This window comes from Macrotis lagotis, chromosome 6, assembly GCF_037893015.1.
Source record: "Macrotis lagotis isolate mMagLag1 chromosome 6, bilby.v1.9.chrom.fasta, whole genome shotgun sequence".
Taxonomy (NCBI): Eukaryota; Metazoa; Chordata; class Mammalia; order Peramelemorphia; family Peramelidae; genus Macrotis; species Macrotis lagotis.
The window spans coordinates 63754594-63898772 of NC_133663.1; the positions used below are offsets into that span (position 1 = coordinate 63754594).

Genomic DNA, 144179 nt, shown 5'->3' on the forward strand with positions numbered 1-144179 from the left:
AACATGGAAACAAAGTAAAGACTGACAGATTGCTTTCTGGGGGGGGGGGGTAGGGGGAGAGTAAGATTGGGGGAAAAATTGCAAAACTCAAATAATATCTTTAATAAAAATAAACAGCACAGCAAACTGAAAGCATCAATGCTAGACCTAAACAACTGGTAGGATCCCAGACCTTTCTCAGGGTTCAGAAAAAAGAGACTGGCCAATTCACCATATTGAAGCATATAACAATGTTATAGATTCCAATAAATGACTGTGCCTGGTAACTCTGTTTATTGAGTCCAACGAGTTCAATGAAAAATAGCACAGCAAACTGAAAGCATCACTGAGGTTGGATGTATCTGTCCCTGGCAACTTTGTTCAGAATGATTTTGGATTATAAGGGTTACTCTGCTGACCTCTGCTGGCCCAGAGTGAAAAATAGCAAGGCAAACCTGAAAATTGGGTTTATAAACTCCCCTTCATCCAGCAGAGGGAGAAAAGGTAGGCTGACAGAGGACAAAGTAACCTGCCTAATAATCCTTCTGTGGGTGTGGTCTCTATGCTTCCATCACCTCAATTTTTTTCCCACATCATCAAGTAGTTTCCTGGAAAAGTATGACTCCAGAAGACATCTCCTGAAGGCTGAGCATCCTCATAAAATGACATGATCTATGACAGATTTTATAAGCAATTGTCGTGTCTACGCATAATATTGTTAATTATGAATTAAATCATTATTTTTGCATCGGTCCTTACATCTAGTTTGGGAGAGGGGATGGAGCAAAGGAGTCCTTGACCTAGCAAGATTTCTCATTTCATTCCTTTTATTAGATATTTCAGCTGAAAAATATTCATCATAAAAGTCTCTGGGATAGTAGAGTAACTCAAATTTTATTTAGAATAACAATATTGTAATAATCTTGTCTGTATTTTTCCTCTGTTTCTGAGTCAAACTCCTAGAAAAAGCTCCATTTACTCTCTTTCCACTTGAGTCTTAATCCTTTGCCATCTGGCATCTAACTTCATCACTCAATATTATCTCTTTATTGTCCAATAATGGTCTCTTCTCAGTAATTCTCATTTGCCTCTACATAGTAGTGCGTTCACCACTCCAATATATTCTTTTTCTTGGATTTTGTGATACTACTTTCCCTTCTGTCTAGCTATGTAGTCTCTCTGCTGGTTCCTTTTCATGCCCCTTAATGTAAAGCCTTAAACAGGGCTTTCTTTTCTTCTCCCTTTCTCAGTAATCTCATTAGCTTCTTATCTCTAGGAAGATGACAGTTTGAACAATATAATGTCTCCTGAGTTTCCATTCTAAATCATCACTTATTGGACCCAGGTCTCTAGTAGACACAAGTGGGAAGAATACTAGCTCAGGAGTTAGAGGACATGGGTTCAAATTCTGTTTATCATCATACCAACTGTAAGATATTAGACAAGAGATTTTAATCTTTCCAGGCCTGTTTTCCCATCTGTAAAATGAATTTGGACTAAAATGCCTCTAAGATCCCTAACCACTCTAAAATCTATGGTCTTATATACCCACTTGAGATTATAATATGAAAGAAAGAAGAGATTCTGCTGATGATTTCATCTGTTCTCTTCCAAAGACTGCCTCCTAATGATCTCACTTCTTCAGTCTCTTTCCTTCCTAGTTCATCTTCAATATAGTTGTCAAAGGTGGGCAGCTAAGAAGTGGTGCAATGGACAGAGCACCAGCCCTGGAGTCAGTAGGGCCTGAGTTCAAATTCAGCCCCACAGACACTTGACACTTACTAGCTGTGTGACCTTGAACAAGTCACTTTACCCTGATTGCCTCACATCCAGGGCCATCTCCAATTGTCCTGATCCATATCTGGGCCAGATGGCTCCAGGGGAGAAAGTGAGTCTGGTGACTTAGCATAGCAATTCAATTCAATTCATGTGCTTGTCATGGCATCACTTCCCTGTCATGGTCCTCTTTGAGAATGAGGGACAAACAATAACAAAGGGATATTGCTAATGATAAGTGTTGGAGCGGATATGGAAAAAATTGAGACACTAATGCATTGCTGGTGGAGTTGTGAACTAATTCAACCATTCTGGAGAGTAATGTGGAACTACGCCCAAAGGGCTATAAAACTGTGCATACTCTGATCCACTAGCATTAAGTCTGTTTCCTAAAGAGATCATTAAAATGAATGCAGATCAAAGCAGATTCTTTTCACTTTTTTGTTTTTTCTTTCTGATTGTTCCCTTTTGTTGATTCTTTTTTCACAACATGAATAAAGAATAATGAAATTTGTTAAATATAATCGTATATTTTGTAAAACTTCGGCTTTTCCTTCCTATCCCTTGGTTTTCTTTCTTTCTTTTCCTTTAATCCTTTAATCTTCATACATAAAATGACTAATATGCAAACATGTTAAACACAAATGTACATTTACCAGATTGTTTGGCTGAAGGGGGAGGGGAGTGGGGAGGAAGAGTGACAGAAAAAATGTTTTACTTATAAATATGTAAGTGGTTGAATGTTGAAAAACTTTCATAATATGTAACTGGAAAAAATAAATCTCATCCAAAAAAAAAACACAACATGATTCTGAGAAGTCCACAGGCTTCATTGGGTTGCCACAGGGATACGTGGCACAAAGGAGCCCTTGTCCTAAATAAATGTTAAATTTAACCAATTCTGTTTTCAAACAGCCTATGTTGAGAAGGGGATGGAGAAAATGAGGTGATTCCAGGTACAAACAAGTTAAACTGGCCGGATACTGCAATGTATTGGGAAATTATGCTACTGTTTTCCAGAGAGTAACTCCAAGGGGAAGCAGGGCAGGTGACAAGGCTATGTTGATATATAAAAATAACCTTTCTTGTAGGCTCAAGGAAGGGAGCACAGAAACAGATTTGGATTTTTTTCCTTTCTATATCACTGAGATATTGGGTTGGGATGGGATAGAGGGGAGAAAGAAAAGGCAGATTTTTTACTGATTGAAAAAATAATTTTTAATTTTAAAAAATGCAAGATTCTTGAGGCTATATTTTCCCTTTCTTTGTATCCTCATCATCTAATAAATGCTTGTTGACTCGCAACTCATCTCCTCTGACAACCCGGCTAGTGAGATATTAATATTGTTGTAAAATATAAAAGGGTCACTTTTATCCAAAACCACACCAACATAAAACCTTAAGAAAGCCCACATTTTCAATAGATAACTCTTCCCATTAATGTAGATATGTTACCTACCTTATAGAGTTAGGAAGTATCTTTGCAAACCTTAATGCTCTATATAAGTGTTACTATTATAATTCTTTCTATTGTAAAGTAATATCTCTAAGCTCCAAAGAATACCTAAAGGTGAGTTTGTTTGAATAGGCACAAGTTGTATAAGGTTAGCTACTTTTAGCAGATGACAGTAGAAAGGTGTTGAACAACCCCTATATTGCATCAGCAAAGAAAGCTCAATACAGGTTAATTCTTTGTCATTTGCTATCCACAGTAAGTCAGCTTGTGTTATTTGTATTTTCTTCTACCACATGCTAAAATAGAGATTAGACAGTAGTTAGCTCAGTAAAGTGAACAAAAGGCATGGAAGTCAATAGCAATAAGACCTCCATGGTGTTATTAAAAAGTTATAATTAACATTATAAAAGTCCCCTCTATTTGTTGGAATGTAAATTTTATGAGGTCAGAGACTTTTTTTTTTGGTCTTGCTTTATATTGCCAGTGCTTCCAACATCTACCTGATGATATAATCTTAAGTTTATAATACTATTATAATACTATATTATAATATTGTTATCAAGCTTATATAATAAGCTTGACAAATGCTGTTAACTGACTATAAATATCAGGGACGAAGACATTTGCTAAAAGGGAAAAATATTCAATGTATTTTTACTGCTTCTGCAGTGAAGTATATAAGCATTATACATATGCCTAGAAGAGGAAAAATGCACCAATTCACTGGGACAAAAGGAAGGGAATTATAAATGGTAATTGAACAAAAAAATAGAAGTACTTGCTATTTTAAATATTAATCTTAATACTACAAAGAATAAGAAAAAAAGGAGAAAGCTATTAGCAGCTAGAAAAGGACCCTCCATAGCTGCTATTGAAAGGAATTAGATGGGTGTTGGCTGTCCTCTGCCGGCAAAAGGAGATATTTTCTCAAGGATTTGTTGCACATATATCTTGGTCAGGAAAGCAACAGGTCAACTTCGAAACTACAATGACATTCACTAGAAGTTTTTAAGTTTGTCTATGATGTGAACCCATTTGGCAGTTTAGTGAAGCTAACAAATTCCTCCTGTCTAAGGATAATGTTTATAAATATAAAAAAGAAAATATATAAGATTACAAAAGAAAAACCAAAGAATAGTGATAATGAAAATGGATTTTTTTCCTCAAGTTCATGGACCCTTGTTATCTACCCACAGGCTCCTTTTAAGTTAATAGACCACTATTGACTTTTATTGAGTTGAGAGAAATTCTAACCTAATCTTTTTGTCCTTCATTCTCAAAGACCATGATGACATGAGGGAAGATGATGTCATGACAAGCACATAAATTGGATTTGAGTGAGGGGCTACTGTGCTAAGTCCCCAGCCTCACTTTCTCCTCCAGAGTTATCTGGGTCCAATGGTTAAATAGGAATCAGGATGATTGGAGATGGGCTGGATAAAAAGGCAGTCAAGGTTAAATGACTTGCCCAAGGTCACCCAGTTAGTGTCAAATGCCTGAGGTCACATTTGAACTCAGGTCCTCTGGACTCCAGGCTTAATGCTCTATCCACTGAACCACCTGGCTGCCCTTCTCTAACCTATTGCTATTTTACTGAATATGTGTCTGTATACTAACTTATTTTCAAAGTAGCCTTTTTCTAAATTTCCCTATTAACATCAATAGCTGAAATGGTCAGAGATTCCCTCAGTTAATATGATCATCTTGTTCTACAAAAGAAAGGTAGCCTTCCTTGAGTCTGGGGTGTCAGGACCTAGACTGGATGGATAATAGAGAAACTAAGACTTCATCTCTGCTCAACCTCTTACAAAGACTCAAATATTTCCACATTGTGTCCCGAGTAGAAATTTCAGGTCAGAAACTTTTGACATGTGTGCCAGGGAGGAAACATATTCAGGTTTAGCCCCAAGCAAAGTTGTAAGGTAGGAGGCATCTCTCTTGGTGTGGTTGATCTCCCTACCTAAAATCATAGAATGGGCAAAAAAAAGAGCTCCTAGAGAACATCTAATAATAATCCCTTATTTTATAGATAAGAAGATAGAAGTTCCTAAGTAAACTGATTTGCTAAAAGTCAATAGATATTAATAGTCAGGATTTTAAACCATGTCTTCATATTCTAATTAAATTATTGGTTCTTTCTGTTAGACCTACAATGCTCCTTGCTTCTTTACCAAAGTGTCTGCATTCTCAGCTATCCCTCCCTCTAACCTCTCTAGGTGACTAACAGTCCTCTCATTCTTGCTCCCAGGTTACTGTCAACCTTTCTCTGTTCAGTTATTTTAAAATGAGAGCATTAAGACAGACTCTCATGTGCTTTATGATGTCCTGATGGACATGAAAGGCTGTCTTGATGTGACCCATAGGAGGCAAGAACAGATTATCTCTAGCTTCTCCTTCCCCATATCCTTCTCCAAGGGAGATTTTAAATTTCTAACAAAGAAGCAACAGGTGAGGTCAGAGACTGGCCAAACTGCTCTCCTAAGAGAAGTACTGGGTTCAAATTACATCTACCTGCTCCCTTAGTGTTAATGGAAGGGATTTAAACTAAACATGTGATTGCTATTCATTGTCACTGTTTGTCCTTCATTTTCTTTTTTTTTTTTTTTTTTTTTTTAGGTTTTTGCAAGGCAAATGGGGTTAAGTGGCTTGCCCAAGACCACACAGCTAGGTAATTATTGTTTGAGACTGGATTTGACCCCAGGTACTCCTGACTCCAGGGCCAGTGCTTTATCCACAGCACCACCTAGCTGCCCCTGTCCTTCATTTTCAAAGAGGAACAGTTACCCACAGGTGATGTTTTGATTCATGGATGAATTAGACTCAAGTGAGGCATATTTGCAGTTATCAGCCTCATTCTCTCTTTCAGAATAGAAATCCAGTGAGTGGCAGGACAAGATTCAAGACAACTAGCGATGGTCTGGGATGCAAGGGATGACCGTGGTGTCTTCTACGTCTGTCTGACCAAACCATAAGCCCCCGCAATGCCTGCTTCAACCACCTTCATGACTGTCAGAACAACAGCCTGGGGGAAGTCTTCACATGCTTGGGTTAGACATCCCCTAACTCACCATTGAGTTTTGAGGTCTTTTGGTTACCCTCAACCTGTCTGTCAAAATGGGTGACTAGATGTGGCTACTGCTCATGTTAGAGCTTCCTGGAACCACAGGTGAGAGAGAGATGACTGGCAGGTGGACACTACAGGTGGATGAGCAGCCCTTAACCCATAGGTGCTAGTCCTCCCTGAGCATCCCATAGACCTCATAAATGAGGAAGGAGAGCCCCAAGCTTTATATTCAACTTTTACTTCTCTCCCACCAAATGCCAGTTCCTCAATGAACACACATAGCAAATAGCAAACACACATTTATCTCAGTCAATAGCAAAAGAGAAGTCAGAGAAAGTATACATATAAGACTATATATACCAGTCAAAATAGAGTGAAAAAATTCTCCCAACAGGGAGCAAGCTAATTCCAGATCTAGTCCCAGATTTCACCCAAGAGGAAAATTCCCCAGTCTCTAGAGTAGCAAACTTGTGAGAAGGACATTATAGCGACATCCAAGCTACTGCTAGCTCCTCTAATAGAGTTCTTGCCAGTGTCTTTTTCTCCTTTTAACAAACTAAAGAAGGGGCCAGCAGCTAGGTGGTGCAGTGGATAGACCACCGGCCCTGGAGTCAGGAGGACCTAAGTTCAAATTTGACCTCAGACACTTAATAATTACCTAGTTGTGTGATCTTGGGCAAATCAGTTAACCCCATTGCCTTGCAAAAACTAAAAAAGAGGTGGAGTCAGAACTTTGAATCAGAACAGCCATCTACTCAGATCAATTGCTCATTCTCTCAAAAAAGCATTTACTAAACATTAGCCACCATGGAAAACATAAGAAACCCTAAATTATAACCCTTATCCTCAAGAAACTTGAACTGAAATATCAAAAATCAATTTAACACAGGATGTAATTAAGTGGTGTATTTTTATTAACTTTCAAATTCCTCCCTTCCCTCCCCCACTCCCTTCTCCCCCTTTGAGAAAGCAAGCAATTTACATGTGCAGTCATGCAAAACATTTCCATAATAGTCATGATGTTAAAAGTTAAAAAAAAGAAAAAGAAAAAAAGTATGTTTTGATCCACATTCAGACTCCATCATTTCTTTTTCTGGAGATGGACAGTATTTTCCATTATAAATTCTTCAGAATTATCTTCGATCATTGTTGCTGAGAATAGTTATCTCCAGTTTATTAATGTTCCTCTCTTGCCCAGAATTTAACAGAATATTCCAGATAAGATCTTTTGAAGGCAAAGTATGGTAGGACTATCACTTCCCTAATCCTGGAAATTGGGTTCTTTTAAAGGAGTGCAGGATTATTTTAGTTCTTTTGGCTTGTACATTATACTGCTGAATTATTATATTGAGCTTGCTGTTAGCTAAAAAAAAAAAACACAAAAATAAAAAACAAAAACACAGGCTTCTTTCAGAACTATCACCATTCTAGTAGTAGCTCCCTCATTTACTTCTGAAACTGTTTTTTTTGCATTCAAATACAAGACTTCACATGTATTCCTATTGAATTTCATCTTCAATTCATCTCAATGCTTTAACCTATTAAGATACTCCATCATCCAATGTTTCCCTTCTCCCTTAGAGTCATCTATACATTTAATGACTATACATTTAATGATTTATCCAAATCACTGATGTTAATTAGTATAGGACTAAAATTTTTGGGCTACTCCCATCAAGAGCTGGAAACTACTGGCACATCAGTACTGGTCCATTAACAAGTATTTTTTGAAACAATGTAAGGTAGAAAAAGTGGAAGCACTGAAATATTGACAGCTTTTTTTCCCTGAGAGTTGGCTATGAGAATATAAGGCAAATGAAGGTTTTTCTTTTTTAATAGGGGAGATCCAATCATGTTCATAGGTAATAGAAGAGTCAGTGAATAAGAAGCTGAAAATTGGGGCCATAGAAATCTCAAAAGGAGTAAGCTTCTGGGCAAGATGGGATCAAAGTCATAAACAGAGGGCTTTGTGCTGGCAAGGATGACTGACCATGCTATCCTCTAAGAATAGAAGTAAAGAACAAAGAAGGTGAATGGTATTGTAGTGATCGGAAATTCGGTATTGAGAAGAGGGAACTTGTATCAGTTGACCTCAATCTACAGCACTATGTCCACTTTGTCATTTGTCTACCACCAAGATGTCTTTCTGGTTTACTGATTAGTTCACTTTCTTCTTTTCTTCCTATTCCTTACCATCTTCTCAGGTAATTTCAACATCTATGATTACATACCTGGGCTCCTTAACTCTGCTTATTTCCACCTCCATTTCACATCATCATACGGATTCTACCCTAGAATTTAGCATCATAATGCACCTTCTATCTCTAAGATATCACTTCCTTCTTCAATGCAAAAACCTCCATTCAATCACTCCCATTTCACCCAATCTATTAATTTATTGTGGACTATTACAAATCACAGATTCTGTGAATAATTTTAAAAATAATATTGTATTACAACCTTTTAAAATCCCAATATAACCTTTCCCCAATTCTCTTCACCAAAAAAATAATCCTTTGCAATAGATTTTTTATAAAGGAAAAAACTACCAACTTTTTAAAAATTTTAAAATTTATACAGATAAATAGATATACAGATATAGATATTATAGTTCCATTGTCCATTGTCCCCCATCACTAATTCTTAAAAGGATCGGAGTGGTGATTTCTCATAAATTTCGTGGGGGGTTTTTTGGTGAGGGAGCAAACTTAGTTATTTCACAGCATCAAGTTTCAATTGTTTTGGTGTGTTTTGTCTGTTCACACTGTTACTGTAATTGTATATGTTGTCATCCTGGTTCTACTTTTTCACTATGCATCAGCTCCTATGTCTTCCCATGAATTCCCTAAAATCATTATATTCATAATTTATTACTGCATAGTAATAGAATATTACTATTGTGCATTACAATTTGGTTAGTGTCTAACTGATAGAGGATTTTGTTTCCAGTTTTTTGCTTTTACAAAAAGTGATGGTATTAGAATTATGGTGAATATGAGTCTTTCTTTTTACACGAGCCACTCCAGATTTCCTCATCCCCTTAGACTTAGGTTCTTCCAATGCCAAATCCAATTATCCTCTATTTCTATTAATCCATAGAGTTCATGCTGAAACAAGAAAATATGGCCTATAACAAACACATGCCAGTCAACTAAATCCTTCAGGAGAGAAAGGAATTCTATGGGGTGAGATGAAGTAAGGTGGATCCCAGGTGTGTGGAATGGCTAGGATGAAGACACAGAGATGAGAGCCAGCATGTTGTGTGTAAGGAAGAGAGAAGGCCAATTTGACTGGATTAAAAAATCGTGGAAGCGAAAGTAATGTTTAATGATGCTGGAAACATCAATACAAACTTCCTAGTACCATTTTCTATGGAAGGTTAATGTCAATTAATCACCATGACATGATGGCATACCTAGAGAATCCCAAAAAATCATCTAAAAAACTACTGGAAACAATTAGCAAAGTCACAGGATATTAAATAGAACTTCATAAATCCTCAACTTTTCTATATATGACTAGCAAGATACAGCAGGAAGAGCTAGAAAGAGAAATCCCATTCAAAGTAACCTCAGACAATATAAAATACCTGGGAGTCTATTTGCCAAGGCAGACTCAGAAACCTTTTGAAAACAATTACAAAACACTTCTCACACAAATTAAATCAGATTTAAATAACTGGGCAAACATCAACTTCTCAAGGATATGTAGAGCTAATATAATAAAAATGACAATTCTACCTGTTTAGTGCCCTGCCAATCAAAATTCCAAAAAAATTACTTTAATGAGTTAGAAAAAGTTGTAAGTAAATTCATATGGAGAAACAAAACGTCAAGAATTTCCAGGGATTCGATGAAAAAAAAGTACAAAAGAAAGTGGCTTTAGCCCTACCAGATCTAAAATTATATTATAAAGGATCAGTCACCAAAACTGTCTGGTATTGGCTAAGAAACAGAGTGGTGGACCAGTGGAATAGACTAGGTGCAATAGCAGGAAATGATTATAGTAATCTGCTGTTTGATAAACCCAAAGAGTCCAGCTATTGGGATAAAAACTCTCTCTTTGATAAAAACTGCTGGGAAAACTGGAAGTTAGTATGGAAGAAACTTAGATTAGACCAACACCTAACACCCTTTACCGAGGTAAGATCCAAATGGATACAGGATTTAGACATTAAAAAAGCATATTACAAAGCAGACTAGAAGATCAAGGAGTAGTTTACCTGTCAGATCTATGGAAAGGGAAGCAGTTTATGACTAAGGAAGAGTAGGAGAACATCACTAAAAACAAACTAGATGATTTTGATTACATTAAAATAAAAAGCTTTTGCATGGACAAAACCACTATAATCAAGATCAAAAGAAATGTAGTAAACTGGGAAACAATCTTTACAATTAGTATTTCTGACAAAGGACTCATTTCTAAAATATACAGAGAACTGAGCCAAGTTTTTTAAAAAACAAGCCATCCCCAATTGACAAATGGTCAAAGGATATGCAAAGGCAATTTACAGATGAGGAAATCAAAGTGATCCATAGCCATATGAAAAATGGCTCTAAATCATTACTTATTAGAGAAATGCAAATTAAAGCATCTCTGAGGTTCCACCTCATACCTCACAGACTGGCTAATATGACCAGAAAGGATAATGATCATTGTTGGAAAGAATGTAGGAACTCTGGGACACTAATGCATTGTTGATGGAGTTGTGAAGCCATCTATCCTTTCTGCTATCTTCCCTCTGTTTGTATTTTTCCCCCTTCCCCCCCTTATCCATATTCCCCAGTATTTTGTTTCTGAATACCACCCCCTTCAGTGTGTTTGCCCTCCTATATCACACCCTCCTGTTTCTTTCCCCTTTCCCTTTTTCCCTTTTCCCTTCCCTTCCTTTTGTTATTTCCCTTTATTTCCCCCACTCCCCTTCCCTTTCTCCATCCCCCCTCCCCTTTTCCCCTTTTAATACTTGAAAGGTTAGATGTTTTATAAGTTAACTGAGTATGTGTAGGTTGACTTTAAGCCAAGTCTGATGAGAAGATTCAGGTGTTTCTCATCTGCTCCCTTCTCCCCCTTTTTTGTACCTCTTAGTGTAATGAGATTTACCCCATTCAATCTCCTCCCTCCTCCTGTCTCTTTCCTGTCCCCCTTTTTAAGGAGGTAGTGTTTTTTAGATCATTCTAAGTCATAGAAAATTCTGAGTGTCTGTCCCTTCTAGTTCAGTATATTCTATCGAATAGAGTCAAAATTCATGAGAGTTATTAGAGTCTTTCTCGCAAGTGTGGCTAAAGCCAGTTACATCCCATTAGATAGCAGTCTCATGGATAGGTCATGAATGTCCATCATTTCTGGCTAGGTATATTCTCTCTGTTGGAGTTACAATTCTCAAGATTTATGAGAATCCTTTTCCCCCATGCTGGGATATAGCCAGTTTCAACTTACTGGATTGAATTTTTTTTTCCTTTTACTGCCCCCCCCCTTTTTTTACCTTTTCATGTGTCTCTTGAACTTCCTGTTTGATGTCCAAATTTTCTGTTTAGCTCTCATCTTTTCATCAGAAATTTTTGGAATTCTTCCATTTCGTTAAATGTCCATCTTTTTCCCTGGAAGAGAAGGCTCAGCTTTGCAGGAAAGTAGATTCTTGGCTGCATTCCAAGCTCCCGTGCTCTTCGAAATATCTCATTCCAGACCCTTCCATCCCTTAATGTTGATGCAGCCAGGTCCTGCATGATCCTTATTGTGGCTCCTTGATATTTAAATTGTTTCTTTCTGGCTGCTTGCAGGATTTTCTCTTTTATCTGATAGTTCTGGAGTTTGGCCACAACATTCCTTGGTGTTTTCATTTTAGGATCTTTTTCTGGTGGGGATGGATATACTCTTTCAATAACTACTTTGCCCTCCAATTCCATGATATCAGGGCAGTTTTCCATCACTAGATCCTGTAATATTAAGTCCAGGCTTTTTTTCTCTTCAATGTTCCATCTATCCTTTCTGGAGAGCAATTTGGAATTACACCCAAAGGGCAACAAAAATGTGCTTATCCTTTGACCCAGCAATACCACTACTGGGTCTATGCCCTGAAGAGATCATGAAAAAGGGTAAAAACATCACTTGTATAAAAATATTCATTGCAGCCCTGTTTGTGGTGGCAAAGAATTGGAAAATGAAATTAAATGTCCATCAATTAGGGAATAGCTTAACAAACTGTGGTATAAGTATGTGATGGAACACTATTGTTCTTTTAGAAAGCAGGAGGGATGGGAATTCAGGGAAGCCTGGAAGGATTTGCATGAACTGATGCTGAGTGAGATGAGCAGAACCAGAAAAACACTGTACACCCTAACAGCAACCTGAGGGTGATGACCAACCTTGATGAACTTGCTCATTCTATCAGTGCAACAATCAGGGACAATTTTGGGCTGTCTGCAATGGAGAATACCATCTGTATCCACAGAAAGAATTGTGGAGTTTGAACAAAGACCAAAGACTATTACCTTCAATTTAGAAAAAAAAAAACAAAACATTTTATAATGTAATTTTGGTATCTCTTATACTTTACTTTTCTTCCTTAAGAATATGATTTCTCTCTCATCACATTCAATTTGGATCAATGTATACCATGGAAACAATGTATAGGCTGGCAAGTTGCTTTCTGGGCAGTGGGGGGGGAGATTAGTAGAAAAATTGTAAAACTAACAATAAAGAAAATCTTGGAAAAAATCAATCATCAAAATGAACACACCAAAGAGCCCAGAAACAACTTCAGCCAACCAACAATCTCCACTCTGCTTGGGGGCTCAGTGGATAGAGTTGGGCTGAGAATTGAGAAGACCCTGACTGTGTGACCCTGGACAAGTCACTTTACCTCTGCCTGCCTCATATTCTTCATCTGTAAAACAGAGATAATACAGCACCTGCCTTTCAGGGTTGCTGGGAGGATCAAATGAGATAACATTTGTAAAGCACTGTCTAATAAATGTTTCTTCCATTTCCCCTTTTTTCTCGCCAAGAGGAGAGCTATGCCATGCTGTGATCACTGAGGCAGCCAAGAAGAGTACAACCAATTTAGAGTATAAAATCAATTATAGACTTTGTGGAAGTGTATGGAAGAAGAACATAAGCAAGATAGTTTTATAAAAGTGAGGAGCTGGGAAAAGAAAATTTTAATGACAATTTGAAAATACTTCCAATAAACAAAGTCACACTGAGTAAAATGAATTATCTGGACCAATGGTTAAATATGGTAGGACTCTACCTCACTTTTAAACTCCAATGTTTAACTCTAGTTTAAACTCTAATGTTAAACTCCAGAAGGCACTCTAGAAAACAAAGATGGGACAGTAAAGTGAATCAATAAAACAAAATGCACCACAGCTGAGGTAGGACAGCTCTCAGAGCAGAGAGAGAGTATAATCTTTTATCCTTTTTCTGTATTAAGAGAAATGTTATAATCCTTTCCTTTTTCTGTATTGTTAAAATACTTTCTGTACCTACAGGCAAACTCCTATTACCTAACAAAGTCCCTTCCCTCAATTAACAAACCCTATTCCAAAGGTACTCTGTTGAATTAATCTTCCCTATTCTTTGTACTAACTCTGTACTAGACTCCAACTTAACTCACCAGGACAAGCATTACATAATTTTTGAAGCTAATCTAAAATTCTCCCAGACATGCACTGGAACACAACCTTCCATCATGCATTAAACCAGCCCTTCGATGCTCCTGCTGCACCCTAACACTTCCCCTCACCAAGAATTCTTAGAAAAATCGCATCTTTTCTTTGTCAAACGACTAGCCTCACGTAGTGTAATCCATACTGATCTTAGCCCAGTTGATACTTGAGCAGCTGTGCCCCTCTTCTTCATCTCCCCTTCCCTTCTGCTACTCATACCACTATACCTTCTGTTCTTCATTACCTCCACTAAAACTCACTTTTTTACCTTGCTGCCTCCTTAAAGAACTCTGGGAAGTCACTTGCAATTTTGCTTTGCAGGGATTTTCACTCCTGAGTCTTGTGATTTCCTCAGATAAATGAAACAATCCTTGCAAGCCCCCATCTCCTGAGCAATTCACCCAGCTTCATAACTGGTCCAACGTGAGGCTAGTGGGATTTCACCTAGGCAGCTTGAATCAGGATCATTAAGTGGAGGGGTCTCCCTTGGTAGGGAGGGAAGTCACCCCATTGAGTCAGACAGGGGTTTTGGCAAAGATATTGAGTAGAAGAGGGTAGAAAAAACTCTCAGGAAATGCCTGTGTTTTTCAGTGAAATGAGGCCAAGTTCCCAGCTAAAAGGGTGAGGAGTAAGGAGCTATGGAAGATGGGGGGGGGGGGGGGTGAAAGGGTCTGGGAAACCTGCTGTGGTGAGAAAGGAATCCATTTGGGAGTTGTAAAACCCTTGCCTGGCAGGGTGAAGTCCCAGTGATAGTTTACACCTAAGGGTCCTCTGATTTTCTACGGCAGGGGCTGCCCCTCGGGGCCCATTCTGTGCTCTTGTATTCATGACTGGGAAAGGAATTCTGCACGGCCTTTCAAGGTTTTGTTGGGCCGTGGAGCCCAGAAGAGCTAAACAAGGGACCTCCCTGTTCCACAAGGGTAGGTGGGAACATAGTAGTAGGAGAGGGCTAAGGCTTAGGAGGCCAAAAGTCAAGAGCAGAAAAACCAGTGGAACTGATTCCTCAAGGTCAAGAAGAAGGAAAATGGAATCAGTGAAGACCAGATGAGTCCAAGGATTGGAGTCACAGGGAGGAAAAAAAACAAACAACAGGGTCAAGGGAGTCTGGAAAGGAATCTTGCATCCAGGGGTCCATGTTCTTCCTGTCACATTGCTCTGGGAACTAGGCCTAATGGAAAAGGGGAATGTTGAGGCAAGTTCCAGTAGGTAGGGGTAGACACTGCCTAGGAGGGTCAGGATGGATACTTCAGTAAGTTTTGATATTCCTTGTAGAAGACAAAAATTAGAAAGGGATTAAATAATGCTAAGAATCATGAGCCAGAGAGTGAGGGTCTAAAGTAGGCAGAGAAGATGGATAATAAAGACACAAATCACACACACACACACACACACACACACACACACACACACACACACACACACACACACACACACACACTCTCTCTCTCTCTCTCTCTCTCTCTCTCTCTCTCTCTCTCTCTCTCTGTCTCTTAAAAAAAATAATGAACATGACTAGTTGAATGAAAGAGGAAGGGAAAATCTTGATGACTAAGGGGGGGAAGAGGAAAAGAAATAAAAGCAGGAAAGAGTAAGAAATTAATAAGAGAAACTACAAAGAGAAAAAGGGGATCAGGAGTGAAGGAAAGAGAAGCAGTGGGAGTAGGACCAACTTTTTTTTTTTAAGATTTTTGTAAGGCAAATGGGGCTAAGTGACTTGCCCAAGGCCACATAGCTAGACAATTATGAAGCACCTGAGGCCAGATTTGAACCAAGGTACTCCAGACTCCAGGGCCGGTGCTCTATCCACTGTGACACCCAGCCAACCCAAGGACCAACTTTTTAAAAAATTGAACTAAAATAAGTGAAGAGACAATATTTAATATATCTGCAGTGAAAAGGGGAGGGGGAGAAATTCCTAACTTGAAAAAAAAGCCCAATATTAGTGAAAAGGTTGAATATTGGGGGAGGATTCTTAACTTTCATAATTTAAAATGCAATGGATTAAATAATTCAATAAAATAAGAAACATGACAGATTCAATATGAAAATAAAAGCATACGTGTTGTTTTCAAGAAATACATTTAAATAATATACACAAATAACAATACACAATATATACACAAATAAATAATAATAATAATATACAAATATAACTGGGGACATTGGAAAAAATTACATTTCATTGAGTGAATCCAAAAAAACAGGAGATGCTATCAAACAAAATAAAAACATTCAAAAAATAAAACAAGATAAACTACATTAATACTGAAAGGAATAATGGCCAATAAACCATTTATCAGCAATAAACCTGTATGCTCCAAATGTCTTAGTATCCACATTCATAAAAGAATTAACTGAACTACACAAAAATAACACAATAGTAAGAGGAGACTCCAATAACCCTTTGTTCATCTTTGATAGCCCTAATAGAAAGATAAATAAAAGGGAAAGATGGGGCGGCTAGGTGGCGTAGTGGATAAAGCACTGGCCTTGGAGTCAGGAATACCTGGGTTCAAATCCCATCTCAGACACTTAATAATTACCTAGCTGTGTGGCCTTGGGCGAGCCACTTAACCCCATTTACTTTGCAAAAACCTAAAAAAAGGGGGGGGGATATAAAACTGACCCATTTTGCTGGAAAAAATAGTTAAAAGAATTTAAGGGGGACAGTAAAAGAATATACATATTTCTTAGCTCCAGTTGGAAGTTTTACAAAAATTGCCCATGTATTAGGGGCACAGTGAAACTACAAAGAAATATTTTAAAGAAGAAATAATGCTTACATATTTTATAAACCATAAGAAAAGACATAGACTAAAATGGAGACTTAATGAAGAAATCTTAAATAATGAGGTCTAAAAACAATAATTATGTAGAAGAAAATAATGATGAAAGTACATACTAACATTTCTGGGATATACCTATAGCGATCCTCAGAGTAAAAAAAATTATATTCTAAAACACAAAAAATGGGATTAATAAATTGATTTTATATATATATATATATATATATATATATATATATATATATGTTTTTGCAAGGCAAATGGGATTAAGTGGCTCGCCCAAGGTCACACAACTAGGTAATTATTAAGTGTCTGAGATGGGATTTGAACCCAGGTACTCCTGACTCCAAGACAGGTGCTTTATCCACTACGCCACCTAGCCACCCCTAACATTTGGTTTACAATTTTTTTTTATTTTTTTTTTGCAAGGGAAAAAAATTTTCTATTAAAATGGATAAATCTTTACTAATCTGATTAAAGAATAGTAATATAAATACAAATGAACAAAGTAAAAAATAAATAAAACCAAAGAAATAAAAGGAAGAATATATTATGTTATATGCTTAAAAAAATACAAAATCTAAGAATACCTAAGAAGACTATTTTCAAAAATATAAAATACCTAAACTATCAAAAGGCCAGATAGAGATCTTAAATAACCCAGTTTAAGAAAACAAAATATTTAACTGAAAAGGAATTACCAAAGAAGGAGGAGGGAGGGACTATCTAGTTCTGATGGCTTTACAGAATACTTTTAAAGAACAATTAGGCTATCTGTAATATATTAATTTTTCCTCAAGGATAGGTTTTTTTTCCTCAACACATTCAATTTGATCAATGCATAGCATGGAAACAATGCAAAGATTATCAGACTGCCTTCTGGGGGGAGAGGGGAGAGGGAAAGGAGAATAGGAAGAAAAGCCTGAGATTCAAAGCCTTACCAAAAAAACTATAGGTAGAAACTACTGTATATAGTTGGAAAACAAAATGTTTATACAATAAAAAAGAACATTTAGTACCTATACTATACAAATTATTCTCAAAAACTGAGAAAGCATGCCATCAGAATCATTTTATGAAATAAATATAATTCTAATAGTAAATGAGAGAAAAAGAAAACAGAAGAAAAATGATAATTTTTAAACACAATCCTATAAAGCAGAGTATAGTCATTTATCCAAGAAATTATTCATTAGGATCAAGCTGAATTTATGCCAGTGATGTAATAGTACTAGATTAGTAAATCAACATAATCAATCATAGTAAAAACTAAAATATCCAAAACTACATGATTATTTCGATAGAGCCTTTGATAAAAATTCAGTAACATTCATGCTTAAAAATCCCTCTACTTGAGCAGAGACCAATCTTTTATCTAAAAAACAAAAGTATCTAAAACCTTCTAAAACCAAAAGCAAGCATCATACGATGAGAATTCACTAAAACCTTTCCCAACGAACACAGAAATGGAGCAAGGATGTCTCATTCTCCCCACTCTTATGTGAGCAAGAGGAAAAAAATAAAGGCATGAACAGAAAAAGAAGATAAATCCCTATGTGCTGATGATATGATGGAACACTTGGAAAATCCTAGAAAATCAGTAACGAATTTAGCTCAAAAATCAACAGCATTTCCATATAACAGTAAAACACAGGAGGTAATAATAGTAAGGGTAATTGATCCCATTCTAATTACTTACAAAATGCATGAACTACCTGGGGATTGACCTACCAAAGGATACTTCAATTCAAAGTACTACTGAAATAAATAAAGAACAACTTAAATAGCTGGAGGAATAGTCAATATTCATGGCTAGGCTGTATCAATATAATAAAAATAACAATACCATCAAAGTAGATTTACACTTTTAATGGTATATCAATTAAATTGCCATGGGATATACCTTAAAGAATTTAATAAAATAATAAACTTTATTTGGAAAAACAATAAAGAGAGGTTATCAAGGGAAATGAGTAAGTAGGGATAAGGGAGGAATAGCAGCACTTCCAGGTCTCAAACTTTATCACAAAGCAGCAGTCATCAAAACCATCTAGTATGGGGGGGCGGGGGGAGAGATTGATTAATGGAACTCACAAAATCGTATCAGAAGCAAGGGAACTCAATAACCCAGTCAGTGAATGATAAAAGGGAAAATAAAAATTACATAAGGGAAACTGCTGATTTGATATTATTAAAAACCTGTTGGGTAAACTAGAAACTGGCAGAAATTAACTTTAAAATAACACCTTATAATATACTCCACAGTATATTCTAAATACATATATGTACTCACAAAGAAATACATATAATTATAGATATATAAAATTAATAACATATAATTAATAGCCATTCCCTGAAAGATGATCAAAGTTCATGAATAGTTTTAAAAAGAAGAAATGCAAAAGGATTTCCAAGTATTCATATTCACAAAAAGATGTCCCAAATCACCAATAACAAGAGAAATGAACATCAAAAACAGTTTCACCTCTTACCCTGAAAAATTGGCAAAGGTGACAAAAAATAAGCAAATATCAACGTTTGAGTAGTTGTGGAATGATAAGCATATTAACACATTGTTGGTAGAGCTTTAAAAAGGTTCAACCATTTTGGAAAATAATTTGTTGAAATTAATATAAATAATTAAAAGTAACCATACCTTCTGAAGCAGAAACTCCATTGCTGGATTTTATAGCCAATAAAAGTAACTGAAAAGAAGAAAGCCCCCAAACAGAACAAAATATTTAAAACATCACTTGTTTTGATTTCACAGGATTAAAAACAAAAGATGACCATCAAAGAGTGGATAAACTATAGTACATGAAATGAACCAGAATATTACTATGCTATAAAAAAAAACTGCATGAGAGAAATAGAGAAACGTTTAAATTCTACATGAACTAATGAAATAAAGTAAGCAAAGTGAAAAAAATGATATACAGGACAACTACATCAATATAAATGAAAAAAAATCACCACATATACAAATAAAAAATTAGTAGAACATAATTACAAAGCTCAAAAATGATTCAAAATTAAGAAAGAGGACATCTAACCCCACCCCATTGTGGAGGTAAAAGTTCCACAGGTATTACATTCTGCACATCATTTTAGATTTTTTTTCAATATATTGATCAGTTGTGATTTTTATCTTTAAAAAAATACTATTTGTAAAGTGGGAGGACTCTTGAAAGGTAAAAGAAGAGGGACAGTAAAGATAGCTTTGATGATATAAAAACCAAGACATTAATAAAAACATTTTTAAAAATGAACAGTTGGATTCTACTTAGACAATGAACAGTGCCTTCAGATAAACCTTCAAAGTTATGTTGTTCAGTCCTGACTCTTTATGACCCCATTTGGGGTTTTCTTGACAAAGACACTGGAATGGTGTGCCATTTCCTTCTCCAGCTTGTTCTACAGAGGAAGAAACTGAGGCAAACAGGGAGAAGTGACTTGCTTAGGGTCCTCACAGCAGATAAAAACCCAGGAAGATGATTTTCCTAGCTCCAGGCCAAGTTCTGTCCACTGCCCCCTTCTCCAAGTTTTTGTTATCTGTGTGACTAAAAACATGCCCTTCTTCAATCAAATGTAATTATTAAAAAACTACTAGTCCCCAAAATAAATACATATAATGTAGAAACAGCTTCCTGAGTTGGGTTTGGGGTGGGGATGTCTCAAGACCACCATTCCATTAAATAATTGTATGAACAAAAGCTATATGCCTTGGCCCCTAAGCAACTGAGGCAAATTAGAGCTTTCCCATACAAAGATTACCCAACCAAGTTTTGGGGTGCATACAGGTAACATGGATAAGTCATATTCCTATGACCTCACTTGAAATGCTAAGAGCTAAGAACTAGAGTCTAGGGTCTAGGTCAAATGGGCTCAGGTTCCATTTTCAAAGCTTAACAAGGTGGTTTGCATGAGGATATTGAAATAGAAAAAGCCCAAAGCATGAGAAGGTATGTGGAGACCTCAAAACAGTTAAGATGAAAAATGAGTGCATTATTCAGTAGAATTGTGATCAGTTCAATTACAATAAAAAGTAAAAATGAAAAAAAGATCATGAATTTTACTGTAGACTTCCACAGCAATGATAAAAAGTTAGTGACCATTCAGAAGGGGGTGAACATAAATGGAAAGCGAGAACACAAGCATCAAGGAGAGCTGTACTCAGAAGAGGGTTCACATGTACAAAAACACTGACAGCAGCTCTTCTTTGAGGAGAATGGGAACTCAAGGGGAATGGCTGAACCAGAATATAATTGTTCTGTAAATAGTGATAAAGGGATGGTTTCAGAGAAACTTCAGAAGATTTAAGAATTGATGCAGAATGAAGTGAGCAGAACCAGGAAAATAATATAGCAATTTATACAGTAGTATTAAAATCAACTTAGAAAGATTTCTAAGTAACTCTGATGAACACATCCAACTACAATTCCAGGAATTAATAATGAAACATGCTGTCTAATCACAGAATGCCAATTACAGCAAAATTTCTATTTTCTTTTCCCTTTTTGGGGGGGGGGGCGGGTGGAGCACATAACTTGTTTAATGCACAAATAAAAAAATCTACATAGATATACCTGTGTGTGTAATGTGGGGGGGATTTCACATTAAAAAATTGAATTCTCAGTCAAAATGCATATTTAGGCAAATTCTTATACCTTTTAAGTTTAGTCTTTGCAACATGACTAATAAGAAAATGCTTCATAGTGCCCACTTCAGTTGCCTTCATGGCTATTGGAAAAATTATCCTCACCTACCAATTCCAATCAGGTTCCCTTCACATACTTGGGGTAGACAACCAACTAACTCAGTGACAGAACAACATGGAAATGTTTTACATGATTGCACATGTATTACCTCTACCAAGCTGTTTGTCCTCTCAATGGGGCAGGGGAGGGAGGGAAGATAGGTCATTTGAAACTCAAACGTTTTTTAAAAAGACAAGGAATCTGAAATTCAAAATTTTTAAAAAATCACTGTTCAAAAATAAAATAGTTTGCAAGTTAGAGGATGTGTTTCAATTCTAACTATTATTTACTAGCTTGTCACAACAGGCAAGCTGTGAGCCTCTGGTTCTTCACCTAGATGTATGACTGAATGATCTAAAGTCCCAGTTAGCTCTAAGAGTAAGATCCTTTATTATGAAGAAAAATAGCCTTTGTTATTTGATGTTACTAAACATGAGTTAAATCCCAACTATTAGAATTATGTTAATATATCTAATCTTCCCCATCTCATTTTATCTACACAAAGATCAATTAGTCTAATTAAAGACACCCTACTCCACTCCTGCTTTATTTCAGTTGCCTACAAAATATTATTCTCTAACAAATGGTTTAAGTAGCACAAATCTCAGTACAAATATTAGATTTGAAAAATGTCTGAATTATTTTTTAAGTGTACAAGACAACCTAGTTACCAGCACTAATTTGAACATATTCTTATGAAAATGAGAAGCAAATGAAGCAAAATGAGACAAGATACATAAGGAAATAATGGAAGAAATAGCATTAATAGAAAAAACTAGAATTTAAACATCCTAGGACTTAACATCATAGAATACCTTTAAAATGATAAAATAATTTTCATTTAAAGTAAATATCATGTGAAAAAAAGGGAAAGAACAGTAAACAACAGGAAAACTGAGTGCGTAAGTACTGAAAGCTTTCTAAGTAATAATATTCAAGGATAAGTTCTAAATTGCAAAGTTATCAGGAAGTCTTTTCAAGATAATATAGAAGCATCCAATAAAGTAAAAAATTCAGGGTTTAACTTGAGAAACTTACATTTCTTTATTCTTGAAACTTGTCCAATTACAAATAAATAATCCATACAACATAACTCTTTGATATACATTTTTTTTTCAGGCAGGTAAGAGAAACAACCAAGAATACATTGAAAATGAGTTTACATTAAATAACCAATTACAATATACAACTGGTCATTCAGTTACATTTTCAGCATGGTCCAATATGTACACTGCTTAAAAGTGGACCACTTTGTATAAAACACAAGATGTATACAATTTTCTTACAGGCCCAAGAGAATGAACATACATCACAGCTTTAAAAAAAAAGTTGCATCACAGGGTCTCTAAGAGTTCAAATACAAAAATGTTCATAAGCTTGTGAATTTTGTCAGCAAATACAAAAATGTATGCCAGACTGCTCTATTCTTGCTGACTGGTGCTGGAAAAATTGACAAGCTCCATGGGATTTTTTAAAAGAGGTTATCAAGTCAACATTTTAAAAAAAGATTATTAGAGAACTGACATCACCTAATGCCATGGGTTTAATTTTGTACTGCATTTAGCTTACATTTTAGCAAACTTTTATTAACAGAAGAATGCTTTCTTGGTGGGTGCATCTGATCTTCTGTTAGTAGAGATTATTGCATCAAAAAAACTTGTGAGAACTCTTCAGACAGCTCAGTTTTCCAATCAATTCAGAAGACTTCCCTATTCCCTTAAGACTAAGACTTTCAATCTTTGCACTGTGACACAGTTCAAGGAGTAATTTCATTTTTTTCAGAAGCAATGCCAAAAGGAAACATAACCGATTTTTCCTTTCCTATTTAGTGTCTCTCACAATAAAAATTTTCCAATGACAATGCAAGATCTCTATTTGCTTGGGCTCAACATTCTTATTTGGCTATGGTCATAGGTTTCTGGCTCTGACTCGGTGGACTGAATGTATGTTCAACTTTAAGCATATCAACAAGTGAGAAACTAGGTAGATAATTAAATCAGATAAATCTCATTAACTGTTTCTGGGAGGAAAAAGAAAAATACTTTCAATTCAGTTCCAAAATGTATGCTAATTTGATTAACTAGTGGGGTGAATCTTTTGTAACTAAACTTTACCTAAGCACATCCCCCTATTGGAAGAATAGTGTAGAATTCAACAGAATCCCAAATTAGAAAACAACTCTTCCCCTCCCCATGAGGGGATTTTATTTTATAGGGTCAAAAAAAATTTTTTTGGTTCAAAGGGTCAAAAACAATGGCTCTAAATAGCATATAAACTAGATGTCTTTTTAAAATTTTAATTCCATTTGCTGCAAACCTATATTTTCTTCCTCTTCTTAATCCTTGTGCCATGTTAAATGCAATAAGCTTGGCAATTTAAATATCTATAAACTCCAGTTTCCTAGAATCCCAGACTTTCTACTTCATATATAAATGCTGATGTAGAAAGGAGACCTTCCTGCTCCACTTGAAGAGATTTCATCTCTTCAATTCCTTTTTCATTTTAAAATAGCACTTCCTCTGTACAAGTGTTCTATACTTTATCAAAAAAGCATCTATGGCAGAGAGAAATATGCAAATACATGATAATAAGTCAAAAAAGAAATTTATTTCTGCAGGTGTGATACCTTTGTGATGCAACCAAAGCCCTCCAACCAAGCAAGTAAGTCCTCTCAACATTCAAAACTCTGGTATATAAGGTCAAATATCCGATACCTTTGCCTTTATTTTTATGCCTAAAGGAGCTGAGATGCAGTAACTTTTAGGAACTGTGCTTTTATGTTAATAGGTACAAAATATTTCATAACATATGCTGCTGAAAATTGTGCCTATGGATTAAAAAGCACTGATTTGTGCAAATTTCAATTTGTGTGATCCACCTTTGATGCCATATTCTCTAATCCCTTGGGTAATTATTATATAAATCCAAAACATTTCAAAAAGCTTATCAGACAGATAGGCTGCAAGTCAGGAATCAAGAATATTGTCTAGTGATACAGAAAAACCTGCAAATTAAATTTTGATACCTCTCTTATTATAAGGTTTATATCTTCTAAATTACCACATAAACTTGATGAGAAGAATACTTTCAATCCCAGATGGCCCCATTTTTTGCCATATATCATAACCTTCAGGATAAGAGCATTTATAATTAGCATAAAAAGGGAAGTTGAAGACTTCTTTACAAGAAGGACTTGGGTAAAATATCCAACCAACATATACCATGTAAAACGAATACAACCTGGTGCAAATTTATATTCAAGAAAATAGTCTTAAATTAAAAACAAGAAATAATCAAGCCATTTGAACTACAGCAAGGAGATATGAGTTTTCAATGATTCATGTGTAGCAAAATACAGAAACCTGAAGGTATTTAAGGCTGATCTAGACAAAGTATGGTTGGCTTTTTAAATTCCCACCATTAAAAACTCCCTTGTTTCTTCTTTCAGAGTTGTTTTCCTTTAACAGTTGCAGTATCTTCCTAGTTTCAACATTTGTATAAAATTTTCTGAATAGATTTTGAAGGAAAACCATTAGAGGAGACTTACTAACTGGCATTTCACTTGCTATGTTAAGTATCTTCTGAATTAATAAAGAATGACCTGTAGTATTGCTTTATTATATACAGTGCCATGACCAAACTTCATTATTTTCCATTTTAAAATTAAATATTTAAAGAAGAAACTGTCAGGCACATATTCACAAGGTGTTGATCTCTTAAATCATAAGCCTGGATATATTTATTTCTCTCAAATGCATACAAGACAATAATTACACAAGAACAAATCTGATCTTCTGTTCAACAATGATTTGATTCATAAGCATTTGAAATTTACATAATTTCACATCAATTTCCTTTTGTTTTAAATACTTTTAAGTAAAAAAGGCTCCCAAATAACCATTTGTAATATTTCTTAGTTATCCCTCTATACAACCAAACTTTTTTTAAAAAGTTACAAACTGAACATTATACAGGATATATAAATCATTTTTAAAAATTTGAGATTTTAAAATCATTTCTTCCCCAGTATGATTTAGGAAAATCCACAAACTGACAAATGTATAGTCATAGGTAGTGAAGTAAATTGGGGTTGGAAAAAAAAAAAAGAAGAGACAGACACAAGTTTGCTGTCTTAAAATTTTACTAATCCTGTCAGTTAAAGATGGTGATGTCATCAGAAATAACAGTTTAGGCTTAAAATGAGGAATGGTGTTTGTCTCAAAGTCTGAGACATGCAATTCAAGTATTTTCCTATTTGATCTGAGCTCACTGTAGCAAGCAGGTGCAAAAAGAGAATGATCATTTCCCTCCATACATTCGCTCAATGTCCTCTTGATAATGTGTTTTGAGTTCTTTGCGTTTTAGTTTGAAGGCATCAGTCACCAAGCCAGTTTCAGGGGTCCATGGATCTGGGCTCAAACGAATTTTTACTGGAATTTCAAACTTTTCCAGACCTGCTGCCATAACATAAAAAAAAGTTTCAAAATTCAAAAGCATAAAAACTGCCCATAAAAACAAGGTGTATTAACTATCCCCCCCATTAAAAAATTCATTATTACTATTGGTAAAATTTAAAAGGCATAATTTTTAATAAAGTCTATTTCTGCTGTCAGGTTCTTTAAATATCATGAAAAATTCTGTTACAGATAAATATTACTTTAAGGAAGCAAATTTAAGAAGGGGAGGCCCTTTCACCCAAATATCCCCAAAGAAATTAAAAGAAAAAGAACCTTTGACTACAAGAGTATTTCTACTTTTGGTTATAGCAAAGAATGAGTAATAAGATGGATATTACCATTAGTCAAGGAATGGCTGAACAAATGTAAATCTAAATGAATGTGTCAGTTAATAAACCTTTCTTACCCAGCTGATACATGCCAGACCAGGCTAGGTACTGTATTAACTCCTGGGGACAGTTACAAGAAAAGGGGAAAGACCAGCTCTGAGCTCAAGCAGCTCAGTCATGGGAGGACTGGCCAACAGCAAGGTCACTCCAGGATCCCCCACCACCCAGAGATGGGCCCCTAGCACCAGTGACATCACAGAAAGTTTTCGGGGGGGGGGAGAAGTCAGGGAGCCCAGGCAGGAAGGGCTAGCCTGTGAAAATAGACAGAAATGTAGAAGTTTTTATTCACACACAAGTTAAGGTGATCAGGTCCGCTGAATCTCAGATGACAGGAGGGGCAAAGTCCATAATATAAAGTCTGGAGAACTGGGATCAGGTTAAGAACAACTGTGCCCACTCAAGAGAGGATTTCAGTATTGATTCTGGAGGCAGGAGGGCACCCATGGGTGACTTGGTCTGACCCAGCTTTAAGATGCCTGTGACTGTTGAGCAGAGGTAGGTCTCTAGAGTGGGGATGCCAGCCAGGGGGTCACTGCCCCTGTCCAGGTAAGGGGATGAAGATGGATCCCAGGATGATAGCAGTGTCAGGAAAGAGAAGAAGGTCTATGGGAGAGATGTGAAAGTGCTTAAAGTGGACAGGACTTGGGAGCAGACTGGATTTGGGGGAGTGGAAGCGAATAGTCATGGATGACACCTAAGTTTCAAGCCTAAGTGACTAGAAAGATAGGATGGAGGTTAATATGGAAGTTTTAAAGGGGGCAGGTAGGGTTGAAGGGAAAAGAAAACGAATCAAATTTTGGACATGATAAGATCATGATTAAGATCAAAATATCCAGTTCAATAAACTTTAAAATATATGAAAAGTGGAAGGACTGTGTAAGTAGATTCAAGATCATCAGCTTAACTGAATACTTGAGACAAAAAGATTATCAAGTGCAACAACATAGAAGACGATGATGATCCAACCCACAGTTTATAGTATGACCTGGATGAAGATTCAGAAAAGGAGGAGAAGGAGAAGTGATAGGTAAGAGGAGAACCAGGAGAGAGTATCATGAAAAGAAAGGGCTGAAGAAAAGGGCTGCAGAGGGATCCTGAAGGAGGAGGCTTAAGAAAAGGCACTGGAGCTGGCAATTAAGACATCTTCATTTAGGAACTTTAGCCAGAGTGGTTGCACTTGAATAATGAGGTCAAAAATCAAACTGCAAGGATAGCTAGGTGATTAGAGCACTGGCCCTGGAATCAGGAGGCCGTGAGTTCAAATTCGACCTCAGACACTTAATAATTGCTTAGTTGTGTGAACTTGGGCAAGTGACTTAACTCCATTGCCTTGCAAAAAAAAAAAAGTCAGACTGTAAAGAGTTAAAAAGAGGAGAGATTACTAGCCCTAAGAACTGACAAAAGGGGCAGACACAGAGAAACCTGGGAACACTTATATGACTGATGAGGAATAAAGTGAGTAAAACCAGGGGGAAAAAATTTATATGATAACTATCATGGTCCCCATTTCCGGGCAGAGTTTATGAAATGAGACATTCATTTTCAGACAGTTTTTCATGTTTATTTGGGTCAATAAATCAGTTGATAAGTGATATCAAAAAAAAAGAGGAAGAAGAAGAAGAAGAAAAGATTATCAACTAGATCATTTAATAACACAACTCAAGAGAATAACAGGTCAGAAGAGGACAACACAGACAAGCACTCTAGTGTTGGAACAGGTTAAATTTGAAATATACATCTGCTGTACATAATACAGCTTTCAGTTTCATATGCAATTATTTTATGTTCTTTGTGTGGAGAAATGTTTCATTTTGTTTATATATTAAGTTCATAAGAAAAAGTAACTTTAAGGGAAAGAGGAAGAAAGAAGTCCTGAATAACTGGTTATGAAGTTTGAACTTTATTTTATAGAAATGGAGAGCCATGAAAGTTGTTTGAGCGGGAGAATGAGATAATTCAAGTTTTGAAAAGGCGTATACAACATAATATGTGAAAGACATTGGTTTTCTCCTTCTATAACAGATTTTCCATGAACTCTGTATACAGAGAGTTTGCCAGACTCACCTGAAACAGCAGCCTCCGAGAGCACCCTCAGCACCTCCTTCTCCATTTCAGGGCTGTTGCAGATTTCCTCCCAAGTCCCTCTAAGTTCTTTTTGTCGAGCTAGCTCTGTGAGTTCCTTCTGATTTGGCACAACAAATCCAATGACATAAGAATGATAACTGAAATACATAATAGATAGCAGATCACAGACTAAAAACAGCTTTGAGATTAAAAGCAGTAAATTAGTGATGCAGGACTAAGAAATTTCCTTGATATTTTCAAAGTTCTATAGCTAAGAAACGCTGAACTAATAAAGTTCTCTAAATTCCTATGTAAATATATGACATTTTAAAATTCTGTACTTTATTAAACAAAGTTATATCCAATATTTCACAGCATTTAATATCTTCAACAATGCTTTAAAGCATTTATTGCTTTAGTAATGCAGATTTGACCTTCATGGCTTTAGATAATACTAAAATAAAATATTATCACAGACCCCTTCCATCTGAATAGTGCTTCACTATTTTCAAAGGGTTTTCACATATCCTTTCTCATTCAGTCTCAAGATAACCCACAGTAGAGTAAAACAGGCATTATCATCTTCATTTTGTGGACAATGAAATTTCCATGCAGGGATCAGGATGTTCTTCTGTTATCCTTTGCTGATTTTCATGACCAAGTAGACATTTCTTTAATGTATCCCTTCTTGCACAAGTAAAATTCTCTGGTAATATTTATAGTCTCTTTACATATATTCTCCATTGTTCTTTATGTCAGTCATAATTTTGACTCTAGAGAAACTGTGGTAAGTCCATGACTGAAAAAAACTGGTATTTGAAAAAATTTTTTTCAAACTTTCAGGAATATTTTGAAAGTGCTAAAAGCAGTGAACAATTTCTCCAAAACAATAGAAGGATTTCTTTCCAAATTCTCGGTCTAGCTAACTGTTTCTATGCATTGCATGATAAAGAGAGATGCACCTACTGGGTCTCTGTCCCGAAAAGATCATGAAAAAGGGCAACAACTCCACAGGTACAGAAATATCCATGGCAGCTCTGCTTGTAGTGACAAATAATTGGAAATTATGGGGATGTCCATTAATTGGGGAATGGTTGAACAAATTGTGCCATGTGAATGTGATGGAACACTACTGTTCTGTAAGAAATCATGAGGGATGGGATTTCAGAAAAGCCTGCAGAGACTTGTATGAACTGATAGCGAATGAAATGGGCAGAACCAGGAAAACATTGTACATACTAAAAATAATATGGGGGTGATGATCAACCTTATTGGACTTGCTCATTCCATCAGCAATAATCAGGGACAATTTTAAAATATTTGTGATGGGAAAATACCATCCATCAATATCCAGAGAAGGAACTGTGGAATCTAAAGACCAAAGCTTATCTTCAATTTTTAAAAGCTGTATTATGAATTATCTCTTTTTTCTCTTTAATATTTTCTTGATTCTATTTGGATCTGATTCTTCTTTTACAACATGTTCAATATTGATCTATATTTCATATGGTTATAAATATAGAGCTTATATCAGACTGCTTTCTGTCAAAGGGAGGGGAAGGGAGAAGGGAGGGAGGGAGAAAAATTCTAAAACTCAAAATCTTGCGAAAAAAAAAAGAACGAGATTGGTAAAAACTACCAATGCATGTAGTTGGAAAAACAAATAAAAAATATTAACAAAAAAAAGAAAGATACACAAACAACCTGAATGGCATGTCTATCCAACTCTATGCAATAGTCTGAACAACAATGTTCATTCAATCTGATTTATCCTGTGTAGATTAGACCAATTTTTTTTTAAAATGAACCTCTTCTCTCCAAGAAAACTCTAGTATTCTGGAGCTTGATGAAATCAGTCCTATATCATCCATTGTCATCTATACCAAATCACTTCCCTACTCTTTTAAAAACAGTAATAGATTCTTTATGTGGTATGTGTCTTCTGGTTTTATGCCTCACCTGATATTGATAATCAGTAGAATGTCAAACAGTTCTGTTACACTGAGGTGAATCAAATAAAATAAAATAAAACTCAGAAGTTAAACAAAATGATAGTTTAAATGATAGCTTAGCACAGCTAAGTTGAATATAATGTCATGAAAAAAACTTTAAATTTACCTGTCTAGTTTGGTTTTTTAAGAGTTAATCAATAGAAAAATCACATATCAAAGGTCTACTTAATGGTAAGTAGGTTCAACAAATGGATTCAACGGTTACCTGCATAAAGTAGAAAGCTGAATTTATGGTAACTTATGAGAGATCACCAAGAGAAAGGATATGGAGGAAAAAAAGAGGGTCTAAGATAATCATATGAAATAAAAATGCTAAAGATAGTAGCATTAAATTTTCTTACCATACCTGTTTGCATATGCACAGATGTTATCTATTAATGGGAGATTCTTTAAAGCTGCCTCAACTTTTCCAAGAGAGACATATTCTCCAGCCTGAAGTTTTACAAGGTCCTTCTTACGATCTGTTAAAAAAAAAAAAAAGAATTGAACTGATCACCCAGATGAAAATTATATATAGATATACAATGAAACTGATATATATTACACACTGAACAGCCTCAAATAGTTAATTATTAGTTAAAATGATAATAGTAAGACTAAGCAAAAAACTCATATCATTAACTTGAAGCTCAAATGAGCAATATTAAAATGTATTTTTAAAAGTGAAGCCAGGGTGGCTAGGTGGCTCAGTGGATAAAGCACCGGCCCTGGGGTCAGGAGTACCTGAGTTCAAATCCGGTCTCAGACACTTAATCATTACCTAGCTGTGTGGCCTTTGGGCAAGCCACTTAACCCCATTTGCCTCACCAAAAAAACTAAAAATAAAAAGTGAAGCCAATAATTCACCCTTTTAATAAAGAGTAATCAAAATCATGTACATTTTCTATAATTTTTCTACTTTTGTTGGATAAGTTCAGGAAATAAAGAATGGAAAAGGTCTCTAGCTGACATGAAAAAACCTGATCTTTAAAATAACAAAAATAAAATGAACATAATAAAATGTTTTTATTACATAAGAGATGACAACTGGCTAAATTCAAGCAAAGTTTAAATTTAAGCAAAGACCAATAGCTCCAGCATTTTATCCAATACAGAAACATTTTAACAAAGATGTACCCCCTTCAGATAAGCTAGAAAAACTGTACCCCCTTCAGATAAGCTAGAAATTCATTCAAAACTGAATAACATATTAGCTCAATACATTTTTAAAAAATTATTCTGTAAGAACAACTATATTAAATGGTGAAAGGTATAATTAGAAAACATGAGAAAATAGTATTTACTAAAATAAAGACACATAACCTGATCATTATTTTTTCCAAATAATGGAGGTCAGAAATAAAGCCAAAAACATTCAGCATGTAGGATGATGATTCACTGTTACACTAGCCTTCTTTCCAACTTTCACCTTTTTAGTTGATTCTATCATCTACTAGTTCAAAACTTCAGGGATTATCTTTGATTATTTTCTGTCCTCATGTTCCCAACAAATCAGCAATCGGCCAAGCTTGCTGATTCCACTTTCATAACATCACTGAAACCCATTCCATAGTCTCTGTAATAAGAATGCTTTATTTCATAATTTCACTTACTCTCATTTAGCCAAAGAAATGGAGTGTCTGGCACTTTCTCTCTCTCTCTCTGTCTCGCTCTCTGTCTCTGTCTCTGTCTCTGTCTCTCTCTCTCTCTCTCTCTCTCTCTCTCTCTCTTTCTCTCTCTCTGATACTGTTGGAGCCACAATAATTTTCCAGATGGACAGTGTCTTGTACAAAGAAGGTACTAACTTCATTTTTACTCAAATTAACCTGAAAGGCAAAATATTGCTAAAAATGACCTACCAAAGACCTTTATGCTATGAGAACCCAGCCACCAGAGATGATAAGCCATGCAGAATTCATCTTCTTTCTATATAAACTATAACAGTTGAGCTGTCCCATTCGTCAGCACCACTTTCCGAAGGACAAAGCAAAAATGATTCCTCAGAAATATAAAACCTAGTCTACTGTCTATTTAAAATGGGAAAGGTCACACAAACTAATATTGCCTAAATAGGCAGAAATAATATATGACACTAAATAATACTAGACTGTACTGGTGTAGCATTTATTAGAATCCCACAGATATAAAGTATTAACAAAATATCCAAACTAGAAGTGACCGTCTTACTCTAAATATAGGCTTTCTTTTTGTCCTTAAATTTGGCTTGAATAAAAACTGAATGTTAGAAATCATAATCTTAGTAAGAGAAAACAATTCAAAGTGTTAAAAATAATTATGACTAAATTATAAGCCATAATTATAAAATATTTATTTAAAATAGTAAAGATACTTAGACTGGAACTTAAAGAATACAATACTTTTATGGAAAAATTAATTCTATATATATGTAAGGGTACCCTATATATTCAGACACAGTCTATATTGTAAAGCATTCTAAGAAAGTAGAACATAGGTATATACTACATAGATGATTAAAATTCATGTAATTATTTCTTATAAATTCTCTTACTTGTGTTGACTACACAGGATGCCACAAAGAAGGAAAATTAGTAGAGTTTTCTGCTATTTTCAGCTATATTTCAGGGGGATACTGCATTAGAAGGATTATTTGCCCACACTCACATTAGATGGCTTACCAATAATCTTTAAACATCCATCAGGATCAAATTCTCCAATATCCCCTGTACAAAGCCACCTCTGTCCATGTTCATCTTCAAAGAAATCAGCCTTTGTTTTTGAATCATTTTTGTAGTAGCCCATGGTCACATTTGGGCCACCAATGAGAATCTCCCCTCTTGGATGTGGTTTATCCGTATTAAAATATCCACCTAATTAATAGAAAAAGAAGCTTTACATTTTATGTGAATCTTTTTTTTTTTAGTTCAAAAAGAAAATATGTATGTTTGTCTCTATTTTTCATCTACCTTATTACCAAGTTATTTTTGGAAATATGTAATATATGTAAATGAAAAGCTTAATATAAATATTATTATAAATATGTGCACAGAACTGTCTGGAATTTAACATTTCCTAACATTCCTGGGGTGAGGAGAGGTACGGAAGAAGCAAACCACACTTGTGCAGAAACAAAAGGAAACTTTGGGGTTCTATTAAATTTTTAAATGTTAAGATATGCCACATTCTTCCTTTTGAATAGCTAATTTCACCATTTAGCAATTATTGCTCTCAAAAATAATGTCAAGGATATATAATATTATCATTTCTATCTTTACTTTTACTATACAAATAAGCACAGGTATGTTTACCTGTATAGCATTAGAATATAAATTATATTAACAGCTGATCTAAATTCCGATAATAGTGCTAAAAAGGTTATGAAGATTGCTACTAAGTTCAGTCACAAGGAAAACAGAGGTCAAGCAGATAAAGGCTCAGAGGTCCAAAGGGTATAAACACAGGGCAAGTAATCAAGGCCGGATGAACTGAGGACATCATCACAGAATCAATGATAAGGTGGAGTAATATCCCACCTTTCCAGACGCTCCTAGAATTGAGGACTCCCATTCCATCCAAGGTATGGGAAAAGCCTTTATAAATCTTCCCCCATCAGTTTGCCCCATATAGTAAGGATGAAAGGAAAGTTTCTCAAAGGGAAGGAAAGGAGGGAAGGTCATCCTCCAATTGGCAGTCTGAGGACTGGGGTAAGGAGTAAAAAGAAGGCAAAGTTTTAAATATGAATATACTTCTCTTAAAAAATTTTTTTTGTTCTTAAAATTTGAATTAAAATTTTAAAATTGTTCAAATTCACTTCTCAGAATCTGTGATCTCATTATGGGTACTCTCTAATGGTATGAATTAACAAGACATTAACTTTTCATTCTATATGTTTATTACTCGGGGAGTCTGAGTCCCTTCAACATGCTAGAAACATTTTAACAATGCATGGATATAGAGTGGAGGCTGTGGGCTGGCAGTGGGTTATCCACTGTTCTCAGCCTATCTCCCATGAGTATGCCTACATCTCCTCAGTAATCTTAGTGTGACCTGCAGCGGTAATTATTTGGAAACTAGTACTCCAAGATGTTATACAGAATCACCCAAAAAACATTACTGTTCAAATAAGAACCTCTATTTCAGAAAGAATCTCAAGATCAATGAAAAACATCCAACCTCCTCCTAATTCCATTCCATCTTTAGTATCGCTCTGATGGGATGACGGTGTGGATTCTCATCTAACTGGACAACCAAATCTGGGTAAGAGGTCATCTTTATTCAGTTGGTTTTATTCTTATTTGGTTACAACACTTCTGCATGACCACAGAGCTCACTTAGGAATCTGTGCAATGTTCTATCTAGAGTTTGATGAGATCAATATATGTCACCTAGCAAAAAGGAGTACCTGAAGAACCTCTTCATTTATAGAAAAATCACTCTTCAACACTGGATCTAACAGTCGCAAATACCTTTAGAAATCATTCCCCTCTCTACTTCATAATAGAGATGTTAATAATCAGAAGATTAAATAAAACAATCATTTCCGAAGAATCCTGCAGGATTTTAACACATGAATGAAATACATCCTGTCAGAAGTTTGTCTAGAGAAATATTTTGATCTCCCAAATCAAATGTTATTTTAAAAAAACTTCACTGGAATCTTTTCAATTTCTCACTTTTCAATCACTAAAGATGTGATTTGCTCTAGAAAATAAATAATAAAAGCCTATGTGTTCTGTTCTCAGACCTTCAAAAAGAGGATATTATTCATGTTGTATGCAGAAAGATTACTTTCACACAGAACTTATGGGGGTGGTAAAGTAGAAATATGGTCAGCAACAGCAAGAGACAGTCTCTCAATCAGCCCTCGCTGAAAATAAGGTCCATTATTCTTTCCAAAAATGTTTGATGGCCTTCTCATGCAACTACCTGTAAACTCAAATCTCTCAGTATTATCACCTTTAGAATGAAATCTTCTCTTATATACTGGTTTGGTCCGGCTATTCTTTACATCTGTATGTTTTTATCATTATCATTATTATTATTTTTATTATCTGTGATGTTGAGTTCATATTAGAGACCCCATTGCTACTGAAAAGGAAATTTTTTTTGTAAAAACAGATTTGTTTAATTTTTGTCTCTCTGAAGTCCTCCTTCCAGTATAATCTTTAATGCTCTCAGAAGGATTTAGCTTATTAAGGTATTTTGGTAATAGAAGTATGCTCCTCACAATTATCTGATGGCCTAAGGGCACAATTATTTTTGGACATGACCACTACAGGAAATTTTTTGGCTTGACTATGTCTATTTAAATGGTTGGGTTTTGACTTTTTGGGTTTTTTTTTTTTATTTTCAACGGGGACTAGAGAATCAATTTTCCTTAAATATAAATAATTTTTTAAATAAAATAGTTTTTTTCTTGAATTCTTACTTTGTTTTATGGGGTGATACTACTAATAATCTTCCATCAAATCTCATTACCTTTAACAACCATGTCCAAAATCTAAAGCAGTTTAGTTCTTGTCTCTCCTTGTGATATTAAAATCAGGCATTTACTAGATTCATTTGATTTCTGCAAAATAAACCTTCCTAAGGAAATAGTGATAGTATATATACATACACATATATGTATGTATGTATGTGTGTGTGTGTGTGTGTGTGTGTGTGTATTTCTTCAGTCTGTTTTAGCCTCTCTTATACCAAGTTTCTTGCCAGGTTACTACACATGGGTTAAGTGTGAATGTTTTAAAGAACACTTTTTCATCTGCTCTTCCTGCAGCTGAACCTTCTCTAATGTGCCATTTCCCTTAATTAGAAGGTGAGCTGCCTGAGAGCAAAGTGAGTTTTGGTTTCTAGGAATACTTGGCACCAGTAAGAGCTTCATAAATGGATTTGTTCCCCATTACTTTGTTTTAATATGAATTCAACTATAAACAAAGGATCTGGAAATTATTCTTATCTATAACCAGTTGTTTCCTGACTTATGGAAATTAATCAACTTAATTTGTACGGTCATTTCATCTTCAGTGCTTAATTTCCTTCTCGAAGTATTAATACTATATGGGCACATATACACTGTACAGTATACAACAAGCAATTATTAGCCTCACATTTTCTCACTCCTAAATCATTTTCCAACAAGTTTTCACTCTGCTGCTTTATAATCCTTACACTGATGTCACCAAGTATTAAAATATTATGTTGATATAATCTGGAGTGCTTAAATCCAATTTCTTCATAAAACTGACACCTCCTTATTCAGAATGATATCAATCATCCCAATAAATGATTTTTTTGTGGCCATTGATATAAAATAAAGCCAACTCCACCAACTCCTTTCCCTGACCTATGAGAACTTAAGATCAATTCTTCCATTCAACTGTAAATTACTTTTATCTTCCAATTCCAACCATGGTAAAAAATGTCCACGATTTATACAATTCATTTCACTAGTAGTCAACAAGTCTATTGGTCAAGAAGCACAGCCCTCACATGTGCAACAGTGAACATTTAAACCTCCTCTGACCCACTTTTCTGTCACTGATGTCATCAAAGCAAAAACAGAAGGGGGTCACCAGCAGGACTAAGGACCCTTTTATGCTGGTCTTTGTTTCCTCAATGAATGGTAGGAGGAAAACATAAAACCTCTAAAACCACTATGTATATGAAGGTTTAGATTGTGTCTCTCAGGAGAAACTTCATTTTTAAGTGGAACAATAAATGAATCAACTAGTTAAAATTAATTTGCATTTTAAACTGTTCCTTGCCCATAATATTGTGAACTCTAAGAATATATTCAATCTTTTACTAATCTAAGCTAAATTCAACATTTTAACAAATACTCTATGCATCCTATGCATATGGCCATGTTTTAGAGACTGAGGAATCATTTATTTTATTACTTTAACAATGAAATAACCTTATAATATTTGCTAAGAAAATAGAACATCAAAGAAATTTCTTCTACAAGATGAAATAAGATTTTGTTACTAGAACTAAATGTAATTATCTGAATTTATATATGAGCATCAAATACTACATATGTATCATGCAATCATGTATTAATAATTTTCTGTCAATAAACTGACCTGATAAACCATATTCTTAAATTACATATCAATATTCTAAAATTTTATTTAATGTTTTTTTGAAGAAAAAGACTATCCTTTTTATTTTAGTAAATTTCTAACATGGTTTAATTTTTAATTATTATTCTGGTCATAAGTAATACATAAAAAAATTTAATTTTTCAAAAACAAATGTTCTTTAAAAAATAAAATTAGCCAACATCACTATGCCTTGACCAAAAAAACATTTTTATATAGGAACTAATGCAAGAAATACATGAAAAAAAAATAAATTTTTTATATATAAATTGTGAGGAAATTAAATTCTAATTAAAGTCTAGTCACATGTTAATATACCATTGTACAAAACTTAAGTTACCTTCTTCCCAATTCTTTAATTTGATTTCACAGCAAACTAAGGGTGCTCCAACTCTGCCTGTATTATAGTCCCAAACTAGATTAAAAAGAAAAAAGTTAATTTTGAGAAAAGGGAAATACTAGATATATAAAAAAAAATAAGATGCCTTAAATACATCTTTTCTAAGAGAACTTTTAAAATACATTAAAGATTATAATCATTTTGTACAGCCTAAATTATCCCCCCCCCCCCAATCCATTTGGATAATGTTTATATGGCCTGGCAGTGTATTCACTATTCTTTTATCCTGGGATAATATACTTACAGAAATATTTCCAAAATAATTAACAACACTATTTCCTAGTTCCTGGAATAGTTTCTTTTTTCCTCCTTTCTATTGTACAGGATGCCCCAAAAGTTTTGGTGCAGTTTTATGCTTAAGTAAAGGTTTCAATGGAAATTTTTTAAAAAAAAATTTAAACTATCCATGCTCAGGTGCCCTAAGACTTTTTCTGTGATACTCTGTGTAACTTGTAATTTGACATAACTTCTGTTCAAATTTTGTATTTACTAACTATAATTTCTTGGGAAGAAAGAAAAAAGTTCTCATTTTGGGTACATAGCCTCCTTTTTGGGGTGACCTCTATTCAGACCAATATGGTATATATGTACATGTCTACAGATAGGATAGAATGGAACCTGAACTGGTACAATGTGTGAGTTGGGGGGAAAGGCTCATTATTATATGGAACTATATATGTCTGTGTTTACATACAGATACATGTGTTTGTGTGTGTTGTATATATACGTGTGTGTGTATGCATGGGTGTATGCTCACATAGTGTTCATTATGTTATACCTATCCAAAACATTTTAACATCTTTGAAACCCTTAATTTAGTTGTCTGTATCTCAACAGTGATTCTCTGTAAATTTGAGGGACATCATGAGGGACATATTTGCATGTGTGTGGATAATTTTAACTATAGTATACACCCATCTTTTTACACACACACACACACACACACACACACACACACACAGCGCCAGGATAATAATCCACCTAGGATCATGAAGATACTTTGTTATACAATCTCATATTACATTCCAACTGATAATTCAAAAATATATATGGAGCCCATGATGAAATTAGCACATTTGACAATAGGCTGCCCATATGTTTACAACGCATTGTCAAGATATAAACAAGTTAAGAGCATAAAAGGAAAAGAAGGCAATTTTTTTTTGGAGTTCAAAAGAAAGACAAATTCAAAATTTATTAACAATTTCATCCCATCGAAGTTTTCAAATAATATAAAATTCATCTAAATTCAATCTTTTAAAAAAATTTATTTTATTTTGAATCCCAAACAAATATATTTTCTGTATTTTTTGGCACTTTCCTATCTGCTTTTATATGCTGTCTGTAAAGTACCTTAATATAGGCACATAAATCACAGTATAGCAAACTACATTTTATTTTTTCTCTAACAAAGTAAATGTTTAAATATGTTGAAAATAATTAATTTTACAGTCAAGATTTATTTCTTTTTTCAAAAATTTTATTTCAAAATGTCAGCATTTTTTTTTAACTACATAGTTTTACTCAGTAAGTTCATTTGGTTGCACTAGTGGATGACACAATTTCAAGATTCTGCCTAAGTGTCTTAAATTGATATTGGCAGGACTGAGAATTACTTATCCCTTTTCTCAACTGCTTCTAAAATTGCTCAGGTCTGCTGAAACACAAGCAAAACAACTCTTAGCCACTCTTCCTTATTTAGAAAAAAATCTAAACATATCATCGAATGAATGGGTAGTACACTCCAGGCTCACACTGACCTTCGGTGATGGTTCCAGCCCCAGCAGATTCAGTGAGTCCATAGCCCTGACCAACAGGGCAGCAGAAACAGATATTCATAAATCGCTGAGTAGTTGCAGATAGTGGGGCACCTCCACACAGCAGCACACGGATATTTCCACCAAGCAGGCTTCGTACTTTCTGGAAAACAAACCTGCAAATCACAAAATCAAAGTTTTAGCCCTGCCAAGGCATTGTGCCTATCGACCAAATGAACTTACTAGTAAAATCCTACAGTTTTTTAAAAATGCTGACATTGTGAAATATGATTTTTGAAACACATAAATTTTAACTGTAAAAATTAACTGTTGATTAGCTCCATTTCAGAGATATACTTTTAAATGCTTACTAAAATGAAATAAAGATTTTATAAATAGTCTAATTATCTTTAAATAAATGAATGCTTCTGGAGTAAAGTATGGATACCAAGTTTTCAGGCATTATATTAATATATTAATCACAGGCATGGACTTCCCTCGCCCTCAAAAAATCCAGTATCTTAATTATTTAAAAATGTTTCCAATCTATATATAGAAAACCAATCCATCAACAAGCATGTGCTGAGCACATGTCAGATGCTGCAAAGATACTAAAGACACTCTCAACACCCTCTTCGAGGACATCAGTGGGCATGCACGCACACACTTCAATTCTGCAATTGAGCTCATAAGGCAATAAGGGGGGGGGCCCATGTTGGATCTCCCCAGCATGAGTAGAGTTTTGGAAGTGGGAGGCAGGGGGAAGGGTCCCTAAGAGGGGCAGCTGCAGAGGCAAGTCATCCCAGGCATATCTCTGCCCAGCCTCTACTAAAGAAAGCAGAGCTGGCATCATGTCTACAAATTAGAGTATAAATCCACTAAAAAAAAAACCTATTTAAATTGCTAATAGCAATGTTTTATAAACAAATTTTATACAAATTGTTGGTTTCCATTTAAAAGAACCATCTGAATTGAAGTTTTCAATAAACTTATGTTTGTTAGAATAAATGTAAAAGATATCAGAATTACAACTGAAATTGTTAGAAACACTGAATTTTTTAGAAAATATAGATTCAATCAGTACAACTTTAAAAAACTGAGGAAATACCACTGCCAATTTCAAAATTAATAAAACCTAAGGTAATTTGCTTTAATAACTTTTTTAAAGAGTGATGTGACTTCATATCCACATCTCAACTCAGCAGTAACTAAAGGTAAACGAAGAGCAAAGGCAGATGTCGAGTTACCTGTCACAAAGTGGAGTGCAATAGCCTTTTGAAAGCTGTTCCATTTTATAATTATAAGCCAAAATAAATAGATTGCGTTGAAAACTGCTCATTTCATTCACTTTATTCATGACATTTTTGTAGATTCGATCCATGATTTCCTAGTTGATATAAAAAGGAATATTTAATACCAGAACCTTAATTCAACAACATTCACACCAATATAATATGAAAGTTTATATTATTAAGAAAGTTAATTATTGGACAAAAACCACAGGTGGCAATATTGCTTCTCTGAGGAAACACTGTACAAATTCTGCTCCTTCATTCCCCTACTCAACAGTTTCAAGCACAACCCTTACCCCAAGGATAAATGATTAATTAGTCCATTAGGCCCTATTCCCACCTTTCCAGCCTCAAAATAGATCACTACCTTCTTTCATTTAGACCTTTCATCTGTCCTGGTCATCCAATGCTGGATATTACTGTTCTCTCTCGTTCTCGTTCTCTCTCTCTCTCTCTCTCTCTCTCTCTCTCTCTCTCTCTCGTTCAGCTCAGGTACCACATACTTCTGAGACAACCTTCCAAACTTGACTCTATTCAGGTGAAATTATTCTCCTTACATTTTTGAAGCCTTTGTGTGGATACTCATTTGCCCGTCACTCTTTCTGCCCTAAATTATAGGGAACTGTATACACAGGATCCCCCAGCCTCTCCATTATAAAGCTCCTTAAGTACAAGGACTGCTTTGTGTTTTTTTATCTCTGGATTCTAAATACCTAATCAAATCAACAAATAACTTCTTATTTATTACCACCATCATTATATTTATTACCTAATCTCTGTTGTCATTATGTTAGGGCAAGATTAAAACATACTAAATGAAACAATTCTTGCCCTGGCAGAGCTTCCACACTGACATGTATACTTTATAAGCAAATGCAAATCGGACAACAAATAAACACACGGTAATTGGGGTGGAATCCTAAGAGTTTGGGGTTCTCCAACAGCAGAAGTAACAGAAATTTTTTTAAAGTCAAATCAGTGACTTTAAGACAAAGCAATGAGGTAACATTACACATCTGGGCCTGGACACAAAGATGAGGGACCCAGGTCCCCATGAAGTAACAAGAAAGTCAGTGTGGCTGGAATAAAGCATGAAAAGAGGCTGCAGGACTGAAGACTTTACAATAATATGGAGGAAGGGTCAGTGTGGAGGGCAGCTCTGGAGGTGGAAGAGCTCCTAGCAGGCTGAGTAAAGTAGTCCAGGCAGAAGGGAAGGAAGGTCTGACCTGGGGCAGGGGTAGATGAAATGGAAACTGACAGATGGAGGCTAGAAGTGAAGGACTAGGAGGCCATAAACCTGACTGGGGAGGTGGGGGTGGGGGGGTAAGCCCATAAGCCATGTTCAGTCAATTAACAAAAATCTGAACATAGGTGTCTGGGGCCAGATCTGCAGAGTGTGAACAATCTAGAGTTGTGGGATTTTTATTCTACTTATTCTATTTTTTTATTCTAGTACAATGCCATCAAAAACAAGACAAAACCCAGTCTTCTACTTACAAGCAGCCACCAGCCTAATGAAAAAGATGGTCTGAGATGGCCATGGTCAAACCAGATATATACAAAGGATAAAGTGTAGATAACGTCAAAGGGAAGGGAGCAGAATGGAGGAGGACCAGCAAAGTCTCCCACAGAAGGCAGAATTTTAAGCTGTGACTTCAGGAAAGTCAAGAGGCAGAGATGAGGAGGGAAAACACTCCAAGAATGGGGAACAGCCAGGAAAAAATGCCTCAAGTCAAGAGCTGGTGTACTGTTGTATTGTTGGCAGAACAGAAAGAGGACACAGAGAAGAGTAAAGTTTTCAGAAGACTACAAAGGTAGGATGGAACCAAGTTATGAAGGGCTTTAAAAGCCAGAGAATTTTACATTTGATCCTGAAAACTAATAAAATGGAGAACCACTGGAACTTACTGAATAGCGCAGGGCAAGGGGAAGGATGACATCATTGTGTCAAGAAGATGTGGGATACAAGCAAGATGGAAACAGGAAGCAGCTGGAGCCCAATTCACTAGGTACACTAGTAACACCAGGTAACACCAGGGGGATCATCTAATCCACACAACCAATAAGGAGTTGGAAGTGCATCCCTCTCTGTATAAGGTCAGAACCAATAGGACCTTGAGGAGCAATGTGAAGGAAACCGAGTTCAAGAAAAACCTCATGATCTTGTGCCACAAGGTTAGAAAATAGAAGAATTTAACTACTTGGTTAGTTGTAAAGTTTAGAGAGAGCCCTCCAGTCTTTCTCCCATCACTTTTTCCTCTCTCTGACCCTCCACATCTACCCTTCACAGATGTCCACAAGTCACAGACTAAAGTCTTCCATCTATAGGTGGCAAAGAACAAATAAGAAATTACTTTGCAGTAAGATTTCTGTGTCTAAGAAATCATAGGGAAAATGTAGACAGTGGTTCAGAAGACACAAAGAGGAGACCCCCCCTCCATGCCTCCTTTCTGCAGGAGCATGTTATGTCAAGGGAGGGATGTTCAGAGGATACTATATTGCTACTTCTACAATGCCACTGAGTGCAAGAAGAGGCAAGCCAAGTCTCTGGATTCTGAGAGTGATTCTAAACTTCACTCAAATTTTACATTAAAGGGAAAAAAACAGAAAAAGGGATGGTTTATATGCTGAGTGCTGTGGTATAATCCTATGTTGCTGTTCAGTCACATCCAACTCTTGGTGACTTCTATTTGGCATTTTCTTGGCAAAACTACCAAATGGTTTGCCATTTTCTTCTTGAGGTCAGTCATTTGACAGATGAGGAAACAGAGGCAAACAGGGTTCAGTGATTTGCCCAGGGTCACCCAGCTAGTAAGCATCTAAGGCCAGATATGAACTCAAGAGAGATGAGTTGCCCCGATTTGAGGCCCTGCACTCTATCCACTATGTTACCTAACTCCCCCTTATAGCTGATGTTAATAAAAAATTTTGAGCTAACAAACAAACTAAAAATACCTAAGGATGGTCAGAAGAAGGCAAGGATGAAAAGAAAACTAGTCTGCCATTATCAACCACAAGAGGGTACAGGAGGAATAAGTTCTGCTGAGGATCTGAAATTTGCTAAAAATATACCAAAACTGAAGGGGACAATTATCTGGGCACAGAAAAGATAACTTATTTGCCCATGAAAAAATAAAAGTCACAGTTCAAAGTAGACCCCAGCTCTTTGGACTCCAAAGCCTGCCCTTCTTCATTGAGCCTGGCTTCTGTTTCCTTTTCCAATTAAATGCCCCCGCTAATTTTCATATTATTTTATAGATAGAGAAGAGCATCTCCCAAGCAGGTGAACAAGAGTTTTCATTCCTTTTCTCCATTTCTGCTTGTCATTTGGCTAACTTGCCTACTAAAGATCATGAACAAAATTAAATGATTTGATTTTGAAGCAAAAGACCTGAAGTTTCTACTTTTCCATATCCTGCTAAGAAACTAGCTAAAATAGCAGAGAATCAAACAAATAATTATCATCAAATGTATTAAGTAGAAGAACTGTAATGGCATACAGAAATAGAAAACAAGACTAGGTTTGGATTAATGAGATTTACAATAACAATGACCTAGCAGATAATGTAGTCAAATTACCTAGTTATGAACTACTAAATCAGAAGCAAAATATAAACTACCTTATCAATGACAACTTTGAAATACAAATAAGTGGCAATTGTGAGAATAAACTTTATTAAATACTCCAAACTGTTTCATCTAGTGTATGATTATATGTGACGAAAGAGCATTTACGGAATTCTTACCGGAACAGCTGCCATTAGTGTTGGTTTTAATATGGATGTATCTCCTTTGCTTCCTCTTTTAATTTTTGTTGACTAAAAATAGGGGAAAAAAATATGTTCCATATTTAAGAAACCTTAAAATTTCAACATACAACACACTACAAATATGGATGCATTTTTATACTTCATTCTAGGGGAAAACTACTCAAAAGGCACAGTTGAAAAGAAATTATCACTCTCCAAAATGCACAAAAAATTAACAAGCTATCTCCTATGGTTTGGGCTTCATTGAGTAATACCTGGTCTGCTAAAGTCTGTGGTGATGAATAGCCAATGCGGCATCCATGAGAAAGGCAAACAAGCTCAGCACTTAATTCAAGAACATGGGCAAGAGGCAAATATCCAATATAAACATCTTCTTCTCTGAAAAGGAAAAGGAAAATTCAGACAAGTAGTTTACTGGCATTGAAAAAGGGAAGTGACTTTGGAATTCTTAAAGAAAAGATTCATGTTTAACATGACAGTCTTATAATAAAAACAAGATAAAAATCTGTCACATTTCATTAATAATCTAAAACTTTTTTGACTGTCTCTTATCTAGATAGTCACAATTTGTTCACTTACAAGTTTAACAAGTTAGCTGTTTTTAAAAAAGGATCAATGAAGAAAATGACATTGCTATTTTTAAAATTTTTGTATTACAGTAAAAATGAAAATTTTAACAAATTTAAATTTTATATAAACATATCCAGATTGTGATCTCTGATATCTAGTAAAAGGAAATAGAAACAGTGGGTGTCTAATGTTGCATTTCTTTATTTTTCAAATGGTACCATTTATTGCAACTTGAACTTTGGAGAAATAAACTATCTCCCTAGTTAAATATAAAATGAACCAACTTTCTACTGATCCTTAGGACATACCCCAGTCCTGGAATCCTTTCTGCCATCCCAGTTATACCAGCAATAATATTCGAATGAGAGATCATAACTCCCTTTGGAAGTCCTGTAGATCCGCTCGTATACATGATTACAGCAATATCTGAGGGTGTAGGCTTGTTTTCAGGTGAACTTCCTGCATGAGAAAAAAAAACAATGTAGAAGAAAACATAAAAATCTAAGAAACTGATCTCTATCATATCACATAAACATTGATGAAATATTCAATTCTTCTGATTTTAAGTTGGTGTGAAAATAAAGAATCCTTTACTAACTCTAACTTACCCCATATACATCTTTTATGTCATAGTTGTTTAAGCATTTTCTCCCCCAATAGGCAGTTAGGTGGTGCAGTGGAGACAGTGCTGGGTCTGGACAGGGGAAGACTTGAAATCAAATCTGACCTTAGGCATTATTAGTGTGTAATTCTAGTCAAGTCACTTCATTCTCTGTCTGAATCAGTATCCTCAACTGTAAAATAGGGATAAAAACAGCACCTACCACTCAGTGTTTTTGTGAACATCAAATGAGATAATATTTGTAAAGCATTCACACAAGGGCCTAGCCCCTGCCCTCTCCCCACCATTTCCTCATTAGAATGGGGGCTCCTTGGGGATAGTATTTGACTTTGCCTTTCTTAGTATCCTCTGTATTTGACACAGCGTGTTTCATAAATACTTGTTGAATGAATCAACTTTTGATACTTTTTTTTAAATGTCTATTTTCAAAATCACATTCAATTTTAGGAAGCAAAACATCCATATAGAAAACCTAGAATAAACTATTTTATGCCTGAGAGAAACTTACTTTTTCAATTAAAACATGCCATCATCAATTACTAACTAAAATTCACAAGAAGTCAAAAATTCCCATCTAATCTCAAGTCTTCACAAAATTTTGTTTTAAAGATAATGGTCGTGAATGGCATTCTAAGTTTCCTGTAAAATTTCTGAAGAATTTCTATAGTAGAAGATGAATGGCAGCCAAAGCTGTCCCCCAGACCTCTTGCCTGGAGCCAGCTTAGAGGGAGGTAAACAAGACTGAGAACATGAGGACAGCTCCTATCTCCACAGTGCCCCCCAAGGGCCAGGCACTCTGCCAACTGCTTTACAGACACTCTCATTTGATCCTCATGACAACCCTGGGAGAAATGCTGGTATTATTATCTCTGTATTACAGATGAGGAAACCAAGAGGTGAAGTGACTCACCCAGGATCACAAAGCTAAGAAGTGTCTGAGACCACATCTGAATTGGGGTGCTCTTGATGCTGGGTCCAGCACTCTGCATCCACTGCACCACTTATCTGCCCCAATTACAAATAAAGTCTGATGCTATTTTGGTAATCTGATTACCATCAAGTCTCCACAACATGGGACACATACCAGCTTCTAGCATCACATGAAGAACCAAAATGTGCATAAAATATTCTATATTGAAGAGTTGTGCTATATATATATATATAGAGAGAGAGAGAGAGAGAGAGAGAGAGAAAAGTTCTTTACATTTATTTTCTAAAACCATGAAGTTTCAGAAATTTTTTTCAATTGCCCTTAAAACAACTATCTCAAAAAATCCAGTATATAAATATAACCCACCACAACAAAAATCTCCAAAACTGTTTATCAAAATACAAAATATTCATAAGTTTAGCATGGCAAATGTGTATATAGATAGACACAGCTCTCTCATTCCTAGAGTATTTTACTTAATAATTCACTACTGAGAAGGAAGCATCCGTTAAATATCATTTCTATATTCTAAAAAATGATTTCTTATAAATAACATTTAAAATTTTTAAATAACATTTTACAATTTGTCCTCTGAACTATGAATAAATGTTCAAGACATCCTCAAAGAGCCTGGTTGGCCCAAGTTAACAATGAAAGTTTTTAAAAAAATGAACATTAAAAAGGCTAAGTAAAAAATAAGGGCTTGGGCAGCTGGGTGGCACCAGCCCTGGAGTCAAGAGAACTTGAGTTCAAATCCAGCTTCAGACACATAAAAATTACCTAAACTGTGTGACCCTTGGGCAAGTCACTTAACCCCATTGCCTTGCCAAAAAAAAATTTTAAAAAAGATGAAAAAAGTAAGGGCTTAATGGAGAGGAAGCGAAAGATCACTGATATGCTGACTGGTTGAACACAGGAAGATCTGCAGCAAAGAGTAGTGGCAGTATCAGGAAGGTGCAAGAATGCCGCATCAAGAGAGATGAGACAGAACTACCAGTGGGGGAAGAGGGAGTAGAGAACGTGGTCAAGAAAAAAGGGTAAGAGGCAGGAAAAAGAAACAATAGGAGACTAGAATGGGTGGGAAATGAAAGAAGGAACCAAAGGCAGAAGGGGCAGGGCAAGGACTGGGAGTGGGGAGAGGAGTGAGGTAAAGAAAAGGGATTGGGACACTGGGAAGAGGAAGTAGATGGCTCCAACTAAGAGATGGAGCTAAACATGCAGAGGCCATGTGGACTGGGATGTAGACAGGTGGCAGGAACAATAAGCTGTGAGGGACAAAGAAGTAAGGAAAGTGGAGGGAGATAAAGGCTGAAGGCTCCAGCCTCATGTCGATGCTGCACATGGATAATAAATCAGGACTGGTGTCCTTTTGGGAAAGGGGAGATACATGCTCCAAGAACATATAATTTATTATCCATTTTGAGGGAATAAATTTGTAACACCTTCCCATATATTACACATCTATTCAACATACCAAAAAGATGGTTCAACCTACCATTTACATGATCCAAAAAGAGGCAACCAAAAATTTCTTTCAAAGTGTACTGCAAAGAATATGAAATGACAATAGGCCTACAGTTCTACTGCACCATTAAGAGATCAAAGTTGAAAATACAATTTGTTTAAAGAAGGGGAAAAAAGGACCATAAGTCAAACCTATTAAATTGTACTTTAAAAATACAGCCCTTATTATATAGACTTTTAAAAAATTCCTAAGTTAAGCATTAGATAAAAATCAGAAAAACCTTAGGAAGCATGTCCAGATTAATACTTAAGTCACATATTTAGAAAAGAGAACTTTTTTTTAATGATTCACAGTTAACTCCCAGTACTGTTCATATGAATTTGGGGTTTTCTTCACATGTGGTCCAGGAATTTCTCTCTATTCCAAAGCTACTGGCTTCATTTTATTGGGGTTTTTTTAATCAGGTTACCATTGTAGCCCACTTATAAAAAGGGATACAAGATTTATGCTAGCAGTTTCCTTTTCCAAACATGTTAAATTCTATTTATGAAATAGTATTTTCTAATTCAAATGATTTTTCAAAAGAATTAGCTTTATAAATAGAGGATAAGTTCCCAAGTCAAACTTCAAAAGTTTATTTAATACATCATTGTAAAAATAGTTATATTTCAACTTATATCTAGCCACTGTTACTACAGAGATGGAAAAAAGCTTGGGGATGTCAGGAACCTTTACGTTCCCCTCTCAAAAGCTTTGGTGGACAAAATTATATAGGTGGGCAAATAATTCAGGGTACAAATAATGTACAATATTTTTGGATGTACATCTGTATCTAAGCATTATAACACAGAGCTTAATCATAAAATTTATGTTACCTACTAACCAGGGATAATAAAAAAGAAATGGAAAAAAGAAAGGAAAATTTTTCTGAAAATTTTGAGTCAAGACAGCTTTTAAAACAGAATGTCTTTTTCTTCAAAAACAACCATAAGAAGTGATGCCCAAAAGGAACATTTATGAGTATGTAATACTAATAGAGTTCAAGTAAGACTAAAAATACAGGTGAAGAGATTAATAAAGTAGAGCATACCTGAGTTTGACCTGGCTCCCAAAGCCTGTACTGCTGCCATTGTGTGAACAATGACACCCTTGGGAAATTCAGACCAAGTTGTTGGCTTACCATCTACAGTTATGATGTGGCACAGCTGAGGAACTAGAGATACAATTTCCTATGGAAATAGGCAGAATTAAAAATAATGAGCATTACTTCATGCACTGTTCTACATTGAAAGGCTTAACAAATATATTATGAATAAGTAAGGAATTTATCAAGTTTGTTTTTCCCATGAAAAATGGTCTAAAAAAATAGATCACAGACCTTAAACTACTCTGCATTTTATATAACCATATTGAAAATATTCATCCTTTTTTGTCAGGCAAAAATGACAGCAATTCATGTTTATATGTCTTCCTATAAGGCAGGCATTTTGCCTATATTCTCACCCAATCCTCAAAACAAGTCTGTGAGAAAGGTATTGTTATCCCCATTCTATAGATGATAAAACTGAAAGATTAACACTAGAAGTCTAGATCAGTTACAGCAATTGATACAAATTTTTAAAATTTAATTTTATTACATTCTTATGTAATTTCTGCTATAAGCATAAATACTTTAAATAAAAATAATTATAAGTCAATCTTATTAAGTTTTGCTTCTAAATAAAAGATTTCTTCCTACAATCTTAATTTACTTTGTGGATTAAAAAAAACTGTCAAATTGACAGTTCGATTACTTTGATCTGTATGTACATCCTATCTCTTCTAGATAATCTAGTCAATCAACCAGCATTTAATAAATCCCCATCATGTGATAAAAATTAGACATGAAACACGGCTTCAAGGAACTTACTACACAAATGACATAAAAGTAAATCTAAGACAATTTCAAGGAGAACTACTTACTGGAAGATTAAAAAGGTCAGGAAAGAGGTGGCCTTTCATATAAACATAAGGAGGAAGTAGGAGGGAATCAATGCTAAACAAGAGAAATGGGAAGGAGAATGTTGTGAGTGAGTGACCAGGAGCAGAGCTCCCATAAGCTGCTCCAAGGAACGTCTGATGGGGACTAACCTGTTGGGAGTCAAGCTGCAGTCGACTTTAAATGATGGGGGAATTGTTATTGGATACTAGAGTTAACCAGGATCTGTGGAGTTTACTGAGAGAGAAATGACATCAGACCTGAGTTTTAGGAATCACTTTGCAAGCTGAATGGAGAAAGAATAGACCGGAGGGGACAAAGTCCTAAGGAAAGGAATACAATCAAGAAATGATTACAGATAACTGAGCAGCTATAACAGAAGAATGACTGCAGACCTTCAACAGAAACAGGTAAGTTCAGAAGAGGAGCAAGTTGGGGTGGGGGGGTTCTGCTTGGACATGTCTAGTTTGAAATACCAGTATGACATTCAGTTAAAAATAGTCAATAACGAATTGGTGAATTTAGATAGAGAGTTGAAGTGAAATATGAGAGCTGATTACAGAAACTGGGACATTATGATGACTAAATCCATAGGACCTGGTCAGCATCACACAGCTGTTTATAAGGTAAGACTCCTAAGACCATAGATTTAGACATGAAAATAACCTCAGAGATCATCACCAAGTCCAACTTCCTCTAAGACCCTCTTCAGAGGAAGGGAACATAAAATAGATCTAAAGCTCCTTTCTCATTCCACCCATGTCCTCTCAATGTGCAGCCTACAAATATTAGGAAAAAAAGTCACTTCCCAACCTGATAACTCTTTTCTTGTAGTCCCTCCCTTAGTCTCTAGGAATCCCATTCAAGTCTTATTTTCTTTTCAAAGCCTGTTATTTCTTAAAGCCTGACAAGCAGGTATGAGTAACTAATCAAGTGCTTCCTTGGCCAGGCACCATGTAAAGTTCTAGGAATACAAAGACAGTCAAAAATACAGAACCTTTCTCTCCAAGGGGTTCATACTCACTGGAGGGCTATAAGGTAAGTTCACCAAGGTAAACTGAAGGCAAAAAAGAGGAAGAAAAGAAGATGACCATTGCAAGAATGGGAAGATGGAGGGGCAAGCTAGGTGGGGCACAGTGGATAGAGCACCAGCCCTGGAGTCAGGAAGAGCTGAGTTCAAATTCAACCTCAGACACTTAATAATTAATTGCCTAGCTGTGTGACCTTGGGCAAATCACTTAACCCCATTGCCTTAAATTAAAAAAAAAAAATTTAAAAAAAGAATGGGAAGATGGAGAGCAAGAAGACCAGCATCCCTAGAATGAAGAACTGGTGGAAGGGGGGTAAAGTATGAGAAGACTGGAAAAGGAGGGCAGGAATTCTTAAATGTCACAGAGAAGCCTTTCTATTTGAGCCTGATAGGAAGAGGGCAGAAAGCTAAGGTCTAAGGCAACAGGCAGAGTGCAAACACAGTAAAGGCAGAAAAATGGAAACCCTTGGAGGGTGAGAACAAGAAATTACAGAGGATATTTAGATTTTGACCTGGGGCACTAAGAGTACAGTGCTCTCATCAATAACAACAAAGTCTGAAAAGGGAGAGGTTAGTTGGGAGAAGATAATACATTCTAAATTGGGCAGGCTAAGTTTTAGATGTTCAGGAGGTAAAGTGAGATTAGAGTTAAAGACCTTACAACTGGATACATTGATCTGGAAATCATAAGAAAACTGAACTGTGAGTCCTAAGGGATCATCAAGAGAGGTAGTAGGGAGAAAAAGAGAAGAAAATCATGGAGGAAACCCAGTATGTCTGAGCATGATATCGGGATGAAGAGACAAATGATCCTTTGCTCTTCCAGCAAAAGAAATGAATTTTTAAAAAAAGATGCAGAATAAAAGCTGAGATATATTAAAAAAAATTTTCCCACAAATACTTAGCACATCAAATATAACTACAAAAATAGCTACATTTTCTTACCTTCAATTTTGTTTGCAAAAGTTCTTTACTCGTAATGATATTGGTTACCTCTGTTTCATTTAATCCATGAGCAATTGCTGAACCTCCTAGAGTAGCATATAATGTAACAACTACAAGAAAAAAGAAAAACTAAAACTAAAACATGTGAATATTCAACCATTTCAGAACACTTGTTAATTAAAGTAACAAGAACCAACTTCTGATAATCAATCTGAATCATTAGGCTCTATCTACCAATCAAAATTTATTACACATCTGCTATGATGAGGCACCATACCAGTGACTGAAAATATAAATATTTTAAATCAATTTGTAAAAAAATAAATAAATAAAACTTACTTCCATGTTGAAACATTTTTATTTATACTAACAAAAAAAAAAAAAAAAAATGTGTTCACCATATTCTCCCTAGCTGCTGAACCCTCTATATTATGGGTCCCAATCTCATTCAAATGAAACTACCATTTCCAAGGCTGGTTCAGAGGATCCCAATGACTCCCCCTAGTTCCTCAAGGTCCAACAAGGGCTGCTCAGACCAGTAGGAGCTCAGGAGCTCCTCCCTAGAAGCCAGTCAAAAACAGTCTCTATGAACTCTCAGGGTGGAAGGGCTCAGAGCAGAGTCTTCTTTGAGGACCCACCACACTCAGTATTCCTATGCCAGGGCCTCCTGAGTCATGCAGCTGACTCCACAGTTCTGCAGAGACCTCCTAAACGTTCTTGTTTCACTTTTTCAGATCTCCATTGGAGCACAAGCCAACGGTTGAAAAATGTGGAACACAAAAACTCACAAAAAGATGAATGCTGAAAACTACCTTTGCAATATTTTTGAAAAAAATCAGTGTTTTTCAATGGTGTTTTAGCATTCAAAAGTGGAGTCAGGGGCAGCTAGGTGGCACAGTGGATAGCGTTGGCCCTGGAGTCAGGAGTACCTGAGTTCAAATCTGACCTCAGACACTTAATAATTACCTAGCTGTGTGGCCTTGGGCAAGTCACTTAACCCAAAAGTGGAGTCAAATGTTCAACAGTTCGTGTCTGGTACTATATCTTGCCAGATCATCAGAATTCCTCAGACTGAGTTGTCGTAGAAGTGGTAGTGATTCCCTTGGCTGGTATGCTTGGCAGACTGTCTATGTTTCACAGGTATACAACAACGAGGGCAGCACAATGTCTCTGGAACCCTTCAGAGGGGTAAGCAGCCTAATACCTTTCTTCCACCAAATACTGAGATAAGCTCTGGCAACCTCAGCTTCAACTTCATCACCTACATGTATGTTCCCAGAAAGCATACTGCCAAGACAAGAACTTATCTACACCATTCAAAATTCTCTACTTGCTGTAACTAATGATTCCATGTATGGATGATGCAGTGTTGGCAGTTAGAAGACCCCACACACACATCTGCAGCTCCCCCCATCCTCTCTCCTCTCAGTAGACTATCTCACTTGGTAATTTCATTCAGTCCCATGGGTTCAATTGTCCTCTCCATGCAGATGACTCTCAGATCCTTTTACTTCGTACTAACCTCTCTCCACAACTCCAGTTTCACATCACTTTCGACTAACACAAATTCAATGTCCCACAGGAACTGTCGAGCTGAACCTGTCAACCTGTCAGAAATTTCCCTCAAGTTATCTACTAGAGTTTCCGAAGTGGTCTGCAAGATGCCACAAGAGTCCCAGTTAGCCAAGTGAGTAACCTTGGTGTCAGTCTTAGATATAATCCCTTAAACTTAGCCCACAAATCCAATCACCATCTTTGTCATTTCTATCTTCCTAAGTGGTCCCCTTCTCTCCACTCACATAGTATAACTAGGTTCAGGCCCATATCTCAAGCCTTCTTACTGGTTTGTCTTGCCTCAAATCTCTCCCCATCCCATTCCATCCTCCACTCAGCTGCCAAAATTACCATTCATAACAAAATGATTACTTATATATCATTACAGTCAGTTTTGAGTATTCTCTTTTCTTACTTCTAACTTGTCAAAGAAACAAAATCAAATAATCACCCTCCATTTGAAAACTACCAGAGAAAAGGGGCAGTGTCCTTGCTTATGATGGTTATTTTGCAGTATATTAGTCTAAAATAATGCTTGAAGTCTTCTGAACTACTTCTGGTGGGTTTGACTTTTTCTTTTTTCCCTCTTCTATTCTTCCAATCTTCTCATCTCTGCTGTATACTTCCAAAATAAAGTGCATGAATAATAGTAAGGATAAATGAATAAGGCTTAAAAAAATGGTTTCTAAAATTTTCAAATTGATTAAACACTGCTCATCATGTATAAATTGTTTCCAATAGTGTCTCTCCAACTATTCTTCCAAAAACATCAGAAAAAATGGATTGTTGTAATATTATTCAAAAGATGAAGAGAATCATATTCAAGTTTCAATTTAAAAAAACTGGATTATCTACTGAGTAAAAAGCATATTAATACTCAAATAATTATCCTTGAAGATTAAAAAAGAGAAACTGGGTCAATAACTTCTTCCAATGCCAAGCTAAGAGACACTTTAAAAGAAATCTAATAATATAAAAAAAAACAATAAGCAAAAATGTACATACGTTGAAAATTATACATGAAACAAGCTTGTGCAGCAATCATCCATTCTGCTCTGGTTTCACAGAAGATGGCAATGTTGGTCCTTGGCTTCTGTCCCAGTACCCGTAGGCCATTTCCAAAGTTGAAGGCTCGAATATAAACTTCTTCATAAGTCAGCCAATTGTAATCTCCAAGAATAACCTAGTGAAAAAAAAAGTTTATATCATAATATGACTGAAGTATTTACTTTCAAATTAAAACTGGAATAATTGTATAAAAATTCACAGACTGGCCAGTAGTATTTTATTTCTAATTCATTCAGCATGCTTATTCAGTCTAAGGAAAATCTGGAAAAGCAAATTTTGAGTAAAAAAATCTTGTAAATTTAGTCATCTTTTGATGCTCAGATTTTGATCAAGTTCCCTTAAATTCCCAGTCTCAACTCTTTTCTTATTAATTCATCTTTGGTTTTCCAAGTGTTAGTATCAAAATATCAAAGATACTAAAATATGACTACTCCTGGCTATATGTTTAAATAACTATCAACATTCAGTATTAAATACTATGGTATTACTTAGCAGAAACTCACCTTTCATATTCTCAAAGATTTAAAGGCTTTTCAGTACTATGTGGACAGTTTGTCTTAACTTTAGGTGAGCAGGAAAAAAACTCAACTTGGAATGAGCAGTGCTATGTAACTCATTTAAAAAACAATTTCCCATATAAAACATGAAGGTTTTCATGAGCTTCATTCCCAGATATACATGCTATAAATGTATTGCAGGTCTATTTCCAAAAATATGATATAATACTCATCATACTTCCTGGTTTTATTAAATGTTTATTATGTAAAATATTTCCTCAAATTTAAATTTTATAAAACTTATCAAAATTTTAAGTCTTTCACAGTCTATCACGAGATAAAGAAAAATTAGGTTAAAACTACATACTTGAGGAATTTATGAAATTAATAATTAAAAAGAAAGATAGATACAAATTTTAAGATGCTGGCCCAAACTTTCACCTTTCTTTTGTGTGCTAATGTAGATCTCCATTAAAGAAACCCCACAGGGGCAGTTTGGTGGAACAGTGGAGAGAATACTATCCTAGAGTCAGGAGGACCTGAGTTCAAATCTAGCCTGACACTAAATAATTACCTGTGCAAGATCAGAATTTAACCAAAATTTTGTGTACAATGGGTCATAGTAATTAGTCAGAAGAATGAGTGATTTTCTAAAACTTTGCTGCACATAAAAATGATATCTAATTAATATTCCATCTAAGCTCATGTGACAGTGCCTCCATGTGGCACAAAGAAAGAACTAAAGGAAATTTGAGTGCCAGTTTTGCTTCTCTTTTGGACTAAACTCACATCTGAAAGGAGGACAAGTCACACAATCTCTCCCCCTAAGCCTTCCCACACAGACAAATCAGGAACATGAATGTACACAGACTTTATGTAAAGAAGACTGAGAACATCTGAGAGGAATGCCTCTTCATTATTTACTACTTCTTAATCTTGCTTTTCCTTTTCTCCCTCATCCCTCAGAAGAAGGAAGCCTTAGTCCTTTCCTAAAGTGAATTCTTCAGTTTGCATGCATTACTCTCTCTAAAACACAATGCAGCAATCCTGCACCCTTGCTTCCAGGCATTTTCAATCACTCCCTTCTCCCCTTATTGAACCTTTTTATGTGGGCAAGGTTCAGTTTTAGATACAAGAGACAAATACAAAAACAACTAACAGTCCCAGACCTCAAGGAGTTTACACATTCTAAAGAAGTGGTAAAAACAAATTAAAATTTAAATATTTAAGGTGTTACTGAATGCAGCTGGAGAAACTACAATCTAGTTCACTACCAATATATGTAACCTAATCTCAACTGGGTCTTCACTGAAGCAGGTAATCCTATTATTATTCTGATCTGATTGATTGCCTACAGATTTCAGAAAATCTAATGAACTAATGCTGAGTGAAGTGAACAGAACCAGGAGAACAGTATTCACAATTAACAGTAACACTGCAATGATCAACCAGGATAGACTTAGCTCTCCTCAAAAGTACAATGATAAAAGACAATTCTAAAAGACATATGTTGGAAAATTCCATCCCCATTCAGAGAAAGATCTATGGAGTCTTAATGCAGATCAAATCATTTTTCCTTTTTTACCCCTCTCGTAATTTTTGTCCCTTTTGTTCTGATTCTTTTTCCATAGCATGATTAATATAGAAATGTGTGAATGACTAACCTATATCATATTATCTGCTGCCTTTGGAGGAGAGGAAGAATTAAAGGGAGTAAACTGTATAAAAATGAAAAGTGAAAACTATCTTTCTCATATAACTGGAAAAATAGTTTAAAAAAATCTGATTCCCTATCCAACTCAACACAGGAATTATTTAATTTTCCCTTCTCTCCTACAATGTTCCATACTATCTTCTCCCCCTTTCTCTGTCCAAGAACTTAACTCATACTTCAACTGAAAAACATGCCATTCCAATTCTCAGACAAGGAAATCAAAGCTAGATGTAGACTAATGAAAAATTGCTCTAAATCATTGATTAGAGAAATGCAAATTAAAGCATCTTTGAGGTACCACTTCACATTTCTCAGATTGGCCAATATGACCAGAAAGGATAATGGATCAATGTTGGAAGGAATGTGGGAAATCTAGGACACTAATGCACTATTGATGGAGCTGTGAACTCATCCAGACTTTCTGGAGAGCAATTTGGAATTATGCCCAAAAGGCAATAAAAATGTGCACACCCTTTGATCCAACAATACCACTACTAGGTCTATACCCTGAAGAGATCATGAGGGGCGGCTAGGTGGCACATTGGATAAAGCACAGGCCTTGGATTCAGGAGTACCTGGGTTCAAATCCAGCCTCAGACACTTAATAATTACCTAACTGTGTGGCCTGGGGCAAGCCACTTAACCCCATTTGCCTTGCAAAAACCTAAAAACAAAAACATTAAAAAAAGAGATCTTGAAAAAGGGTAAAAAAAACCCCACTGTACAAAAATATTCATAGTAGCTCTGCTTGTAGTGGCAAAGAATTGGAAATTGAGGGGATGTCCATCCTCTGGGGAATGGTTGAACAAACTGTGGTATATATAAGTAATGGAACACTATTGTTCTATTAGAAATCAAAAGGGACAGGAAAGACTTGCATGAACTGATGCAGAGTGAGATGGGCAGAACCAAAACAACAATGTATACACTGATAACAACATGGGGTGATGATCAACTATGATGGATTTCTGTGTAACTCAATAATCAGGGACAATTTTAAGGGATCTGTGATAGAGAAAACAAAATTCTTATATAATGAAACAAAATACTTCTATAATTAAAAAAAAACCTGCCATTCTAGTCTAAAGAGATGGAACCCCTCTTGAAAGGTCAAACAACTGTACAACTGTCCTTGATTCCTTCATCTCCAGTACATCTTCTCCAGCAAATATCTCTCATTACTTTAACACCTTCTCTCTAAACTATTTCTCCTTAACCATTGTTCCTTCCCAGACACCTATCAATACAATCATGTCTCCCCATCCTTAAAAAAAACTTACTAAATCCTACCATGCCCACTAGCTATCATACTCTAAATTGTCTCCCTCTCCTCAGCTAAACTACTTTTAAACAAATAACAAAAATCTATGCTCAGTGTTCTCCATTTCTTCTTTCCTAAAGTTACCAAGATCAATCTCATAATGTCCAAATCTAAGGATCTTTTCTTAAATCCTCCTTCTAGACCTCTCTTCATTCACACTCAGCTTAGGTGACTCTCCTTCCTCTTGTTTCTCCAACCTACCCAATGGGAGGCAAGTATGACAAATCTCACTGAATTATCCTTCCCTAACTCATAGACCTGCCTTAGGAACTTTCTGCTAAAGCTCCACCATCCCTCTGTTCACCCACTTTTGGAATCACAACCAGATATCCAAACACATCTTTCTTTCTCCACATCTCTTGCACCCAGCCAAATCTTCACTTATCACCTCCAGCAACAGCTTCAGACCAACCGCAACAAATAAGAGGAAACCGGCAGGAGACTTAGACGACAACAGCACCCCTAGACCACCAATCTTGCCTCTGGACCAGTCTTCCTCTCCAGATGCCAACCACCTGCAACTCACAGGGAGGTGGGCCAGTAAGGAGGCAGTGTGCAGCAGGAGGTCAAGCCACTACCAACTACCACTTAGACCATTTTCCCTCATAGCAGGACATAGATAGTCTAGGACTCCAAAGCCAAGAAGAACAGGGTTTCCCATAGCAGGGTTAAATGGTTCCTTATCAGAAACTGATAAGATTTTTATATAGAGAAATGAATCATTAAGGAAGAGGCATTAGTAGTTATGTGTGGATGTATGTATATGGTGTGCGTGCATATGTATACCCTGAAGAGATCATGAGGGGCGGTTAGGTGGCGCATTGGATAAAGCACAGGCCTTGGATGTATACATATGCACGCACACATAGCCATATACATATTTACCTTAAATATTTTTATTCCATGGTCCAAATAGCATAGCCTTTGTGAATTCAGAAAAATAGATGCTAGCTCAAGATTAAATTCCCTTATAATTGACAACTGAAAAATGGTCAAAGGATAATAATTATCAAAAGAAGAAATCCATACTTTCAACAGGTATATAAAAATCTTCTCCAAATCGCTTATAATTCTAAAAATGTAAATTAAAGCAACTCTGAAGTTTCACCCCAAATTTATCAGAAAGGCAAAGTTGACTCAAAAAAAAAGAGGAAAAGTGACAAATGCTGGAGGGGCTATGAGAAAATGAGCTTATTGAGATGAAAAGGCTGTCATCTGCATGGAAGGAATTTCAAATGATAAGCCCCACAAACCCATTTTTGGACCTCTAGGATGAAAAAGAGGTATATTTAGGAGAAGTAGAAATATAGAGCCATGAGGATGGAATAATGGCACAGTCTCATTTCCAAAGAGATAAGGCACAGCAGAACTTGCTGCCATGGAGAACAGGAATCTGCTCCCAGTTCCTAGCCAGAAAAGAGTGCTGATGGTCACTCAAAGACCAGAGCACAGGACAAAAGAGTACCTTCTCCTTAGATCATACCACCTTTGAAATCTAAAAACAGGAGCACAAAAAAATCTGAAACTAGACACTGTGTCTCCTTAACCCCAGGAACAGAGTCCAACTTTACTATAAAATTACAAGTCAAGAAATAGGCTAGAATATGAGCAAACAACAGCAAAAAAAGAACCTAACCATAGAAGGTTACTAAGAAGACAGGGTACATGAAGAAATTAAAAAAAAAAAAAAAAGACAAAGAAATCAAAAGCGCTACATGCAAAAAATCTTAAAGAAATATGTGATTTGGGGGTGGCTAGGTGGCACATTGGATAGAGCACCAGTCCTGAGTTCAAATACTTAATAACTGCCTAGCAGTGTGACCTTGGGCAAATCACTTAACCCCATTTGCCTTGCAAAAAAAGAAAAGAAATATGTGATTTGGATATAAACCCAAACGGAATTCTTAAAAGAACTCAAAATGAATTTTAAATATCAAATAAGACAGGAAGAAAGTGAGTAATGAGAGGAATAAAAATTGGGAAAAGAAATGAGAGTAATGCTAGAAAATTCATAAGAGAATTAACAGCTAGATAAAAGAGGCACAAAAAATACTTGAGAAAAAAATACTTTTAAAGAAATAGATGGGGCAGCTAGGTGGCGTAGTGGATAAAGCACCGGCCCTGGAGTCAGGAGTACCTGGGTTCAAGTCCAGTCTCAGACACTTAATAATTACCTAGCTGTGTAGCCTTGGGCAAGCCACTTAACCCTGTTGCCTTGCAAAAAACAAAAAAAAAACAAAAAAATAGAGAACATTATAAATTGCAAAATGGATGATTTTGACTATTAAATTTAGGAGTTTTACACTAATAAAATTTTGTACTAATAAAATCAATGCAGTCAAGATTAGAAGGAAAAAATAAAGTTGGGAAACAATTTTCACAGCTAGTATTTCCAATAAAGAACATTTCAAAAATATATTTACAAGATTACAAGTTGTTCCTCAATTGATAAATGGTCAAAGGACATGATCGGGCAATTTTCAAATGAAAAAAGTACCCTAAATCATTTGTTTAGAGAAATACAAATTAAAAAGAACTATCCTCACACCCATCAGATTGGTTAAGATGACAAAAGGAAACTGATCACTATTGGAAAGAATGTGAGAAAACTATGAACTGATACAATCATCCTGGAGAGCAATATAGAACTATGCTCAAAGAGCAATAAAACTGATCATACTCTGACCCAGCAATGTCAATCTAGGCGTATATCAAAAGAAATCATGAAATATGGAAAAAGTCTCACATGCTCAAAAATATTTCTAGCAGCTCTTTTTGTAGTGGCAAAGAATTGGAAATCAAGGGGATGCCCATCAATTGGGAATGACTGAACATGTCATAGCATGTCATTAAGTACTATTCCATTAGAATCATAGGTGATCAGACTTTAGATAATCATGGAAAGAATTACACAAATTGATGCTGAGAGAAGGGTGCAGAATCAAGAGATTATTGTACACATTAACAACAATGGGAGACAATCAACTATGATGGATGCAGCTCCTCTCAGCAATTCAGAGAACAAGGACAACCCTAATAAGAGTTGCTATAGACAATACCATCCACATCCTGAGGAAAAAAATCATGGAATCTGAATGTATACTGTGTTTACTTCTTAAAAAACTTGTTTTTCCTTCCTATCTCATGCTGTTTTCCTTTCCCCTTGTTTATAATTCCTCTTATATAAAATTATTAATATGTAAATATGTTAACACAAAAGTACAACTTCACCACCCTGGGGAACAGAAGGGAAGGTGATAGAAAAAAAGTGTAATTCATAAATTTGCAGTGTTGAAAAATACCACAGTATGTAAGCAGAAAAATAAAATTAAAAAAAAAAACGGAGGCACCTAAGTGATGCAGTGGATAGAGCACCAGTCCTGGAGTGAGGAGAACCTGAGTTCAAATGTAGCCTCATAGCCTTAATAATTACCTGGCTGTGTGGCCTTGCCATTTAACCCCATTGGCTTTGCCCCCCCTCAAAAAAAAACTTAGTCAAATTTTAAAAAAAAAGAATCCACTGATCCTCCTGAAAGATCCCAAAATAAAAATTCCCAAAAATATCATACTCAAATTCCAGAGCTCTCAGGACAGGGAAAAAAATATTACAACAGCAGAAAAAAACAATTCAAATATTGTGGAGCCATAGGCAAAATAACACAAGATTCAACAGGTTCAAAATAAAAGGATTGAAAGATTCAGAATATTTCTGAAGGCAAAGGAGCGAGGATTACCACCAAGAATAACCTACCCAGCAAAACTGAGTATAAAATCAAAGGGAAAAGAGCACATTTAATGAAAATGAGGAATTCCAAGCATTCCTGATGGGAAAAAAAAGAGACCTGAATAGAAAATCAGAAGGGTGATTCAATAAGAGTAAACTACTCATCCTCCTAAATTTTTTTATCATTACTAGGGCAGTTAAAAGTAGTTTATATAGAGGGCAAAGGGTGTGAGTTAACTATAATAGGATGACTTTAAAAAAAATAAAATAAAATGTAAAAAATATGAAAGAGACTCCCTGTGAAGGGTGGAGAAGTAGGAAGAACAAAATTCTTTTACATGAAAGAGGTATATAAAGGCTTTTACATGGAAGGGGGTGAGGCAGGCAATGTTTGAACCTTACTCTTACTGGAATTGGTTCAAAAAGCCTTACATACTCTCAGCAGGAAGTATAGAAACCTATTTATCCTACTAGGAAGTAGGAAGAAAAAGAAAAAGGGTGGGGAGGGAGTGAAAGATAGGAGAGAGAAACTGGAAAAGGCAATGGTTAGAATCAAAACAGACTTTTCAGGGATAAGTTTAAAAAAAAGAAAAGATTATTAGGTGGGAAGTGGGGGAAGGTAGATAAATAATAATAATAACTATGAAGGGGATGAATTCACCCATAAAATGGAAGCAGATACCAAAATGGATTAAAAATCAGAATCCAACAATATGTTGCTTATAAGACATACACTTGAAATAAGAGACAGAGTAAAAATAAGGGGTTGGAGCAAAATTTTTTATACTTTGAAATTAAAAAAATAAGAGAGCAATCATAAAAGAGATAAGCAGAGAAACCATATTACACTAAAAGGTACTAGACAATGAAGTCATATCAATACCAAATACATATGAATCAAAAGTTATATAAAGCATCCAGATTCTTAAAAGAGAAGTTACATGAGTTACGCTAGTTAAGGACCCTCAACTTTTCAAAAGATAAATTAAGAAAAGGAATAGATATGATAGACAATTTGAAAAAAATGAATGGGAATAGGAAGGATACATTGCAACCTTCACTAAAAACTGATCATGTATTAGGGCAAAAAAAACACAACCCTCACAACCAAATACAAAAAAGCAGAAAGCTTAAATGTACTCTTTCCGTATCACAATGCAATCAAAACAGCATTCAATGAATCTACCATGGAAAGATAGATTTTTTTTAAAAAATTGGAACTAAATAATCTAATCCTAAAGAATAAGCAGGTCAAAGAACAAATCAGAAACAGTCAACAATTTCATTAAAGAGAATGACAATAATAATTAGACATAGCTAAAGGAGAAATTTTATAGCTCTTAAATGCTTGTATCAATAAAACAAAGAAAGAGCAGATCAATAAATTGGACATAGAACTAAAAATCTAGAAAAACAACAAATTAATTTCCCAAATTAAACACCAATTAGAAATCTTGAAAATTAAAGGAGATGAATAAAATTGAAAGCAACATATCTATTGAGCTAAAACTAAGAGCTGGTTTTTTGAAAAACCAAACAAATCATAAAATATATAAACTATTGGTTAATTTGATTAAGAAAAGAAAATCAAATTATCAGTATCAAAAATAAAAAGGGTGAAATCCATCACCAATGAAGTTGAAAATAAAGAACTTACTAGGAGCTATTTTTTTCAAATTATGTCAATAAATCTGACAATCTAAGTGAAATGAATATTAACAAAAATATCAATAGGTCAGATTAACAGAAGACTTAACTCTAGCTTAGAAAAAAAAAATGAACAAGCTGTTAACAAATTAAGAAAAAAATCCTGGGGAGGCTAGGTGGCATAGTGGATAAAGCACCAGCCCTGGAGTCAGGAGTACCTGGGTTCAAATCTGGTTTCCTACACTTAATAATTACCTAACTGTGTGGCCTTAGGCAAGCCACTTAACCCCATTTGCCTTGCAAAAGAAACCTAAAAAAAAAAAGCCCCAGGACCATATTCTACCAAACACTTAATGAAAAACTAATTCCAATATCATATAAACCATTTGCCCCTTTTTAAGAAAATTTTATTTATTTAAGGTAATGGGATTAAGTGACTTGCCCAAAGTCACACAGCTAGGCCATTATTAAATGTCTGAGGCTGAATTTAAATGCAGGTTCTCCTCACTCCAGAGTCAGAGTTCTATCCACTGTGTCACCTAGCTGCCCCCAATATAAACTATTTGGAAAAAATAAGACAAAAGGAATTCTACCAAAGTCCCTTTTTTTAACATAAATATGGTTCTGATACCTAAATCAGGAAGAGCCAAAATAGATTAAAGAAAACCATTTCCTATTTCCCTAACATTGCAAAAATTTTAAATAAAATCCTATGGCAAAGAAACTACAATAATATAGAACAAGGACCATATACTAACCAGATAGGAATTATGCCAGGAATACAAGACTGTTTCAATATTAGGAAAATATCAGCATAACAGACCATATCAATAACAAAAAATATTTGATTATTTAAATAGCTAAAGAAAAAACCTGACAAAATAAAATTCTTTCCTATTAAAAACACTAAAAAGCATGGGAAATAAATGTAACTTCCCCTTAAGATGATTTATCTTAAGATTTAGCTATCTAAAAACCATCAGCAAGCATTACCTGAAGTAGGGATAAGCAAAAAAGCCTTCCCAATAAAATTAAGGGCTGAAGTAAGGATGGCCCTTATTACCAATATTATTCAACATTACTAGAAAAATGTGAGCTATAACAATAAAAGAAAAAGAAAGGGAAAATTTAATAGGCAATGGGGAAACAATACTATAACTCTTTGCAAATAGATATGATGATATACTTGAGACCAAAGAATCAATCAAAAAAAAAAACACTGAAATAATTAACATAAGTTGTAGAATAAAACTCATAAAGTGTACCACAAAAGTTAGAAAGAGAAATCCAATTAAAAATAATGCAGACAAAATAAAATCTTTGGAAGTCCTCCTGACAAGACAAATCCAAAAACACAATTATGTAATATTTTTTCATACAAAATAAAGTCTAAATGACTGGAAAAATATTATGCATACCAAACTACCATAAAATTATTTTATAGAGTAAGAAAAAAATAATAAAATTTATCTGGAATCTAAAAAAAAGTGAAAGAAGGGAGCTTAGCAGTATTAGACCTCAAACTGCATTACATAGCAATAATGATCAAAACAATCTAGTACTGGCTAAACAAATAGGGTGGTGGTGGTTCCTTGAAATAGATTAGGTATACAAAACACATTAGTAAATGATCACAGTAATTTGATAAACCTAAAGATGGAGATTTGGGGGGACAAGAACTCACTATTTGACAAAAATTATTGGGAAAACTAGAAAGCAATTTTGCAGAAATTAAACATAAACTAACACCTCACATCATATACCAAAATGGTTTTTTTAGACATTTTTAGACATAAGAGGGTACTATCATAAGCAAAATGGTACAATGGCTTAAAAGGATCTGATCAATGGCTAAGGGAAGAATTTATAACCAAACAAAATATAAGAGAACATTACAGGATGTAGAATGGATAATTTTAATTACATAAATTAAAAGGATTTTGCACAAAATCAAAGCAGCCAGGCAGGAAGCTTGGGGGAGAGAGGAAATTTACAAGTTCTCTGATAAAGGTCTCTTTTCTCAAATATGTGGGAAATAAGAATATGAGTCATTTCCCTACCAATAAATGGTCAAAGGATAGAACTGGGGGTTTTTAGAAAAAAAAATTAACTCTGTATTCACATGTAAAAGCATTCTAAATCAGTACTGATTAGAGAAATGCAAATTAAAACAACTCTGGTACCACCCTCACATATATCAGATGGGAAATGACAAAAATTGAAGGAGATGTGAACAAATTAGTATGTTAAAACACTTGGTAGAGTTGTGAACTGATTCAACCAATCTAGAGAGCAAATTTAAACTATAACCAAAGGGCTATGACAGTGGACATATTTTTTTGACCCAGCAACAATACCACTACTAGATCTAAATTTCAAAAAAAAAAAAAAAAAAGAAAGAAAAAGGAAAAGGATCTATTTGGCACAAAAAATAATTATAGCAGCTCTTTTAGTGGTGGCAAAGAATTGGAAACTAAGAAGACGTCCACAATTAAGAAAAAGCTAAACAAATTTTGTTATTTGATTATGAAGGAATACTATTGTGCTATAAGAAATGGCAAGCAGGATGTTTCAGGGAAATCTGAGAAAACTTAAAAGAACAGATAAGTGAAATCAGCAGAAATAGGAGAACATTTTATACAGTAATTTAGTAGAATAATCAACTGTCAATGGCTTAATTATTCTCATCAAGACAACTGTGAAGGACATAAAAAGAGAGAAAGATTGAAGTCTGAATACAAACCAAATTATTCTTTTTTAAAAAATTTTATTTTTCAGGGGCTCTTTTATTATGTTTTCTTTTCCAACATGGCTAATATGGAAATGTTTTGCAAGACTGAGCATGGAAGATACATAGCAAATGTCTTGCCTTTTCAAGAAGGAGTGAAAGAGTCATTTTAAAATTCAAAAATCTTAAATTGTAAAGTTAAAAATAGTTTAACATGTAACTGAGAAAAACTTTTAAAAAATTATTATTCAGTTATCAGCATCTTATTTAGATTTTTTTGTTTGTTTTTTTTGTTTGTTTTTGTTTTTGCAAGGCAACAGGGTTAAGTGGCTTGCCCAAGGCCACACAGCTAGGTAATTATTAAGTGTCTGAGGCCAGATTTGAACTCAGGTACTCCTGACGCCAGGGCCGGTGCTCTATCCACTGTGCCACCTTAGCTGCCCCCATTTCTGTTTTTTAAGGAAGATTTTATTTATTTTAAATTTTACAATTTTTCCTCTAATCTTGCTTCCCTCCCCCCACCCCCCACAGAAGTAAGTCTGTTAGTCTTTATATTGTTTCCATGGTATACACTGATCTCAGGTGAATGTGATGAAAGAGAAAACATATCCCTAAGGAACAAACAAAGTATAAGAGATAGCAAAATTAAGATAATGGTTTTTTTTTTTAAATTAATGGTAATATGTCTTTGGTCTTTGTTCAAACTCCACAGTCATTTCTTTGGATACAGATGGCATTCTCCATCAGATACCCCAAAATTGTGTCTGATAGATGTTTATTTCAAGAAACAAAATCAATTTTTTGAAACAAGATCATAATTGAGACTTTGAAAGTTCATTTAAATCTCAAAGAGAAACAACAATTCAAAGTAAGCAACAAAATACCTTCTTAGAACTCATTTCCATCAGCTCAGTAATATTAAAATAGATTAAAAAATTATTTTATTTGTGGTTGGCAAAAAATAAAATATTAAAATTCAAAAGAATAAAACTCTAAATCAGAGACAAAACAAATTGTGTTTATTGAAACTAAAGAACTTGTTGAAATTTGGTAAGCATGGGACTTAAAAAGTATAAAAGGAAAATTTGGATATAGATGATGTCAAGTGACAAAATACAGTGTTGCAGCAGCACATTAGCAGTCACAGATAAAAAGCTAATTCTGAGATTAAGTGATGGGATTATACTACAAAAAGAAAATTAAATTCACAAATGAGAACTAAAATTACCATAGATCATACATCAGAAGAATTTTTAAAAGATACAATAGGTTGGTCACATATGATACAAAACCTGATTAAGAGAAGAGCTATTTACCTAAAAGAGAGAGAGAGAGAGAGAGAGAGAGAGAGAGAGAGAGAGAGAGAGAGAGAGAGAGAGAGAGAGAGAAGAGCTATTTGATTTTATAAAATCTATCACTAGAGTCAGCTTGGTTTGGCATAAGAGGAGAGTAGACAGGACTTCTCTGACAAACAGCAATGGCATTACCAAGGCCAGGTCTTTAACCTCTCACTTCAGGCAATTCTCTAACATTGTAAATAAAAAATAAATTGACACTATGCATTGGTGGAGAGAATAGCCATAAAACAAGTTCTCTACACAGGTAAAAATCACATTCCAAGCTCTTTCCATCAATAAAAAAAAAAACAAATTGCTTAGTAGATCTACTAGATGTACCTATAATGTCAAAAACACACCAGGAAAAGTAACAAAAAATATATGGCTTTAGGATGGGAATGACATACATCATCTATGGATAGTGAAGAAAACTAAAAAAGAAAACTGTCTTCCAGTCATTTTTTTACTTTAATTTAAAAACAAGCATTGCTAAACACTTAGAAGATGAAGAATATTCTGAAGGAGGTCTGACCAAGGCCAGTTCACTGGTTCAGAGCTGAAATTACAACAATAAAACTGTCACAGACCACACTGTAACAAAAAAATATGAGTTTATTTAACAATAGCATTTAAAAAGGATACAAGCACTGGTTCAGGAAGATACAGCCCCTGTTTCCACAGAAACACAACTGGTTGGATGAGGTTTGTCCTTTGTTCTCAAAGAAGTCTATGACATCAGAGAGGTGATGTCATGAAAAGCACATGAATAAGATTTGAGTGTGGATCCAGTGATCAGATATGGATGAATCAGTACAACTAAAGATGGCCCAGGATGTGAGGCCAGCAGGGTTAAGGTCACACAGTAAGTGGCAAATTTCTGAGACTACATTCTTACTCTGTCCTCCTGACTCCAAGGCCACTGCACCATCCAGTTTGTTGAACTAGAACAAGGCTGTCTAAAAATGCAGCCTTGCAGGGCAATTTTACATGGTCACCTGTGGGTTCACTAGTAAAAAAATTGAACCCTAATGGAGTTCTCACTAAAATGGCAAATCAAAATATATTGTCTATTTTTCCAATAAAAACTTTTAAAAAGTAAGGTTGGAAGCTCTGAACTAAAATCAGCTTTGTTGATTCATCATACACTGGCACATTCCATCAAATCTGAGGAATACCAGCACTTTCTGGGTTGTGCTTTTTATGACCCAGTGGACTAGGAAACCTCAAAGTCACAAACCCTACTAACCTAAGACAAACCTCTTCTCTGCCTTTGCAGGAAAATTAGCCTGGCCTACCTGGTATCCCAGCAGAATTTGTTCCAACCACAAGGAGAATGAAATCTACCAAAATATCATTTTAACACTAATTGGCTGTAAACAAATCAATGTCCACTTAAACTAGTGCAGTCAGATTTCTGTAAAATATTTTAACAAACCACGATTCATCTTCTGCATAAAGCACAGTCTAGAAATAACACTTAGTAATTACCAGGTTTCTTCTATAATCAAGCCAAACTTTAGAAAAATCTTTTCAACTCACTAATTTACCCAAAAGATAGCAATTAAAATATTCTTGCATAATCTGCTTAACAGAATCTGAAAAGTAACTTTGAATATTGTTTCCTGAAAAAAATTGAAATAAAATATTTAGTTGAAATAAAGTATTTTGTTGTTTTTTTAAATAAAAATCTAAGAATGGGGTAAATTCCACTTTATTTTCATTGATCAAACTTTCAAAAAAATATTATTGAATATCCAAATTATAAATAAAGTCCAAAGATCTATGAGCAAAGTTTTATAAGCCACACACATTGCTTCTACAAGGAGCTGATACTCTGGTGAAAGGAAATTTTGAACTGTAAAATCTATGATAAAGTCTGTTAGATGGGAAAAGATGGTATTGCCAGAAAAGAGCTTTGTTTTTCACAATTTCCCTATTAATGCTTCAGTCATTTCCTATTCTTCTGAATCTGTAACCTTTCTAGATTCTTGGAACTATAAAATAGCAATTATGTTACAATATTCAGAATTATTAAGGAGATAAAAATTCTTTGGTGGCTCAAAAATGCTGAAATTTCATTGAAAATGATTAAAAGTAGAGAACAAACTAAGAGTAGAGAGTCTTTATGAATGCTATTTTGTGTCAAACAGTGCTAAAGTGGATTAGAAGGTTTTTGAACTTCTCTACCACAAACACCTTATGCTTTATATCTTGTGAGAAACTACCAAGGGGAACAGACTAACAGAAAATATGGAAAGTGCAATTTTCTTTTTTTCTTTTTTTTTAGGTTTTTGCAAGGCAAATGGGGTTAAGTGGCTTGCCCAAGGCCACACAGCTAGGTAACTATTAAGTGTCTGAGGCTGGATTTGAACCCAGGTACTCCTGACTCCAGGGCCGGTGCTCTATCCACTGCGCCGCCTAGCCACCCCAAATTCAAAGATTGTCATTTTTCTATCTTGGTATATTCCTAAGAAAATTGCACTTTCTGGGCGGCTAGGTGGCGTAGTGGATAAAACACCGGCCCTGGAGTCAGGAGTACCTGGGTTCAAATCCAGCCTCAGACACTTAATAGTTACCTAGCTGTGTGGCCTTGGGCAAGCCACTTAACCCCATTTGCCTTGCAAAAACCTAAAAAATTTGTTAAATACACACACACACACACACACACACACACACATATATAAAATCTTTGAATTCAAATAACAAGCTTTCTCAAAATTTAATCAGCATCTCCCATATTTTAGATAATTGAAGTTAAAAATAAAAACAGTAATATGTTTCTGGTCAGTCCCATCCTTGGCACACTCTCTGAAACCCTGAGCCAGTCATTTACTATCTCAGTGCCCTCTATGTCTCCCCAAAGACGACAGAAGCAGAGAAATGATCAACTACATTTGAAATGGGAGTTTACTCATCTGGGAGGCTCCCTGTCCCAATCCCTCTATCTATAATCTTAAGGTAGTAAAGAAAGCAGAAATAATATCTACTTTTGTCAAGTCTAGCTCATAAAAATATTCTGTATTACACATTATACATGTCTGTGCCTGTGTGTGTATGTGTATATAGGTGTGAGTTATGTATGGGGGGGAAGTGTGGTATGGATGGGTGGGTGGGTAAAAATCAACTTACCAATTTACCAACTTTCTCCTCAAACTCCCTCTTCTGGCTTCCTTATTTCTGGAAACAGCATTACCATTCACCCAATCATTATGCTAAAAATTTCATTATCTTTTTTTACTTCTACATCCAAAATGTCCTCCTGATTTTAACTCTAAGACACTCAAATGTGCAAGTCTCCTTCCTCATTCCTCAGACACAATCTCAGAATCAATTCTCCATCCTCATACTGCCCCAAGCCCTTTCCACAGGCTAATCTGTCTTCCTAAATCCCTCATCTTCCTCATGCATAGATCTGATAGTGTTTTACTCAAAACTCTTCAGAACTGACCACTCAAATTTTAGCCCCTTAGGTGACCTCCAGGAGCTGGTGCCTCACCATCCAAATCTCTCTCATACCTGTGCCCTCCACATGGGCAACAATCATGCCCAAATTATACTACTTACAGTTCCAGTCATCTTTCCACCTTTTGAAATCTTTAAATTATCAGTTCAAATGCCATCTCCTTCAATGTCCCAACAATCAGAAATGATCTTTCCTTCTAGTAACACTTTGTATTTCTCTTGAACTATTATCTTATATTCTATATCATGGTTATTAATTGAATTACATACTTGCATGTTTCACAATCCCCAATATATTTATAAATTAACTTTCTGGGCTTAAGAGCATAATTGATGATCATACAATATCATAACTGGCTGGCCTAAAGATCAAACACAAAAGCTTAGCATTATTGCCATTTCTTCCAATTCAGGGGTCCTAAGAATTGTCAGCTATCAGACAAGAAAATTATCCAGCTCAGTAATAGTATCTGCATACCATTTCTATACTTATCTTACAAGGTCATACTAGGAAACTGTACTAGAGGTCTTAGTTCTGCCTAAGTATTAAAGAAACCCATTTATAGGCAGTTTGTTTGGGGGAAAAAAAAGTGTGTAAAATCTATCATTTAAGTTCAAATTTACTGTGTTAGTTTCCTCTAATACAGGTTAATGAAGGGAGCCCATTGTAAAACATCTTTTCACTTGAACAATGCAGAAATGGATAATGCAGATAGAAATAAAAGGCTTACTTCCCCCTCTACCCTCAATAACAAGTCTTTAATCACCTTTTTGCAGAGTTTGCAATAGTAAAAAAGTGAGTAAAAAATTATCAGTGAGATAATCAGATCCACCCCAACCTAAGCACAGAGGATACAAAGAGATAAAAGATAATCCCTGCCCTCAAGTAGTTTACAACTAAGCTACTCTAATAAGGGAGACAAAAAGCAAATAAATATATCTAAAGCAAGTCATATGAAGAATAGTAAATAATTAACAGAGAAAAGGCAGTGAAATAAAAGTGGGATTGAGGAAGGCTTCCTACAGAAGAATTTTAGTTGGGACTTCAAGGACACCAGGAGATCAGCAGGTTTACTGTTTTAAACACAGTGCCCAGAAATAAGAGAAAGGAGTTGGGGTGAACAGTCAGGATGCCAGAATCACCAGATAGAAGAATGATTTGAAGAATAAGGTATAAGAAGATTGGAAACATGGAAGGGGGTTATGATGGGTTTTAATTGCCAAACGAATCATTTTGTAAATGATGCTGAATGTGATAGGAAGACAATACTTCAAATATCAACAATATAGAAGATTTAGAGTCTATGGGACCATATTCCTGAGGCCAGGAGGGACAATACAGTTGTATCAAGCCCTTTTGGTCTTAGATGTTCAGAAGACCCTCAAACCTATGAGCCTAGGTGCAGTATCCCTTTCATAGTTTGGAATCCAACCCTTAAGGTACCTGGACTAAGGAAAGGACACAAAAAAGGGCATTTTTTAAAAAAGGTAGTTGTTTTCTCTACCTCTAAACTTTCAAAACTTGCAGAAGCAAAAATACTCAGTCCTTTATTGTTAATATCATGTTTTAATGTGTATGCTCTTTTTAGAAACAAAGGCCTACTTACCTTTTTAAAAACTTTTCCATTTGGTTGCACTTCATCTTCTTCAATTAGTACTTCCCGTGTTCCCAGGAGCCTTTTGTCCTTAAATTTGTTTTCTGCACACTTAAAAACTTTATCCAGAGTATCACATCCAGGAAAGAGCACTGAAGACAGACCTTTCAAGCTGTGAACAGATCGGTATGCTGCATAAGGCTGTTTATTTACAGGCCTTGCTTTAAGCTGATTGGATCTTGCTTGCCTTGATCCACATATAAAATAAAATGGAATGTACGTTAAAATAGTGTAGATCAAAATTATAAAGTTTATGAAACGTAAAAGAATAGGGTGGATGTCCTGTTTAAGCTTCATTGTGGTTGTTGCTGAAGCTCCTGGGGCATTCATAACTGCTTGCAAGTTGGAATAACGGACTTCAAGAAGAATCTAAAAAAAATTAAAAAATAAGTTATTTTAAAAGTTAGGTTTTTAAAAATAATTTGTATTCTTTTTCAGGGTTTTTTTTGCTTTTGTGGATCAAGTATGCACAGATAGTATTTAAATATTTTTTAGTAATTATTCATTATCAATGAATTCAATGTATATTTTCTATATAGCTGGACAAACATACTTAGTCTCTATCCCTAAATTACTCTCTTCCCCGTTATCTTATCTTTAAGAGTAAGCATTAGCATCAACGGGTCAGCAAATTAACATATAAGTTCATTACTACTGAGCAAAAAAGTCTCAAGAATCTTAAAAACACTCATTTTCATTTACCAACATAGAAGAGAAGAGAGAAAACTAAAAGAAATGGGTCCAAAATAGGATCAGGCTTTCAAATTCTAGGTCCCCTTTATTTAGTAGTCAGAGGTGTTTTGAAAAAGCTAGTTTTACTTTGTTAATTCTTTCATAATTACCTGTGGATTAGCATGCATAATAGAAGAAAGAAAATTCAGTCAAGTGATTACTTTTTAAATAACAAAGCAATTCAGAAACCAAAACCTGGGGAAGTTAGAAGAGGGAATTGGTTTAAAGGGTAAAGCTGACAAGTTCTGTTTTGAATATGGCAACAACACAAATTTTCTTTCTATCCCTGGCCTGATCTGAAGACTATTTTCAAGGAATGTGCCTTTACATGAAGTTAAAATGCCATATCTAAAATCCTGTATCATATTATTCATATAAAAATGATGCAATTTAGCATAGAGTAATTCATATTTCAAACAGAACTCCAACAAAAATAGCTTATCAATCTTTATTTTTAATTTTTTTTAAATAAAAGATTACAAAGAAGGTATGGAAAATAAAGAAACTTAGCATTTAGCTGAGGAAAAGACAGAACAAATTTAAGAATTAAAACTACTCAAGTTTTAGAATTATAGAACAAAAAAAATCTTTTATGTTTCAAAGTAGTACATAATTAACTGATTGCTAAGATAAGAGTTATACATTCAGAAGAAAAACTGTGGCCTGGGAAGAGTTCATAGAAGACCTTGAACTTGGCCTTAAAAAAAGCAGGTAGGCAACAAGGTAGAATGAGGAAAAGGGAGCAGAGTCTTCGTTGTTGAAGACATGTAGAGTAAAGTAGTCCACCAACCAGTTTCAGGTCAAAGATATTGTGCTCAAAAACAGCCAGAAATGGAAAAGGCAGAATTGGGACAAAATAGAATGAATGCAGTAAGAATTGCATGTAATAAGAAGAGGGGGTTGTCCTGTTGGGAATGAGAACCCACAAATGAAAAAACAAGAGAACAGTACTTGGGGAAGTTTGATCTTTTATAGGAAGACTCAGAAAATAAGAAATAAATGACTTTACTATTTGTCTGGCTCCTGAATCCAAAACACATTTGATCAAGCCCTGGACGGGAATGCAGTATTCCTTCCCCCCCCTTAAAAAGTCCTACAGCAGAGAGCTATACGGGCAGCCTAGGGAGGAAGAGCAGTGAAAGAGAACATTTGAAAGCAGGTTGAATTGCATCAGGAAAACTATACATCATTTTCACAGCACCAAGTTTTCCCTGAAATAAATTTCCCTTTATTAACACCGATATTTTTCCAATGAAACTTAAGGTTTTGAATAATGAAAATAGCACAATTTCTGAGCAATCAAAATATCACCCAAGAGGAAGGGAAGTACAAATTACAAATGGAATGGGGGGGGGGGGGCCGTGGGGACTTATAATCAAGAAATATTATGTTTAGGTGGAAACAAGCACTGGGCTACTAAGGTGTTGCATGGCCGGGCAGTGCTGCTTCAGGCAGGTGGAGGCTGGAAGTCTACATGCCGGAGGGGGAAGCACAGCGGGGCCGGGCCGGGGGCGCCGGGGCGGCCATCAGGCCCTGGCATCACGGACGAGTAACCCGGGCAGCCTCGGCTCCAAGGGCCCGCGGCCGCTCAGCAGCTCACGGGGCTCGGGCGGCCTGTGGCTGCCCAGACCGAGGGGCCGCGTCTGCGGGGCTCGCGGCGGCGCGCCCTCCAATCGGGGCACCGGGAGGGGCGCCACGCCCCCCCAGGCCGCGGGGCCCGGCCCGCCCCGCCCCGCCCCGCGCCGCCAGCTCGCGCCCCGCCCCCGCGCCCTGCGTCGCCCAGAACGCTCAGCACGTGTTCTCCCGGGCTGGGAGGGGCCGGCGGGAGCTCGGGGGCCTGGGGGAGGGGCGGGGCCAAGAAAGCCGGGGCCCCGCCCCGCCCGCCCCTCGCCCCGCCCCCTCAGCGTCCACGCCCTCCGGGGCGCGGCCTCGTCTGCACGTGACCGAGCGGCCTCAATCACAGTCTGGGCGGGCCGGGGCGGGGCCGGGCCCGGCGAGTCCCCGGAGTCTCGGCAGCCCCCGGGGCGGCTCGGGCCGAGCCCGCGGACAGGGCGCCGGGGCCGGGCCCGGCTGGCTTCTCCGGGCTGGGCGGGCCCGAGGTCCGGAGGGGCCGGGGCGCCGCGCCTGCCGGGTGACGCTCGGGCAGAGCTAGTTGGAAGCGATCCCTGGGCCCAGTCCGGACGCGCTAACATCAGGCATCTCCGCTACTGGCCTCGGGCCCTCCCGGCGCCCGCTCTGCCTGTTTCCTCATCCCTAACATAAGTGGGAAACACAGTGGAAATTATCCTGGAGTTGCCGAACGGAAGGCGCAGAGCTGGGCACGGCTGGGCACGGCTGGGCAGGCCTGGCAAAGGGGCAGCGCCGGCCGGCTGGGAACTCGCAGTCCCCTTTGCCTGTAACAGGACAACTGGCCGCAGTCCGTGTGACCAAACAGGCCCAGAGGCAAAACTAGGGCCCAGGACGACCCGGAGCGGCCCACACGGGCCCCCCTCTGAGCTTCAGCCAGCCCTGCAAGGCAGGCTCTATTATCATTATGCCCGTTTTGCAGCTGAGGAAACTGAGGCGAAGCTGGAGGGACCGGCCCAAGGTCACCAAGCCAGCCCCCCAGGTCAAAGAGGTTATAGAACAAATCACAGAAACAAATTAAGTATGTGAAAGAGAATAGTAACAGTGATTAAAACATTCCAATCTGAGGAAGGTACCTAAAGCAACACACAAGGAAAAATTTCCTTTCTAAAAACATTTTAGCAAAAAAAAAAAAAAGATTGCTGAAATAAGTATAATTTTTTAAACTTGAGAATCAACAAATTGCCCAAAATATACACAAATGGAAAAATATTGAAGATTCTAAAAATATAAAGGAAAAAATTATAGAAAAGACCAAGAAAAAAACCTTTAACTAACCTGATATATAAAATTAACAAAATTAAAACATGAAGGTTTGGGGGAGGGGAAAGAGAGAAAGGGGGACGAGAGAGATGAGCAAGTAGGGAAGTAGACAGGAGGGGAAGGGGAGGGGGGCCAACAAAGCTGGAGGCAATTGAAAAGAAATGAAAAATAATTAAATAGACAATGCACAATTATATCACCAACAAAACCAATTTAAAGGAAAACATCTCAAATCACTCAGTAAAATTGAAGAAACAAAAAAGAACTACCAAATAGGAAAAAACCTCTGGTCTATGTATAAATCTGTAGGTAATGTCTAGAAAATATTTAAAATGACACAATTAAGATTTGTCATTAAACTTCATACGTACTTTCGAATATTTTATTTCTTTTCTTCAATGACTAATGGAGGGGTTAGAAAAGAGAATTTGAAACTGAAAATGAAACTGCATTTAAAAAAAGGTTTATGCTATACTTATTACCAAAGATTCATAAAGCACTCTACAAAATGCCTCATATTAGACACATATAATCACAATAGCTAAAAAGCAAAATGGTATAAAGATGTCATAGACCCAGTATCACTATTGAATCTTGACACATTTTTAAAAATTATATATTACAAGAAAAATTAGAATCATTCACAATGAAAAAAGTAGATGTTTACCCCATCTACTAGAGGGGAATGCTAGAGGTAGAAATAAAAAAAGAAAAATTAAAGGCATAACAATTGAACTAAGATGAATAGTATCCTTAGAAAACTCCAAACAAAAAACATAAAACATTTCTTAGATAACATACAAGGACATAAATGACTTATTTAATAATTACAAAGCATTCTTTACAGAAATTAAAATAAATCCTAGAATGATATCACTACTGCTGCATGAGTCTTGACAACAATCATGCAATTAATTTACCTATTTAGTGTGTTATACCAAACTACCAAGAGGTTATTAAAAAAGAGCTAAATAAAAAATAATGAAATTCCTACAAAGAAACAAAAGGTCCAGTATCTCATGACAAATATTTTTAAGTAAAAATGAAAGAAGAAATAGCATCATCAGATTTTAAATTCTATTTTAAAATGGCATATAAACAAAACCTTGAGGTACCAGAAACATTCAACAATAAAACTGTAAGAATCAGAAATAACTAAGTCTCAACAAATACAAGATCATAAACTACTTAAGGGAAGATTTCCTTATTTGACCTGCAAAAAATAGTTTTAAATCAGTACAACAGTTCATCTATCATAGTTTCGAATAGACTCTTAAAAAATATATAAGGTTACATTATCTAAAAAACTTCAAGAAAATGGGAGAAACTACCTTTAAAAACCATGGCTAACAGAATTCCTAACTAAATAAAATATAAAAATGAAGATAAAATTGACAGTTATGTTTGTATAAAATTGAAAATGTATTTCACCAAAATCAATTATAGCTAGAATAAGGGAAAATTGTGATTCATTTAAAAAAATCTTTACAGCAAACATCTCAAGTCTTCTCTTTTTTGGTCTTTTAGTTTTGTTTTTTTGTTTCTTTTGTTTAGATTTTTTTTTTGGCAAGGCAAATGGGGTTAAATAACTTGCCCAAGGTCACATAGTTAAGAAAGTAGTATGGGTCTGAAACTGCATTTGAACTTGAGACCTCCTGATTCCAAGGTCCTGTGCTCTATCACTGTGCCACCTAGCTGTTCCTACATCAAAAACCTTAAACAAAAAGTCTAATATCTATGATGTGTGTTAATTTTTCTATATGATCAAAAGTTGCATTCCCAAATAAGTAGCAAAAGAGATAAACATAATTCTCCAAAAATACACTGTAATCTATAAACAGCCATATGAAAGAGAATTTCAAGTGACTAGCAGGACAAATGGACATCACAACAGTTAAGTTTTTCCTCACATGTAGCAAAATTAACAATGATTACAAAAGGCAAAAACAGTGAAATATGGAGAAGTTACAAAAGCTAACAAAACTCTTGGAGCTGTGAATACACATCCAATCATCATGAAAAATGATCAAGAACTACATGATTCCACTGCTCCTAATTTGGCCCAAGGAGGTCAAAGAAAGGTAAGATACATGTATGTGCTTGAGTATGTATATATGTATCACATAAATAATATGTGTATGAAAATATGCAAAGATATACAAAGATGCACAAAGATTTCACTTTGTAAAAGCAAAAAACCAAAACAATTATAGAGCGCCACAGTAATGGACTATATATTGCACTATAAGACAACATGGGAAGATTAATATGAACTGATTAAAAAAAGCAGAACTATGTAAACATACAATGAATATAATAAAATAAACAAAAATAAAATGAAACAACATTTTTTAATTCTAATCACATTTGAGAATCAAAGAATCTGAGAGCCAGAAGGAACCTTAGGAGCCAGCTAGGTACAACCAATATAAAGTATATATAAAATAAGGATGTGCCCCACCCTCCTTTCTTTGGAGAAATGGGGAGGGGGCATAGGCATAATTAAGAGTTCAACATATCACAGTTTGTTTTGTTTGACTTTTTATAAGAAAGGTTTAATAAAAGAAGAAGTATATTTGCATATAACAGGTAAAACCAAAAATAGCAGAAAAAAAATTTTAAGTTATTAAATAATTCAAAATCTAATTAGGATAGAAAAATAACATGTGGGTTTAGAAAAAAAGATAAAAAAAACTAACCATAATGTATGGAAGAAATCATCACAAATACAAGAAGTTTTTACCAAAGTTTAATAAAGGAAATATTTTCAGTTTTCTTTGGGAAGGGGGGGGGGAATTTAGGTGTCAAGGAAAGCTTCATAAAAAAAAGGGCTGAGACTTAAAGGAAAAGAAGACTTTCTAACTAGTAGAGATGAAAGAAACAGCAAGTAATACACAAGAGTGAAATGGGTACAGGATTTGGACAAGGGTGATATCATAGACCAGGGAGAAAAAGTAGGAAGTTTATGTTAGATATATGGAGAGAAGAGGAGTTTACAACCAAACAAGAGATAGAGAACATTATAAAATACAAAATGGATAATATCGATTACATTAAATTAAAAAACTTTTACACAAATAAAACCAATGCAACCAAGATTAGAAAGAACTTAGAAATTTGGGAAACAATTGAATATTTCTGATAAAGAACTCATCTCTAAAATATAACTATAACTGAACCAAATTTATAAGAATACAAATCATTCCCCATGACCATTTGGCATGGTCAAAGAACATGAACAATTTTTAGATGAAGAAATTAAAGTCATTTAAAAAATGTTCTAAATCATTGTTGATTAGAAAAATGCAAACTAAAACAACTCTTTAGGTACCACCTCACACCTATCAGATTGGCCAATATGACAAAAAAAGGAAAATGATCAATTTTGGAGGGGATGTGGGAAAATGGAAAGGGCAATAAACCTGCACATACCCTTTGATCCAGCAATATCACAACTAGGTCTATATCCCAAAGAGAACACAAAAAAGGGGAAAGTACCCATATTGTCAAATTCTACTATTATTCTATGGAATACTTTTGTTCTATAAGAAATCATGAGCAGCAGACTTCAGAAAAGTCTTTCAGAAAAGACTTGCATGAACTGATGCTAATTTAAAGGGAGCAGAACCAGGAGAATATCATGTGATTATCAACTATGATGAACTTGTGATGGAAAATATCCAGGGGGGAAAAAAGCTGTGGAGTTTGAAAGTTTGAATGCAAACTATTTTCACTTTTTAAAACTTGTTTTGTTTTTTCCCATTTTTTTTCTTTAATTCTGATTATTCTTTTAATTTAAAACATGACTAATATGGAAATATGTTAAACATGATTATATATATACATATAAAACCTATAGCAGATTACTCACTATGATTGGGGAGGGGAGAGAAGAAAGGAAGGGAGGTAAAAAATGTGAATTTCAAAAGTTTACAGAAATGCTGGGGCAGCTAGGTAGCACCAGACCTGGAGTCAGGAGTACCTGAGTTCAAAATCAGCCTTAGACACTTAATAATTACCTAGCTTTGTGGCCTTTGGGCAAGCCACTTAACTACATTTGCCTTGCAAAAAGAAAAACTTAAAAAAAAAAAGATGAATGCTGAAAACCATCTTTGCATTTAATTGGAAAAAATAAAATATATTATTAAAAAAAGAAACAGGAAAGTCTCTTCTAGGTAATAGCTGACAATGTAAACTAAGGGAGGAAAATGGGAGAAGGCAAGAAAACAGAGGATAAAACTATAATCCAGACTGGGCTACAATGTAAAAGGGAAATAATAAGAGAGTAAAATGCTGAAAAGGTAGAAAAGCCATAGAGGTACATGAACACCTAACACTAAAAGTTTTATATTTTTTATTAGGAAAATCAAGATCCATAATAAGGTTAAAATGACTTAAAAGCCATATATTCAAACTCTTCTTGTTTGACAAGAAAAGTGAGTCCTAGAGAGAAGGAATTTACCCAAAATCACACAGCACTATTAATGACTCAAATTACTTTAAGATGACTATAACCCAATCTCCTGATTTCTGGTCAACTTGTCTACCCAGAAAGATTATAACTACCTCAAGGATAGATATCATTTTATAAAACCCCATTTCCAGCAATGCTGTATATATGTGTATGCATATGTGAATTCATATACACAGGCATATACATATAGGCAAAGTGCTGAATCTGTAAGAAGATCATGAAAAGTCAACTTCATATTAGCATAATCAGTAGCAGATCTTCTAAGGAGCCCAGGTCCTCTACGTCCTCATCCAGCTTTCTTTCCATTATATGTTACAGGAGTAGAATTAAAAGCACTTAAATCCTTATGTTCAAGTTCAGAAAGTTTCTGAGCTACAGTTCTGCAGAAAAATTAATTGGAAGAAAAAGCTGCTGCTGCCTCTAGAGGGAAGTAGTGACTTTAAAATGCACCAGAGGAAAAAGCCAGGTCTCCACTTTAGCTATGCTAATAGCCAATAGCCCTTTGTATACCAAGCCTCAAAAAATCTCCTACTGGGAACCCTAGACCTCTCCTCAGCAGTGGGCATACCTTACTGTGGATTATGCCTATGGGTTACCCTTAGGGTTCCTTTAATTAATCTCAGTCTAGCTTTACATTTAAACAGATTCAAACAGGTATAAGAAAGGTCTGAGATAATTCCTGTATCGACAATCAATAAGGCCTTCGCTCATCATAATCAACCAGAGCCCAGTCACTACTGAGGCTGAGGCCAAAGTCCCTGCTTCCTTGCCCACCAATCACCACCTTTCTGGCCAGTGGAATAAAAATTGAATTAATATCATCAAGTGGCTGTCAAAGCACCAACTACAGAAGACCACTCCCAAAACACTTACATACACTGCTAATAAGGTCTTTCTCCTTAAATTACCTTCAATCTACTCATTTATCTTGTCTAGAAATAATTGTTGATCATTTCTCCATTAGAATGAGAGGTTGGGAGGGGGCAGGCACCTAGGTGGCACAATGGATGGAGCACTGACCCTGGAGTCAGGAGATCTGAGTTCAAATCCAACCTCAGACACTCAAAAAATTGCCTAGCTGTGTGACCTTGGCCAAGTTACTTAACCCCATTGCTTTATCAAAAAAAAGTGTGGGGGGGGGGATGAGAGGTCATTTGTTTTTGCCTTTCTCTGTCTCCCTAGATCTTGGCACAGTGCCAATCACATAGCTAAGTTTGATGGGGTGGCCACTACCTGATTCCTCATCCTCCTCTGATTCACCTATGTATGCTCCTTCCCTCTCTTCCTTGGAGACTTAACTTTCCAATCATTTTAGACTTGTTCTTTAGATCAGGTCATTTGCCTGTATTCTCTCCCTCACCCTACCAGGCCCCCCAGACAATTCCGAGTTCTGGCTGCACATTCCCTTATGCTCCCAATACTCAGGGTCAATACTTAGCTACTTCTAGATCTTCCAACACCTTCCATAAACAAGTTATTCTTTGAGATAGCACCTTGACCAGATTTTGTTTCCTCCTAGTGGATAAAGCACCAGCCTTGGAGTCAGGAGTACCTGGGTTCAAATCCAGTCTCAGTCACTTAATAATTACCTAGCTGTGTGGCCTTGGGCAAGCCACTTAACCCATTTGCCTTGCAAAAACCTAAAACAAACAAACAAAAAAAATTATCACGTAAAACTGCCCTGATATCTTAGAATAAAATATAAAGTGAAAGAATATACCCATCACCTCCAGGAAAGAGATCTCAAAATGAAAACTCCCAAGAATCTTAAGCTAAATTCAGAGTTCAAATATCATGGAGCCAGTCAGGATCACAAAAGATTTAGCAGCATGAATGTTAAAGGAGTGGAGGACTTAGAATATGATATTTCAGAAGGCAAAGACAACTAAGAATAACTTAAATGTAAAATTGATTGTAATTTTTTTTGGGGGGAGGGGGATAAACTTTTAATGAAGAGGACTTTCAAGCATTCCTGATGAAAAGACCAGAGCTAAACAGAAAATGAGGCTCAAGAGATCTAAAAGGGCAAGCGTGAGAAAATATAATAAACTCAATTAAGTTAAACTGTTACATTCCTATGTGGGAAGAAGCTCTTCATGTGTTGACAAAATTGGAAATTGAAGGACATTCATCAGTTAGGGAATGGCTTATCACATAGCACTGTGTTGAGTACTACAGCGCAGTGGAAGATGAAAAAGGGAGTGGCTTAAAGGAAAAAATTGTGCAGGACACTTCTATGAAAACTGATAGAAAATGAAGTGAGAACTAAGACACTGTTGTGCACAGTAACAGCAATGTTATAATAATGACTTGGTTATTCTTGAGCTCTTATCAAAATTTGACAATGATCCAAAAAAATTACAAAGGATTCATGAGGAAAAAATATCCCTCTCCAAAGGGTGAATTGATGAATTCCAAATGCAAAATGAAATAATTTTCTCTTTACTTTTTTAAGAGGGAAATTTTCATTTATAATATAGAAATGCTTTACATGATTTCACATGTATAACTGATATAGTTTGCTTTCTCAATTGGTTGGGGAAGGATGGAAAGGAGGGAGAGAATCAGAACACAAAATTTTAAGGGGAAGTTAAAAATAAATTACAAATTACCAATTTTAAAGAGAGAGGCATAGTGGAGTCAAGAGGATCAGAGTTCAAATTTGGCCTCAGACAGTAATTGCTTAGCTGTGTGACCCTGGGCAAGTCACTCTTAATCCCACTGCCTTAAATAAAATTTTAAAAAAAGGGAGAGAGAGAGAGAGAGGGAGAGAGACAGACAGGCAGGCAGACATAGCTTCCAGAAAAAAAAAAGTCTCAAGGTGCCATGGCCTGGTCAGACTACATTTGTAGTATTTTCTGGCATCCTAGATTAGGAAAACCATCATTAAGTTGAAGAACAGTCAGAGGAGGAAAATGAGAATGATAAAGGGTCTTAGAGTTCATGCCAAGATAATCAGTTGAAGGAACTGAAAACTACTATCCTAGAGAAGACAAGACTTGGGGCAGCTAGGTGGCTCTGTGGATAGAGCACTGGCTTTGGAGTCAGGAGGACCTGAGCTCAAATCTAATCTGACACTTAATAATTACCTATCTGTGTGATGTTGGGCAAGTCACTTTAACACCACTGTCTTGCAAAAAAAAAAAAAAACACATTAAAAAAAATCAAAAGAGACAAGACATGAAAGCTATCTTCAAGAACTGAAATGAATACCACGTAAAAGGGATCAGACTTATTCTGCTTAGCCAGAGAGGGCAGAATCCGAAGCAATGGGTCAATATTACAAAGAGGAAAATTTAGACTGGATATCAGAAGAAACTTTCTAAGAACATTAAGCCTCCAACATAGAATGACTACCTCAGAGACATGAGTTCTCATACTGAGGAATCCTCAAAGAGTACAATCACAACTTGTCCGAAAGCTTGTAATGGGGACAACTTTTTTCACAAGGGTTGAAGTAGAGAGCCACTGAGCCAACTCTGAAATCCAGTGATTCTATGATTTTGTGTTTCAGATTGGCACCTTCAGATTCACAAACAGAAAGCATCTAGATTTCAGGTTTTTAAGACTTTCCCTTTAATAACCTCTTATTAGATTTTATTTTTTCAATTAAAAATTCTGACCCTAACAATCTTTTACTAATCTTTAAATAACACATCAAAAATTTGGTTACTCCAAAGTAATATACCCCAGCTACTTTCAGAAGTGTGTATAACAGTTATTATGTCTAGTTGATGTTTTGTTAAAGTTATTTGGTTTTTATGACAAGGAAAAGAATGGCTTGAATGAAATCTAAGTTCCTTTGCTCCCAATATCTTGAAAAAGCACTATTTTTATTCCTACTTTTTTTCTGATATTATCAAAGCTATCCTTCATTCAAATCAGTGGAGATATAAGAATCTACGACCAAAATCATTTATTCCATTTCCTACTGACATGCTGAGTTCTCAGAAACACTAGCTCATCCTCAAAATAAACAAAAGTCTTTCTTGGCAACTGCTTCAAGGAACAGTACCCACATCAAGCAGCTCCATTCAGCTTCAAGAACAGCCAGCTCTTCTCTAACTAAATCCCCAACATTTCTATTTCCTAATACAATGTATCATTTTTCTATAAAGATCTATTTTAAACTTTAGATTGACTGCTAAGGCACAGATCTTCCATTAAAAGACATTAGTCCAAAAGAAATATCCCAATGATGATATTTTCTATGCATTTTTACAGAAGCAATGTTGGTTCAAGTATGTACTTGTTTGCAATTTGTATGCATTTATCACTATAATTTAATATTACAAATATCTGTCTATGTATCATATCATCCTATGAATTGACATGTTCTTAACCTAGACTATTAACTTTTTTGGAATAATTCTGATAAAAATTTCAATCTAATTGATATTCTTGGGGGGGGGGGGTTGAAAGGCAATGGGAGTTAAGTAATTTGCCCAAGGTCACACAGCTAGGAAATTATTAAATGTCTGAGGCTGGATTTGAACTCAGATCCACCTAGCAGCCACTCTAATTGATATTCTTTATAATCATATGTATTTTATTTTATCCAGTTAAAAACATTATACTGAGAAGACCTCAAGAGACCTCATAAGGAATCCATCACACACACACACACACACACACACACACACACACACACACAGAAAAAAATGGCCTAAGAAGAAGCATGGTATAAAACTCTAAGTCTCATGAGAACAAGGTCATGTCTTAGCTGATCTTTAAATCTGATGTACCAAGAAAAGAATTCTTACAAAAGTAGTCATTCAATAAATGTAAGTAAGCCATGAATCAAATTCTATTAAAAAACTTAAGATACTATGTTACTTTGGGGGAGGTAGATGGTATAGTGGATACAGTGCTGCACCTAGAGTGAGTTCAAATCTCAGACACTTAACCAGATATGTGACCCTAGGCAAGTCATTTTATACTTTCCTCAGTTTCCTCATCTGTATAATGAGCTGGAGAAGGAAACAGCAAACCACACTAGTATCTTTACCAAGAAAACCCCAATGGGGTGCAAAGTGTTGGTCACGACTGAAACAACTGAACAATACTATTACTTGGTACTGTTTTAGATTCTGGCAAAAAATTAAAAAAAGATGGCACAGTAAAAGTAAATTACTGTAACCCTCCTACCTTCACACAAACATAAAATAGTTCTCTAAAACAAATCTTGAAATAGCAGAACATGCAGAAAAGGTGGGTGAAACAATCTTTCAGCCCAAGAAACCTATCTCACTGGGTCAAAAGGAGAAGGCTCTCTGGGGACAGGAAGCATCCTGATACGCTAGCAGCAAGCTCCACCTCAGCAAATTAAGGGGGGAGAAACCTGAGCCCCATTAAAAGCAAATTCCACCATCCCACATGCCTCAGCATGGGCAGTCCTGCCAGGCCATGGGCAGAGTCCAGCTCCAACAACTGCCACCAGCTTCAGCACAGCCCTGGGTAAACAAGCAACCTCCAAAGGCCAGGAAGCCTCATCCAGAGAGGGCCAGGATGCCAACTCAGCATCAGGCAAGTTGCCAAGCCCCCACAGCTTCCAGCAGTAGACTCCCCTTCCCAACCCTCAGCATGGCAGACAGGAGGTTCCCTGGGGCCTCACAGCAACACGAGTGCAGCACCAGGTAAACAGGGCCTGCAGCCCCTACACCAAGAAGTCTGACAAAGCGCCCCTTCCACTACTGGAGCAAAGCTCAAATTTAAAAGAATGGGGGGGGGGGGGCGGAAATCAAAAAGATGAACCAAAAACAAAAAAAAAAGAAAATTATTATGGTAACACAGACACAAACTCAGAAAAGGACAATGTCAAAGCACCTTCTCAAGCTCAAAAAGAACTGAAAGAACTCAAAAGGTCCTTAAAAATAATACAAAAGAGGTAGAAGAAAAATTGGGAAAAGAAATGAGTGATACAAGAGAAAAGATGAAGAAAACAACTGCTTAGAATTGTCTAAATGGAAAAGGAGATAAAACAATCCACTGAAGAAAACAACTCTTTAAAAAGCACAATTGGCCAAATGGAAAATAAAGTACAAAAGTTAGAATTGGTCAAGTAGAAGCTAATGACGCTTGCAAGACATCAAGAATCAAACAAAATTTTTAAAAAATGGGGAAAAAACTATAAGACGTAAAATATCTCATAGGAAAAAAACTGACCTGGAAAATAGATCAGGGAGGGAATGCCAGAATCAGACTAGCATGTTTTCAGATATTAAGGAACACTACCCTGATATCCTAGAACCAGAGGGAAAAACAGGCATTGAAAGAATCCAGCAATCACCTCAGGAAAGATATCCCAAAATAAAAACTCCATGGAACATTATAGACAAATTACAGAACTATCAGGTCAAGGAAAAAATACAAGTGGCCACAAAGAAACAATTCAAGTATCATCTAGAAGCCACAATCAGTAACACAGGACACTAAGCAGAGGCAACATTAAAGAATTGGAGGTCATGGAACAGGATATTACAGAAGGCAAAAGTGCAAGTACCAAAACCAAGAATCACCTATGCAACAAAAGTAATACTTCAAGGAGGAAAAATGATCATTCAATGACATGGAAGTATTCAAGCTTTCATAAGGGGAAGACCAAAATTGAACAAAAAATTTGATCTCCAATACCAAGACTAAGAAAAGCCTAAAAAGAGAAAAAGGGAAAAGAAAAACATAAGAGATGCAATATTTTACATCCCCATATGGAAAGATGTTATTTATAATTCTTTGAAATTGTATCACTTTGGGCAAGTCACCTAACTCCACTGTGTTGCAAAAACCAAAAATGAAATAAAATAAAATTGTACCACTAATAGTGTAGCTGGAAGGAACATAGACACAGGGTATGGATATAAGGTGAATTTGAGGGAATGACAAAAAAATAATTTAAAGGATGGGAAAGAGGAGTACACACTGAGAGCAAATGGAAGGGAAAAGTAGAAGTGGGTGATAGGTGTCAATTGAACCTTATTCTCCTCAGTACTGGCTTAAAGCAGGAAAAATCTAGTCAGCTGAATATAGAAATCCATCTTACCCAACAAGGAAGTAGGAGGGGAGATGATGTGAAAGGGGGGAAAGGAGTGGAATGATCAACAGAAGGAAGGGCAGATCAAGGGAGGTAGCAGACAGAAGCAAAATACTTCTGAGGAGGGAAAGGGTGAAAGGAGAGATAGGTGAAAGAAGAAACAGGACAGAGAGACAAGACAAACAGGAGGAAAAATAGGATATAAGGAAATATACAATTAGTAATCATATCTATGAATATAAATGGGATAAACTCTCCCCAAAAATGGAAGCAGATAGTAGAGTGGATTAAAAACCAGAATCCTACAATATGTTGTAGCTAAGGGGTTGAAGCAGAATCTATTGTTTCAGTTGAAGTTAAAGTGTAAGTAGCAATCCTGATTTCACACAAAGCAAAAGCATTTTGACATTAAGAGATAAGGAAATGACATCTTACTAAAAGGTAGCCAATGAAGTAATATAAATACTAAACATATATGCACAAAGTAATATAGTATTCAAATTCTTTAAGTCACAGGTAAATATGATCAAATGAGAGCATTAAGAAACATAAAATAGATATTTATTAAATTAGAAAACTTTTGCACAAATAAAACTAATGCAACCAAATTAGAAAAAGGCAGATAGCTGAGAAACAATCTTCATAGCAAGTATCAGATAAAGAAATCAAAACTATCCATAATAGGCATATAAAGTGCTCTAAATCAATTTTGATTAAAGAAATGCTAATTAAAACAATTCACACCTATCAGATTAGCTAATATGACCAAAAAAATTATAAATGTTGCAAAAGATGAAGGAAAATTGGGCCACTAATTGTTTATTGGCACTGTGAACTGATCCAACCATTTTGAATGCAACCAAATTGTGCATAACCTTTGATCTAGCCACATCACTACTAGGTCTGTATCCTAAATAGATCATAAAAAAGGGGAAAAGGACAAAAATATAGGAGGTTCTTTTCCTGGTAGCAAAATACTGGAAACTGAGAGGAGGGCCCATCAATTGAGGAATGGATGAACAAACCATGGAATATGAATGTAAAAGAATACAATACTGTGTAACAAGAAATGATTTCAAACTGGCAAACAGGCAGATTCCAAAAAAACCTGGAAAAGCTGTTTACAAAATGATGCAAAGTGAAATGAGCAGAACCGGGAAACCACTGTCCCCAAGATCAGCCGCACTGTGCTGATGGACAATGAGTGACTCAGCAAGCCAAGGATCCAAGACAAGGACAAAGCATGACTCAGCAAAGAAAGTGAAAGCCACAACCACACAAAGAACTGAGGGACTCTGAATGCAGATCAAAGCAGACTTTTATTCACTTTATTCTTTTGTGAGTTTTTGTGATCTAATCCTTCTTTCACAACTGTGACTAATATGGAAATGTGTTCTACATGGCGGCATGTGAATAAACTATATCAACTTACCTACTATTTTCAGAGAAAGGAGAAAAACTTAGAACTCAAAAAATTACAAAAATGAATATACAAGGTTTTTTTTGACATGCATTTGGAGGAGAAATAAAATACTAGTAAAAAATAAGTAAAACTGTTCCTGTCCTCAAATAGCTTCCATTCTATGGATTGTATATGCACATCTACATATAACATGCATATATGGCATTTTCAGGTAGACTGGGGGGAAAAAAGGATTTACCAATAAAGAAGAATCTGGATTAAGTCTTGTAGGAAATAAAAGATTCTAAGAGGTTGGAGTGAGAAGGCAAGTGCATCTCAGGCATGAGGAACAACAACCTTCCAAAAACATGGGGGCAGGAGCTGGTGAGTGTGTGGGGTGTGAAAAATAGCCACAAAGGAAAAGTTTGTCAGGACTAAAATGTGAAGGGATGTATACCACAGATATTTCTTCAGACAGATCAGTGCCAGAGAATCATTCACGTGCATTGAGCAGATCAGGCCTGCTCCTGGTCAGACCTAGGCTTTGGGCATGCAGATCACTTTGGCAGCTGTGGGAAATTTGGATTCATCAAGACATTTCACAGAATCTGCTAGGAAGGTAGGTGGCCATCTGACCCAACCCTTACCCAATAGGAATATCTCACTGTAAACATACTCAGACAAGAGTTGCCCAGATTTTTCTTGAAGACCTTCTACAGAGGGGAGGCTATTTCCTTTAACCTCAATTTAACCTCACTTTACTACTGTAACTTCTACCCATCGTTCCCGGTTCTGCTCTGAGACCAAATTGAACAAGTTTAATTCCTTCCTCAAGATGACAGTACTTCAAGCCTATTTGAACACTGCTATTTCTACCCAACCTCAAACCCCCCTCCAAACTTTTCCTTCTCCAGATTAAATATGCCCAGGTTCCTTGTGAGATGTCAAAGTCTCAAGGTCCCTTTCTATCCTTACTGCGCTTTCTTAAACCATGGCAATCAGATCTAAACACTTACTGCAAATAAGGCCTGACTAGGGCAGAGGGGGAAATATTTCTTTATTCCTGGAAGCAATGCTCTAAATGTTATTAGATTGTTTACCTGCCTCATCACAATACCAACTGACATTGAACATGTGATCACTACAATTATTAAATCTTTTTCAGAAAAACTGCATTCTAACTATGTCTTCCCATCTTATACTTGCAGAAATATTTCTTTTTTCTAAGTGCAAGACAAAACATCTCTCCTTTCTGAATTTCATCTTCTTAGATTCAACTCAGTAATCTATAGTTCATCGAGCTTCCTTTGGATCCTGTGTAGCAGCATGTTAATTATGCCTCCCAGGGATCAACTGCAAATTTGATGAGCATTACCACCTATACCCTAAAGACCAAGCACAAACTCCTGGAATACTCGAAAAAAAAACTCCTGGAAAACTCGAAAAAACTTTTTTGAATGGACCAACAATTACAACGCTCTTGAATCCATATCTCTTCATTCTCTACAAGAACAGTTTGAGACCTTTATCAAAACCCTTTACTAAAATCTACCTAAGTGATATATCTGCATTATTCTCCCATCATCTACTTAAGAGTTTAACAATACTATCAAAAAAAGAGAAATGAAGTTAATATGATATGACATCTTAATAAAGCAAAGCTACTCTTTGAAATCCGAATTCCCTTACTACATGCTCTCTTTAATGATTCATTCTAACATTTTCCCAGGAATTTAAGTTCCCTCACCTATATTTTGCAGGCTCTATTCTCCTTCCATTAATAAATTAAGAACAAAGTTTGCCATTCTCTAATCATGTGGAACCTCTCTAATTTTCTGTTTTTCAAATATCACTAACAGAACGTCACATTTTCAAGTTCTTCCATCCAAGCCAATTTGGAAATCAATTTCAAATATAATTTCTCTTCCATCATTTTAGTCTCCTTTGCAAAGAAATCAGAAAACAAACACCATGTTAACTCTTTTCTCACTGCTATCAGGTAGTTGTTCTTTTACAGCTAAAAAAAAAAAAAAAACAAAACTTTTTCTGTTGGCCTTTACTTTTCTCACCACCCTCACCTCATTCTGAGCATTCTTGACACAATTTTTACAAGGACATACAATTATTCACATTCTGTTACTGATCTTTCTTTTATCTTTTGTACATTTCTCTTAAGCATCTAAGTTGGTTGGTGAGTTCCCTGTACGCTCACATCTCTTTGGACAAATCCCATTTTTCTTCTTCATTAGAGTTCTCTTTAAAGTCTTCAGAATTTCATCCTTAAGCATCTACTACAGTGACTTTTTCCAGATTAGAATATCTTACCTATATTTCCTTGGAACTATACTTTCTCAGAACCCTAAGTGAAAGTCAAACTATACTTGAATTTTCTTGCTTCTATCACAAACTCTGGGATGGAAGAGTAGGCATGAACTGATACAAAGTGAAGTAAGCAGATCCAAAAATAAAAGATACAGAATAATTTCAACACTAATGTTTAAGAATAACCATGAAACAATCAAATTTGGATGCTGCAAAGGCACAGAGGGCAAGTTTGGCCCCAAAGAGGACCTACAAGTGTGACATGCTCCATATGCTAGTCAATTTATTTTTCAAAATAATGGGTGGTTTGCCCAATTTGTTCTCTTTTTTTTTAAATAAGGAGGAGAAACAGAAGGAATACAGAGGGAAACTTAGGTGATAGGAAAGTAACATATATCAATTTTAACTTAAAAAAAAGTTGCTGTTTTGGCAGAGAAATCAATTGGAAGGCCACTGCTTACTGCTATAGAATAGGTGATAATCAGGATACTGTGATAATCAAGAACTGAATTAGGGAGCTGGTCAGATGAGTGGAGATAAAAGCAATAGCTAGAGAATTGTAGAGGTAAAATAGAAAACATTTGGAAACTACTGGTTTAGCACTTTTTACGGGGGGGGGACAAAGAAAGGAATTAAATAAGTACATAGTGATAAAAGTTGTTTCAAAAAAGCATTATTTAAACCTTTTTAATGGCACAGTTGTTTTTCATGGATAGAGTTATCAGAATGATAATTTAATCAATTTTGATTAATATGGAAACTCCTTCCAAAGATGCAGAATACAATTTACTTGCAATTTGAGTTACCTGGAAGACAGAGAAATATTTTTTCTATGGTCCAGTATGTGTTAGAGGTAAGATTTACCCAGGATTTTATCAACTTTGACTTGGGTCTTCAGTCCACTCCACTATGCCAGGCTTACTCCTCACAGGGAGTAAAAGCATAGTGAACAAAGATAAAATTGGCAGGAAGAATTACAAAGAATGAAAATAAATATTAAGAGCAAAGAAGTGTACAAACTGAAGTGAGGGGAGGATGCACTGTTACCAAGAAAACTGGCAACCACTTCAGAAGACTTACCAATCAGTAGTCAATTTGAATACAAAAAAAGGAAGCAGCATAGAGGAGCCAAATCCTAGTGAACTTCAAGAAAGTGAAATGTATAAAAAAAATGATGGTAGTTAAAATGAGGTACCATAGGAAGGCAATCAGAAAAAACAAACAAAAACACTGGGATTTTTTGATATATTGACTGCTTTTTGCTAAATTTTTCTTCTTTTTAAAAAGGACAGCACTTAGGAAAAATATAGGAGGAAATTTAGGTGATATAAATACAAATTTTTTTTAAAAAGGAGGAATAAAAAGCAATGATATGTCCAGTCATTTTAAACAATTAAATGAAACATTCTTGAAATGCTTTGGTCATATAAATACCTAAATCAAGGGGGGAAAAAAAGCAAACACAAAAACTTCAAGGATAAAAGGAGTAGAGAGAAAATGAGATTAGAATAGTTATCATGAGACTGAAATAATAGATTGAGATGTCCCATACTTTTAGGGATAAAATGGTAACTAAAATCAGAATCCACTAGAAGATATGCAGTCTATCAACAATTATTTGAGGAAAATGCTCTATACAATTAAAAAATGCAAATTAAAACAATTGAAGGGTTCCATCTCTTAGATCAGGAAAAATGAGAAAAGGGACAAAAATAATTGTTAGTAGGACTTTGGGATACATGCACACTGATGCCATTTTGATGGAATTGTGAATTGGTCCAATGAGTCTGAAAAGTAATGTGGAAACAGACCCAAGAAGTCACCAAATTACACAAATTCTTTTGCCCTATCTAAATACCCTTATAATGGGTCACTAGCCCAATGAAAGTCAAAAGTCAGAGGAAAGGGACCCAAAGATGTGCAAAAAATACTTTAACATTACTTTTTGTTGTAGGAAGCATCTGAGCAAACTTAGTAACCATCAATTAGGGAATATCTGGACAAACTATTGACATATGAATGCAATGGAATATGATTACTCTTATAAAAAATGACAAAATGAACAGATTCAGAGAAACTTGGGAAGACTTTATGAATTGATACAGAATGAAATAGGTAAGATCAGAATAATAATCTTTATCAACAATGATTACAAGGGAAAGGCAAACAACTCTTGAGTTACAAACTCTGATGAAAGCAATGACCAACCATCATTCCAGAAGACTGATGTTAAAGTACATCTCCCACCTCTTAGCAGAGAGAGATGATGCGTTAGAAATACAGGATGAAACATACAATTGAGACATAACCAATAATGAATTTGTTTTGTTCGCCTATATACATTTATTTCAAGAGAGGGTGGATTTTATAAGTAAAGCTGCTGAAAAGAGTAGGGTAGTGAAAAGAATGTTTTTCTATTAAAAAAAATTATCAGTGAAATGAAAATGCCCCCAAAAAGAGCAGAAAATTTAGAATGGAATACCAACAACAAGCAGGACAGTATTGATACTATAGTGTTAAATTTAACATGTACAAAAATATTCATAGCAGCTCTGCTTGTAGTGGCAAAGAATTTGGAAATCAAGGGGATGCCCCTCAATTGGGGAATGGCTGAACAAATTGTGGTGTATGTATATGATGGAATACTATTGTTCTATTAGAAATCTGGAGAGATGGAATTTCAGAGAAGCCTGGAAAGATTTGCATGAATTGATGCTGAGTGAGACGAACAGAACCAGAAGAACATAGTATACCCTAAGAACAAACATGGGGTAATTAACAACCTTGCTCACTTCATCAGTGCAATAATCAGGAACAATTGTAGGGGATCTGTGATGGATCAAGAGAAAAAACTGGAATTTAAACAAAGACCAAATTTGGATTGTTATCTTTAATTTTTAAAAAGTCATGTTATGAATCTCTAATATTTTCTTTCTTCCTTAAGGTTCTGGGTTTTTTTTTTTCCCTCAACACATTCAATTTTGATATATGCATATCATGGAAACAAATGTAAGACTATCAGACTGCCTTCTGTTGGGGGGAGGAGGAGGGAAAGAAGGGAGGGTGGAAAATTGTAAAATTCAAAAGCTTGCAAAAAAATGATTCGTAGAAACTACTATTATATGTAATTGGAAAATAAGATACATAATAAAAGATAAAACATACTTTTTTTAAAAGAATCTGTTTATAAAGAGATTCCTTATCCCCTACCCCCATATGAAGATTATTCTATTAACAGGATTTTATTTACTCTAACTCAAAAGGAACCGAAAGACAAGGTCCATCTAATCAAAATGCTAATCTCCCAAGAAAAATGTGAATTACTGACTTTGAAGGGGGAGACTAGTGATTAATATCAACAAGAAAACCAGTACAATCCATTTCTAGCATGGGCTATGGAACAAAAAACGAGTTCAATAGGAAAACAACATGAGGCAGAGGGAATTACACATTTTCTCCTCCTGACTCTATATGATGGAGCTTCTTTATTTTGCTGAACATGCAAACAAACAGAAAAGATATGTCGAAGTAGAATATAAATAACTTTGTTCTATGAGCATGGATAGCCAAGTATTAATCATTCTATCCTGACTACACAAACTCATTCAAATAGCCTGAGTATCTTGACAGAATTCACTTCCTTCAGTCATACAATTCTTGTCTAACACTGAGCAGAATTTCATCATTTCATCAAAGACTTCTCTGTGAAACCAAAGTTTCAGAGAAAGGCAAGGTTCCTTCCCTGGATACTAAAATATTCTAAAAACTGCTTTTATTTCTATATTGCTAAGATAGGAGGTACCCAATGACTCACACTACTCCAGGGACCATATTAGGGAATTTCAAAGCTCTTACTCATATCAGATAACAGCCCTTTGCAGGTGCATAGGGAATGTTAATAAAGCTCCCCCTATCTTTAGAGGCATCTCAGGAGACTAGATGACAGGAAAGAACTCTAGTTTGACCTTCAATTTCCCTAGTCAACCAGTTAACCAAAAGATAAGATGGGAAAGGTGTTACCACTGGTCTCTGAATTGCCATCTTTCTAAACTACCTTTTTTTATAAGTAATCATTTTATTTACTATACAAAATACTTTTGTAAGACTTAGTCATGCTGTTTGTAGGGAGGGGAGAGGATGAGAAGGAATATGTGATTGGATGAATGTTGGAAAACTTCCATAACATGTAATTAGAAAAATAAAATGTCAATTAAAAAAAAAGTCATGGGGGTGGCTAGTGGCACAGTGGATAGAGCACCAGCCCTGGAGTCAGGAGTACCTGAGTTCAAATTTGTCCTCAGACAATTACCTAGCTGTGTGGCCTTCGGCAAGCCACTTAAACCCCACTGCCTTGCAAAAAAAAAAAAAGTCATGGCTAAAAAAAGTGCTTTTTAGTGATATGTGAAATCAGTATTCTAGTGATATATGAATATTAGTAATGTAATATACATCTGGTAAGATGTTGATTAAAATCAATATCAAGTGTCAAATCAGATTTAAAACAATGTGCTACTGCAGGATTCCAATAACTACCATTTTTTTTAAAATTTTATTTAAGGCAATGGGGTTAAGTGACTTGCCCAAGGTCACACAGCTAGGTAAATGTCTGAGGACAAATTTGAACTCAGGTCCTCCTGACTCCAGGGTGGGAGCTCTATCCATTTTCAAAGTTTATGGAACCTAAGTTTAAATACCTGTTTAAGATTTTTCTAGTAAAACAAAAAAAAAAGATTTTCTGGTACAATCAAGCAATCTCCCCTAAAGTAAGTTTTCACTCTAATATTACCTGTATAGACTACAAATAAAACACAAGTATTGATTAAGGGCAGTTAGGTGGCAAAGCAGATCTCTCATTTTCCTGAGTTCAAATGTGACCTCAAATACTTATTACCTAGGTAACAGATTCTAGGCAAGTAACTTAACCCTGGTACCTCAGGTCCCTTGTCTGTATAAAATGAGCTGGAGAAGGAAATGGAAAACCATTCCAGTACTCCTGTCAAGAAAACCCTAAAATTAGGTCACCAAGAGTCAGACACAATTTTAAAAAATGACTGAAAGTTTATTAAGTTCCTATTATATATCAGTCACTGTTACTATGAGTACAAAAATGAAAATACTTAACTCCCAAAGACTTGATATCATAATGGGGGAGACAAAGGCAAATATATTCAGCATAAATATAAAATGAATAAATACAAATATATTCAAAGTAAGTAATACAAGTTAGTTTGGGAGAAAAGAGACAGCACTGAGTTGCCTCTAAAAGGAATATTAGGATGTGGAGGTAAAGAGAGAAGTCCAGAGTACATAGGAGAGATGATGAGGGCCTGAACTAAGGAGGTAGCTGAGAGAGATGGAGAGGTATCAGATGTGGGATATTGTGAAAGCACAAAACAACAGGATGGGACAACTGACTGCATAAGTGGGATGAGGGAGGTGTTTAAAATAGTGCTGAGTTCATGAATCTAGGAGACTAGAAAACAGAGAAGTTTGGAAGAAGAGATGGTTTGGAAGCAAAGTTAAGTTCAGTATTGGACATGATCATTTTGACATGTTTCCAGATAGCCAGTTGAAAAATAGGAAACTGGTAATGGAAGAATGAACCTCTGGGAACATTCATTGGAGTGAGGTCGACAAGTTCTGTAAAGCTCTGCCTCACTTAAATCCAATTCACAAGCAAGTGAAGATATCACCCTCATGATGCCACTGGTCCTCTTAGAAAGGAAGAATGGACAATAAGAGCAGCAAAAGGTTTGAAGGTGCTTAAGTGTACTGGGAGCAGGACTTGAAATGAGGAAGATCTGGGTTCAAAACCTCTCAGAGAATCTTGTGTGTGACTGTGTGACCTGTTCATGCTTTGTGCCTCAGTTTCCTCACCCATAAAACGAAGACAAAATAATCAGGTTGCTGTAATGATCAACCAAGTTAACATATGTAAAAGGCTTAGCAAACCTTAAAGTATTGGAAGTGTAAGTTATTTTGTTTATCATTATCATCAGCACCACCACCTTCAATAGATAGATCTGAGTGTCCCTGGAATAGAGATAACTAAGCCCATTGAGAGCTAATGAGGTCACCTAGAGACAATGTAGGAGTACAAAGTGGGCCCAGGACAGAAGCTCAGGAAGTCCCCATGACTAAGTAGCCAGATGTGTCTCAGTAAAGGACACTGAGGCAAGGATTCAACATACAGACAGGAGGAACAAGAGTGCAGATATACCTTAGAGATGTTGTGGGTTTAGGATCAGATAACCCTGAGAAACATGTGGAGAGGGAGTGGCCTTGGCAAAAAAGGATCACCTCTGCCAGAGACAAAAGAAAAGTTCATTTAAAAGAACAACAAATTGAGGCAGGCAGAATTTAATAATAAACCAAAAAGGTTATTTTAAAATCAAATCTCTCTACACATTTATAATGTCTGATAATCCAAAGAGGACACAATTTGTTTTGTGAGAAACCAGAGATCAAGATAAGTTATATTATTAAAAGGCTAGAATGTCTCCAAACAAAGTCAAATAAGGTCAATGGTCAGGTAAAGTAAAGAAAATAGCAGAAATCAGGACCTTAGCACACAGAGAAAATGTCTTACAAGCTGATTTAGTACCATGATTTTGTGGAGCAGCACTTCTTCATGGGGATCCTAGGGTCACCTTGACTTGTACTAAGAGTCACTATCACATTTCAGAATAGAAGATCATAGTCAGAGTTAGAAGGGACTTAAAAACCATCTAGGACAATTGTTTATTTTCTCAATGAGGAAACACTTCCACTGAGGTTAAGTGACTTGCTCAAGGTAACAAGTGTCAGACATCATTTCAATTCGGTCTTCTGACTCCAGAGTCAAGATCTTAAAGGATGCCTTCTCCTTCATGTAGGTGATAAAGAACATCTAAAGAACAGTTAAAATGTTCGTATCAGGTACATAGTAAATACTCAATATTTACTAAAATGAATCCAGCTAAATGATGTGAAATACCACACATCACTTGAGGTCTTAAAAAGGGAACCAAGCTTACTTCCTATTTTTGATTATCAGGTAGCCTAGAATACTAAAGAGATATCTAGTCATGAAGACTTGGGTTAGAGTCATGCTTCTGATCCAAAATGAGTGTGACTCCCTGCAAGTCTCTTAATCTATTAGTGTCTCAGGCAATTTTCTGAAGAGAGGTATTGATCTGCACTGGTAGAGGGAACTTCCTTAGTGAGGAGCTCCCCAGGCACTGAAATCAATCTAGTTCAAAAAGAAATAAAAGGGCAAAAAAAAGTCCTCTTCACTGTCTTCACCTGTCTATTTACTAGCTTTCCCTTCATGACACTAACCAGTCCCAAGGCCAGCTCAAGCCTAGCTGACTCAGGCTTCTCAGGTTCTCCCTGTCTCTGACATAGTTCTAACTATGTGATCTTGGGCAAGTCACTTCATCCACAGCAGCACTGGGCTCATTATGAAGATCCAGTGAGCCCACTGCTGGCTTTACAATGTTAGCTACAATTATTCGTATCTTAGAAGTCAGAGAAGAACAGGTAAATATGTGTGTATATATGCATGTGTGTGTAAACCATTTCCTTCCCTCCACTTCCTTATACAGCCAACCTGAGTTCCCCAAGAGTGTCTATTTATTCTTAAAACCAAGTTATCTCTTACTCATTCCATGGTATATGGGAAGTCCTGGCTCTGATCTTAGTACTGACCACATAGCTATCTCAGCTCTAGGCCCTGCAACCAGAAGGAATAAAGCCTCTAAACATGTTCTCAGGATTTTGATCTCTTCTCTCCATAAAAACATGTTCAAACTCATGACTTCTATTTTCTAATAAGTTCTTCTTTTGAAGAGAAAAAGATCAATCTAGAATCTCATAATTGAAAAAAGACCTTAAAATTACCTGATCCGATACTTTCATTTAAAGAATTATAGAATCATAGAAAGGAAAAGGCCCTTAGATCTTCTAGTCCAACTCTGCAAACTTAGATCTGGAGAGAAAGGGATTTGACTAAGGTCAAGCACCTTGTTAGAGACAAAAGGAAATCAACTCTCTCAACTGCGAGTTTAATAATCCACATCACACTGCAAATCTAGTTTTGTTTTAAGTAAGAAAGAAACTGGCAAGATTTAAATCTAAAAAGAAAACTCACTGAGGTGACAAAGGAAATAAGGTACCAATTCAAAAAGGTATCTCATGATAAAGAAGGAAACAACACAATGTGCTAACTACATCCCCGTAACATAGTACTTCTGCCTTTAATGAATACAATCTTCACACTTCAAACCTTAAGAGTTGATTCAAGATCCATCCACAAAACAAAACTTTTTAAACTAGGATACCCAAGAAGGAACTGTGTTTCAAATTACAACACTCCTAGGTCAGAATTTGAAGTAAAAATGGTTACAACACCACTTTAAAGATCTGTAGCTCCCATTCATTTTCACTATGCCCGAGGTCAGGTGAAGGCAGGCAACAAGATACAGGGAGGCAACACGGCACAGGACTTAGATGTCAGAAAGACCCAGGTCAAAATCCAGTTTCTGCCTTTACCTGTTTTAGATCACTTAAATTCTGTGCCTCAATTTCCCATCTGTAAAATGATGGCCTCTAAATTCTCTTCCAGCTATAAATCTCTATTAGGGTTGGGGGAAAGGACTGGCTTCAGAGAGGATCACTCTGCAGCTTGGTTTGTGACCTTAGTCAGGGCTACCCAACCTTACTTTGAAAAGCTCTTACTGAAACTAGACAATATATGGTGATTTGCCATTTTAGTGAGAGCTCTGTGGTAGCTCAGCTTCATTTACTAAAGCATTAGTAAACCCACCAGGAGCCACAATGACCACATTTTGAGCAGTCCTGGTTTAAGTGATTTGCACAGAAGATGTGCTTTGTTGAAAGGAAGTGAACTGTCCGAGGTCATACTGGTTTGAGGTAGCAAAGTCTTGGAGCAAGTCACTTCTCAAGAGTTGCACTTTATTATCTACAAGATCCCCTTTTAGCTCTTAATCCTACTGATTTCTATGTCTACAAAATGCACTAAGGTAAAAATAATCAATTCTCAACTGACCACCTGAATCATAGATCTCAAAAGGATGCCCACTATACTTCCAAAAGAAAAAAAACCCTATGATCCATTCTTTGTATTGTCCCAAATATCAAAGGCAGTTTGGATTGGTAGAGCAGGTCCCATAACCCAATTTTCATCCACCTTGCATACCAAGACTCCCAGACTCTATGGCACAAAAGTTGAGGAACCAATCTAATTTCAGATGAGTTGAACTTGCTCAGGTATGGGTTTGGCCTCACATCCCACCCCTACCCAGTTCTTCCCCATTTCTACCCCACACAGACTTGGAGACTTCACCCTCACTCCCACCTCCAATCCAGACCAGTCAGTGGCCTTGCCTTTCCCTCTCCATCACCCAGGTCCAGCAACAAGGCTCTGAAGAGTGCGTGCGCGTGCACACACACATCACCCCAAGCTGGGCCAGAGATCCAGCAGGATAATGTGCTTAAAGCACCCCCTGCCTCCAGACCAGATTTTCCTTTTTCCACCCCACCAAAGCCCCAGCTGGCCCAGGCTCTCCCCTTCCCACACCTTCAGATGCAGCAGCAACAGCTCTCCTTCCATCGCTCCAATGATGTCAGATTCAGCATTTCTTCTCCCATCACCCCTATGTCAAGTCACATCCAGCAGCAATTCTCCCATCACCCCAATGTTAAATTAGAATCAGCATTTCTTCTGCCATCACCCCAATGTTAAGTCACATCTAGCAGTTCTTCTCCATCACCCCAATGTTGTCATATTCAGTGGCTCTCCTCTCATCACCCCAATGTTGAGTAAGATCCAGCTGCTCCATCACCCCAATGTTGTCAGATCCAGCTGCTCCATCACCCCAATGTTGTCAGATCCAGCTGCTCTAACACCCCAATATTGTCAGATCCAGCGGCTCTACTCCCATCACCCCAATGTTGTCAGATCCAGTGGCTCTCCTCCCATCACCCCAAAGTTAAGTCAGATCCAGCTGCTCCATCACCCCAATGTTGTCAGATCTAGCTGCTCTAACACCTCAATGTTGTCAGATCCAGGTGTTCTAACACCCCAATGTTGTCAGATCCAGCGGCTCTCCTCCCATCACCCCAATGTTAAGTCAGATCCAGCTGCTCCCCTCCCATCACCCCAATGTTAAGTCAGATCCAGCTGCTCTAACAACCCAATGTTGTCAGATCCAGCGGCTCTCCTCCCATCACCCCAATGCTGTCAGATCCAGCAGCTCTCCTCCCATCACCCCAATGTTGTCAGATCCAGCTGCCCCATCACCCCAATGTTGTCACATCCAGCTGCCCCATCACCCCAATGTTGTCACATCCAGCTGCCCCATCACCCCAATGTTGTCAGATCCAGCTGCCCCATCACCCCAATGTTGTCAGATTCAGCTGCTCTAACACCCCAGTGTTGTCACATCCAGCTGCCCCATCACCCCAATGTTGTCAGACCCAGCGGCTCTAACACCCTAATGTTGTCAGATCCAGCTGCCCCATCACCCCAATGTTGTCACATCCAGCTGCCCCATCACCCCAATGTTGTCACATCCAGCTGCCCCATCACCCCAATGTTGTCAGATTCAGCTGCTCTAACACCCCAGTGTTGTCACATCCAGCTGCCCCATCACCCCAATGTTGTCAGATTCAGCTGCTCTAACACCCCAGTGTTGTCACATCCAGCTGCCCCATCACCCCAATGTTGTCAGACCCAGCGGCTCTAACACCCCAATGTTGTCAGATCCAGCTGCCCCATCACCCCAATGTTGTCACATCCAGCTGCCCCATCACCCCAATGTTGTCAGACCCAGCTGCTCTAACACCCCAATGTTGTCAGATCCAGCTGCCCCATCACCCCAATGTTGTCAGATCCAGCTGCTCTAACACCCCAATGTTGTCAGATCCAGCTGCCCCATCACCCCAATGTTGGCAGACCCAGCTGCCCCATCACCCCAATGTTGTCAGACCCAGCTGCCCCATCACCCCAATGTTGTCAGATCCAGCTGCCCCATCACCCCAATGTTGTCAGATCCAGCTGCTCTAACACCCCAATGTTGGCAGACCCAGCTGCCCCATCACCCCAATGTTGTCAGACCCAGCGGCTCTCCTCCCATCACCCCAACGCTGGGTCGGAGGCGGCTCCCTCCCGTGGGGCCAGCGGGGGTGTGGGCAGCCTCGCTCCCCCCGGCTCGGGCCCCCGGATGCGCCCCTCCCCCTCGGCGCTGCGGGGGGGCCCGGCCCGGCCCCGCCCCCGCGCCCCTCCCCCCGGGCTCGCTGCACCGGGCCGGGCCGCGCGGCTCCGGGGGCGCGCACGCCTCCCCGCCCCCTCCCGCGGCCCCACGGCGCCCCGAGAGCCCTCGGCGGCGGGGGGCGGGGGCGGGGCCGCGCGCGGGGCAACGCTCCCCGCCCCCCGCCGCCCCCGGCCGCCGGGAACAACAATGGGGCGGCGGCGCGCGCTGCGCCCCTCACTCACCGGCGCCGCCCGCCTCCGCGCCGGTCACAGGCCTGGAAGCATCCGAGCCCCCCGGGCCGCCGGCTCCGGGAGGCCCCGCGGCCGCGCTTCCGAGGCGGGGCAGGCCCGGCCCGGCCCTCCGGCTCCCGCGCCTCCCGGCTCCCTCCCGCCCCGCGTCCCAACCGCCCCGGGCGCCGCGGCCGCGCTTCCGCCGCTCTCGGGCGCTGGGAAGCCGATGGCTGTTAAGTCCCGAACCGTCCGGGACACGCACCCCCGGCGCCTCGTTTGCATATTCAGGAGCCGCCGCCGCCCATTGGCCCGCCGGCGGTGGCGCGTGAGGGGCCCAGCCTATCGAATTCCGGCCGGGAAGAGTAAAGCCCGGGGAGGAGAGGGGGAGGAGCGAGGTTACTACAGGTCATTTGGGCCGGGGCTTCCGAGTGGCCCCGCCACGCACCCCGGCCCCCGCGGCCCAGGCCGAGGCCCGACCCGCCTCCGCATGGCGAGGGCATCGTGCCGCTGCCCCGCAGGGAGCCCGCAGCAGCCCCCGGGCTTTCGCCCCTGCTTTAATAGCGTTAATTGACAAGTTTAGCAAAAACGGCCCTTTGGGGCCCAAAGAACCCGAGCGACTTGGAATACCCAGGCCTGTAGCTGGAGCTGAAGGCTCAGCATCCTGCGGGGGGGGGGGGGGATCCTCGCCTCATCCGCCCCCCCCCCCCACAACATGCACAAAAAGTGGCTATTTTTATCCGCGCGTACTCGGGCCGCCCTGGACTCGCCCGGCTCTTGTTTCCCCCGCATTCCCCTCAGACTCCCCGTGGTGGAGGGGAAACGGGGGGAAGCCGAGGTTGTCGGGGACACCAGGCCGGCCCGGGGCCAGCCTCCGAGCCGGGAACCCCCGGGAAGGGCAGACTAGGACTCCCTGGCCCCCTGCCGCTCCCCGGCTTCCGGACCGCGGAGCCCTCCCCCGCTGCCCAGTTTCCAACTCTCAGGAAGTCTCCGCCGCTTCCCGAGGCCAAGGAAACAGTTTTCATTTCCTAGGTGTAGCGTGACTTAAATTGGATCAAGGTAGGCAAGTAAAGCGGGCGTTCACTTCAAGAATGAGCTTTTTTTCCCCCTTTCATGCGGAGAAGCCAGGTAAAGAGGTAAAGGTAAAGAGGACTTAGAGAGCTCGGAGATCAGCTCTAATGCAAATCTTCTTTAAGTAGGTGAAAGGTGCTTTTCCTTAGCCAGCCTGCAGCTCAAGTAGGGGCTTACTTCCCTAGAGAATCTCTAGCAACCACAAAAGGGTGCAGTGAACAAAGGCAGTCTACTCCACTGGGGCCCCAGGCCAATTTAGCCACCTGAAGGAACCGATACTTACCGGAGTAACCTGTTCTTCCACTAGAATCCTATAGAAATTCTGCTACTCTTTTAAATCCCTTGAAATATTGTCTTTGTTACTCGGTGAAGATAGTTGGGTTCTAGAATCTCATCGCTGGAAATATCTCGTAGCATTTTGTTTTTGCAGACGAGTGTGGGAGTTTTTTTACCCTACAAAAATAAAAGAAACCACTTTCAAAATGTCAGACTTAGGAAAAGTGGGACTTAAGCTTGAACCCTATCTGCATCAAAGGTGATGCAATCTATTAAGACTCAACTATATCCACTTAAATTAATCTTTTATTTATCTTTATTTTAAAAAAGGCTGTCCATAAGGAAATGTTCAAATTCCTTACGAATTACATTTTTTTAATGTTATATGTGAATTTCATGTTTATTGAAGGTATGTAAACTGGGTAAATGCTACTGTTTTTTGTGTTACACTTATCTTCAAAAAAGAATTTGGGGGAAATGTTTACATTATGGAATGATTTAAATACTTGAGTGCGCATCCTTTGTCCATTTAATACTCCTATTTTAAGAGAAATGTCCTAGTTCTTCATTTTGTTTCATAGGTTGACAGTACACACACAGGCATTCCAGAGAGAGACAGAGAGAGAGAGAGACAGGAAACCAGGAGACAAGAGACAAGAGATAGAGTCAGAGACAGAGACAGAAGGTAGAAGATGGAAGACTAGAGGAAAAAAGAGCTAAGATGAGATTTGGGGATCTTTAATTCTCCTATCCTGTCAAACTAAATCTTCAGTAATTTTCACTCAGAGACAGGATTTAGGGCAAGGATTCCAAAAAAGTATTTTTTAACTTTACATATAGAAAATAATATTAGTAATTTATTTCTATTCTTAATATTAGAAAATCCCATTCTCCATAGCACACAGGGAGTCATCTTTGTTACAAAAAAAGACTGTATGTCTCTAATGAGTGATAATAGCTAGCATTTGTATATCTCCTTAAGGTTTGAAAAACCCTTTACAAGTAGTATCTTGTTTGATAAAGGTAGGTGCTGTAATTAGCCCCATTTAATAGTAGAGATACCTAAGTCTAAGAGAGAGACAGAATAATTTGCTCAAGGTCATACAACTAGTAAATGTTTTAGGCAGCAATATTTAACTCTAGGACCAGCATTCTAGCCCTTCCACCTAGCTATCACATATAGAGGTCAAAGGAATCATTTTTCCAGCCTTACCTAGATTCACAGATACCTTTTCCTGACACCATTCACTATGTAACCCCCTTAAAAAATGCCAAATTCTTTAGCATCTTTTTTCTCCACTACTCCTATCATTTCCCAGCTTGAACTTTGTTCACTGGGCCTGAAAAGTGTCTCTTCCTATCCTTCCCCCAGGCTCTGTCTGTTAAACACTATCCTTCCTTCAAAGTCTTCAGATGCTTCCTCTGATTAGCTTTTTCTAATCTCCAAGTCAATAGTGATACTCATAGTCCTTTGCCTTTTTGCATAGTACTTTTATAAATTAACCACTTTCTAATATATTTGTATATTATATTGGGCTATCACAGAAAATGTGAGAGACAGAGAGACAGAGAGAAAAGCCCTAAACATGGACTGAAAATTCACACCTCAATTTTAGTGAGGGATATGCTGATAAATATTTAACAAGCAGCTCTGGGGAAAAAAATACTCAAAATAAATGTTTCAATCTAACTTTTTTCTATCGATATTTTATTTTTCCATTGACATGTTATGAAAGTTTTTCAACATATATATGCATGTGAATGTGAATACACTTTACTTTCTCAACCCCTCCCTTCAGTAGTAGACAGTCTAGTGAATATTGTAAAGGTACATTTGGGTTTAACATGTCTACATATTAGTCACTTTCTGTATGAGGAATTAGGACTAAAGAAAAAAAGGAAGGAAAAACACAAGAGAATTTTTAAATTAAAATTCAATTAAATTTATTAAAATATTTAAAGTATTCAGATTCTGTAATTTTTTTTGTTTGTTTCACTTTTTTTCCCATCATCTGAATATGAATGGCAGTGTTCATCACAGATCTCCCAGAGTTTTCCTAACTCTCTGACTTGCTGAGAGGAACTGAATGCTGTTGTGAATGTATGCTATGTTTTCTTGATTCTGTTCCCTTCTCTCAGAATCAGATCCCATAAGTCATTCAATGCTTCTCTAATATCCGACCATTCATGGTTTCTTTTAGAACAAAAATACCCCATAACATCCATATACTATAATTTGTCCAACCATTCCCCAATTGATGGACATTCCCTTCAATTTCCAATTCTTTTCCACTACAAAAAGAGCTGCTATGAATGTTTTGGAACATGTGGGACTTTTCCCTTTTTTTTTTTAATGAATTCTTCTGGATATAGACCTAGTATTGATATCACTGGATCAAAAGGTATGATCGGTTTTATTGCTCTTTGGGCACAATTCCATATTGCTCTCCAGAATGGTTGGATTAGTTCATAACTCCACTAGTGCATTAATGTCCCAATTCTTCCACAACTACCCCAATTTTGATTGTTTTCCTTTTTTGTCATTTTAGCCAATCTGATGTGAGGTGGCACTTCATGTTTTAAGATAGATTTCTCTAATCAGTAATGATCTGGAGCATTTTTTCATATGTAAATCTCATATATTTTAAATTTTCTTCATCACTTTCTTAATCGTATATAAGCAATAAAACAACAAGCCAAGCCCTGATTTGTTGTTTACAGATTTCACAATGAAATTTTAGCGTTCTCTCTCCCAAGTTGAATGTAGTCAGAGAACTTAGTCCTTCCCAACTGCAAGGCAGGTCCTTTGTATACTAAGCAGACTTCCAATATGTGTTTGATACAGTAGGTGCTTAAAACCTTTTGCTTAATTAAATCCTGAATCAAAAATTGTATCTATAGTTGCTAGATGCTTATTCTGTTGATGTGTTTCTCTGGAAATGTCAGTAGAGCTTTTACAGGTTTATGAAATGGGCTCCATTTTTTCCCTCTTATGAAACATTCAGTTCAGTAAATCCAAAAGCAAATTGATATGGAAAAGTTCCATAACAATGTTAGTCATTACCTTTTACTATTATGATATTAAACCTCCTAAATTACAGGCTCACTGAGAGCCAATAATTTTCTTGATTATCTAAAGGCCATGTTTTATCTGAGTTGAAGCAAAATATTTTCTGATTTTTCTATCAACTGTGTCAATTACATCCTGGGAAGTAAAAGGGAATAGAGGAGAATTAGCCTGGACCTGCCATTTTGTTAATTAAATGATTGGGAAAACTCCATGCATTAATGACCATCCTGAACACAACTATAATCTGTGATCTCAAAGAGTTTTAAAGGGGAACAGATCCAACAGAAGTAAAACTTAAATACAGATTTTTTTTCAACTGCTATCTACTATGGTATGGCACTCCTCCCACCTTTTGATTCATGAATCATAACCTCGTCTTAGTTGAGATTTGAAATTTTTTACAAGTTTGCTATTTCATGTCAAGTAAGTTTTTTTGTATAAAGACTTATTTCTGAGGATTTGTAAATCATTCAACAACCTGGAGTACTTTTTGGGGGAAGTAGGGTGAGAATTGGGGTTAAGCAACTTGTCCAGGGTCACACTACTAGTGTCAAGCATCTGAGGTGGCAGTGGGTAAGAAATTTGGACCTAAAAAAAAGAAGTAAAAAGTCAGAATCCTCTTTTTTTACAAAATGCTTCATAGGTATAGTAGAAGTGACTAAGTCACCATTTCACCTCCTCTTTTATAGTTTTAAAAAAATCTTTTTTTCTTTGAAGCTTTCCCCAGGGGTCCATTGCCTTTCCTTTTAAATAAATATTATTTTTCTTAGGAGCCCTCATTTGAAATCACTTCATTTGAAGACAAAAATAGTCTTTTCCAGAACTTATCCTACTTGACCCATCTACATTTTTTGGTTCTATTGACCACCCCCCAACCTGACCTACTGAGCATTCCATGTTTTATCTACCTACATATACTCTGTATTCCTCACATATCTTTAGAATCCTTAGCTTTTTTCAACTCAGGGTCTACCTTCTAAAGGAATCCCCTTCCCTGATCACCCCCTCACTATTAGAGCTTTCTCAAATTCCTCAAGTTTCTTGTAATTTTTTATCTGCATAAATAACATATCTACCTTGTATCTGTTAACTGATTATCAAACATTTAGTAAGATGACTATGCCCCAGGCATTATTCTAAGCATGTAAGAACCTAGAGGAAGACACTATTTGTTTTGTTTTTGTCTTTGGATCTCCAGCATGTAAAACTGATTTCTATTTAATATCTAATCAATCAATGTTCATTGATTTGAGATGATTTAAATGACAAATGTAAATGAAATATATACTTATATAATATTGTGCTTTAAAATAGCATCAAAACATTAATTGACTTTCAGTTTTTTCCCCACTAAAATTCTCATTTCTTTTCAATTAGTTATTTAAGTTAGAATCAGGCCTAGTTCATTATTATCAAACTGATGACTTAATATCCTGATCTTTCAATTAATTCATCAGTCTCCTCTTTTATGATCTCTATTTCTAGAAAGTCAGCAAAGAATTGCTCCTTGGGCATTGAGGACCCAAGCAAATTTTAGAGAGGTTCACCACCAAGCAGGCTAGAGGGTGATTAAATTTTTAGCTACAGCAATGGACAGTCTCTATAGCAATTCTTGTGAAAAAGAGGGCAAGATGTGGAATCAACAGTACAAAAGTTAGGTGGATTCAGGTTTGGCTTAATGGTACCAGTCTATCAACAAACATTTATTCAGCCCATTCTGTATACCATTTATTATCTAGTGTGTGCTAGGTGAGAGGACAAAAAAAAAAAATTACTGCTCTCAGGGAATTTACATCTTATCAGAGAGAATGAATTAATTCTCAAAGAGTAATTAATGATTTGATGTCCACTTGGAAATCTCCAGTTGAGCAGTAGAGCTCCAGTAATCTATGGTTGATCCCCATTTGTTGTTGTTGTACAGTTCTTTCAGTTGTGTTTGACCCTTGGTGACTGCATTTTGGGTTTTCTCAGCAACAATACTAGAGTGGATTTCCATTTCCTTCTCCAGCTCATTTTACAGATGAGGAACTGAGATAAACAGGGTTAAATAACTTCCGAAAGGTCCCACAGCTAGTCTGTGTCTGAGACCAGACTGAAATTCAAGAAGATGAATTCCAAATCCAGAAGATGGTTCCGATCCCAGTGCTCTATAAACTATCCAACAGCAACAATGATATCCTATTTATCAAATCTGCCTATAATACAAAACTTGACAGGAATAAGTACAGAGATGTGCTGGAGCCAGCTTGGACCAGCTTCTAGTTTTCTATTTGTTAACTTTTCAGTTTAAACCTTATACCCTAGATGTAGGCAAATGCTACAAATCAGGGCTTCAGTTATTGTTTTGTTGATTGTCTAGGCTGAAGAAAATGTTGAAGAAAATATTAATAATCAGATTAAACGTAAAAGATTTTTTTATACATTGATTTTTTTTTCAGAGATCTGCTTGGTGAGCATGTGCCAGCATTCTCCCTGGATAACTAATACATTATATAACTGTATTAAACTTCAAATGATCTTGACTTAGTAGAAGATTGGTCCAATTTTTTTTAAGAGGAAATTTTATAGGAGTAAGTGTAAAATCTTTTACTTGGGTTACAAGAAAAATCAACTTTATAAGTACAAGATGGGGGAGGGGGCAGCTAGGTGGTGCAGTGGATGGAGCACTGACCCTGGAGTCCGGAGTACTTTGAGTTTAAATCCTATCTCAGACACTTAATAATTACCTAGCTGTGTGGCCTTGGGCAAGCCACTTAACCCCATTTGCCTTGCAAAGTCCTAAAAAATAAACAAACAAATAAATAAATAAATAAGTACAAGATTGGGAAGGTGTAGCTAAATAAGCAATTCAAATGAAAAAGATCTGAGGATTCTAGGGAACACAGATTAAATGTGCATCAACAGTTGATTTAGCATGTAGGAAAGCTAAAGCAATCATAGGCTGTAGTCAGAGAGCCATGGTGCCCAGAACAAAGGAGATGCTAAGTCTTCTGCACATCCTAGCCCTATCAAGCCACATCTGAAGTATAATGTTCACTCCTGGTTGTCACATTTTAGGAAGGACACAAATAAACAGATGCTCATCTTGAAGATGGCAAGCAGGAGGGTGAAGCTAATACCACATCCAAACTAATCTATGGAACATAGAACAAAGAAGATTGATAGGGATGTGATGAACCTCTTCAAGTATTTAAAATGCCATCCCACAGTGATGGGATTGGACATGTTCTGTTTGAACTTGGAAGGCATAACAAAGAGCAACATATCTTACTTCATTTTATGGTATTGCTGTATCTATTGATTCTTCCCTCCATGATGTGAGCTTCTTCAGGGAAAGAACAATATCAATTCTATTTTTTTTTATCTTTCAACATCAACCAGTTCCTTTTATTTTTTGAAAGAAAGATTTTATTTATTTTGAGTTTTACAATTTTTCCCCTATTCTTGCTTCCCTTCCCCCACTCCTCACAGAAGGCAGTCTGTTAGTCTTTACATTGTTTCCATGCTATACATTGATCTAAGTTGAATGTGATGAGAGAGATCATATACTTAAAGAAGAAAAATAAAGTATAAGAGATAGCAAAATTATGTAATAAAATAACAGGGTTTTTCCCCTAAATTGAAGATAATAGCCTTTGGTCTTTGTTCAAACTCCACAATTCTTTCTCTGGATACAGATGGTTTTCTCCATCACAGATACTCCGAAGTTGTCCCCTGATTGCTGCACTGATGGAATGAGCAAGTCCATCGAGGTTGGTATCACCCCCATGTTGCTGTTAGAGTGTACAATGATTTTCTGGTTCTGTTCATCTCTCTCAACATTAGTTCATGCAAATCCTAACATGCTTCCCTGAATTCCTATCCCTCCTGGTTTCTAATAGAACAATAGGGTTCCATCACATACATATACCACAGTCTGTTAAAACATTCCCCAATTGAAGGACATTCATTTAATTTCTAATTCTTTGCCACCAAAAATAGGGCTCCTATGAATATTTTTGTACAGTGATGTTTTTTCATAATCTATTCAGGATATAGACCCAGTAGTGGTATTGCTGGATCAAAGGGTATGCACATTTTTTGTTGCACTTTGGGTGCAATTCCAAATTGCTCTCTAGAAAGGTTGGATGAGTTCACAGCTCCACCAACAATGTATCAGTGTTCCAGATTTCCCACATCCTTTCCAACATTGATTATTGTCCTTTCTGGTCATATTGGCCAGAGAGGTATGAGGTAGTACCTCAGAGATGCTTTAATTTGCTTTAATTTCTCTAAAAAGTAATGATTTTTCATATGACTATGGATCACTTTGATTTCCTCAACTGTAAATTGCCTTTTCATATCCTTTGACCATTTGTCAATTGGAGAATGGCTTGTTTTTTTGAAAATTTGACTCAGTTCTCTGTATAGTTTAGAAATGAATCCTTTGTTAGAATTCCTAGTTGTAAAAATTGTTTCCCAATTTACTACATTTCTTTTGATCTTGGTTACAGTGGTTTTGTCTGTGCAAAAGCTTTTTAATTTAATGTAAGCAAAATTATCTGGTTTGTTTTTAATGATGTTCTCCATCTTTTCCTTGTTTATAAACTGCTTCCCTTTCCATAGATCCGACAGGTAAACTACACCTTGATCTTGTAGTTTGCTTATAGTATGGTTTTTTTATGTCTAAATCCTGTATCCAATTTGATCTTATCTTGATATAGGGTGTGAGGTGTTGGTTTAATCAAAATTCCATAGTAACTTCCAATTACAGTTCCTTTTATATCAAAGACACTGAATAAATGTTTTGTTGGGTTTTCTTTTTTGTTTCTGCTGGCGTTGGGGGGGGGGGGCCGTTAAGTAACTTGTCCAAGGTCATACAGTTAAGTAAATTATTAAGTGTCTAAGTTCAGATTTGAACTCAGGTTGTCCTGACTCCAAGACCAGTGCTCTATCTACTGCACCACTTAACTTCTCCTGAATGAATGAATGTTTGATGGATAAATAGCTAAAGTTATTTCTACAAAATCAATGTAGAGTATATTACAAAAATGCTTTTTCATTGGTGTTAAGTCATTTCAGTCCTGTCTGTTTATTCATGACTCCATTTGGAGTTTCTTTGGCAAAGACACTGGAGTGGTTTACCATTTTCTTTTTCAGTCATTTTACAGAGGAGTAAACTGAAGCGAATAGTTAAATGACTTGCCTTGTGTTATATAGCTAATAAACGTCCGAGGTCATCTTTGAATTTAGACTTTCCTGATTCCAGGCCTGGCACTCTATCCAGAGTCATCTAGGTCACAACAAATAAGAAAAAAATGCCAATTTTTGAACATGAGCATGATTTTTTATTTTTTTTGGCAATACAGAGCTTAGTTAGCATTAATCAGTTCCTATGGATATAACTATCATCTCTTTGCAGATGACTAACAAATATGGCTGTAGATATGTGCTTGTATGTGTGAATGTGTTTGTATGAATACAGTTGCAATCTCTGCTATGCTTTAATCTTGGATCTCTATTTTCCTTTTGGAAATTTTCAGCTAAAATTCCCCAGAGACATCTTAAAACTCATCATGTCCAAAACTGAACCCATCATTATTTCCCCCAAACTTTCTGTTGTTCTAAACTTTCCTGTTGATTCACCATCTTTCAGTCTCTCAGAGTCTTTACTTTTGCATTATCCCCAACTATTTACTTTCCCTCAAGTGACACATCCAATCAGTTGCCAAATCTTGTCATTTTTACCTCCACAACATCTCCTACATCCGACCTCTAGTCTCTACTCATATAACTCCCCTCTCAATGCACCTCTCTCCTGCATTATTCCAACAACCTTCCAACTGATCATGATGCCTCAAGTCTCTCATCACCCTAGGCTGCCCTGCTCATTGCTGCCTTCCTTAAATGCAGATTCCCCTATTCAGTCAACCGGATGGCTCCCTGTTACCTCTAGAGTGAAATGTAAGTTCCTATGAGTCTTCACAACTTCACCAAATCCCTGAGTTCAAATTCACATTCTATTCTGCAATCCAACCAAAGTGGACTCCTTTTTGTTCCTCACCATTTCATCTTTAGTTTGGCCATTGCACTGTCTCACTAGTTTGGAATTCACTTCCTCCTTAGCCCTACCTCATAGGGTCCTTTTCTTCTTTAAGACTCAATTTAAGCATCCTCTGCATGAAGTCTTTCTTGCCCCTCCCCTCCTATTCCCAAATGCTCATTAAACCAAGGAATATAGATTTTATTGCATTTGTTGTCTCCCCATTAAAATGTCAGCTTCTTGTAAGGATTGTTTCATTTTTAAAGTTATATTCCCAGTACCTGCTATATAATAGATCTGATTGACTGATAGCTTCCACATCAGTAGATTTTCTGTTTTATATACATATGTCCATTATCTCATTAAATTCAAACTATATATAACTCTTCTTGTTGTTCATTTGTTTCACTCATGTCTCACTGTTCATGATCCCATTTGAGGTTTTCTTGGCAAAAATACTACAGTATCATTTCCTTTAGCTTATTTTACAGAGAGGCAAACAGGGTTAAATAATTTGGCCAGGTTCACACAGATAATATCTGAGGTCACATTTGAATTCAGGTCTTCCTGACTCTAGACCTGATACTTTTTAAAATTTTTATTTATTTAAGGCAGTGGGATTAAGTGATTTGCCCAAGGTCACCCAGATAGGCAGTTACTAATTACCTGAGGTCATATTTGATCTCAGGTCCTCTGGATTCCAAGCCAATGCTCTATCCACTGTACCACCTAGCTACCCCCAGACCTGTTCCATCTACTTGCCCAGGATAACTCTGATTGAAGTACTATTATATTATGGTAGAATATATGTGCTCTTTAAATATATATAAATATATCTATGTATAAACAGCATATAATATATTCTATTATATTATTTAGTTGTAGAAAACTTAACTTAATCTCTTTATGTTCCAAAATATATTGTTTGAAAAAAATCTTTCTTAATGTATTATGCATTTCCTTGCAATCTTAAACAGAAATACTAAAAGTTTATTATTACCTAACATAATTATAATCATCAGCTTCAATACTATGCTGAAAAGCAATGAGGTCTTTTAGATGAGTAGAGATATTTACTCTTCCAAAACATTATAGTATTGCGCTTTTAAAGTTTGCAAAGCACTTTGCATATATTATCTCATTTATCCAAATCAAAACTCATTAAGACAGGTGCTATTATTACTCCCTTTTTAAAAATGAAAAAACTGGGGCAGGTAGGTAATACAGTGGATAGAACACTGGCCTTGAAGTCAGGAGGACCTGAATTCAAATTTGACCTCAAATACTTAGTAGCTATGATCCTGGGCAAGTCATATAACTGTCAAAAAATATAGTGAAGAAACTAAGTTGAGAAAGGGTAAATGAGGTGCCCAAGGTTACACAGATACTTAGTGTCTGAGCCTAGATTTGAATTCAGGGCTTTCTGTCCAAGTCTCTCACCCTATGCTCTGCACCACCAGCTGTCTCAATGAGTCCAGACTACTGTAATTATTTTTATTTTTAAAATTGATTTGTTTTCATATAAATGTGAACCATTTCTATGGAAGTAACCCAGGAAATCAATTCATTCATCAAACATTCATTAAATGTCTGTTTTAGATTTTTTGCCACTTTCCTCACCATCAAGCTATCAGTTATCTTTGCTTCTGTCCAGTGTGCTTGCTTCTAGCATCACCCTATCCTCTTTCCACTTTCTGATTCCCTTCTAATCTGCTGCAATTTGGAAAATCTGGTTAACAATGCATCTGAGTTAACAATAAATTCTGAGTGAGGGCCTCACAGATTTCTGCTAAGTAATGTGAAGGGCAATATTCAAAAGCTGTTTTGAAGGGAGAAGAGAGAACAGCAGCAGCAGCCCCTGGAGGAAAAAAAAGGACTATGGTATTTTTTTTTGGGGGGGGGGGAAGGCTATTTGTGCAGGAGAGCAGATTCTTTAAAAAACTATAAATTATCTTGCTATAGCACTCAGTGAATCAACTGAACAGGATCTGTAGATAGAATGCCATGAGGAAGTTGTAGAAAATAAAAATATCCTACCCACCTCACTTTGAACTTCAAGAAGCAATGGGCCAAGTCCAAGTGGAAGGAAGAAAGGAGGAAGGAAGGAAATAAATGAGGAAGACTTTACTATATAAGCCCTGCTATTTGAGAATGTAAATAACTGAAGATTGGCATACATCTTTCAGATGAATACATTCTAAAACTTTCTTTTTTTTCCTTTTAAAATACTATTTCTTATATGGGATTGTTCTTGGGGAGGGAGAAAGAAAAAGAATGCCGGGTGAAATTCTGAGGATGTAAAAAACATCAATAAATTTTATTTTAGAAAATGAATGTTTGGGGCAGCTAGGTGGCACAGTGGATAAAGCACCGGCCCTGGAGTTAGGAGTACCTGGGTTCAAATCCGGTCTAAGACACTTAATAATTACCTAGGCGTGTGGCCTTGGGCAAGCCACTTAACCACATTGCCTTGCAAAAAATCTAAAAACAAACAAAAAAGAAAATGAACGTTTTCTTTTCTTTTCCAGTAAAACTTTCTTTTGTAATATTGTGAACTGTGTGTTTCAGTCCCTCTCATCATCCAAGAGCCAACTTTACTACCCCACTCTCTCTGCCAATGCAATCATTTACCAAATTTTGTCACTCTTACTTCTACAATGTGTCCCCTTCTGTCTACTCATATAGCCATTATTCTAGCTCATCATCTCTTTCCTGGGCCATTACAATAACCTCCTAATGGATTTCCCTGGCCTCAAGTCTCTCATTTCCAGTCCATTCCAATTCAACTGCCAAATTGATATTCCTAAAGCATGGACCTGACCATGCCATTCTCTAGCTCAAAAAACACCAGAGGCTCACAGTATGACTAGATTTCACTCTTTGTCATGTAAAACCCTTTGCAGTTTGACTCAAGTCAGTGGAACCCTAGAGGTTAATCCAACTATTTCATTTTACAATGAGGAAACTGAGACATAAGGCCCTATTATAGGGAATACATGACTGAAGAAAGAAGCTTTGTGTTTGATTGATTAACTGGGGAATCAGTCATCTCTATATGCTAGAGTATCATGTTACATTTCTTCATGTCACCTGAGTTGAGGCTAAAAGCCAAAAGAATGAGGAAATTCTCCTGAGTGACCCTGGTTCTTACTCATATTACAAAACTATGTCTGAAGCAAGGATCTGATGAGGATCAAACCACATTGTGGCATCATGCCCTTCTTCCCCTTTCCTGTAAAAACTGGACAACCACAAAAGCTGTCCTCACAATGTCACCAAAAAAATTGCAAAAATTACTTGATTGGCAACAGGAAATAGTGACAGCAGGATTTTCCTACAAGCACGTATTCAAAACAAAGTGGTGTGTCAAGGCATGGTTCAGCAAAAGTATTGTGATGACTGATAGTTCAGAACTGGCAGGTCCAGGAATTCTTTCCCATACTACCTGATGAGTTATAAAGTCCAAAACTGCAGTTACTCTTTCTATTCAGAGTGCTATGTTGGGAGGTTTTCTCAGTCTATTGATTAATGTTGATTACAGGGAATACTAAATTTGAGAACTGAGTATGTTGTATCTCAAGGGTTTGTGTAAATTGAAAATATAAAATATTATGTATCTTATTAAAAGTTTTATCTAAATTATATTTCATCTAATGTGTTTTATCAAAAATTTAAAGAAAATAAAGCCTCCAAATTAGAATTATTAAAACAGTGTAATCAGAAGATCATTTTAGAAAAATGAAAATGATTTCTTCATGTAAACAACACTGAGAAGTATGATGCATGCATCCTGGAAAATTCAGTAATATTAATAATATTGGAAAAAAAGGAATTTAAGACAAGTTCCTTCCTTGATTAGCAAGGATCCTGAAGAACTAAAAGGTTAAATGTCTTATTAAAGAATCCCACTTGTAGTTACATTTTTAAAAAAGAAATGAAACTGGATCTGATTTTACCAAAACATTATTTAAAGCAATAATTTCAATTTGGTTAACAGGTGAGGGTAAGCTTTCCCCAACTCTGTGGTTAACCTTGAACAAGTCTCTGTAGCTCTCTGAATTTTAGTTCCCTCATTTATAAAATGTTAAGATTAGATAGAATCAAACTACCTCAAGTTTTTCTTGGGGAGAATTTGATTCTTTTTTTTTAAATAAACCCTAATGAATTGGGTACAGAGTTAGGACTGGGGCAAAGATACAGGAGGTGAAATGCATGAATTGACAGGGGAAGCTCATCATTGTTCTTAGCAGACAAGGGTGAGACATTAAAAAGAGAGAAGAGAGAGGGAAAAGAAAAAAGTCCTAGAATTCTACCCCATAGCAATGCCTATAGATTGGGAATAGGTATCAATTAGAAGGGAAGATGATGCCATCAAATAGACCAATTCTGGCTTCCCATGATACCTTTTGGAAATCTTAGATACTGTCAATGGGAGAAAAATGTGATAAAGGAAAAAGAGGATTGGACTTGGAGTCAGGAAACTTGGGTCTAAATTCTACCATTGCCCCCTTACCATCAATTGATTATCACTTAATCTCTCAGAGCCTGTTTCCCTTTCTGTCAAATTGGACTGATAATTCTCCTAGTACTTACTTCATTTATCTTACTTGTGAGGAAAGCACTCTAAACACAAAAAATACTATATGAATGGATGATATTATTTTTATGACTTCTTCCAACCTTAAAATTCTTTGATTCTATTGTTCTGAATCTTTATTCACAGGAAGAAAGGAAAAGAGAGAGGGAGGAAGGAAGAAAGGAAGGAGGCAAGGAAGGAAAGAAGGAAGGAAGGAGAGAAGGAATTATCTTTAACTGACCATACAGACAAAAGAAAGAATCTCTGCTTTCAAGGAACTCACATTCAGTTTAAGGAAGACATTACTAATAGGAAGGAGGGCTCAATTGCAGAACAGATGAAAGACTTGAGGGGATAAATAAGGAGGAAAGTTTAATAAAGGAACACGTGCCTGGATCAATGGACCCTATAATATTATTTTGGTAGTTCTATTAAAGAAGAGATTTCAAGTGCCATTTTAAAAGGAGTATTTCTCTGAGAATTTCTGTTTCCTAATAATATGGTAAAAATTAATTTAACATTTTGAAAAAACTAAGGAAGGAACAATAAACTAAAAAAATATGGTTCTGGGCAGCTTGGAGGCCCAGAGCATCTGCCCTAGAGTCAGGAGGACTTGAATTCAAATTTGACTTCAGACACTTAATTACCTTGCCCTTGGGCAAGTCACTTAACCCTTGCCAAAAAAAAAATATGATTCTGATGATATTCTATCATGTTAATAATAATAATGGCAATGAAAAATTTACAAGAAAGGTTAGAAGGGGACACTGACAAGCAGTGTAATTTTGTTACGTATGTTAAATGTAATAAAAACCTTTTTGAAAACAAAGTATCATAGGAAGGAAGAAGTTAACAGTTTTATATACATTCCTTTTTCTATTTGTATGTTAAAATGTTCATCATCTTCATTGTGAAGTTCATAATAAACATTAAATTTATAAGGAATGTATAAATATAGAGGATACTTTGAACTTGATTTTAATTTGATGTATTAAAAAATCACATTAATTTAATTACCTACCTTTATACTTTAAAAAATGTTATAATGGGATGTATACATATGTCATATTACATTCCTTTGAATTCATTCTCATTGAGAAAAGCAATCAGATTTCAGAAAAACACCCAGAGATGAGAGCTTTATTTTCTAAGGCAGGTACTTTTGAATTAGACATAAAAGGAAAAGCAAAGTATGTCTCTGTTCTTTCACTAAAGTTTCTCTCTGTTCTTTTACTAAAATTTAAATGGCAAATACTTCCTCATTTTTCTCAGGAAGGGGTGACTTATACAACAGTATCAGTTTCCTAAAGTTTACTAAACTTAACTAGTTCAGTAGAGTGGAACAAATCTAAATGTAATTGATAGTTACTTGGGGAAATGTGCTTTTGAACTTAACAGGTTGAATGTATGTTTCTAGAACTACTGTGAAACAACATAAGGAGTCCACAATACACAGAGCTGACTGTGAAAAAGCTAGAATGTGGTCCTTTACTCAACATTCTTTGTTAGGACTGTCAGGACTGTTCTGCTGCTGTCATCTCAGAATAAATGTGAAATCCTATCCTTAGAAAAGTGACTCATGTTTTTTTCTGTATCGTTCTCTGAATTTGTCTTTCTCTGTTGTCTCTCTGTCTCTCTGTCTCTCTGTCTCTCTGTCTCTCTCTCTCTCTCTCTCTCTCTCTCTCACTCTCTGTTTCCCTGTCTATCTGTCTCTGTACATCTGTCTGTCTCTCTCTGTCTCCCTGTCTCTCCCTCTCTCTCTCCCTCCCTCTGTCTGTCTCAGTCTCTGACTCATTCTCTCTCCCATATACATACCCCACCCTTAAACTACTTTCTTTTGTGTTGATAGCCTTGGTTATTTGGGTTTTAAAAGGTCTTTGAAATTCCTTTGACAGAGTATTAGTGACCAAGGACCCCCAATGAAGCACTAATCTAAACAGAGAAGAGAATGTTGAATTCACAAATGGGTACCCTCCAAAATGACATAAATCTGACTTCCTAAACTAAGGAATTAAAAAAAATGTCTCTGTTCCACTCCCATTTGCATTTTTGAATGTTTTTCATTTCAATGAATAATTTAAATTTCAGAAATTTACTTGGATTTCAGAAATCTAAGTCCTATTTTACATTTCATAGAAGTGGTTTGATTGGCTTGGTTCATATTTTATGAGAAATTTACTTCTTCATTCATAATGTTTTTCTGAACCAGTTGTTCTAAGGCTTTTCCCTCTGCTTTTTACCTATGGGCTTCTAGACAGACAGAGTATATAAAAGTGAGGCTAGAATTTAGAGTGAACTGATTTAATGTAAACCAGTAGAAAAAATACTTTGTAAGGACTTAAACAAATACTTTGTAAGGACTTAAACATTCAGGTCAAAAAGAGAGATCACAAAGAACAGATTAGAAGATTTAGAGGGAGAAGAGAATTTAAAAATCATCTAATCTATTCTCATTTTACTAACCAAGTAGCTGAGACCCAGAATGGCAAAGAAATTATTGAGGGTCTGCCCACTATGGGCCAGGGACTTTGTTAGAAGAGATTGGAAAGGAAAAAAAAACAACAGAAAGAATCCCTACCCTCAGCAAGTTTATATTCTACTAAGGACATGCAGTTGTAAACACAGATAATTAGTGGTATAAAGATTCTAAAGCAGGCATCAAACTCAGGCCAGAGCTCTTTTTAGGACATCTCACAGTCCCTCTATTCTTATGGACAAACCTGAGATTCATCGACAGTTAAAAGTGGGGCAGCTAAGGTGGTGCAGTGTATGGAGCACTGGGCCTGGAGTCAGGAGGACCTGAGTTTAAAATCCACCTCAGACACCTAATACTTAATTAGCTGTGTGACCTTGGGCAAGTCAACATAAAAAGAATGAGTAGAGGCTTTTCTTTTCTCCAAGTCAAGAAAGATTTAGCATTTAAGCCTTCTCTGAAAGAGCCAATAATTATGTTTCAATATTTCTCATAAAGAAAGATCTGACTCATGCTGGTACTCTGTTATTTCAGATTTGATACTAGAATGAAATGGACCACTCATAAGTCATTCAATAGTAAGCAAAAAGATTTTACTTTACCAAAGCATAGAAAGAATATTCAAAATGATATTCTAACTCTTAACTTGAACAGGGGAATAGGGACTTCCTTCTTCACATGGAAATGCATCTTATCTAAAAATTGGGGTAAGGTAAAATGACACATAGAGTTGGGACATTTGCCAAGTCTGAAGGGTATTTTAAATGTTCTTAAGTGTCCAGGAAGCCAGGTCAATATGGCCAGGGACTACCAGGAAGCTGAGTCAAGGAAGATGGAAATTGATCCTTGGCTCTTAGGCCCAACTCAGCTTTATCACCTTTCAAAGACTCACCTTGTGAAGGAAAAGAGGAAACTGATAAATTGTAATTCTGTTTTCTTCATATTGCAGTTGGTCCTATCATTTATACCTCATCAGACCTCTCTGCTCTTTCTTATTCTGGGCACTTCTTATCCATATCCTTCCATAAATCCACTATAGAACATTTATCCAACAGCTTGGAGTTCTTCCTCTGGGATTTTCATGAAAGTCTTCCTCTAATAAATTATTGTGCCATTATGATAATCCTGGCTTCTCAAATCTGGATTCTATCAGACTGGAAAGGCTAGTAAACTCAAAAGACTCATCACAGGAGTTTGGTAATTGGGTAATGGATTCCTTGACCATGATAACCCATGAAATAAAGAGGAAAAAATAACCATACAATATCTGGAAACTGCTAAGCCAACATCTTGTGACCTTAAAGTGAACTGAAAAAGAAAATATCATGGAAGACTTAGATGATGATAAAATTAGTAACTGAGGGTATTGAAGGTAGTAAGATAGGAGGAACCTACAATAAATTTCCGTAGAACAATTTAAAACAAAGTGAATGGCTCATTGCTTAAGAAAATCTGCTTAATGACTCAGTAGAATCAATATATAAACTACACAGAACTCTTCATGTGGTATTTCATAGTCCTTTGTAGTAGATTAAAAACCAAAGGCATCATCCGGACCCTAAATTAAAAGCGTCTGTTTTTAAAACAAAAATTTTGAATTCCTGAAATCTAAAGGAATTTCCACAAATGAACAGAAACAGAAAGTCTTTTGTTTCCCATGTATAAGATGTTAAATGAGAGGATATAAGGCAAAACAAGTCCCAGCTCAAAGGAATTGAAGTAAGCATGGTTAGTGGGGGGAAAAATAAAAAACAGACATGTCAGGAAAATAGGTATTTGAAAGAATCTTAAAACATCATATTGAAAATTGGTGGAAAGATACCCAAAGAGGCCTTTTGTTTTATTTTTGTTTGATTTGGATGTTAAAGTCTGCATCTGGCCAGAGTCTGGCTGCTGCATTTGGAAAAGCAGAATGGCATAATCAAATTGTGATCCATCTGCAATAAATTTGTATTTAATTCTTTTTGCATTTTAGCTTGATAACCTTAGGTTTGCTTTATATTTTTCTCCAATGAAGTTGTATGAAGCTGTATAATAAGACTGAAATGAAAAATGAGTTAAATCATAAGAAAGAAAAACAAACAAAAAAAACCCAAAGAATTCTTCTTTCAGCAATATGTTCCAGGAAGTAATGCAGTCAATGTGGTGGATAATAAGACCTAGGAATTATATAGCATTTTAAGATTTGCAAAGTGTGTCTGTTCTCATGATAACTCTTCAGAGTAGGCATTAAGGGCATTATCGTCACCTTTTTTACAGATGAGGAACCTGAGACTGAGCTAATGCGGCCTAGGATCATATAGAAAATATCAGAGATGAAATTTGAATCTGAGTCTTGCTCAGGTTCCTTGTCCCCTCCTTTGCTACCTTAGTCTTTGGCATTAATTTCTTTATGAGACTGCTGGAAAGGCCTTTTAACTCAGAAACAGAAGTTCTCAAAATAGAATTAGGTAAAAAAAATTCCAAATTAGTCAATTTTTCTAGAATTGGGCACATGGAAGAAGAGTCTATGAAATTTACCTTGAGGAAATTTCCTAAATGAAGAAAGGACCTTTGATTTTAACACGAATGTTCTATTCTGGGGCATGACTATTTCTGGGCAGATTTATGTGGTTAATTACTCTATTTTGCCATGCAAGGAAGATAATAAAGAAGACCAAAGGCATTTAGATCTCAGTTGTCCTCCACTCTGGACAACACCCAAAGGATAAAAGCAAACACACATGGCATCTCTCAGATTTCTGCACGGTTCTTCTTAATCCTTGTGCTAAGATAGGAATGAGTAATGAGGGTCCAGGGTAACTGGATTTGCACAATGTTACTTTTCCAACATCATTCTACTATTATAAATCTTTGATTATCACAGAACACATTAAAAAATTATGATCTTGGATTTCCATCATTTTGGACTCCAGTTTGGCAGATATGGTGAATTTGGTTTACAGGTCCTTCAACCTGAATCTATCTAGTCTTATCATAATTGAATTTATTGTGAGGCCAGCAGGATGGACAAATTATCTCTTTTGTAGCAGAAACTTGTTATATTGAAAAAGTAGATGTTTTCTGCAATTTTTATTTGTTATTCATTTGGTTTAGATTCATTTATCAGATAGTTAGGAAGAAACTAATATAAACTACAACTATAATTGATCCCTTGGGAAATTTGTATTTTGGCCCATTTGGCACTAGGACAACAGGAAAAAATTTTTTTTCCAGCACTGAAAGAGTTAATGACTATTTAATAATCTGATATAGAGACAATGTGGCATAATAGAATTAGTACTGAAAAGAGTCTAGAAGACTTAGTTACCCTTCAGACACTGACTACCTAAATGACTAAGGACAAGTCATATCTATCTAAGCCTCTGTTTTCTCATTTGTAAAATAAGGATTATTTTGTACCACAAAACTAGTATAAGAATCAAATGGAACAATGCATATAAAAGTACCTTGTAAACCTTAAAGCTCTAGATAAATGTATGCTATTATTATCTTTGAATATTTACAGACTTGCCCTTTTAAACTCATAAATATGCAGTTTGGGCTGAAACCAGTTTTTTTAGGTCTTATTTATGACTTCATGTTTCTGTTTCCTGAAGGTAATCATAACACAACTAAACAAATTTTGCAATGGGTTTTAAATATTCAGTTTTTAGTAAGGCAATACCTGGACTGTCTTTTAGTGTGCCTGAGCCAATGATATCCAAGTTAGCCTTGGACTACTGGAAACTGTAGTAACAGAAACCTAGCCCCTTCAATCCTACAGAACCCTCTGCATTGCAGAGGCAGCGCAAGCCTGAGGACCAACAACCCTCAGATCTCCTGAAAATGATTCATTTTATTCCAATGAATATGAGGTGATTATCTGTTCTTGTTGGTAGGATTGAAAAATTGTCATTTTTGTCAATTTATCAAAAAGGGAGATGATGAGTAGAACAATGATAGATCCTTGGGTCTGCAGAAAGATCTGAATTCAAATCTAGTATCAGACACTAGGTGTATGACCCTAGGCACATCACTTATGCTCAGTCTGCCTCAGTTTCCTTTTAGCAGGGATAATAATAATAATAATAACAACTACCCCTTGGGATTATTGTGAGGATAAAATAAGACAATATTTGTAAAACATTCTGTAAACCTTAAGTTCTTATAAATGCTGTCTATAATTACTCTTGTTTGATTTGACCCAACAGAAACAAAGAGGAAAAGTTGCCATGATGTTCATTTAAACATAGTGTCAGGAAAACTTCCTTATCATAAAGCTACCGCAAAGTGGAATGGGCTGCTTCAGAAGTTAATGGGTTCCTCCTCATTGGTGGATTTGATGTAGAAGTTGAATGACCACTTTCTGGATTTGCTATAGTAGGAATGCCTTTCTTTATTCACTGTAGTGGACCACATGACCACCAAGGTTTCCCTAAAATTAGGTGAGTTGGGATGAATGTTTTTATGTAATTGGAAAAAAAAATTTAAAAAGGGGTTTTTTTTGAAGCATCAGAGGCAAAATCTGAATCACAGTCTTTCTTACTTATCTAAACTCACACTCCATCAACTAGACTTACTACTATAAATACAAATAATTTAAAGTGAAATTAACCTTTAAATATTATTTTTAATCCCTACTTTTTTAGGTAGGAGAATTGAAGTGTTTAGGTTTCTCATTGAAATCGTATGTACTTGGCTTGAGCTAGACTTCTTGAAATCTTTTCCTGAGACATTTTCATATGTGTGACTGACAAAATCACTCTATTAATGTTTTGTTGTGCTACAATAAATAACAAGAATGTGCTGAATAGAAACTGATAATTTAATGTAGTTTGTCCTTCATTTTCAAAGAACAATGACATCATGGGGTGATGTCTTGATTATGTGTGTGAATTGGATTTAAGTGAGGCAGTATTGCACAAAGCTGTCTGCCTCATTTTCTCTTCCACAGTCATCAAAGTCCAGTAGCAAACAAAAGGACAGAAAACTATGGATGATTCCAGATGCAAAGGATGACTTTGGTGTCTTTCGTATTTGATCAAGCCCCAAGTGCTCCATAGTACCTTCATAACTGAGAACAAATTGCTCTCATCCACCCATTCTGTCAGAGGAAGTCTTCATATTCATGGAGTGGACAATCCCCTAACTCACCAACAAGTTATTGATTACAGTGTGGCTGCTGAGTATGCTGCAACTTCTTGGAGGATTGGGTGACAAGTGGACACCAAAAGATCAACTCTCAAAAGGACTCAAAGTGCTAATCCCCTCTGAATACCCCATATACCTGAGATGAATGAAAAATCCAAGAGCTTCTGGGTAATTAATCAATTTATTGTTTTGGCTAGCAAATAACCAATAATTTGGTAGTCAGTGGTTTCTCTCCATAACCAAAGACAACCATGGAGGTCACTGAAACTTAAATTCCTTTGGAAAAGAGGGTGGACCTGACAGCTGAATATCAACCTTGATTGGTGAACAAAGAGGGGTGGACATAATAATGAGGAGCTGGGCCAGAAGTCTTCATCTTCTTCTTCTGAGAATTTGACTTGATCTTAAAACTCAGATGCCTCCTGCTATCTAGACCAAAAAATTCATCTCCACCTAGACAGCTTAATTTGAAAAATGAGGGCAGGGAATGAATCTAATGCTTTTTTTTTAGGACCAAAATTCACCTAGATTAGATTCTTTTTACTCTTTAGTCCAAAACAAGCTCTCCCTATGGGTGGAGTCTCCCCCACATTGAGGAGAATACCCTGGAGGATTAGGCCAATCTCATCATCAGTCCTGTCCTTCACAGACAGGTTGAATGACCTACAAAGGCTGGCTGGTTTTAGAGTGAGGAAACAAAAAGGGAAAAACCCTCATAGAAAAGTAATAATTTCTCTCATACCCTGGTAATTTAATATGCATGATAGAAAATGTCATATGCTATTTTGTTGTTGTTTTTATTGTTTGTCCTTCTTTGGGAAGAAGAGCATGCCATGCATATGAATTGGATTTGAATGAGAGGGAGCTGTGCTAAGTCACCAGCTTCACTTTCTCCTCTGGGGTCATATGAATCAGGACAACTGGAAATGGCCTGGATTGAGGCATTCATGGTTTAGTGACTTGCTCAGAGTTACACAGCTAGTAAGTAAGTATCAATTCTGAAGCTGGATTTGAACTCAAGTTCTCCTGACTCCAAGGTGGTGCTCATCCTTCCATATGTCCTTTTTCCATAATACTGACCTAATAGATAATTAGTCTATGGCAACAGATTACTTACTAGTGTAAGTATCTTGCTATCATTACCTTCCATTTTGTGTATTTCTTTACATAATTTTTAGATATTTTTTAATTGTTGGAGAACATAATGTCATTTACTTGACATGTTAGTTTTTTCTTTAAGGAATTATGTGACCTAGATGGTACCCAGAAGGATAACTTCCTGTAGGAAAAGCAGTATAATTTTTTGAATTTTCATCAAAATTTTTAATATTACATCCAATTTTTCAAAAGGTTTTCTGAGCTCCTATGGTTTCTCCAAGAGAAAAATTGATTGATTGATTGATTAATTTTTATCCTTCATAATTGAAGAAGACCATGTCATCAAATGAATAGTGGTATAACTTGCATATTATATTGATTTATGGTGAGGGAAATGTTGTACAAAGAAATGTGATAGATAGGAAGAATAGAGGCAGATGACAGAAACCTATAAATCACTGGGAAACTTTTGGTGACAGACTTGGAACATTTTGTGATTGGGGAAGTCCTGCAGGCTTTGGAGGTAAGGAAGAAACAGAAAAGGAAGTGAAAATTAGGGGTCCGAATCTTATGAGGAGGTATTGTACTCAGTATCCAGGAAACACTACTTTCTCCATCAACCCAGAACTAGGAAGTGATGGCATAATTCTTCAAAAAACACATATTGGGTTATGTGTCTCATCATTTCCTTTTGGAAGGGAATAAGGGAAAGGAGAGGAGATGGGAACTGAGTACTAAGGAATAAAAGCAAGAAGGGGACCAGTGTTGTCCAACAAGTTATTCTTGTAAACTAGGACTCATCTCAGGTACTCCATCTGAGGACTGTGGCTAGGGTAATATTTTTGAAGACTATACTGTATTAAGCACTGAAGAAACAAAGATTAAAAAATGACATATTGTCCACCTTCAAAGAGCTTATATTCTATTATAAAGGGAATCAACATGCACACATGAAAGGAAAAGCAAAATATATACAGAGTAATTGGGAACAAGGGCATTAATGGCTAGTAGAGAGGAGATATTTGAAAACTCCCCCCCCCCCCACTCCCAAGGATTTTTTGTGGGTGTTTTTTAAAAATTTCAAATACTGAAAAAAAGATCTCTAGGCTCTTTGGGACTCCCTTACATCGATGCCTCTTTTCTTTAGAAGGCCAGCAATCCCCAAAGCCAGGTATATTAGAATTAATTTCCCAGTCTGTTTTGCAGAGACAAGGGATTTGAGACTATAGCTCTCAGATATAGTTAGACAAGTCCATTTACCACCTGGTACTACCTGGTACCTATCAGTCCCAGCACATGAGACATTTTTCTATGGAACTGGACTGATTCTTTCATCTTCAGTTCATTTTCCCTTACTATACAACCAAAGGTTGTAGAAAGAGGAGATCGAGAGTTAACTATTTAAATTGAGATTAAAAGGAAAATCAATGCTAAGAAGTGATGGTGGGGGGGTGGGACACAGCACTCTGGGTATAGGGAACAGCCTGTGCAGAGGATAGAGATGTAAAATGTGCTCAAGGAATAGCATTATTGATATCAATTGAGAATGAATCTTTCCTAGCCATTCTCTTGAGCTTAATGGTATTAAGAAGAAATCACCATGAATGACCATAATGGAAACTTAAACAAGAGGCAAGAATTACAGATGATTCCAGTTACCAAAATGGAGCAAGATGAAATGAATAAAGGAAGGCTAGCAGAGAAGAAAAATAATACTTGACCCCTTAGTCTAGGTGCTTTATATGCAAATCGCAGTACTGGAATTGTCCCCAAAAAGTTATTTGTGAATAACAAAAGATGAACCTACTTTCTAATACTTTAATTCAATTCCAAAAATCAATAATTTTATCTACCTGGACAATATTCCTAAGAACATTAAATATGAAAGAATAGCAGTATAATGATCTATTGTGGAATTGTTTCTGAGTTTTATTGAAATCAATAAAATGTGAAAAAATTCTTCCTTTCAGTTCTTCATTTAACTGAAATCTTCTCAATAACTTCCATTTTGGTCCTGGTTCTGACCTCTGAAGCTAAATAAAGCAAGTCTACTTATTCTTCCTCAAGAAAATCCTTCATAAGTAAGAAGATAGTTATCATGTTTAATTCTTCGAAGCCTTCTTAGAATTGAGTACAATGTGCTAAGCACATGACCAGTGTAGAGTGGAGTAGGATTACCAACTCCTTTTTCTGGACACATTTCCTAACCTGGTTATTTATAATAAAAACAGTTATTTAGAGACACATCCAGTCTCTATACTTCCATCTCTGCAGCCTGAGATTACATTAATAGAGAACAAGTTTGGTGACATTCCAGCTCATTGTCTCTAAGCTATGAAAGCTATATTCAGTGGATGACATTCCCCACCTGTGTATGTGTTTCCTTTTCTCTCCTGAGCTGAATGAATCCCCTATTGGTCAGGGGATCACAACATTTGGGGCCAGACTATGCCTAAATAAAGCTTTGTATTCAGTAATTATTTGACTTTGGATGGTAAGAATAAAACCTTGGTTGAAAAAACACTTTGGTTACAAAATTACCATAGATAGCATAATAAACATCCCTAAGAGTACTTACAGAGTAATGTGGAGGGATACAAAAGATGGATATTGGAAAAGACTTAATCAAATACTAACCTGGAGTTGAGGGTATGCTTTTGTTTTGTCCATAAATGGAGAAACTGTCTGGATGTTAGAAAGAAACATCAGACCATGCAGACCAGATGAATCAAGTAATACAGAAAATGAACAACTTACATTTAAGAAATCGAAAAAGAAAGCATAAGAGGAAAAAGGACAGACCACATGAAGGGGAAAGACAAATTGTGATGCTTATACTAATCATGAACAATTTGGGGACTGCAAAAGGAACAGGATGTTGGACTTATGTGCAAAACCCTCCATGGGTAACAACTATACTATGGAGAGAAAAATATGATTGAAGTTATTTTGATAGGGGAAGCTGAAAATTTATTTGGGATATAACAAAGTTACTATTGGAAATATCAAAGAAGAGATGCTGAGAAGTTAGGTATAATTTTTCTGGCTTAAATAGTATCACACCCCATATAGTGGAATTTATGATCATTATTGAGAAAAAGAGGGAAATAATAGTAACTGTTACAATTGCATTATTTGAACATGTGTATGTAAAGAAGTTATGAATAAGGAAAAAATAGAAGCAAAATTTACTCAAGATTTGTCATAAAATGTTACTAGAACACTTAAAGCTCAGAAGAAGACTATGGAAAATCTTTATCATTTGATTAATACATTACGAACTTCTGTAATAAACAATTTGTGTTAGGGAAGAATATATAGATTTGAGCAACAAATTGTATGGTTGGTTATATTCTCCACCTGTAATTGGTGCATGATTACATGGTATTGTAGAAACAAATAATAATTTCAACTTTGTTGTAATTATGATATTGATCATTTGTTTGTCTCTCATTTTAAAAGCTATCTTTTGGAATTGAAGATTTCTATAAATTGGCTAAAGACATCCAAATAGCCTCCCAGTGAGATTTGATTCCTGAAAAGACAGCCAGTAAGATAATTGAGTGGTTTCATCATCCCACCCTCTTCGGGCATTGGGCCCAGAGTATTATACAATTATGTCTTATATTAATTCTTTTTATGCTTCTCTTTTGTTGTTTACCAAGTTTTTTCAAAGTATTTTTTTCTATTACCAAAGCCACCGTGTGTGTGTGTGTGTGTGTGTGTGTGTGTGTGTGTGTGTGTGTGTTATCAGTAGAGTTCAGGATTGTGTTACCCAGGTTAAGCATCAGGTTGGGCTATTGTGAACTTGTTGTGTAAACAGAAAAGAGGGAAGTGTAGAGGCCACTCAAGCAAGTTTGGGGCCAAGAGGCCAGTTATGACCAAAATAACCTGAGCTCTGGTGACCCTTGAGCTGAAAGCTTCCAGAACTCTGATTTGATAACATAATTGTGTCATTAATGGCCTCACTATTCCATAAGTCCTGTTTCTGAACTTCTTGACTTGGGTCACATCCTGCTAGGTTAATTCCTGCCCATAACAAAGTTATATCATTGTTTTTATCCTGTATTCTAATTTTGTGGTTTTCTTCTATAAGAACTGTTTGATGTTTTCAATAAATTGGCTCTGTCAGATCTCCTGTTGACATTCCCCACCTGAGTATATACATGTTTCCTTTTCTCTCCGGAGCTGAATGGATCCCCTGCTGGTCAGGGGATCACAACAAGTGGAGTTCCTAACTTAATGTTTGGAACTCTACTTCAGATACAGAGTTTGTGTAAATATTGACTAATGGAGGGTTTACACACACACACACACACACACACACACACACACACACACACACACACATTTATATCCATATGTCTATATCTAGATAGATAAAGATATAAAATCTTGGGTATTCATACACCTATTCACATATATGCTAGAATTCAATCTTTTGATCATGGGAAGCCAGCATCATTACGGAGTTGTGTTATACTTGAGATTAAGGCAGAAAATCCAGAGTAATTTGCACAACCATCCTAAGAATAGATAAAGAATAATTCACTACACTGAGAGAACCCAGCAACAGACTTGATTCCTGGAAAGAAACCCATTCCTAGAATTCCTGAGGCAGATGTTCTTCAAGTTCTGCCTACTAAAAATTCCTCTGGGACAGAGTGAAAAGTAATAATAAAGACAACAATATTAACAAAACAACCTGTCATTGGATCCTCATACAACCCTGTGAGGTAGAAGTTATTATGTTATTGCTGTTGTGGTTGTTGTTTGTACTTTATTCTTGAAGAGGACCACGACATCAGGAGGGTGATGTCATGACAAGCAAGTGAATTGGATTTAAGTGAGGAAGGGCTATGCAAAGTCTCCAGTCTCACTTTCACCTCCAGAGCCATCTGGGTCCAATGCCATAACATGGATCAGGTTGACTACAGATGGCCCTGGATGCAGTTGGAGAGCTTGTCCTTTTTAAGCTGAGGATTTTCCCAGGTATCAGGTTGACTGAGGTGGTGCCCATTCAGTGATTAGGATTAAGCAAAAAATGAGGCAAAGAATGGTAGAAAGATGATGCCATGACTTGTAAATGAATTGGATTTAAGTGAAGGAAGGCTGAAGAAGGAAATGACAAGCTACTCTAAAATCTTTGCCAAGAAAATAAATGGGCTCACAAAGAATTGGACACAACTGAAATTGCTGTATAACAAGATATGTGACATTATTACATCATTTGATCCTCACAATGATTTTGTGAGATTGGTAAAACTGGTATCCCTGTTTTATTGATGAGGTAACTGGGAATGAGAGGTGGTCAGTAAGTTGGCTTATTAAATTTGTTAAACAATACATACCAGGTGCTGTCATACAGTTAGTAAATATCTAAGATAAGATCCATTCTCAGGTGTTGCTATTCTCTATTACATAGTCTATAACTGCTATAGAAATTTTTTTAAAAAGATCATTGAATGAAGATTAGTCAGGAAATATTTCATTAATAAGTAAATATTTGTGTGCTATATAAAACTACATATGTATATCTCTAAATACATATACAATATATGGAGCACCTAGAGGTCACAGTGGATAGAGCACTGGGCTTAACATCAAGAAGATTTATCATCTTGAGTTCAAATCTGATCTCAGACACAGCTTTGTGACCTTGGACAAATCACTTACCTCTGCCTCAGTTTTCTTATCTATAAAAATAAACTAAAGAATTAAATGGCAAACCACTCTAGTATGTTTGCCAAGGAAATTCCAAATGGGGTAAAGAATTATCAGACTCTGAAATGAATGAACAACAATATGATATCTGTATATATTGAATACATGCATGGTATCCTCAAAGCCCAAACTACTTACCTACCTACCTAATCCCTGGAGTGATTCTTTTTGTGTGAATATCTTGCTTTTTATATTTATGAAACATCTGCCTTTATTAGAATGCATGTTATTGAAGTATAGGTATGGAAATTTTGGGTGGAGAGGTTGTAAATGTGAATATATAAGAGATATGAAGTAGCATAAGATGTATATATTGGGGTATAGACAGGAGTAAGCTAGTGTTAGGCAACTAGCTTTCTCGCCAAAAGTGTACACATAACGCATTTTTTTTGTTTTTTACAAGACAATGGGGTTAAGTGACTTGCCCAAGGTCACACAGCTAGGTATTTATTATACTGCACCACCTAGCTGCCCTACATAACACATTTTAAAGCATAATTTGCATTATTAACATTTTCCCCATCACTTCCCTAAGTCTAGACAATACACAAAATAATAAATCAGGTTAAGATTTGTAGTGTTTATTGATTGAATAGTTCTAACTGCTTAAATGAAAGTTAAACAATTGTTTCTGAGAGCCAGTTCCAGCTATCCATATACCCTGGATATGTGTACACTAATAATTGGGACACATCAAGCAGGCTTAGTTTAAAGTTATTTGAATTGTGTTATTTCCAGTGGTAAATGCTGTATGTATATATATATACATATATATTAATATATGTATGTACATATATATACTTGTATATACATGTTATCAAATTGATTATGGTCTAAATATCAAGAAAACAGCAAAACAGCAAATAAGCAAATAAGATATTTCAGGTCCCATTGTAGTAACCTTCTTTTTGAAATTACAGATGATAATGATGCTCATGATGATGATGACAATCCAGGACCACCAAGCTGCCATAACTGTGATTAGTATTTTTCCTAGAATTATTAAGATTTGCAAAGTACCTTACATAATTATGTCAGTTGATCTTAACAACAACATTGGAGAAGTAGATGACAATATTATACCCATTTTAGATAGGGGAAACCCAAAGTTGAGAGAGGTTAAGTGACTTGTCCAAGATCACACTGCTGGTAAGTGTCTGAGGTAGGATTTGCACTGAGATCAACCAACACCCTTGCTAAGCCACCTAGCCACCTAGAGTTGATCTCCTAGCATATAGAAAGAGAGAAGCTAGATCCATTCACCCATCAATGTCCATCAATAATCCTCAAATTTAGGGGCGGCTAGGTGGCGCAGTAGATAGAGCACCAGCCTTGGAGTCAGGAGTACCTGGGTTCAAATGTGGTCTCAGACACTTAATAATTACCTAGCCATATGGCCTTGGGCAAGCGACTTAACCCCATTGCCTTGAAAAATCTAAAAGGAAAAAAAACCAAATAATCCTCAAATTAGGTTTGCTTTAAGTGGCAAATTGAATTATTCCTATTTACTTATTTTTATCTAACAATAACTTTTAGCATTTTTTTTGTATGATTTAGATGAGATCAGTCATCAGCTGAATAAGCATAATGTCAGGCTAGGATCTTAACTGGAATCAGAGACAGTACAGTCATTTCCTATTTTCTCTGCTAACTCAGTTAATCTGAGACACTGAAGCACTTTAAACTTCTTATATATGGAGACCAACCTAGCTATACTTGAACAGAAACACCCTTTCTGCCAACCTGAACAAGTTATATTGTTTTTGTTTGAAGATCTCTAATGGCTTTAGAATCTCAAAGGAAATATTCTTTAATCACTCATTCCTGAGCCAGGCCTGTGACATTTTAGGTAGTTTGATTGTTGGGAAGTCTTGACTCACAATTTAACACCATCCATACATCAGAATACAGCATGTGACTTTTACTCAGTATCTATTGGCTCTGATTCCTCCTATCACACAAAATCCAATTATAAATCTTAATTAGGGCATACCCCCACAATATATAGTAGTCCCTTACACTTTCCACTTAGATAGATGAACCCAACTATACTTGAATGTACTGTGAATCAGATTTGGTTTCCCTCTATTTACTTCTAGGCTTATTCTGGAATTCATATCATCAAACAGGAAAAACAATAAATAGTTTTAGATCTAGTTTTCCTAAGTCAAATATGATCATGGGCACACAGTGTTACAATCTCATTTTCATATGATGATGATCCCTTGGAAATAGCCCCTCATTTAAGACCACATACCATTATTGGCAGTTAGTGGGATCCTATGGTAAATGTATCTACCTATGTACTTTACCACACATGTTTTAATGGCAACAAAAACTTCTGGCTCCCAGAGGTTATTTTAAGTCTCTCTCTCTCTCTCTCTCTCTCTCTCTCTCTCTCTCTCTCTCTCTTCCTCCTGTTTTCCATGTATAACCCAAGGCATGCAAGTTCAGGTTTGTGAGCTTATGTGTGAATACTGAAAGGAAAGGGGGAAGGATGGAAACTAAGTTTTATCTACTTCACAGTGTTCCTTGAGACCACTCCTTTCATAGGCTCAGGGCTATGGAACCAGAACTTTTCCTGCTTATGGAAGATCAGTGGTTGGATCTCTAGCTTATCCTTCTTAGAGACATTGGCATTAGGCCAAAGTAGGGTTCCAACAGTCAATAACAAAGCTTTGATCTTCACAATTTAAGGGAAAGGGAAGGTTGCTAGATAAGGATCAAATATCAGTTGCTTTTTTCTCCTTTCAGAAGGAAATAAATGGGGGTAGAGAGCAAAGTGCAAACACCTTTAGTCAGCCTTATTTCTTAAGCTATATATTAAAGTTGTAATCACTCAGGGCTACCAAAAAAATTCTAACATTTTTTCTTTCATCTTTCATTGTACTCAGGAAAGTGAAAGGATAAAGAGATTCCTTCCAACTCTGCAAATTGTACTATTTAGGTCAAGAGAATTCTGATTATTGGATAACTCAGAAACCCGAATGAGCTAGTTTTCAACATCTACACTAAGGGGAAAAATAAAAGATCAAATTTCCACATGTCTTCATGCTCTACAGACTTAACATCTTAAACAAAATGAATGATGATGCTTTTAAGAAAAGTTGATCCTAACCTTTCTGAAACTGAAAAGATTTGACACTGAATACATGTAAATGGTGAATAGGTTATTTTAATATTAACTTTCAAAACTGAGAATTATGAAATTGATTTGTATTATTGGAATTTCTCCCTTTGACCCCTTTTAGTAGCTATTTAAGAATAGATTCCATATAGGGATGAAAAAGAACAAAGCATATTACCCTTTCAGAATTCTAGTATTAAATAAGAAAATTCTTTTTTAGGACTTTAAAGTTTCATGAGTATTTTCCCGTGAGTACTTCTTCCTCTGATGAAAATCACAACTTCTAGATAACTTTACTAAATTCTTACAGGATGCAATAACTAAAAAATCTTATGATTAAGGCCTTAATAAATTGTTCTGAAGTTAAACTAGTGTTTGGATGTTCATGCCATTTATCTTGACATTATTCACATCTAGTTCATACCTCCAATTTATTGAACCAATGGAGATGTGTTCTCATCTGACCCTGAATACTAGAATTTTCCCCTTCTCTCAATATAAAGTTATTCTTGGATCTTCTATCTCCAAGAAGATTATGCTACCCAGGAACTCTTCTTTTCTCTCTAAAACTTTTCTCCCAAAACTTTTAAACTTATGTTTCTAGGAGGCAATCCCAAAGCTGGCATGATAGACATAAAAACACAGTGGAAAGAGCTTCAAATCTTGATTTGGATGCTAGCTACTTATATGAACTTGAGTAAATCACTTAAACTCTCTGATTCTGTTTCCTCATCCATAAAATGAGGAAGTTGTACTACATGATGTCTTCAGTTCTTTCCAATTCTAAATCTATAATCCAGTTGCTCTGTGACTAGAATTTAGGAAGACTTGTTAGTTCTCTTCTCCTTGACGCATATGGTAGAGAGCATTTACAGTTCCAATATGCCTCTGACATTCTCTCTATAAGACTAAAAATGTGAATTTAGAGTTCAGGCATCCAATTAATATAACAATAAGAGCCATTCCCAAATTGATGAACAGTTTTCAAAAAAAAGAAATCAAAGCTATTTATAGTCTCATTAAAATGCTCTAAATCATCATTGATTATAGGAATTACACATTAAAATAGCTCTGAGGTATCATCCCACAACTATCATATTGGGTAGCATAATGGAAAAGGAAAATGATAAATACCATAGGGTATGTGGAAAAATAGGCACACTAATGCATTGTTTCTGGAGTTGTGAACTGGTCTAACTGTTGTGGAGAATAATTTAGAACTATGCCCAAAGGGCAGTAAAATTGACCCAGCAATACCATGAATAGGTCTGTATCCCAAAGAGTTCAAAGAAAAGGAAAAAGGACCATTTGTACAAAAAATATTTGTAGCAGTTCTTTTTGAATTGACAAGGATTTGAAAATTGAAGGGATGCCAGTTAATTGGGGAATGACTGAACAAGTTGTGGCATATAATTGTGATGGAATGCTATTGTTCTGTAAGAAATGACAAGCAGGATGGTTTCAGAAAACATGGGAAGACATATGATATAAAATGAAATGAACCAAATCAGAAGAATATTGTACACACTAATGGCAATATTTTAATAATGATTATATAAGCTACTTTGATCAAGACAATCCCAGACAATTCTAAAGGACCCATGATGAAAATATTGTCTACCTCCAAAGAAAGAAATATTGAATGCTGAGTGCAGATTGAAGAATACTTTTTTCACTTTATTTTTCTTGCTTTTTTTCCCAACATGGAAATATGTTTGTATAACTCCATATCTATAATTGATAGCCTATTGCTTGCTTTCTCAATAGGTGGGAAGTCACAGAGAGAGGAGAAGAAAAGAATTTGGAACTCAAAATTTTAAAAAGATGTATGATAAAAAAAATAAGGACAATGGAAGGAAGGAAGGAAGGAAGGAAGGAAGGAAGGAAGGAAGGAAGGAAGGAAGGAAAAAATAGGAAGATGAATTCTTGGGATGAATAGATGAGAGTTCAAGCAATTTTCTTCTGCTTCTGCTTCAAGTATGCCATTAGTGATTCCAAGAGAAGGCTTGTAATCCCCACTACTGGTGTCCAAGTCTACTCTTACTTATATAGTTCTCTAATATATCATCTGAAAAAAGGAAAAATGTCCCCAGAAGGCACAATTTTACATATTTATTCTTCAGGAATGGGACACTTTGAATCATAGTAGTTCCAAACAAGTTATTTATCCCCAATAGATAAGGCACAAAGTCTAAAAAAATTCTCACAAAAATAGTTTTCTTTCCCATAAACTTAGTAAATTGATCAGCAAACTGGGATCATTCCCCCAACAGGAGCACTTAAAAATAGAAGTCAGAATTGAGCACAGAATAAGCTCCTTGAAGACAGATCCCATAGTTTTCTCTCTCTCTTTTTTAAATATTTCAGATTAGAATCAGTTGAACTCAATAAATATGAAATTAGGATAAACTTTTGAAAAGCAATCTGATCGCTACTAAACATTATGTAGTAATATAATACAAGGGTACAATGAATGCTTTCAATTTTATTTTTACATTGTAATTATGCTCTGATAACATAAGTAGTAATAATAAGCTTTATAATATAACAAATCAGATTCTCTCCCTCTTATGAAGGAAAAGTCAACTTAAAAATACTAAAGACAAGTGGTGAATTTAACCTCATAAGTATTGGTAAAATATGATGAGAAGACCTGTGTCTGGAATCTACATTTGGAAATATATTCCTGATTCAGAAAGAAAATTATACATAATATGTAGAGTTCTATTGATACTTACATCATTATGATGATGTAGTTTTATAAGGAAATTCAGGAATCAAAATGGGTAAGACTGATGAAAAGCATTTGGGTGGGGGGCAACTAGGTGGAAAAATGGGGGACAGCTAGCTGACAGAATGGATAGAGCACCAGCCTGGAGTCAGGAGGACTTGAGTTCAAATCTGACCTCAGACACTTAATAATTATCTAGTTTTGTGACCTTGGGCAAGTCATTTAACACATTACCTTGCCAAAAAAAATTTAAAAATAAAAAATATTTGGGTGAAAATTCTTGATCTTTCATTCCTCATTTGGATCAAATTCCTGACTCTCCAAACTTCTATCTCTACTGTATCTTAGCTTTCTTTTCCCCCAGAAGACCCCTCTACCCCTAGTACCCCTACTGCAATTTATAAGTCCTGTCCAGAAATTCCATTTTAAGGAAGGGATCAGGTTAACAAGGTTTAATCCATCCTTCCTCTCTAGGTCCCACTCCTGACTGGATTTCTTTCTCTATCATACTTCCCTGCAAGCTATCTTTATCCCTCTCTTAATCTTGTTTTTGAGATTTCTTTATAAGTTATCTTCTCCCATTAGATTATAGGTTCCTTTAGAGTAGGGATTTCTTTCTTTTTCCTTGTATATGTATTCCCACCTCTTAGCAAATTACCTGATATGTGGTAAATGGTTGTTGATTTGACTTGAAAATCAATACAGGGGGCAGCTAGGTGGCACAGTTTATAGAGCACCAGCCTTGGAGTCAGGAGTACCTGGGTTCAAATCCGACCTCAGACAATTAATAATGACCTAGCTGTGTGGCCTTGGGCAAGCCACTTAACCCTATTTGCTTTGCAAAAAGCTAAAAAAGAAAAAAAAAAAGGAAATCAATACAGAAGTTAAACTGACATGGGAATATACTATAGTCCACCTGAACATAAAAATGAAATGGAGAATAAGTTTGGGAAATAGATTATAAGTGTCACTTACTTTTTTTAGTTTATTTTGCAAGGCAATGGGGTTAAATAGCTTGCCCAAGGCCACACAGCTAGGTAATTATTAAGTGTCTGAGGCCGGATTTGAACTCAGGTACTCCTGACTCCAGGACTGGTACTCTATGCACTGCATCACCTAGCTGCCCCTATAAGTGTGTCACTTACAAGCAAAAGAGCCTTTACTTACAAGAATATTTATAGGAGTTCATTTTCCCCAAACCAGAGAACCAATAATTTCTTAGCTTTAATAATAATTTTTATTCTTAGAAAAGTAGATGGAGCGAGATGAATAAGGACAGAGAGATGAAATAGAGATCATGTTCAGAGAGGAGAAATTCAGAAGCATGGCAGGATTATGGGTCTTGGTGAAGTCTAAGTTATGAGTAGCCTATATAGATGGTTGAGACAGACTGAAGTTATGATCATAGGAACTGAATTATATGGAAGATAAGAATGTTTGAGCAGATTTGAGGATGGAAATAGGGTTTGGATTGTAGAGACAGGCAATGTGGCAGGTACTGAAATCCCTAAAAAAGGAAGGAGAGTATATTGGAGGTCTATAGATCACAGGAACAAAGATCTGGACTGTATCATACATAAATAGATGAAACTTGGGGGAAGAAGCAATTGTTGAAGGAAATAGCAGTGGGGAGTAGCAGCTTATCAACTTCTCTTTCCATTCCAGTATTGATCTAGGGATGAGAAAAAAGTTATAGTAAAAGAAGAATCATCAATAGGAATCATCACCAGAAAGGATCAGCTAGTCGGTGTCTTCCAGAAGCCATCTGCTTTTGGTGAGTTTAAGAAGATAGGAAGAGTTTGATAGGAATAAATAAACATACCTTAATGGTACAGCTTTAGTTAATGGTGGAGCTAAGGTAGGGCATTGACATGTAGAGGATAAAATGGAAAAAGAGGTCAGAGGAGGAAAGTTACATTGGAGGGGTAGGACTGAGGTGACTGGGAATGAGGAAAGGGGAAAAGAAGTGGAAGATGGTGGAAGGAAGGACACTTGCTTCTGGGAGATGATGTCTCTGAATCTCAGTTAGGAAAGCAGAAAGTTCAAACTTGCTTGTTTGAAGCCTCTTGCTTCTAAGACATAGTGATGGAGAGATGTTCTTTCTCCAAACACCAGGGAGTTAGGTATTAGGGTGGTGCAGAATTTTGGCCAAAGTCTGAGCCTACAAAGGGACTGAACTGAATTAAAATGTGTCACCTGATCAGGAAGTATGCCCAAAAGAGCTGGGATATATAAATATATATACATTGCTATTCATATGGAGCATGTACTCAGACTTGCCTCTCTGCCCTAATTAATGCCTAAGGCCTTTTCCTGTTACTTGTCAGAGATTTAGGTTAAAGGAGAATTAGGTTCTTGCCTGTGACTCAATCTGTCCAAATGTTGACTTCTGAGAATATGTAGTATGGTCCTATGTGATTTTTAATAAAGAAAGCAAAGAACAATGAAAAAGGGGGAGGTTTTAGTTATATTAGAGGAAAAGGAGAATAAAGGGAGTAGAATTTCATTAGCTAAACAGTATGACTTCCACTGACAATGGAAAGAAGGCTGAACTGTCCAATTCTTACTTTGCTTCTGTTAAGAAGAATGACCTTTGGACTGGAAAGAATAGAACAAGATTTGTTCATAGGAAATTAATACTGAAGATAAGTAGGGAGATAGTAAAAAAAGAACCCAGCTGCCCTTGATGAGTTCAAGATACCTGACCCAATTGAACTACATCCAACCCCAATGAAAGACTTAGAAGATGTGATTCTCAAACTGCTGGCATTGATCCTTGAAAGTCTGAGAAGACCTGGAGAAAAACCACAAGGTTAGAGAAGGTCAAATATTGACTTTTTTTTAGGTAAAATGATATAGAATTTGCAAAATGATAGACCAGTAACTTGGCAAAATTCTAAAACACCTTACAAAAAGTTAGCAAACACCTGGGAAAGAAAGCTATGATCCTCCAAAAGCCAGTGGCAGCTTCATTAAGAAAAGTTGGTGCCAGTCAAATTGCATTTCCTTTTTTTGATTACATCATTATTGGATCAATAAAAGACAGTCTAGAGGAGTAGAGAGCTGAAGTGAGCTTCAAGATGATTTTAGGCCTTTCTATGTGACTGTAGAAGTCACTTAGAAGGGGCAGCTAGGTGGCACAGTGGATAGAGCACTGACCCTGGAGTCAGGAGGACCTGAATTCAAATCCAATCTCAGACATATAATAATTACCTAGCTGTGTGGCCTTGGGCAAGTCACTTAACCCCATTGTCTTGTAAACTCTCCCTAAATAACAAATAAATAAACAAACAAAAAACCCCAAATAAATAAATAAAAGAAGTTAGTATTTCTGTACCCCAGCAATTCTCTTTTAGTTGCAGAATAGTTGCCCATTTGAACATTAGAGAGAATTTCTTCACACCTTATTCAGATGAAATCACAGTACAAACACAAACACATATGACTAATAGCTCTGGGTAATGCTAAATCAATCTAGATTTTAGTAAAGATTTTGGCAAGATTTTTTTATGATGCTCTGTGGAAAAGGTGGAGTGATAAGGGTTAGTTAAATGGATTCAGAAATGGGTGAATGACTAATGAATGCAAAGAAAGGAGGATTCCACTAGAATCCTTTCAGTATAAAAAGCTAGAAATCTAGAAAAGAGCACTGAACTTAACTTCAGAGTATTGGGTTTTGAGTCCCAGTTCTGCAACCAGTGATAGTTGTCACTATGTTACAAATGTTGTGTCAATAGTTTTTAAGTGAAAGGTAGTGCTAGTTTCTGGGGATATAAATGATGATTTTGATGATGCTGTTTGTCTTTCTTTTTTTTTTTTTTTTAAGAAACCAATGTTTATTTTCCATCCGCAGTTTTCCAACACTATTAGAGCATCTGGGTAAAACTTAGGACCACTCTGTGGTAGTTCCTACCCATTCAGTGGCCTGAGCAGTAGGAGCTACAAACCAGTCCTCAGTAGCCGGCTGAGCACTCCAATCTTCAGTAGGGAACTGCTGAATGGGCACAGATGGCACCTGGACGCCCTCAGACCAATCAGCCACCTGTGTGAGCAGCAGTGAATTCTGGGGCAGGTGCAGTCCATTCACCCTGAAATTCCTCCTTTGTCACTGCCTTCTCAGCTGCGGCCTGCTCTTCCTTTTCAATTTCCTCTGGATCTCTGTAGAAGTAAAGATCAGGCATGACCTCCCATGGGTGCTCACAGGAGATTGAACCACGCATCCGCAGGACTTCTCGGGCCAGCATCCACCACATCAGACCCACTGAGTGAGCTCCCTTGTTGTTACATGGAATGGCAATGTCCACATAGCAAAGTGGGGAGTCCTGTGTTGCACAGTGCAATGGTTGGAAGGTTAACATATGATGCTTCAGTCAAAGGCTGATGATCTGCACGAGGATCAGTGACCACCAAGAGGTGAGGCTCCCTGAAAGCTGCCTGGATCTGGTTAGTGAAGGTGCCCGGGGTGAAGTGTCCAGCAATAGGTGTGGCGCCAGTGGCAGCAGCAAATTTCAGAACAGCTCTCTGGCCAGTGTTCCTGGATGAGATGACACTAACATCAGCTGGATTTTCAATGGCAACAATGGCACGAGCTGCCAGCAGAAGCTTTTCCCAAGTTCTCTTCAAATTAATGATATCGATGCCGTCACTCTTCCTTTTGTAGATATACTGTTCCATCTGGAAGTCCAAATTGGTGCCACCCAAATGGGTGCCCGCAGCGAGGAATTTGAGGACATCCTCCTCCTTCATCTGCAAGACATCCAGGGCTCCGGACATTGTGAAAGTTTCCCTTGAAAGTTACGATGGAAACCGTGAACAACGCCGTATGGACCCCTCTTCTGGGCAGCGCGGAAAGGTGTCTTTCATTTTCAAAGAACACCATGACATCAGGAAGCTGATGCTATGATAAGCATATAAAAAAAAGTCTTCTCTGCCCTCAAAAAGTATATATTCTATTGCAAAGAGCAATGTTTACTCAGATAAATAAATAAATAAATATTAAAAATAGATAAAGAAAATAGAAAGTACTGGGGATGGGGTGAGGTCAGGGATCTAGTTATTAAGATAGATTACTTTATGTCTCTAGATATGTTTCCTTTTCTGTAAAAGGAGAAAGTTGAAGTAAATAATCTCTAAATTCCTTTCTGGTTTTAAATTTTGATAGAACTTCATCTCATTTTTTGAAGTCTACTTCTACTAGTTTTAATTCAAGATGTTTCATGCAGCTAACTACCTACCTAAACTCTCCTTAAGGATATCTTACTATTGAATCTAGACATTTTGGTGTACTTCGGCAGATTGATCCTCAGATAACTTTATACCTTTTATAATTATTTGGAATGGGATTTTTTAAAATTATTATCTTAGATTTTGTAATCATTACATTAAAAATGTAGTTGATTTTTGAAGGTTTATTTTATAGTCTGAAACTTTGCTGAAGTTATTATTTTATTAGTATCTTTACTATTTTCTAGAATTTTCTAAATATACCATTATATCAGCAAATCAGGAGAGTTTTGTCTCCTTTTGATTTATCTTGATGCCATTGATTTTTTCTTCTTGTCTTATTACTATTGCTAGCATTGTCAGAATAATGTCAAATAACAATGGGGACA

General features: G+C 36.4%; 1 protein-coding gene and 1 pseudogene across 2 annotated transcripts; both read right to left on the reverse strand.

The window, feature by feature from the left end:
• Positions 1–22504: 22504 nt before the first annotated feature.
• Positions 22505–103409, reverse strand: ACSL3 (acyl-CoA synthetase long chain family member 3). Of its 2 annotated transcripts, none has more exons than XM_074191268.1 (15): positions 103282–103409; positions 72888–73304; positions 54788–54965; positions 52229–52338; positions 49366–49504; positions 45566–45716; positions 44942–45065; positions 44664–44735; positions 40873–41012; positions 39629–39801; positions 37809–37883; positions 33044–33235; positions 30754–30868; positions 28396–28553; positions 22505–25939 (listed from the first exon to the last, which is right to left on the reverse strand). In XM_074191268.1, exons 2-15 carry the CDS (start codon positions 73263–73265, stop codon positions 25785–25787), a joined length of 2160 nt encoding a protein of 719 aa, XP_074047369.1. In that variant the 5' UTR covers positions 73266–73304; positions 103282–103409; the 3' UTR covers positions 22505–25784. The 2 variants fall into 2 exon arrangements, with proteins under 2 accessions (XP_074047369.1, XP_074047368.1); XM_074191267.1 differs by having other exon boundaries at positions 22505–25942.
• Positions 103410–142377: 38968 nt separating this feature from the next.
• On the reverse strand, positions 142378–143407 carry LOC141491667 (small ribosomal subunit protein uS2 pseudogene; annotated as a pseudogene).
• Positions 143408–144179: the final 772 nt, after the last annotated feature.

What these genes read in the sequence shown, in the direction of transcription:
- ACSL3 (XM_074191267.1), bottom strand. Translation starts at nt 73,265, where the DNA reads ATGAATGCCCCAGGAGCTTCAGCAACAACCACAATGAAGCTTAAACAG. An exon ending in TTTTGCAAACAAAATTGAAG is followed by an intron (nt 49,505 to 52,228) that starts GTAAGAAAATGT and finishes CTATTTCCATAG; the next exon opens with GAAATTGTATCTCTAGTTCC. An exon ending in CTCGGAGGCTGCTGTTTCAG is followed by an intron (nt 25,943 to 28,395) that starts GTGAGTCTGGCA and finishes ATGTTATGGCAG; the next exon opens with CAGGTCTGGAAAAGTTTGAA.